Below are 126119 nucleotides of genomic sequence, written 5' to 3'. Positions count from 1 at the left end.
TGTTAAGACAATACATCTTAATTAAAAAAATAAAAGGAATCTGAGTGGGTGTATGGGTGTAAAGATGGTGGCATAGTCTTGGAACAAGTAGCCAAAAGAATGGACATAAAGTTGAAAGAAGCAAGGAAGAGCCAGATCATTAGGATCCTGAATGTTAAGGGATGCCAGATTTTCTATGAAAAAAAAAATATTGATAAGAATGTATAGGGTAGATATGGATGTTTTTAAACAAAAACTTAATGAAGGGCATTGTTTATGAAAGTATTTATGTGTATGTGTTTTGAGAGAAGGAACTCAGATGCCAAGGAGAGAAGTTAGGAGTCAATTTTAATAATTTAGCAAGTGATGTTCATAAAAATAGAGGGAGAGTGTAGAGAACACTTTTTCGGGTGTCTACCCAGCTCCTCCTGTCTGTGGGAACTGCCCATGTTTGTACAGTGGACCCCACCCTTCTGGTTGGAGGTAATTAGACCAGAGAAGGGCACTAAAGTCTGCAGGGCCAGACCCCCTACTTAGGGATTTCGAATTGAAGCTAAGAAGTTTCAGTCTCACTCTGGGTTGGGTTCTTCAGTGGAGATGCAAATACTTGTGAACTACGGAGAAGCCCTTTTCTACTGTGTGAAATCAGTAGTTGAGAATGCATGCCCACGGAGAAATATAAATAAATATAGATCAAAACAAATGCAAGGAAATGATGAAAGTGTAAGCATAAACTAACATAATAATATTTAAAGCTAACGTGAAAAGAAAATTGAAGTCCCTATAATCTTGCCTCCCAGATAGAGTTGGCGATCCTGCACTTTTAGTGTTATTTTCTGTCAATCGTAGTTATATATTTCCCAATGTAATACATATATTATTACTTATTAATATGAAAAATGTTAAGCACATAGAAATTTAAAGGAAATATGTTCATCTATGAATATTGTAAAGCTACCATCTAGATTTAGTAATTAATATTGCAGTGTTTAATTTTTTTCACTGTAGTTTGAAGTAAATTACTTTAAACTCTTCATCCCTAGATACTTTAGAATGCATCTTGTTTGTTTTGACGAAGGAATCTTGCTCCGTCGCCAGGCTGGAGTGCAGTGGTATAATCTCGGCTCACCACAACCTCTGCCTCCTGGCTTCAAGCAATTTTTCTGCCTCAGCCTCCTGAGTAGCTGAGATTACAGGCGTACGCCACCACGCCCAGCTAATTTTTTTGTATTTTTAGTAGAGTTGGGGTTTCACCATGTTGACCAGACTGGTCTCGAACTCCTAAGCTCAGGCAATCCGCCTGCCTCGGCCTCCCAAAGTGCTGGAATTACAGGCATGAGCCACCATGCCCGGCCAGAATGCATCTTTTTTAAAGAAGGAATTCTTTTTACAATATAATCACCCAATTTTCATACCTAACACAAGTAATAGTGCTTTTTTTTTGAGACAGAGTCTTACTCTGTCACCCAGCCTAGAGTGCAATGGCACAATCTTAACCTCTGCCTCCCTGGTTCAAGTGATTCTCCTGCCTCAGCCTCCTGAGTTGCTGGGACTAGAGGTGTGTGCTACCACACCCAGCTAATTTTTGTATTTTTAGTAGAGATGAGGTTTCACCATGTTGGCCATGATGGTCTAGGGTTGGCAAAATATTAAGAGAAATATTAGGGAAAGTTATAAGATACAGTCTCAAACCTTTTGGAAGGCCAAAAGGTTTTTAATAATGGGACAGGCTGAAGATAGCCACTTCTTACCTTAGGGTATTAGATCATAGGGCAAATATTAGGGATAATAAAAGCTTCTCCAGTTAAGTCTGTTTACCCTATGTATTCCTTTGTCTTTACTCTAACTAGTTTGTTTACTCATGTAAACTTTGTGCTGGATGGTCCTCTCGAAGGGAAGGGAGGTCGAAGGGGGATTACCAGTTAATGGTGTTTGTTCTGGGCCCAGACCAGAGCTTTTATCATTTGTATAACCGCTCTTGTAACCATGTTAATTATCCACAAGTGTGTTGACTTAGAACCTCTGTTATTAAATCTATACTGACTAAATGTGAGGAGGAACAGCTAGTAAGGTCAGGTAGATGCAATCGCCTTCTGAGAGCAGCTGATGACCTTGCTAGCCCACTTGATCACTGTACTTGGTGTGTGTGTGTATTTTATTCATCACAGAGTTAGGGTTTACAGGACAGACCCCCATAGGTGGTGATCAACATGAAATCTCACGGTCTAGATGTCCTGACCTTGTGATCCGCCCTCCTTAGCCTCCCAAAGTGCTGGAATTACAGGTGTGAGTCACTGCGCCTGGCTCTAACAGTGCTTTCTAAATGTTGTCTAATAACCCGACTACATTCACATTTCCCTTTTTGACGCAAAAAAATGTCTTTGAGAGCTGGTTTGTTTAAAGAGGGTTCTAATAAAGGAGCATAGGTTGCATTTCATTGTTTGTCTCTAAGCTTTTTAAAAATCAAGTGTAGTACCTGACCCCCATTCTTTTTTCTTGACTTTGAACTTATTGGAGAGACATAGCCACTTGACTTATAGAAGTTAGGTCAATTGTCTCACTTTCTGTATTTATTTGATTGTTTCTTCATGGTGTTTTCTAACTGTATTATTATTTTTTTAATTTCTAGTAAAGCAGAATTTTAGGCTTAAATACAATTACATTAAACATGCTGGGCAATAATTCTTCACAGTTGATGCCATTTTCTTTTTTTTTTTTTTTTCAGTGAAGAGTTTCCTCTTGTTTCCCAGGCTGGGGGGGAACGATCTCAGCTCACTGCAACCTCTGCCTCCCAGGTTCAAGTGATTCTTCTGCCTCAGCCTCCCAAGCAGCTGGGATGACATATGCTCGCCACCACACCCAGGTAATTTTGGTAATTTTAGTAGAGATAGGATTTCACCATGTTGGCCAGGCTGGTCTCAAACACCTGGCCTCAGGTGATCCACCCACCTCGGCCTCTGAAGGTGCTGGGATTACAGGTGTGAGTCACCATACCCGGCCTGATGCCATTTTCTTCACATAATATCCAGTGTACCCATTATTAGAAATTTTTTTAAATTTTTATTATTATTTTTTATTCTTTGCTAACTAGAATAACCAGTGTACATTTTTAGAGATCCTAAGATCATAGGGTTAAGGTAACTATCTGTTTATCTTCTTGCCACTAGAAAGTATTCTATGGGTTGATATGTTAAGATCTTTGACAGCTTTCCCTTAATGGTTTTAGCATGCAGTAATGATTCTTTCTTGAATCAGTTATTTAATTAGAAGCTGCAAAATGGTGATTAAATTGTCTTCTTTTTTCTACATTTATTAACTGTCATTCTTACCTCTAAAGAACTTTCCCATATCTACTGGGGTTATCTTGTATCTAAAACTTAGTTCCACTGCAGATAAAGAAAATTGTTTATTTACCTTTAATTACCAATTTTAGAATAAGAAATTGAATAATAGCCATTCCTAGCAGTGACAAATAAGATGTTTTGTTTTCATCTTTGTTGACTATGATTATGGACTCAAGAATTTTTATGTTTTAAATGTGTTCTAGTCAATTATGGTTCATTACTCTTATTGATGCTCAAACTGTCAAAATGTTCCAGAGTTAGCCAAGGGGAGCCCTTTCTGCTGACTCCTGGGACCTTTTCATATGACTCCATTAGTCTTTTAAATGACTTTATTAGTCTTTTGGAGTTTTACTATAACTTCATTAGTCCTGGTTCACTTTGTACATCCCTTACCACAGACCTGAAATAAGCATCTGTCAGGCCTCCTGATTCCTTTAACTGTGGAATTATGTTTACACATTTATGACTGTTATGTCTTCTTATTGAATTGACCCTTTAATAATTATGTAATATCCTTTATTCATGGTAATCATCTTTGTTTGAAGTCTACTTTGATATTGATATAGATACTCTAATTTTCTTTTTCTTTTGCTAATTTTTTTAGATACAGGGTCTCATTCTGTTGCCCAGGCAGGAGTGCAGTGGTGCAATCATAGCTTGCTGTAACCTCAAATCCTGGGCTCAAGTGATTCTCCCACCTCAACCTTCTGAGCAGCTAGGGTATATTATACCATGCATGCCACCATGCTGGGCTATTTAAACAATTTTTTCATTTGTAGAGGTGGGATCTCACTCTGCTGCCCAGGCTGGTCTGGAACTCCTAGCCTCAAGAAATCTTCCTTATTTGGCCTCCCAAAGTGCTAAAATTACAGGTGTAAGCTACCACACCCAGCTTAATTTTCTTTGATTACTATTTGCATTTTTCTATTCTTTTCATTTTAATCAATTAGTGTATATTGAAAGTTATTTTATTATAAATAGCATGTACTTGGGTCTTGTTTGTTTAATTTAGTCTGACAGTCTGCCTTATAGTTGGTATATTTAGACCATTTACATTTAATGTAATTACTGATTTTGTAGGATTTCAGTCTACCATTTCTAATCTGTCTTCAAGTTCACAAAGACCTATCGTCATGTGCATTCTGCTATTTAGCCCTTTGAGTGAATTTTTGAAAACTATTAATAATATACTTTATTGTTTGAACAATTTCAGCCTATCAGAAAAGTGAGCAAACAGTTGAGAATTCCCATATGCCCTCTTAACCCAAACCCTCCCCCCCTCACACAGTTTTCCTTATTATTAACATCTTGCATTAGTTTAGTACATTGGTTATAATTGATGAGCCATTATTAAAATTTTATTAACAGTAGTCCATGGATTACATTGGGGTTCATTCTTGGTGTTGTATATGTCAGGCCTCCAAGTCCAAGCCTGGCTATTTTAGCCTTGGAGACCCGCACATACACCTCTGGATGGTCCCCAGGAGCTAGAAAGTCTGAAGTAACCACAAGTAACCAGGTGGTCACAAAAAGAAGTGAAGCAACTTGTTCCTGCCTCAACTAATTGCTCTCCCCCTGCAACCTGCAACCTGCAGCCATTGTTCCTGCTCAGCTTTGTGGAATTTCCCCTGGACATTGGGTTTCTCAGGACCCCCACCATTGTAACTATGTAATTTACTGCTTGCAACTGATAACCCCCACCCTTATGATCATGCCTGTTTGTAATAGATGACCCCTACCCTTGTGATCATGCATCCCTTGACACCCTTACCCTCCCCAAGATAGAATACCGACCCCTACCCTTGTGTCCATACATCCCATGACACCCTTACCCTCCCTAAAATAGATTACCACCTTTAACTGACCACTTGCCCCAACCTATAAAACCAACTCGTATCCCTCTGCCCTTCGCTGACTCTCTTCTGGGACTCAGCTCGCCTGCACCCGGGTGAATAAATAGCCAGGTTGCTCACACAAAGCCTGCCTGGTGGTCTCTTTATGCAAGTGACGCACTTGACACTATATTATCTGGATTTTGACAAATGTATAATGACATGTATTCATCATTACAAAATCAAACAGAATAGTTTCACTACCCTAAAAATCAGCTGTGCTCCACCATTCATCCACCACCCCCACTCCTAACTCCTGGCAACCACTGAACTTTTTACTGTTTCCACAGTTTTGCCTTTTTCAAAATATATATATGTATATAAAATATATACATATAATATATATAACATATATATACTATATATTATATATGGCATTATATATACAATATATATACAATGTTTAATATATATACAATGTTTAATATGTTATATAACGTATTATATAATTATATATATAATTTACATATATATAAATTTATATTAATTTATCTATTATATAATATATAATGCATAATATACATATTACATATTATATATACAATGTTATATATAGTATATATGTCATATATAATATATATTGTATATGTTATATAACATATTAAACATTGTATATTTATTACATATACAATGTTATATATAACATACAATGTTATGTATATTGTATATATAATGTCATATATAATATATAAATGTTATATATAATATATATTATATATGTTATATATAATATATATTATATATGTTATATATAATATATATTATATATAAAGAACTATATTTTTTGCAAAGATTTTTCTGCCAGTTAATGGCTTACCTTTCCATTCTCTTAACAGTGTCCTTTGCAAGCAGAACAATTTAATTTTAGTGAAGTCCAACTTACCAATTTTTTCTTTTATGAGTCATGTTTTTGATATTATATCTAAAATGCCATCACCAAATCCAAGGTCACATGAGTTTTCTCTTACGTTATCTTCTAGGAATTGTATAGTTTTGTATTTTACATTTAGGTCTAATGATCCATTTTAAGTTAATTTTTGTGAAAGGAGTGAGATCTGTGTCTAGACAAGATACTTTGGCAGGTGCAGTGACTCATGCCTGTAATCCCAGCACTTTGGGAGGCTGAGGCGGGCAGATCATCTGAGGCCAGGACTTCGAGACCAGCCTGGCCAACATGGTGAAACCCTGTCTCTACTAAAAATACCAAAAATTAGCCAGGCGTAGTGGCGGATGCCTGTAATCCCAGGTACTTGGGAGTCTGAGGTAGGAGAATTGCTTGAACCTGGGAGGTGGAGGCTGCAGTGAGCTGAGATCATGCCATTGCACTCCAGCCTGGGCAACAAGAGTGAAACTCCACCTCAAAAAAAAAAAAAAATATATATATATATATATATATATGCAGTATATATACTTGTGAAATAACAAAAATGCTACATCTAAGTGTGTATATTAGATGTAGCATTTTTGTTATTCCATATGGTGTTTTTTGAGCTTCCTGGATCTGTTCTTTTGTGTCTACCTGAGTTCATTTGGGCTATGACAAAAATATCATAAACTAGGGAGCTTATAAACAACAAATTTTATTTTTTACAGTTCTGGGGGCTGAGATGTCCAAGGCCAAGGCATTAGCAGTGTCTGGTCAGTAACTAGCAATGTCTGGTGAAGCCCTGATTCCTCATAGATGGTGCATTCTAGTTTTGTCCTCACATGGTATCAGGGGCTAGCTAATTCCCTAGGGCTTCTTTCATAAGGGCACTAATCCCAGTCCTGAGGATGAAGCCCTCATAACCTGATTGACTCCCCAAAGCCCCACCTCACTACTATCATATTGAGGATTAAATTTCAATATAACTTTTGAGGAGACAAAAACATTCAGACCATAGCTGTGTCTATCATTAATTTGGGGACATTTTAAGTCACTGTTGCTTCAAATGTTTCTTCTGTTTCTTTATCTTTTTCTCCTCTTTCTGGTATTTCCAAAAAGTCTATGTTCCACCTGCTATAATTGTCTCACAGTTCTTGAGTCTGTTTTTTCTTTAGCATTCTTTTTTCTCATTGTATGTCAACATTTGAAGTATCTATTGACATCTCACTGATTCTTTCTCTGGTCATGTCCATTCTTTTGATGAACCCATCAAAGGCATTCGTCATTTCTGTTTTGGTGTTTTTTATTTCTAGTATTTTATTTTCATTTCTTCTTAGGGTTTTTACCTCTCTGTTTACATTATCCATCTGTTCTTGCATGTTATCCTCTTTTTACATTAGAGCCCTTAGCATGTTAATCATAGTTATTTTAAATTCCTGGTTAGATACTGCCAATATCTCTTTCATATCTGAGTTTGGTTCTGATGCTTGCTCTGTCTCTTCAAACTGTGGGGTTTGTCTTTTATTATGTTTTGTAATTTTTTGAGGCTGTACATGATGTACTGGGTAAAAGGAACTGAGGTAAATAAGCTTTTAGTGTGAGGTTTTGTGTTTCTTTGGCCTGGAATTAGGCTTTGTTTACTATTTGCTATAGCTATAGATGTCGGAGGCTAAAATTTCCTCTAGTGTCCTTGTGTTGTCTCTTGTTTTCTGTGGGGAGCTCCCTAGAGGCTTCTTTGTAAAGTGGCTCTGAGTCTTGCAGTGTCTATCCCTAATCATGGGAAAACATCAAAGAAACCCATACAGAGGGACATGTGACAAAGTACCAAGTGTCAAGGATCATGGATTGAATCCTGAAATAGAGGAAGGACACTAAAGGAAAGACTGGTAAAACGTGACTTAGGTCTGGAGTTTAGTTAAGACTCATTTCTTAGTTTTGATAATTGTACCACCGTTATGTTAACATTGGGGGTAGTTGTGCAAGGGGTGTGATAATGCTGTTGTATCTTTAACCTTGGCCTATGGTTAAGGTGTTTCCAGTGTAAAGTCACCGTTATTCCTTGTAGTCAACACACATTTGGCACCACAGGATTCATTCTGGAATTCTCCTTGGCTTATTTATAACGTTTATCTTTTTCTAGTATTGAGAAACCTGGCTTTCATTATCTTATGCAGAGTTTACAAAGCCAATTTAAACTTTTGTTTTGTCACATGCAATGATTTTATTCCCTGTATTAATTTCAAAGCTTATGAATTTTTAATTATTGTAAGGGCTAACATAGAACTTTTTCATGTTTTCTACTCTTTAAGAGTAGGTAAGAGTTTAATTTAGTTTGTAATTCATGAATCACATTACAGAAGGAATACTGTGGTTCTCTGAGAGCTAATTTTTCTTGGCAAAAGGCTTTAGATAGGCTATGCATGGTGGCTTATGCCTGTAATCCCAGCACTTTGATCCGAGGCTGGTGGATCACCTGAGGTGAGGAGTTTGAGACCAGCCTGGCCAACATGGTGAAACCCCGTCTCTACTAAAAATACAAAAATTAGCTGGGTGTGGTGGCATACGCCTATAATCCCAGCTACTTGGGAGGCTGAGGCAGGAGAATTGCTTGAACCCGGGAAGCAGAGGCTGCAGTGAGCTGAGATTGCGCTATTGCACTCCGGCCTGGGTGCAATAAAAAAAAAAAAAAAAAAGATGAGCGTGGTGGCATGCACCTATAGTCCCAGCTACTCAGGAGGCTGAGGCAGGAGAATCTCTTGAACCCAGGAGGCGGAGGTTGCAATGAGCAGAGATCGCATCACTGCACTCCAGCCTGGGTGACAGAGTGAGTTTCCATGTCAAAAAAAAAAAGGAAAAAAAAGAAACTAAAACTAAATAGGCTTTAGGGAAAGAGCAATCTAATCATCTGATTATATAATTAGCACTAAGATGGGAAGGACTCTGGCCTAATTTCTTCAATTTACATTTAAAATAGGAGCTTAGCCCCCAAAAATATGTAACTGATGTATTAGGGTTTTGGAGTCAATATTTTTCAAAGCAGAAGATATTTCTCAATTCCTGCCTACTTTTAGAGGTTGAAGTTCAAGGAAGCCTCTACCGTGGCACTGTATTCCAAGGAGGTATTTGGAGTTAATTTCAGGACTTAGCAGAGTGACTCTTTAGAACAGCAGTATATGATTGAAATGTAACATGTTACAAATGAGATCACTACAAGTAATTTAAAAATGTTCTAGTAGTACTTTTATCAAAAATAAATAGAAACATGAAATTAATTTTCACAATATATTTTACTTAAACCAATATGTTCACAATGTTAAAATTTCAATAAGTAATCACTATAAAAACTACTAGTGAGATATTTCACAATCTTTTTTTCATGTCAGCCTTTGAAATCTGGTGTGTATTTTATGTTTACCATATATCTTGATTTGGAATAATCACATTTTAATCTTTCAATAGCAATATGTGGCTAGTGGCTACTGTATTTGAGCAGTTCTAGAACAAAGGAGTCCCTTTAAAAACATTTTGAAGTCATAGTCTGTAAGGCAATATGAAAGCTGATCTGAGTGATTTCTCCTTTTCCAGGAAAGAAAATAAAAATGAAATTATGTCAGCTGCATATATTATGGGTCCCAGGAGAAATACACACAGTCTGAAAGAATGATCTCAGTCAGAAACTCAGAATGAATCATATGAATTAAATGTTGGACAATGTCCAGTGCTCAGCATGTGTTTTTGGTTTACAATAAGAGCATATTATGCCGCCAAATACAGAGATTTACTATTAAACGTAGTGTAGGAAGTATGTTAAGACATTGTTCTAAACTACTGCAGTTCCATACTTTGTGAAAAGTTGTATTTCACTCTTTTTTTTTCTTCTGGAGACAAGAGTTTTGCTCTTGTCACCCAGGCTGGTATGCAATGGTGCAATCTCATGTCACTGAAGCCTCTGCCTCCCGGGTTCAAGCGATTCTCCTGCCTCAGCCTCCCTAGTAGCTGGGATTACAGATGCGCGCCACCACGCCCAGCTAATTTTTGTATTTTTAGTAGAGACAGGGTTTCACCATGTTGGCCAGGCTGGTCTTGAACTCCTGATCTCAGTTGATCTGCCCACCTCAGCCTCCCAAAATGCTGATTACAGGTGTGAGCCACCATGCCCAGCCTTATCTTTCACTCTTTAGGAATTGTATGTTGTTGTAATCTTAAACTATACTAAAATACATAATATAAACCTTTTGTCAAATTGCTCAGAGGAGGTTTCTACTTTGGTTATAAGAAATAAAAATCATGCTTTTGTGAACAGACCAGACATCTAAATAAATCAACAAGCAGTGCTCTTACTGAAAGGTAACTCTTTCTAGAATCTGGCACACCATTTAATATCAGTATGACCATATTGTTGGTTTAATAATTGCTTTCTGGCTGGGCACAGTGGCTCACACCTGTAATACCAGCACTTGTATTACAGTGAGGTGAGGTGGGCAGATCACAAGGTCAGGAGTTCGACACCAGCTTGGCCAATACGGTGAAACCCCATTTCTAAGAAAAACACAGAAATCAGCCGGGCATGGTGGCACATGCTGTGGTCCCAGCTACTTGGGAGGCTGAGGCAGAAGAATCGCTTGAACCCAGGAGGCAGAGGTTGCAGTGAGCGGAGATCATGCCACTGCACTCCAGCCTGGGCAACAGTGAGACTCCTTCCAAAATTAAATAAATAAATAAAATAAAAAATAATTGCTTTCTATGTTTATAAGTTTTCTTTAGTTGTATAAGCAGTCAGAAAAATCCCTTTCACTGAAGTACAATCTGTGGTGGGACTTCTGTTTCTCCTTGATCTTACTCTGCTAGATTTATGTCACTGCCATAGCTATGCAATGGGTGATGTTTACACTATGCTCAAATAAAGCAACCAGAAAAACATATCACTGAATAATACAGATATTCTGAAGGTCAGGCAAGCCACCCTTCATTGACAGATCAATTTCCTTAAAAAGCTTGATGAAACTAAAGACTGAAGTTCAAACAAAAGGGCCTCTCAAGAGGGTACGAATTTCTAGTAACTTACAAGGTAAGAAAAAGAGCAAGAAACTTGGGAGTAGAGAAGAGAAAAGAAAAAAGGAGCAAGAGGGGATAGCCATGTTGACCATCCTGGTCAACATGGTGATACCCCGTCTCTACTAAAAATACAAAAAAATTAGCTGGGCACGGTGGCGCGTGCCTGTAATCCCAGCTACTCAGGAGGCTGAGGCAGGAGAATTGCCTGAACCCAGGAGGCAGAGGTTGCGGTAAGCGTAGATCGCGCCATTGCACTCCAGCCTGGGTAACAAGAGCGAAACTCCGTCTCAAAAAAAAAAAAAAAAAAAGAAAAAGAAGGTGCGTTCCAGGGTTGAAGGAAGAGTTTTGAAGACCCTGGGAGCGAGAGCAGGGGAGAGACAGGGTTGGCGGTGCAGTAGGGTGCTCATGCAGCATCAAACAGAAGATGAGAGGAAAACAGAGCCCTTCTCCTCCAACGCCAACTACTCCTCTGAGTCCCAGGCCACCTGCTCCTGTGTCTGCTGACCTACTGACCTGTCTCTGAATCCTGCTGGAATGCTGTTCCTCCTGATCTCTGCCCTGCCCCAGACCTTTCACTAACACCACCACCCCCACTGCCCAGCGCTCACCAGCCCCACTGCCCCTGACCATAACCTGCCCCATCCCAGACGCCCCTGCTTCCATCTCATACCCTCGGTGACCCAAAGGGGACCTGGACACGCAGATGAAGAGGGTGCTCTTCTGGTTCCTCCTGCTCAGGTGTCCCAGTTGCACAATCATGAGTGTGAGGAAATGTTGGATATGACACAGATTCTATTTATCAAGCCGTTTCACACTGTGGTTTACCTAACAGTGTTTTTGTGGGGTCATCCATGGGGATTTGGTCTTCCCTGCAGACCAAGGGCCTGAGCACAGATTTGTTTTCTTTTTTTTGTTTTTTTCCCCGAGCACAGATTTCTTGAGCAGCCTAGAGAAGCTCTGGTCTCACCAGTCCACACTAAAATCTGGGTCCTACCGGCCCTGCTTGGCCCAAGCACAACGAGGTTGACAGGATGGAAATAGTGACTTTATAATATCAAAAAGGAAGGATGTCATGGGCCAATGGAACACAATAGAGAACCCGGAAATAATCCATGCATTTATAGCCATGGATTTTTTTTCACCAAGGCACCAAGAACATACCTTAGGGAACAGACGGTGTCTTCGATAAGCAGTGCTAGGAAAATGAGAGCTATCTACGTGTGAAGAGTAAAACTAGACCCCTATGCTTCACTGTATATAAAATCAAATTAAAATTAATTAAAAACTGACATGTAAGAAACTACAGGTCAGGCGAAGTGGCTCATGCCTATAATCCCAGCCCAGGCCTAGGTGGACAGATTGCCTGAGCTCAGGCATTCAAGACTATCCCGGCCAACATAGCGAAACCCCGTCTCTGCTAAAAATACAAAAATTATCCAGGTATGGTAGTGCACACCTGTAATTCCAGCTACTAGGGAGGCTGAGTGAGGCAGGAGAATTGCTTGAACCCAGGGGATGGAGGTTGCGGTGAGCTGGTATTATGCCACTGCACTCCAGCCTGGGCAACAGAGTGAGATGACTCTGTCAAAAACAAACAAACAAACAAAGTGAAGAGATAACCTACAGAATGGGAGAAAATTTTTGCACACTATTCATCCAACAAAGGATTAATAGCCAGAATATCTAATAACTCAAAATCAAAAATCCTAAATAATCCTATTAAAAAATAGGCAAATCCCATGGCGTGCCTGGCCCTGCAGTCTCCGAGTCCTGCCAGCAGCTCCACCCTGCGCCCAGCCCAGCCTGCAGGGACTCGGCCTCGCCCGGCGCCACCGGCGGCCTGGACCCCTGGGACTCCTCAAGCTGGCGCCTCTTGTCCAACTTGTGACCCTCACCAAACACCCTGCGGGCCCAGGCGGGCCGGGGACAGGGAGTCATCCAGACCAAAGCCATGACATCGTGCTGCCCTCGTTGCCAGCCCCGCCCAGAAGCCACAGACTCAAGGTAGGCAGCCATAGTCGGACGGATGGACCGACAGGCCGAGCCTGTGGGACTGCGGACTCCAAGTCCCCGGCGGTTCCCCCTCATCGCCCTGCACCCACCCCCATCACTCCTGCCCCCGGCGGCGGCCTCATGTGCGAGGGGGCTGCCTTCACCTCAGTGCCTCAGTTTCCCCAGCTAGAAAACAGAGACAGACCAGCCCAGTGGCCAAGAGGAGCCACCTGCGAAGCCCCACCCGCTCCCGCTCGCCCCCCTTCACCCCCCCGGTCGCCACCCCCACCCCCACGCCCCCTCCTGCCCCTGGCCCTCTAGGTGGCCGGAGGTCTGATGAGGATGGTTTTCTTTATTTTATTTTATTTTATTTATTTTTTTTTGAGACGGGGTATCACCATGGCCAGGATGGTCTCCATCTCTTGATCTCGTGATCGCCCGCCTCGGCCTCCCAAAGTGCTGGGATTACAGGCACGAGCTACCGTGCCCGGCCATGATTCAGTAATTCTAACGAGCTCCCTGGTGATGCCAGTGCTACTGGTCTTTAGACCATACTTTTGTACTTTTGTAAGCAAGGATACTTGAAGCTAAAAAGGACAAACAAAATGCTCATCATCACTGATCATTAGAGAAATGCAAATCAAAACCACATTGAGATACCATCTCACTCCAGTTAGAATGGCGATCATTAAAAAATCTGGAGACAACAGATGCTGGAGAGGATGTGGAGACACAGGAACACTTTTACACTGTTGGTGGGAGTGTAAATCAGTTCAACCATTGTGGAAGACAGTGTGGTGATTCCTCAAGGACCTAGAAATAGAAATTCCATTTGACCCAGCAATCCCATCACTGAGTATGTATCCAAAGGCTGGAGTGCAATGGCGCGATCTCGGCTCACTGCAACTTCTGCCTCATGGATTCAAGCAATTCTCCTGCCTCAGCCTCCCAAGTAGCTGGGACTACAAGTGTGTGCTGCCATGCCCAGCTAATTTTTGCATTTCTGTTTTTTTTTTAGACGAGGTTCGCTGTTACCCATGCTGGAGTGCAATGGTGCGATCTCGGCTCACCTCAACTTCCGCCTCCTAGGTTGAAGCAATTCTCCTGCCTCAGCCTCCCAAGTAGCTGGGACTACAGGCATGTGCCACCATGCCCAGCTAATTTTTGTATTTTTTTTTTTTGAGACGGAGTTTCGCTGTTACCCAGGCTGGAGTGCTCACCGCAACCTCCGCCTCCTGGATTCAAGCAATTCTCCTGCCTCAGCCTCCTAAGTAGCAAGGACTACAGGCGTGTGCCACCATGCCCAGCTAATTTTGTTTTATTTTTATTTTTTTATTTTTTTTTTGAGACGGAGTTTCCCTGTTACCCAGGTTGGAGTGCAATGGCGCGATCTCGGCTCACGGCAACTTCCGCCTCCTAGGTTCAAGCAATTTTCCTGCGTCAGCCTCCCAAGTAGCTGGGACTGCAGACGTGTGCCACAATGCCCAGATAATTTTTGTATTTTTCTTTTTTTTCCTTTTTTTTTTTTTTTGAGACGTCGTTTCGCTGTTACCCAGGCAGGAATGCAATGGCGCGATCTCGGCTCACCGCAACCTCCGCCTCCTGGGTTCAAGCAATTCTCCTGCCTCAGCCTCCCAAGTAGCTGGGACTAAAAGTGTGTGCCACTATGCCCAGCTAATTTTTGTATTTTTGTTTTTTTTTTTAGACGAGGTTCGCTGTTACCCAGGCTGGAGTGCAATGGTGCGATCTCGGCTCACCGCAACTTCCGCCTCCTAGGTTCAAGCAATTCTCCTGCCTCAGCTTCCCAGGTAGCTGGGACTACAGGCCTGTGCCACCATGCCCAGCTAATTTTTGCATTTTTTTTTTTTTTTTTTTGAGACGGAGTTTCGCCCTTACCCAGGCTGGAGTGCAATGGCGCGATCTCGGCTCACAGCAACTTCTGCCTCCAGGGTTCAAGCAATTCTGCTGCCTCAGACTCCCACGTAGCTGGGACTACAGGTGTGTGCCACCATGCCCAGCTAATTTTTGTTTTTGTTTTTGTTTTTTTTTTATAGATGGTGTTTCCCTGTTACCCAGGCTGGAGTGCAATGCCATGATCTCGGCTCACCGCAACTTCCACCTCCTGCGTTCAATCAATTCTCCTGCCTCAGTCTCCCAAATAGCTTGGACTACAAGCGTGTGCCACCATGCCCAGCAAATTGTTCTATTTTTTTTTTTTTTTTTGTGACGGAGTTTCACTGTTACCCAGGCTGGAGTGCAATGGCGCAATCTCGGCTCACCGCAACCTCTGCCTCCTGGGTTCAAGCAATTTTCCTGCCTCAGCCTCCCAAGTAGCTGTGACTACAGGCGTGTGCCATGAGCCCAGCTAATTTTTGTATTTTATTTATTTATTTTTTTAGATGGAGTTTCGCTCTTGTTACCCAGGCTGGAGTGCAATGGTGCAATCTCGGCTCACCGCAGCCTCCGCCTCCTGGGTTCAAGTAATTCTCCTGCCTCAGCCTCCCAAATAGCTGTGACTACAGGCGTGTGCCACATGCCCAGCTAACTTTTTTATTTTTATTTTTTTTCTTTTTTTTGGATGGAGTTTTCCTCTTGTTACCCATGCTGGAGTGCAATGGCACGATCTGGGCTCACCGCAACCTCCGCCTCCTGGGTTCAAGCAATTCTCCTACCTCAACCTCCCAAGTAGCTGGGACTACAGGCGTGTGCCACCATGTACAGCTAATTTTTGTATTTTTTGAGACGGACTCTCGCTGTTACCCAGGCTGGAGTGCATTGCCACGATCTCGGCTCACCACAACTTCTGCCTACGGCGTTCAAGCAATTCTCCTGCCTCAGCCTCCCAAATAGCTGGGACTACAAGCGTTTGCCACCATGCCCAGCTAATTGTTGTATTTTTTTTTTTGAGACGGAGTTTCGCTGTTACCTAGGGTTGAGTGCAATGGCACGGTCTTGGCTCACGGCAAACTCTGCCTCCTAGGTTCAAGCAATTCTCCTGCCTCAGCCTCCCAAGTAGCTGGGACTACAGGCGTGTTCCATGTGCCCAGCTAATTTTTGTATTTTTTTTTTTTTTCTTTTTTTAGATGGAGTTTCACTCTTGTTACCCAGGCTGGAGTGCAATGGCGCGACCTCGGCTCACCGCAACCTCTGCCTCCTAGGTTCAAGCAATTCCCCTGCCTCAGCCCCCCAAGTAGCTGGGACTACAGGCGTGTGCCACGTGCCCAGCTAATTTTTGTATTATTATTTTTTCTTTTTTTTGTTTTTGAGACGTCATTTCGCTGTTACCCAGGCTGGAGTGCAATGGCGCGATCTCGGCTCACCGCAACCTCCGCCTGCTGGGTTTAAGCAATTCTCCTGTCTCAGCCTCCCAAGTAGCTGGGACTACATGCGTGTGCCACCATGCTCAGCTAATTTTTGTATTTTTTTTTTTTGAGCTGGTGTTTCCCTGTTACCCAGGCTGGAGTGCAATGGTGCGATCTCGGCTCACGGCAACTTCCGCCACCTACGTTCAAGCAATTCTCCTGCCTCAGCCTCTCAAGTAGCTGGGACTACAGGCGTGTGCCACCATGCCCACCTAATTGTTGTATTTTTTTTTTTTTTTTTTTGGATACGTCGTTTCGCTCTTACCCAGACTAGAGTGCAATGGCGCGATCTCGACTCACCGCAATCTCCGCCTCCTGGGTTGAAGCAATTCTCCTGCCTCAGCCTCCCAAGTAGCCGGGAGTACAGGCGAGTGCCACGTTCCCAGCTAATTTTTTTATTTTTATTATTTTTCTTTTTTTTAGATGGAGTTTCGCTCTTGTTACCCAGGCTGGAGTGCAATGGCGTGACCTCGGCTCACCGCAACGTCCGCCTCCTAGGTTCAAGCAATTCTCCTGCCTCAGCCTCCCAAGTAGCTGGAACTACATGCATGTGCCATCATGCTCAGCTAATTTTTGTATTTTTTTTTTTTTTTTTTTGAGACGGAGTTTCCCTGTTACCCACGCTGGAGTGCAATGGCGTGATCTCGGCTCACCGCAACCTCCGCCTCCTGGGTTCAAGCAATTCTCCTGCCTCAGCCTCCCAAGCAGCTGGGACTACAGGCGTGTGCCACCATGCCCAGCTACGTTTTGTATTTTTTTTTTTTTTTTTTAGACGGAGTTTCGCTGTTACCCAGGCTGGAGTGCAATGGCGCGATCTCGGCTCACTGCAACCTCCACCTCCTGGGTTCAAGCAATTCTCCTGCCTCAGCCTCCCAAGTAGCTGTGACTACAGGCATGTGCCACGTGCCCAGCTAATTTTTGTATTTTTTTTTTCTTTTTTTTACATGGAGGTTCTCTCTTGTTACCCAGGCTGGAGTGCAATGGCGCGATCTCGGCTCACCGCAAACTCCGCCTCCTGGGTTGAAGCAATTCTCCTGCCTCAGCCTCCCAACTAGCTGGGACTACAGGCGAGTGCCACGTTCCCAGCTAATTTTTTAATTTTTATTATTTTTCTTTTTTTTAGATGCAGTTTCGCTCTTGTTACCCAGGCTGGAGTGCAATGGTAAGATCTGGGCTCACCGCAACCTCCGCCTCGTGGGTTCAAGCAATTCTCCTGCCTCAGCCTCCCAACTAGCTGGGACTACAGGCATGTGCCACCATGCCCAGCTAATTTTTGTATTTTTTTTTTTTTTTTTTTTGAGACAGAGTTTCCCTGTTACCCAGGCTGGAGTGCCATGGTGCGATCTCGGCTCACGGCAACTTCCGCCACCTAGGTTCAAGCAATTCTCCTGCCTCAGCCTCCCAAGTAGCTGGGACTACAGGCGTGTGCTACCATGCTGAGCTAATTTTTGTATTTTTTTTTTCTTTTTTTTAGATCGAGTTTCGCTCTTGTTACCCAGGCTGGAGTGCAATGGCGCGACCTCGGCTCACCGCAACCTCTGCCTTTTGGGTTCAAGCAGTTCTCCTACCTCAGCCTCCCAAGTCGCTGGGACTACATGCGTGTGCCACCATGCCCAGCTAATTTTTGTATTTTTTTTTTTTTTTTGAGACGGAGTTTCCCTGTTACCCAGGCTGGAGTGCAATGGCGCCACCTCGGCTCACGGCAACTTCCGCCTCCTGGGTTCAAGCAATTCTCCTGCCTCAGCCTCTCAAGTAGCTGGGACTACAGGCATGTGCCATGTGCCCAGGTAATTTTCGTATTTTTTTTTTTTTTTTTTTTTTGAGATGTCGTTTCGCTGTTACCCAGGCTGGACTGCAATGACGCTATCTCGGCTCACCACAACCTCCGCCTTCTGGGTTCAAGCAATTCTCCTGCCTCGGCCTCCTGAGTAGCTGGGATTACAGGCACGCGCCACCATGCCCAGCTAATTTTTTGTATTTTTAGTAGAGACAGGGTTTCACTATGTTGACCAGGATGGTCTGGATCTCTTGACCTCGTGATCCACCCGCCTCGGCCTTCCAAAGTGCTGGGATTATGGGCGTGAGCCACCGCGTCCGGCTCAAGTGCAGTTTTCGTCCTTCACGAAGGTTGCTGAACATATTTTTTTAAAAAATAAGGGCCTGCTATCTGTCATACTGACTTCTTATTGTTTGGTGAGTCCTAAGAGTTCCATTTTAAATTGAATGCTGGTCGGTTGTGCCTGAATTCTGAATGGAGGAGGACTATTGAGGCATTCTTTTTTTTTTTTTTTGGAGATGGAGTCTTGCTCTGTTGCCTAGGCTGGAGTGCAGTGGCACAATCTTGGCAACCTCTGCCTCCTGGGTTCAAGTGATTCTCTCACCTCAGACTCCTGAGTAACTGGGATTACAGACACCTGCCACCACGCCCAGCTAATTTTTTGTATTTTAGTAGAGATAGGGTTTCACTGTGTTGCCCAGGCTGGTCTCAAACTCCTGACCTCGTGATCTGCTCGCCTTGGCCTCCCGTAATGCTGGGATTACAGACATGAGCCACTGTGCCCAGCCATACATATGCATTCTTAATCCTCCTCCTTTCTTACTACAGCCTGAGCTAGAATTTCAGATGAACTTTGGAGTGCCCTTTGCCAAAAAAAGCAGTCCATTCAGTTGGTTGGGGGACTTAGATTTTATTTTTGGTTAACAGGGTTTTTCCCAACCATAAAGTAGCAGACACCAGCTGTGTACCTTCAATTCAGTCCCCACACTCTCTACCTGGGGATAGCATCAGACCAAACTCTGAAATATTTGGAGAGATTTATTCTGAGCCAAATATGAGTGACCATGGTCTGTGACACAGCCCCAGCAAATCCTGAGAACACGTGCCCCCCAATTTTTTTATTTGAATCTTTACATATGCTAGAGCAAATGAACAAAGATGCTTAAGTAACTTTCCTAGCAACATGTAAGTATAAAGCAAAGCAATGGATGTAGTTTATTGAAAATGTTTGCACTAAGTACATATTTGCATTGATTAAAAGCCTTGTCTGAGGTGGCTGGTACAGGGGGAAATAGCTAGGCTATGTTCCTTAGACGTTAAATGTATGTAGCATTCAAAACACTTTAATTTTATTTTAATTAATTAATTAATTAATTTTTATTGCATTTTAGGTTATGGTGTACATGTGAAGGACACACATGGCAGTGTGATTTGCTGCCTTCCTCCCCTTCACCTATATCTGGCATTTTCCCCCATGCTATCTCTCCTCAACTCCCCACCCCCTGCTGTCCCTCCCCTATTTCCCCCCGACAGACCCCAGTGTGTGATGCTCCCCTCCCTGTGTCCGTGTGTTCTCATCATTCAACACCCACCTATGAGTGAGAACAGGCGGTGTTTGATTTTCTGTTCGTGTGTCAGTTTGCTGAGAATGATGGTTTCCAGGTTCATGCATGTTCCTACAAAGGACACGAACTCATCATTTTTGATGGCTGCATAATATTCCATGGTGTATATGTGCCACATTTTCCCTGTCCAGTCTATCATCAATGGGCATTTGGGTTGGTTCCAGGTCTTTGCTATTGTAAACTGTGCTGCAATGAACATTTGTGTGCATGTGTCCTTATAGTAGAATGATTTATAATCCTTTGGATACATACTCAGTGATGGGATTGCTGGGTCAAATGGAATTTCTATTTCTAGGTCCTTGAGGAATCACCACACTGTCTTCCACAATGGTTGAACTGATTTACACTCCCACCAACAGTGTAAAAGTGTTCCTGTGTCTCCACATCCTCTCCAGCATCTGTTGTCTCCAGATTTTTTAATGATCGCCATTCTAACTGGAGTGAGATGGTATCTCAATGTGGTTTTGATTTGCATTTCTCTAATGATCAGTGATGATGAGCATTTTTTCATATGTTTGTTGGCCTCATGTATGTCTTCTTTTGTAAAGTGTCGTACATATCCTTCGCCCACTTTTGAATGGGCTTGTTTGTTTTTTTCTTGTAAATCTGTTTTAGTTCTTTGATTCTGGATATCTTTGATTCTGGACATCAGCCCTTTATCAGATGGGTAGACTGCAAAAATTTTTTCCCATTCTGTTGGTTGCCGATTCGCTCTAATGACTGTTTCTTTTGCTGTGCAGAAGCTGTGGAGTCTGATTAGGTCCCATTTGTCTATTTTGGCTTTTGTTGCCAATGCTTTTGGTGTTTTGGTCATGAAGTCCTTGCCTATACCTATGTCCTGAATGGTTTTGCCTACATTTTCTTCCAGGGTTTTTATGGTGTTAGGTCTTATGTTTAAGTCTTTAATCCATCTGGAGTTAATTTTAGTGTAAGGTGTCGGGAAGGGGTCCAGTTTCTGCTTTCTGCACATGGCTAGCCAGTTTTCCCAACACTTTAATAGTTCATTGCCTCTTCCTCAGTTCCTACCCTTACCCACCGAGATCTTTCTGTTTTCCTTGGCATAAAGAGCTATACTGGCAACCATAGATTCACCTCTTCAGTGAGCTTCCATCCTCACCTCCTTAATCTCTAGCCCACTCTTCCCACCAATGGCACAGGCATTAGGTGCCAGGTGACAAAGTCAAGTGTCTCCTCCTTGATTCAGGTTGATGGACCAGGTGGCAAATGCAGTCATCCTCACAGATCTTTCTAATGTGGGTTTTGGTTATGCTTGTGATGTGCAGGACCCTGTGCCATGCTGGACTCTGAGCTAAATGCCTGCTGGGAAATCTGACCTAGGGAGACAGCCACGAGGGTTTTGAAGTGTATGTTGGGGCTCCCATCTTCTTTGGAGGGGGCTCTCATCTTGAATAACAGATGCAGTAGTCCCCTCTTATCCTGCAAGAGATAGGTTCCAGGATCCCCTGTTGATGCCAGAAACTGCCCTATATGTACTTTGTTTGAGATGGAGTTTTGCTCTGTCATCCAGGCTGGCATGCAATGGTGTGATCTCAGTTCACTACAACCTCCATATCCTGTATTCAAGAGATTCTCCTGCCTCAGCCTCCCAAGTAGCTGGGACTACAGGCATGCATCACCACACCGGGCTAATTTTTGTATTTTATTAGAGACAGGGTTTCACCATGTTGATCAGACTGGTATTGGACTCCTGACCTCAGATGATCTGCCTGCCTCAGCCTCCTAAAGTGCTGGGATTACAGGCATGAGCCATTCATGCCTGGTCTCAAACCCTACATATACTATGTTTTTTCCTATATATACATACCTATGAAGAAGTTTAATTTATAAATTAGGCACAGCAAGAAATTAACAGCAATGACTAACCACTTTTAAGGCACATGACACCCTCTTGCCCTTCTGCCCACACTTGGGCAAGCTGATAACAAAGCCTGAGGCTCCCTCCTTTGGTACCGGCAGGAAATTGGAAGCGTGCAGGCCCTGGCCTGCTTTCAGCAGCCTCACTCCACCCGCTAACCACCACAAAAATCCCAAGTCAGTCTCCTTTCCCTGTTCTCTCAAGCCATTTTTTTGGACCAGCAGTGGAAGTTTGCACTGCTTTCCCCAGAATGCCTCCTTAGGTGAGTAATAAGTCTTTGGTACCATGTTGGTATGTATGTCTGTAGCAGCATCAATCTTAAACTATCAACAAAATTTTGGGTGAGGCTCCCTTCTCCCTCTGTGGGTGACCATGACATCCCCTTTTCTATTTTTTTCAGAAAGATACATTTGGTAACGTTGGATCTTCTCATTATTTTCTCCATGTCTCTTATCTCTCTGTATGCCATCCTCAATACTTTCCTTAGCTCCTCTAGTTTACACATTCTCTCTTCAAGTATCTCAGTAAATGCTTAACATGTTCTTTGAGTTTTATTTCAATAATTACATTTTTACTTCAAGAGCTTTGATCATTTTCCAAATATGTCGAGTTAATGTTATAGTCACTCTTTTCTTATTTTGGAACTTTTGAAATCACCTTTGCAAAATTATGACTAAGACACTGAGGGATCTAACCTAACTCACTCCATCTTGCTTCTAGCCTTTAAGCTGGCTTTGTTCCTTCTGGGGCGTAGGCTAAACTAACTTTGGGAGGAACTTAGTTTATAGTTTAAAACAAGGATGATAACGGCCCTTTCCCAAAACAAACTGAGGTTTGGCCAATGGGATGTAAGCAAAAATAATTGTACTGATTTCAGGTCTGGCTTATAAACATCTCCTGCCCACAATCCTTACTCTTTCTGCCATCTGCCTGCTGAATGGAGAGGACTCTGAGAATTAGAAAAGGCACAAAATAGAAAGAGTCTCGATCTCTACATGACCTGCAGAAAACAGAGCCCTCCTGTCAAGACTTATTGCAGTTTCATGTGAGAAAGAACCAAGCATTTATGGTGCAAAGCCACTGAGGTTTTAGAGTCATTTGTTACAGCAGTCAACATGGTATAATCTTGCCCATACATACTAGCCGGGGGACCAGAGAGCTTTGAATGGTTTAGCCCCTGAGTTTGGGAAAGAGATTTCTTCCTTGGGTACATTGCCCACTCCCTGTAGAGAAGGATGAAGGCAGGAAGGGGAGTGGGCATTGGGGTTTAGACTTGAGCTAAACTCAAGGCATAGGAGGACTAGACTCTCACTTGGGGACTAGACTGCCATAGGACTAACAAATTAGCTACAAGATTAGAAATTATGGTTTAGGAGTCATGCAGCTGGAGGCTACAAGATCCTGATTCTCCCTAAACTGCTCCTAGATCAGTGCTTGAGACATTTTGCAGACCCTGAACTTGATGGATCAGTTGGCACCACCCAGATCCACAAACTGGCTCATCAGATCTAGTGGCCCTCACCCAGAAACCTACTCAGCACAAGAAGTCAGCTTCAATTCCCTATTACTTCATCTCCTACCTGACCAATCAGCACTCCTGGCTCACTGGCTTCCCTGCCACCTACCAAGTTGTCCTTAAAAAGTCTGAGCCCTCCGGGCACAGTGGCTCACACCTATAATCTCAGCACTTTGGGAAGCCAAGGTGGGCAGATCACCTGAGATCAGGAGTTCAAGACCAGCCTGGCCAACATGGTGAAACCCCATCTACTAAAAATACAAAAAAATTAGGTGTAGTGGCAGGTGCCTATTATCCCAGCTACCCAGGAGGCTGAGACAGGATAATCGCTTGAACCTGGGAGGCGGAGGTTGCAGTGAGCCGAGATAATGCCATTGCACTCTGGCCTGAGTGACAAGAGTGAAACTCTGCCTCAAAAAAAAAAAAAAAAAAAAAGTGTTATCCCCAAATGCAAAACTCTGGTCACCCACACAGCCAGCTCTGTGTGAATTACTCTTTCTCTATTGCAATTCCCCTGTCTTGATAAATTGGCTCTGTCTAGGCAGTGGGCAAGGTGAAGCTACTGGATTACACTTTCATGTCTTTATTTTAAGCATTTATTTTATAGTTAATAGTTTAATTAGCTGAAATTCTTACAGGTCGAATCTTGCTACTTGCTATGTAAGGCTATGGGGCACCCTTTTCTCTTTGAATGGAATTCTCTAAATCTGGAAATTATGATTTAGACAAGTAGCATATATTAGAGAAAACATTCTTAAATAGTTGATGTGATCCATCAAAAGGAGATTTTAGGCTGTGTGGGGTGGTTCGCACCTTTGTTCTCAGCACTTTGGGAGGCCAAGATGGGTGGATCGCTTTAGTCCATGAGTTCAAAACCAGCCTGGGCAACATTGCTAAACCCTGTCTCTCCAAAAACATAAAAGTTAGCCAGGTGAAGTGGCACATGCCTGTAGTCTCAGCTACTCAGGAGGCTGAGGCAGGAGAATCACTTGAACCTGGGAGGCAGAGGTTGCAGTGAGCCAGGATCATGCAACTGGAGGGACTCCAGTTGCATATTAAAAGACATGCAGGCCGGGAGCAGTGGCTCACGCCTGTAATACCAGCACTTTGGGAGGCCAAGGTGGGTGGATCACGAGGTCAGGAGTTTGAGACCAGCCTGGCCAACATGGCGAAACCTCATCTCTACTAAAGATACACAAAATTAGCCAGGCATGGTGGCAGGCGCCTGTAATTCCAACTTCTCTCAAAGCTGAGGCAGGAGAATTGCTTGAACCAGGGAGGTGGAGGCTGCAGTGAGCCAAAAAGCACCATTGCACTCCAGCCTGAGCAACAAGAGAGAAACTCTGTCTCAAAAAAAAAAGTTTCTTTAAAAGAAACAGCTTTCCAAGGACACCTTTTCTTTTCTATCTGCCTAAAATAATTTCTTAATAACTCCTACAGCATTACAATAATTTTTGCTGTTACATGATATAAATCTTAATTATTTTATAACACTGATCCTGTCCTTCTTTGAAAACATCACAGCTGACTCAACACTAGATGGGTAAGAAATGCTATATTTTGCTTCACTGATTGTCAAAATTATAAAAAAAGCTACAACTTCGAAAAGTTTCATAGAGTAGGCTGGGAAACACTGTTGTCATGTTGCAGAAAAATCTAGGCTCTGAAATAACAGCACGTCCCACCCAACCCCATCCTAACTGTTTTCCCTTATCTCTGATAGCTGAGCGATTATGTTAGCAAAAGCAAGAGGATTTTAAAAATGAATGTGCCTCCTAAGAGCTCTCAGTGTATCAGGGCTGATTTTTAATATTATTAAGGCTGGACACGGTGATTCACGCCTGTAATCCCAGCACTTTGGGAGGCTGAGGTGAGCAGATCACGAGGTCAAGAGTTTGAGACCAGCCTTGCCAACATGGTGAAACCCAGAATCTGCTAAAAATACAAAAATTAGCCAGGCATGGTGGCACAGGCTTGTAGTCCCAACTACATGGGAGGCTTAGGCAGGAGGATCACTTCAACCCAGGAGGCAGAGGTTGCAGTGAGCCGAGTTCATGCCACTGCACTCCAGCCTGGGTGACAGAGTGAGATGCCGTCTCAAAACATATGCATATATATGTATGATTAAACTATTAATAGTTTAATATTAAATTTTCTGAAGATGATTCAGCTCCTTATAGAAAAGGATCCAAGTAGGGCCAGGCTATTTTCCACCTTCTTTTGGGGGACTTCTAAGCAAGACAAAAGATTATTGAGGGGTTTCGGCTCCAAAGTTTGGGGAAGTAGCCTGGGATGAATGTTTGGCATCACCCAATCCTATAGATGGTCACAGCTTCAAAGAGCTCACTCCAATCCTCGTACATTCAAGTTCTTGCTGGATGTGGCAGAGCATGATTCAGGCTTTCTTCTTCTCACAAACATTGTTTTCAGGCAGATATAACAGTTTGGCAAGCAGGTATTCTACCACAGATGCCTGGTAATTGAAAGCCAAATAGCCATTTCTCTAAGTATGGTTGCCATTTCTCAAGTGCTTGTGAAACTAGCCAAAAGGAAACCACAAATCAGCCGTGGTACCCTGAGAGCTCTTGGGAGGAACATTCATTTTTTTTTTTTTTTGAGACGGAGTTTCGCTCTTGTTACCCAGGCTGGAGTGCAATGGCACGATCTCGGCTCACCGCAACCTCCACCTCCTGGGTTCAGGCAATTCTCCTGCCTCAGCCTCCTGAGTAGCTGGGATTACAGGCACGCGCCACCATGCCCAGCTAATTTTTTGTATTTTTGGTAGAGACGAGGTTTCACCGTGTTGACCAGGGTGGTCTGGATCTCTTGACCTCGTGATCCACCCGCCTCGGCCTCCCAAAGTGTTGGGATTACAGGCGTGAGCCACCGCGCCTGGCCGCACGTTCATTTTTAAAATCCGTTTGCTTTTGCTCACCTAATCACTCAACTATCAGAAATAAGAAAAAACAGTTACAGGCCGGGTGCGGTGGTTCAAGCCTGTAATCCCAGCACTTTGGGAGGCTGAGGTGGGTGGATCACGAGGTCAAGGGATCGTAGACCATCCTGGTCAACACGGTGAAACCCCGTCTCTACCAGAAATACAAAAAATTAGCTGGGCATGGTGGCACGTGCCTGTAATCCCAGCTACTCCGGAGGCTGAGGCAGGAGAATTGCCTGAACCCAGGAGGCGGAGGTTGTGGTCAGCCGAGATCAAGCCATTGCACTCCAGCCTGGGTAACAAGAGCAAAACTCGTCTCAGAAAAAAAAAAGAAAAGAAAAAAGAAAAAACAGTTAATGATGGGGTTGGGTTGGGTGGGATGTGCTGTTATTTCAGAGCCTAGATTTTTCTGCAACATGACATCAGTGTTTCCCAGCCTACTCTATGAAACTTTTCGAAATTGTAGCTTTTTTTATAGTTTTGACAGTCAGTGAAGCAAAATATAGCATTTCTTACCCATCTAGTGTTGAGTCAGCTGTGATGTTTTCAAAGAAGGACAGGACCAGCGTTATACAGAACCTAACTAGGGTGCACTTGCCCAGCACAGTAAGACCAGATGACTGCACTATGGTTTGCAGCGGAGGAAAGGAAGACATTTATTTGCAGGGCATCATGAAGGTCCTTCCAAGAAGGACCAGGCAGCTAATGCTTAAATCCTGACTTCCTTGGTGGCTTACAGGTGTCACTGAAAAGAGTCAGACTCTGTAAAATATTTAAGGAGGTGTATTCCAAGCCAAATATGAGCGACCAAAGCCCAAGGTAGAGTCTCAAGGGAACTTGTGCCCAAGGCGGTTGGATTACAGCTTGGTTTTTGTACATTCTAGGGAGACAATAAGACATTAATCAATACATATAGGGTATACATTGCATTGGTTTCATCCAGAAAGTCAGGACAAAGTTTAAGCGGGTAGGGGGAGGGGAAGGTCATAGGTGGATGTAAAGATTTTCTGATTTGCAATTGGTTGAAAGAGTTCAGTTATTGTCTAAAGACCTAGAATCAATAGAAAAAAGCATCTGGATCAAGACAAAGAGTTGCAGAGGTCAGGATCATGCTGTCCTTAGACACAATAGCTGGCAAATGTTTCCTATGCAGACCCTTAAAAGGTACTAGACTTTTAGTCAATCTCTTCCGAATCAGGAGGGCCTGGAAAGAACAATCTAGTTATATTAACAGAGATTCTTGCGTGGGCATGGTGGCTCACGCCTGTAATCCTAGCACTTTGGGAGACAGGCAGATAACTTGAACTCAGGACTTCAAGACCAGCCCGGACAGCATGGTGAAATCATATTTCTGCAAAAAATACAAGAGTTAGCTGGGCATGGTGGCACACACCTGTAGTCCCAGCTACTTGGGGGACTGAGACAGGAGGATCACTCAAACCCAGAAAGCTGAGGCTGCAGTGAGCTGAATTGTGTCACTGCACTCCAGCCTAGGTGACAAAGTAAGAACCTATCTCAAAAAAAAAAAAAAAAGAGATTCTTTACATTTGCGATTTTCCTCCACAAAAATGACTTTGCAGGCCATTTCAAAATATGGCAAAGAAACCTGGTTTGGGGTAAAATATTTTGATTACCTTCTTTATCTGTCACGTGATATTATGTAACTGCCCAATGGGTTCACCTTGTCCGCTGCCTAGACAGAGCCAATTTTTCAAGACAGGGGAATTACAGTAGAGAAAGTGTAATTCATGCAAAGCCAGCTGAGTGGGAGAGCAGAATTTTACAATTACTCAAATCAGTCTCCCTGAGCCCTCAGGGATCAGACTTTTTAAGAACTATTTGGTGGGTTGGAGGAAGGCAGTGAGTCAGGAATGCTGATTGGTTGGATTGGAGATGAAATCATAGGAAGTTGAAGCTGTCTTCTTGTGCTGAGTCAGTTCCTGGACGGGGCCACAAGATCAGATGAGCCAGTTTATCGATCTGGATGGTGCCAGCTGATCCATCAAGTGCAGGGTCTGCAGAATACCTCAAGCACCGATCTTAGATTTTACAATAGTGATGTTATTCCTAGGAGCAATTTGGGGAGGATCAGGGTCTTATAGCCTCCAGCTGCATGACTCCTAAACCATAATCTCTAATCATTTGACTACTTTGTTACCCCTAACAAATTAGATAGTCTGGTCCCCAGGAAAGAAGGGGGTTTGTTTTGGGAAAGGGCTGTTTTCATCTTCATTTCAAATTATGAACGATAAACTAAATTTCTCCCGAAGTTATTTCAGCCTATACCCAGGAATGAACAAGGACAGCTTGGAGGTTAGAAACATGGAGTTGGTTAGGTCAGATCTCTGTCGTGGCCTCAGTTATAATTTTGCAATGGCAGCTTCAGTTATACCAGAGCATTTGGAAAGCAGACCATATTATATAGAGTTAAATAAAACCTTTTTCTCTGATGAGATTTTATGGTTTGTAAGATAGGACTCCCTAGGCCCCTTAGAGAGGAATTTGGGCAAGAGAGGAAAATGATCGGAGTTTAGTCCTCACAGGTAAGGGTTCTTAAAGGCAGGGTAAGTTTCAGGAAAGCAGAACTTGCAGGCAAAATCATAATTCAATACGTGGAGGTTGCACATGGGCATTGGCTGAAAAGGGGTGGGATGTCTTGAAGTGGGGACCTATCTACAGGTCATAGGTAGATTCAGAGATTTTTCTGAGTTGCAATTTGTTAAGGAAGTGATGCTTTGTTTAAAAATTTGAGGGCCTGTCATAGTGTCTCATGCCTGTAATCCCAGCACTTGCAAGGCTGAGGTGGGGGGATTGCTTAAGCCCAGGAGTTCAAGACCAGCCTAGGCAACATAGCAAGACTCCATCTCAATTTTTTAAAAAGGTAAAAAATAAATAAAATAAATAAAAATAAAAATTCTGGGGTCAGCAGAAAAGAATGTTAGCTCTGCTTATAGGTGTAACTTTCTCCAGGCCCCCCAGGAAGAAATGTAGAGCAAAAGAGCAAGACATGGTGGTCAGAGTTCAGTCCCCAGTTCCCCTTATCTCAGGTCTGTGTGCTGGTGGATCTATTTGGTAAGGATCTGGGTTTCCAAAAAACAACTTGGAGACATATGTTAAGATATTAGCTGTCGTTTTTACAGGAAACCATATGTCCTTTGATTCTAGCTTTCTTGGCTATTTTTTTTTTTTTTTTTTTTTGAGACAAAGTCTTACCTTGTCGCCAGGCACCAGGCTGGAGTGCAGTGGCATGATCTCGGCTCACTAAAACCTCCACCTCCCGGGTTCAAGCAATTTTCCTGCCTCAGCCTCCTGAGAAGCTGGGACTACAGGTGCACGCCACCACACTCAGCTAATTTTTGTATTTTTAGTAGAGACAGGGTTTCACCACGTTGATGAGGATGGTCTTGATCTCTTGACCTCATGATCCACCTGCCTCGGCCTCCCAAAATGCTGGGATTACAGGCATGAGCCACCATGCCTGGCTGTTTCAGGCTACTATTAACTTTTTTTGTTGTTGTTAATTTTGAGATGGAGTTTCACTCCGTCTCCCAGGCTGGAGTGACCTAATGGTGGCCTTGCTCGTGACCACCATCCCAGGAAGGTCTATAACAGTCAAATCTGTACTTACTGTGCCTGTGTGTCTCTTAGGAATCTTCCCTTTTTCCTTTTTCCCTTCCTATCAGCATACAGCTAGTTACATTCTGACAATTTAACAGCAGAATGAGCAGTGACCAGGCATCTGATGGGGTATCTGGGGCATTCGTTTCTGCATAGGTATCTTCCCCTACATTCATATTTAGCATGCAGGTTTTCGGTGGCCTCTGGAGTTTCCTCCCTGAGGTGCTCCGTTTCCTGCTCATGTCTAACTGTGTGCCAACTCTACAAATGCAATAAACAACGAGAATGCCTGCCTCCCCAACAAAGCCTTGGGTGTCAGAACCAGTGAGTGTGGTGGTCAGGGAGGGTCAGGCATGGGGCTGGCTCTTCGAGGCTCAAACGCTTTCTGGGGTTTTGTGCCACCCTGGCTCCTTAAAACACTACAGTTTCTATTTTTCTACCCTAACCACTTAGCATTTCCTTTCCCCAAAGCTTCCATCTGTATCCTGAAGGTTTATAGCCTGTGAGATGCAGAACTTGGTCTGGGTAGGGGTGGATGAGGCACTGCAGAGACTTTGAAAAGAAACTGAGAAAAACTGGGCAGCGGCTGCCAAGCATCGTCTCCACACTTATGTCAAGTACCGATGACATAGACCCATTAAAAATCAGGTTCCTTTAGGACTGGTAATGAGGTCATAGTAACTTTTGGTGATTTGATGTCTTAGTCACACCTTTCCTGTGTCAGTGGAATGGTAGAATTCAATTGTTTTTTAGATGGATTCCCACTCTGTCACCCAGGCTGGAGTGCAGCGGCACAATCTCGGCTCACTGCAATCTCTGCTCCTGGGTTCAAGCGATTCTCCTGCCTCAGCCTCCCGAGTAGCTGAGATTACAGGGGCATGCACCACAGCCCAGCTAATTTCTGCATTTTTAGTAGAGATGGGGTTTCACCATGTTGACCATGCTGGTCTCAAACTCCTGACATCAAGAGCTCTGCCTGCCTTGGCCTCCCAAAGTGCTGGGATTATGGACTTGAGCCGTCACACCTGGCCAGAATTCCATTTTAGAGAGACATTATCATACTCAAGATAGGGAGCCGCTGAGATAGTTTATAATTGGGGATTCCACTCCGAACTGTGATTTCTTCTCTTTCCTCACTAAAAGTCTGCGTCCTTCCCAGTATAGTATCAATGAGCACCGTAGATCCACATTGGCTCCTGTCCCCAGTTTCTTGGCTGTTGCAGAGGAAAGAGCAAGGGTTTTGTTTAAAATGTATCCCTTCAATTTTCCAGCTGCGTAACCTTGCACTTACTTAAATTCTGATCATTTCTTTTTCCTCAGAATATCAAAAATCCCTGCCTACCTCCCAGAGACGCAGTGAGAATCAGGTGAGAGTACATGGGCGTGTTAGGTCGTCAGTGCAGGAATCGGTATTGACAGATGCTTACATTCAAGTCAAATGAACCTGCCTCATGAACTCACTTGAATTTAAGGAGAGAAATTGCAGCTTACTCATCAAATATTCCATGAGAAAGATAAACGCCTGTTTTCTCTCAGTCAACTTTTAGAAATTGGAAGACTTCCAACCTGAAGAGTATCTCTCTCATGGCCCACATGGCCATCTCCAATTCAGATGTGTTGCCCTGAAAGGAAAAAGCTTAGGCAAAATTAACATAAGCAGAGTTTACTTGGGCCAAGCTTGGGGACTGCAACCCAGGAGCATAGATTCAAGTTGCCCTGAATATGCGCTCAAGTTTGTAGCAGTTACAAGGGGATTTTTTTTCTTTTACTCTCACACAGTGACAATGTAATCTACAAACAAGGGGATTTTTAAAGGCAAAACTTGGGGGCAGGGAGTGGACTGAAACAAAGCTGTTTGTCAGGAATTCTCATTGGTTTACAGAAATGACATTACCTAGTGATTGGTTATATGTTGTTAAGCCATAGGATGTAGAATATGGTGTCTAATGTGGCATTATCAGGTAAATTTATTGCTACTTGTGGCAATAGCAAGCAGTTGATGAATGCATAGCTGTAAGTGGGGAGTACAGCGTGATTGCTTTCTCAATTCAATGTCTCTCTGGCCCTGATAATTAAAAGGAATTGCCTTCCTCATATAAAAGTTATTTTCTTTTTGCTTTTTCCTTTTTTTTTGAGATAGGGTCTCACTCTGACACCCAGACTGGAGTGCAATGGTATGATCACAGCTCACTGTAGCTTCGACCTCCCAGGCTCAATCGATCTTCCCACCTCAGCCTCCCATGTATGCTAGTTAATTTCTTTTTTTATTTTTTGTAGACAGGGTCTCATTTTGTTTTCGGAGCCAGTCTTGAACTCCTGGGCTCAAGCAATCCTCCTGCCTCAGCTTCCCAAAATGCTGGGATTACAGGCGTGAGTCCTCGTACCTCACCTAGAAGCTTTGTTTTCTCAGATGCATCAGTTTAAGGCTCACCCCCATGCCAGTGTTCTCAATGTGCTTTTTTTTTGTGTGTGTGAGACTGAGTCTCACTTTGCTGCCCAGGCTGGAATGCAAGTGTATTATCGCAGCTCACTGTAACCTCTGCCTTCCAGGTTCAAGTGATTCTCCAGCCTCAGCCTCCCAAGTAGATGGGACTACAAGCACGCACCACCACTCCTGGCAAATTTTGTATTTGTCGTAGAGATGGGGTTTCCCCATGTTGGCTAGGCTGGTCTCAAACTCTTGACCTCAGGTGATCTGCCTGCCTTGGCCTCCCAAAGTGCTGGGATCACAGCCATGAGCCATCATGCCTGGCCAGCCACCATGCCCAGCCCAGTTTTTTTTTTTAACAGCAATGTTCTCCTATTATTTTTTCTTTTTGTGACTCCCTCACTTTGAAAGAGTTATTTCACCAAATAAACCACATTAATCATCCACTCCTCCAAATTATGTTTGTCAGAAATGTCATTGATGTAATCTCTATAATATCTGTCATCCCAAAAAAAGTAAAGAACTATGATATTTTGGTGAACTTCAGATGCATTTTCCTCCAGGCTGCTTGAAATATTGTTAACCACTTACTGGTTCCCACTTCTACAAATCTTAGCTAAACGCTGGCCTCAAGCTAAGAGTGAGTTCTCACAGCAGAGTGGGGTAGCAGGCTTACCGGAAGAGCCGACTCCCCCGTGAAAAACCAGACTCTCAGGTGAAACCAGATTCTTCCCTGTTATCTCCTCTTTTTCTTTCTTCTTGTCTTTACGAGGCAACACCATTATCTCATCTTCTGCCAGATCACATCACTGGAGTCCCCTGAATCAGGCAAACCACCTTGGGTTACTCAGTCCTCGCCTTTCACCAAGCGCTTGGCATCATTGCCTAGGACTCACATGTGGGTGTCAGTATCAAGTGTCCTATCATCTCTTTATTTATTTATTTATTTATTTATTTATAAACAAAGATGGGGTTTCACCATGTTGGTCAGGCTGGTCTTGAACTCCCGACCTCAGGTGATCTGCCCGCCTTGGCCACCAAAGTGCTTGGATTACAGGCGTGAGCCACCATGCCAGGCCATCACTTTATTTTTTATTTATTTATTTTTTTTAGACAGAGTCTTGCTTCATTGCCCAGTGGCACTATCTCAGTCACTGCAACCTCTGCCTCACAGGTTCAAGTGATTCTCCTGCCTCAGCCTCCCAAGTAGCTGGGATTACAGGCACCCACCACCACGCCCAGCTAATTATTTTGTATTTTTAGTAGAGACAGGGTTTCACCATATTGGCCAGGCTGATCTCGAACTCCTGACCTTGTGATTCGTCCGCCTCAGCCTCCCAAAGTGCTGGGATTACAGGCATGAGCCACTGACCCCACCCTATCATCACTTTATATCAAACTGTCAGGCCTCCAAGCTCAGCCTAAGATTGACCTTTTCTTCTCCAGATTTATCGTCCCTAGGTTTGGCTGAGAACTGTAGAGCTTATTTTAAACAGTAGAAAATGGATATGACTTAAATCAACATGAGACTTAACTCAGTGTGATTCTCTTCCTGCCACCTTTCCCTAAAAGCTTTCTAGGAGGAAAATAGATATTTAAACACACAGACATTTTTCTTAGGTCCCAAACAAGGGAGAGGTGCATTTCACCTTTTAAATCATTTGTTTTTACCTTGGAGACATTGTAAATGTTGAAACTGATAGAGCATTCCTTGTTTCTAGGCAGCTCAGGGCTGAGTTTTCAACCCTCTTTGGCAGCTAGGAAAGACTTGGCAGCAGTGATTTAAGCAATGACACTACTCTTGGCTTCTTTGTATTTTCCTACATAATACAAAGTTCCTGCAGTCTTGAGTTTCTCATTTACTTATTTTTCATCGTATCCTATTGTGTGTATCTTTATAACCTAGCATTTAAGGATAGGGTGAGAGGTAGAAAATGATTCAAATACCTACTATTTATCGAATAAGTAGACACCAATGACTGTGTATTAACTCATTCAGTGACCCCCAACAGTGCTTTTATGATGTAGACACAATTATTGGCCTCCCCATTTTACAGAGGCGGAAGCTGGAGAACCAGAGATGCAAAGTAGCTTTCTAAGATTATACTAGTAGTGAGCATGTAAGCTGGAATATGAACGCAGGTGTTCTGGCTCCAGAACCAAGGATAGAATCATGTACATGTGCAGAAAAAGATGGATGCAGGGTGGCGAGGAGACCCTGGGTTTCTAAGAGAACCTTCATTATCCATGTTGTTCAGCTATTTGAAGAGAGCCCCAAAGTATGCGTGTGGGTAATAAGCATAGACACACATGAATATGCGTGCTTCTTGCATTGTCAGTGTTATGGAAGCTATGCAAGAAACTGTTAATTGCAGTTATGTCTAAAGAATAGGGGAGAGAGAAACTTTTGCTTTTCTCCATATATTTATTTGTGTTGTTTATATGTTTCAATATAATGTGTAATTAAAGTATAATTATCACCTAGTGTAATAGAATATTAATGTGTAAGGGATCCAAAGTCATGGGAGGAGGCAGGGTGCAGTGGCTTATGCCTGTAATCTCAGCACTTTGAGAGGCTGAGGCGGGCAGATCACTTGAGGTCAGGAGTTCGAGACCAGCCTCATCAACATGGCGAAACCCTGTCTCTACTAAAAATACAAAAATTAACTGGGTATTACCAGGTACATGCCAGTAATACCAGCTAATCTGGAAACTGAGGCAGGAGAATCTCTTGAAACGGGAGGGGCAAAGGTTGCAGTGAGCCGATATCATGCCATTGTACTCCAGCCTGGGTAAAAAATCTAGACTCCATCCCAAAAAAAAAAAAAAAGGTCATGGGAAGCATTTTCACTTCCACACACCAAGAAGGCAGCTGAGTGGGTGCTCTGTGTTCTGGTATTGTTTCATGGTGTGTTTGGGGAGGACATGCAGGGAGGGGTCAATATTGAGGATTCAAGAGCATTTCTTTCAATTTCAGGAACTCTCCTGAAGTCAGCCTACAGCTGGTGTTTGGTTAGGACACGGAGGCTAACAGGGAGTGAGAGAATGAAGGTGGCACGATTCGGGTGGGAGGGGCAGAAGGCGGACGACTCAATGCCGGATTCCACGTAGGGTATGAGAGAAACTGAAGCATTTGGGTTGAGCTATCGGAATGGGAATACTGGAGGCAGTCTGTGTCTGACATGTTAAATTGACACAGCTGACAGACATCCAGGTAGGCTGTTGGGCCTATGAGTCTGGAGTTCAAGGGAGAGTCCAGGGGTGGAGGCTTTATTTCCAAAGCCTTCAGCATATTGGTGGCACTTATAGCCATAGGACCTATTGTTAGATATAGTGAAATCCAAGTTTCTCTTCAAAGAATCAGTATGTCAGTATGTTCATCTCTTTTATTCTTTAGTTCTCCATTTTAAAGTTTAACTTCCTTGTAGTTTCAGTAAACAACCTTTTCCACCAGGTCTAATTAGTAGTTCACATCTCTCCCAACCCCCCCAGTCCCTTGCTCCATCTTGACACATCCCAGTCACCTGCTCTGGTCACCTGCTTTGACCTGAGTCACCTCTGGTCACCTTCTCTGACCTGTCCTGTAACCATCTTTTCCTGCCAAACTACCCACCCTGCCACTCCAGCTGGTAATCCTGCTGTCTTTAAAATAGCCACTGGGAATTAGCTTAGCCGACTGTGCAGTCTAACCCTAGCCAATAGGGGAATGACACAGCAGTAGGAGCTACCTGCATCAGGAATAGGAACCCTTTCCCCTACCCTGTCCAGGTGTGCACTCACCATTGTTCCATCTATGAGACACACCCTTCTATAGAAGTACATTGCCTTGCTGAGGAAATTTATATTTGAGTGCTACTTTTGTGGTACCAAAAATTTACATGTAACACTATTGAGATCACTCGAGAAGAGGGTGTAGGGATCAGTGGTATCCAAGGGAGAGAATACAGTCACGGGTTCTTAGTTTCTGTTTCCATTTGGGTCAGTAAAGCCCCTTCCTCATCCCTTTTTTCTGGTTATCGCTAGAGACAGAAATTAAAAACCACGATTTCAGGCTGCTAAAAGCCTAAAACCAAACAAAACAACAACATAAGGTGGGTTGGACAAGCTTGGTAGGTAGAGAGGGCTAAGAACTGAGCCATTATTCAGTTTAGGAAGAGAAGAAGGATACAGCTAAGGGGGCAAACGAGCAGCCAGTGAGGTGGGCAAATCAGGAGAGCACGTTGTTTGGGTAGCGAAGCAAAGAAAGGGTTTCACACAATCTCAGCAAGTCCACTGAGAGTAGAGGAAGATGTGCCTAGAGAGTGAGTTACTGCATTTCCCATTGTAGAGGTCAAGAGTGACCTCAACAGAGACCTATTCATTGAGTGAACAAAAGCCTAACTCAAATAAATTGAATAGAATGGGAGGGAGGGGGTGGAGACAATGAGCCCGACTCACTGGGATCCTGCTGGAAAGGGTCTGAAGTAACGTATCTGTAGTTGGAGGGAAATGTGAGGTCAAGGAAAGTTTTTTTTGTCTTTACTATTGAAAATATTTTGGGATGTTCATATATTGACGAGAATGATCTCCTAGAGAAGAGAAAACCTACAGCGGGCACAGAAGTGGGAGGAGGAATTTTTAGGACAAAGTTTAGCCGTGATAAAAGAGACAGGGGAGGCTGGGTGCAGTGGCTCATGCCTGTAATCTCAGCACTTTGGGAGGCTGAGATGGGCAGATCACAAGGTCAGGAGAGCAAGACCAGCCTGATGGTGAAACACCATCTCTACTAAAAATACAAAAATTAGCTGGGTGTGGTGGTGCATGCCTATAATCCCAGCTACTCGGGAAGCTGAGGCATGAGAATCACTTGAACTTAGGAGGCAAAGCTTGCAGTGAGCCAAGATCATGCCACTGCACTCCAGCCTGACAACAGAGTGAGACTCCATCTCAGAGAGAGAGAGAGAGAGAGAGACAGATGGCGGAGAGCTCCAATGTGCAAAGAAGTGGTGCCTTTTTTCAGAAGCACAGATGGGACAAGCCCAGGGCTGGAAGACAGTCCAGTCAATGGGTTCAAGTGCATAGGGATCCGAGGAGCTGGTGATTGGAGCAGGGGGAGGTGATCTTCTGAGTGCTTTGCTTTTCTGTGTATTAATATTCAAGATTCTATTCTGAGAATGGGGAGAGGAAGAGGCATTGAGATTTTGAGAAGACAGGAGAAGGTGTAAAGTAGTTACTTAGCACAGAGTGAAAGTGAATAGAGCAGGGAAATGCAGTTTGGGCAGCCTGCTGGGGGTGTGTGGTCATAAATGAAAAGCAAGACTAGTCAGATTGGTTAACTGAGTTTCCATGGCCATGCTGGGGCATCCTGGAAGTAAGTGAGGCCTTTTCAGTTGCTGCAGTGATGGGTGGGATCAGGAGGGTACTGCTGGCATTCATTAGTGGGAAAGGTCCAGGATGCTAGATGTCCTGCAAGACACAGGTCCTACATTAGCTGTAAAGCCTGCTTATATTTAAACATAAATTTTGTCAGGTTTTTTTTTTTTGAGACGGAGTTTCACTCTTGTTGCCCAGGCTGGAGTGCAATGGCGTGATCTCGGCTCACTGCAACCTCCGCCTCCTGGGTTCAAGAGATTCTCCTGTCTCAGCCTCCCAAGTAGCTGGGATTACAGGCACGTGCCACCACATCCAGCTAATTTTCTGTATCTTTAGTAGAGACGGGGTTTCACCATGTTGGCCAGGATGGTCTTGATATCTTGACCTCATGATCCACCTGCATTGGCCTCCCAAAGTGCTGGGATTACAGGCATGAGCCACCACGCCTGGGCTATTTTGTCTAATTTTAACTGAATTTTTCTAGATATATACCAAATTTGCTAGGAAAACAACTTTCTTTTACATTGAGGGTAAGTTGTACTTTATTGAAATTTTACCAAGTTGTTCACCATTTTAGAAAATCAAGTCACTCTTTCTAACATATTTCAGTTACCAAAGCAACACAGTGTAAGTGCACATTAGTACCAGTGGTAGTCACGGTGATTCTACTTGTGTATAGACAAATGTACTTAGTTAGCTCTTATTTCAAAGTATTTGAAGTAAAGAAAAATGAGTATTTTTCTTTCTTTTTTTTTTTTTTTTGAGATAAAGTCTTACTCTGTCGCCCAAGCTGGAGTGCAGTGGCGTGATCTTGACTCATTGCAACCTCCACCTCCCAGGCTAAAGTGATCCTCCCACCTCAGCCTCCCAAGGAGCTGGGACCACAGGCATACACCAACACACCAGCTAGTTTTTGTATTTTTGATAGTGATGGGGTTTCTCCATGTTGGCCAGGCTAGTCTTGAGCTCCTGGGCTCAAGTGATCCACCTGCCTCGGCCTCCCAGAGTGCTTGGGTTACAGGCATAAGTCACCATAACACTATACCACATTTTAAAAATCCACTTGTTGATTATTGGGCAATTGGGCTTGTTCCATATGTTTGCAATTGTGAACTGTACTGCTATAAACATTCGTGTGCAATTATCTTTTTTATATAATGACTTTTTTCCTCTGGGTGGATACCCAGGAGCTGCATGGCATTTAAAAGTCATTGAGAAGCCATTGGCAGGTTTAAACAGATGAATGAACACTTCTGTTTCTTTTTTTTTAATTTAATTTAATTTAAATTTTTAATGAGATTCTTTTCTTTCTTTTCTTTTTTTTTTTTTGAAACGGAGTCTTGCTCCTTGGCCCAGGCTGCAGTCCAAAGGTGAAATCTCTGCTCACTGCAACCTCCACCTCCTGGGTTTAAGCAATCCTCCTGCCTTAGCCTCCTAAATGGCCGGGATTACAGGCACCCACCACCATGCCCAGCTAATATTTGTATTTTCAGTAGAGATGGGGTTTCACCATGTTGCTCAGGCTGGTTTTGAACTCCTGTGCCAGATACTTTCTGTTTTGGAAGATTTTCAGTTACTGATTTAATTTCTTTTATTTTCTTTCTTTCTTTCTTTTTTTTTTTTTTTTTGAGACAGAGTTTCACTCCTGTTGCCCAGGTTGGAGTACAATGACATGATCTCAGCTCACTGAAACCTCCAACTCCCAGATTCAAGTGATTCTCCTGCCTCAGCCTCCGGAGTAGCTGGGATTACAGCTATGCACTACCACGCCTGGCTAATTTTGTGTTCTTCATATTTGTCAGGGTTTCTTCATATTTGTCAGGCTGGTCTCGAACTTGAGACCTCAGGTGATCCGCCCACCTTGGCCTCCCAAAGTTCTGGGATTACAAGCGTGAGCCACTATTCCCAGACAATTTAATTACTTTAATATAGGTCTATCCAGTTTATCTATGAAGGCACTGTCTTTAGAATAGACATATTCCCAAATCCCATTCCTATTTGACATTTCAAATACAGACAGTCCCTGGACTTATGATGGGCCAACTTGATTTTTTGACTTTAAAATGGTACCCATAGAATCATTGTTTTTCACTTCCACTACAGCATTCAAAAAATTATATGACATATTTAACACTTTATCGTTAAATAAGCTTTTGTGTTAGATAATTTTGCCAAACTATACACTAATGTGAGTGTTCTGAGCACGATTAAGGCAGGCAAGGCTAAGCTTATGATATTGGGTAGGTTGGGTGTATTAAATGCCTTTTTGACTTAAAATATTTTCAACTTATGATGAATTTAATCAGGACATAGCTCTAAGTGAGCTGAGAAGCATCTGTATCTGTTTTTCACTTGGTTTTTAGGAAAATCAAATAATGCTTAAGAGGAATATTGTTCTTATTTTTAAAAAGTTTATTCTCCTGTTAGTAAGGAATCTATACATTAAGGCCTTAATGTACAGTCTCCAGGAGGAGTACAAGAAGAGAAACTTACTTTGTGCAAGGGGGAAAACTAAAATACTAAAATACTAGAACATAATTGCTCTCACCATTCCACATTAAAATCATAGAGTTTTTCTTTGGAGGAACTGGAAAAGTACATATCTCAACAAACTTCTCTGTTAAATATCAAATATAGTTTGATTTAGCAGAAGGAAGACCTATGTAGAAGAAAGTAATTGAGAATGAAACGTCAAAAGAAGTGGTTAGACTCTTGACCAGCCACTAAACCAACTTAATCCATAATATAAGTGAGTGACTAGGTTTTACCACTCCTTATCTTATATAAAAAAAGAAAATATACATATTCCTAGTTTAAATCATGGAACATGTCATCTCTCTCCATTCTCTAGCCTTTCATTTGCTTCTGTGGTAAAAGCAGTAAATTCTATCTATGGTTGTTTATATAATCAGATATTCCTGATGAAGACTTGTGAAAGAACTGAGGAATGCACAGATGAACAGACACATAAATATGTAATAATGCAAACAAAGTAAAATGATAATGGTAGAATCTTAGTGGTTGGTATTCAGGTATCCATGGTAAACTTCTTTCAATTTTGTTATGTATTTGAAAGTGATCAGAATAAAATGCTGGGGAAAAACAAAGAAATCCTTCTAGTAAATCGTTCAGAAATCAAAACTAAAATTAATATAAAACATTTTTAGTACCAGTAAATTTATTAACCACTATTTTCATGAGCATTCCATAAAGAAAAAATGTTCACTAATGACTGAGAATTTTGATTCTTTTGAAAAGTGAGAAGTGGGGAGGATTCTTTGGAAGAATATCTAAGAAACACATGGCTTCTGGGGTGGAGAAATGAAAACCAGGTGGGAGGAGTCTCACTTTTCACTGGGAGCCCTTGGCACTTTTTTACTGGAAGCCCTTTGCACTTTTAGTCACATTCACCTACTACTTATCAAATTGTAATTTTTCTCATTTAAAAAATGCAGAAGGATTTGGGAGGTTGAGGCAGGTGGATCACTGGAGGTCAGGATTTGACACCAATGTGTTCAACATGCTGAAACCCTGTCTCTACTGAAAATACAAAAATTAGCCGAGAGTGATGGCACATGCCTGTGATCCCAGCTACTTGGGAGGCTGAGGCAGGAGAATCACTTGAACCTGGGAGACCAAGGTTATAGTGAACCAAGATCACAACAGCCTCCAGCCTGGGTGACAAAAGCATAATTCCATCTTAAAAAAAAATGCAGAAGGAATAATTGCATAACTTGCACAAAAAGCTTCTGGTAAATTACCAGTCTCAGGCTCATTTAGGCTTGTAGGAGAACAAGGGGAAAAAGTATTATTCCTCTAAGCGGGATTCTAGCACTACACCACTCCCTAGTAACTCAGAAAGATGTTGGTAAACAGGAAACGAACTAGACCAGGCATAAGAAGACAAAAGCCCAAATGTATCTCAACTAGAAACGTGATCTTAGTTTTCCTCACCTATAAAATTAGGGAATTAGATGAAACTATCTCAAATGAAAAGACCTTTCTAGCTCCAAAATTCTGTTAGACTATAATTCCAATGAACAGCCTACAAATTCAATAATTAGTGAAGCACTGCAGGCATCAAAAGTAACTGCAATTCATGGTTGCTGGATTCTGAGTTCGGTGCACATTTCTAAGTCAGCATCAACTGACTAGAATCACAATTTCTGAAAAAGCAAAAAGCTGTATTTCAGAATCTGCCAAGAGTTTGTTTAGTTTCTTTGTTCTAAGCTCCAGCTGGCAAAGGTACTACTCAGATCACCAACTCTGAAGGGCTTCCTGCCAAAACTTCAGATGCCAGTTCTAGGCAGTTTCACTGTCCTTTAGGACTGATTACTGAATAGGGAAAGATAGGAGAGCACAAGAATTGACAAGACAGGAGGAGCCTGTAACTGGGAGAAGAACAAATCCGAAAGAGAAGATATAAAGTATACTCCAAATGAAGAACCCCTTAACATTATCTAAATACACAGCCGGTTCAATTTTACTATACTGAGGGCTGTAATTTCAAAAACAGTCCATGTATTATTCATTCATTGATTCACTGATTCATTCATTCAACACACATGTATCAGACATGGTAAGTGTTGGGGAGGCCAAAAATAGATCCCTCTCCCTCCCTAGGGGCTGAAAGCAGCAGCTGAGAACACTAGATAAATGGTGTTTAGGTTGGTGCAAAAGTAATTGCAGCTTTTGCCATTAAAATGGCATCAAAAGATAAAAAGCTTTTTGCACCAAAATAAGTAACTTCCGCACCAAATAGATAAGAGCTGTTACAGAAGATGCAAAAGGACTGTGTCTGCTGTGAAGATCAGAGACCTAATCCCTGAGAAAGCAACGTTTTGAGTTCAAGCTTAAAGGATGTCCAGGAAAAAAGTGGAGAAAGATGTTTCAGAAGAAATAGCATGTCAGCAAGATTGTGTGATGCTACACATGATGCTGGCTTTGATATGACTAAGTTGTACAATCTGTGAAACAGGGACAGAGTAAAAGAAGAGAAGTTGTAAAGGTACCAGATCACAACAGGCTTTCTAATGTAATGCCAAGACTTTAAACTAAAATGGAAGACATTGAAGAAATTTAAACAATCAAATTACACAATCAGAATTCATTCTGAAGGCTGTAATAGGAAAATGATTTGAGGAAGGGAAACCAGTTAGAAAGTTAAAGTGAAAAGTGAGGCCAGAGTTCAAAATGGCTCTTGAGTGGTCTACAAGGTAGTAGTATTGAAGTCAAAAGGAAAAGATGTAATTACCCAAGGACTAAGGTGACCCTGTGGATGACCAGTATTTTTAAAGGAAGGACCAAAGGAATGTGAGAAGGAGCAGATAATGAGGATAGATGAAAACCAATGAATCTAAAAAAAAACCACACACACACACTACTTATTGTCCAGAGAATGCACCAAAACGTAAGATTCCTCAATATTTGAGATCAATATACCTCATTTATCTGGAGACATCATAAAATAATAAAATTTCCATGAATCTGCAAGGAACACTCTTTCCTGATGACATGGAGTTCCCCATTAGGAAAACCAAGTAGTAAATGTGCTGGAGTACTCTGGGACCTCTCTGAGTTCCTTCTGTGAGCAAAGCTGCTACACTGAACTGTTTCTGATTGCTTCTGAACTCCAAAGTGTTTCTGTTTTGGTCTTTTTGGCTTTTTTCCATCCAAATTGAAAGCAAGATCATCTATGGAGGTGAGGTTGAACCAGGAACGTAAGGAGAAGTGCAACATTAGTTTTAGTGAATAAAACAGATGACCCCTGTCCTTCATTACATAATTTCAAATTGTGATCACTGAGACACAAATGAAGTATAAAGAGAAGAGCATTATGTGTTAAAAAGTAAGGCAAAGTATGTCTATTTGGACTGATCTGAAGGGCTGTCATTTAAATTCCCAAAATAGAAATGTCCAAGAGGTGGTAAAAAAGATCACTCTAAAATGAAACGAAGGAGAATCCTAAGAATATTCAGGGATTCAACACATTTCATGAATGCAAGATAAAAACTCATGAAGCATAAGAATGAAAATAATGATCAAAATAAGAAGGCAGCAACTATAGAAAAGTAAATTTAAATTTAGCATCCAACACCCCACTCTATTCAACACCAGTTAAATTTATAAATATATTATTGTGCCCACACCTTGGCTAACAATTTAGGAAACAAATGGCGAGATGGTTTTGATCAGGAAATTTATTAAAGAGTTAGAGATAAAGACATAGTGAACCTGTAATTTTTTGGTTGATCAAAGCTGAAGGTGTGCTAAAAACATAAGTTCTCAGATAAGCTGCTACATTAGCAGCTATCCTAAAATAAGAGTGAAAGAACATCAGCTTGGAAGTTACCATTATGTGTACATTAAATACTGACAAAATCTCATTAGGGACAGTTACAAATATTCTTGGAAACTTAAAATCTAGAGTGCTTTCCAGTTATCAAAAATGAAACTATTTTGAGGTATTGCATCATCTAGAGGCTGAAGATAGATACAAGACCTCTCACAGTTTGTTCAGGTAGAAAGGAGGAGGCAGGGAATGGTATAGCAGGGATGAAGAGAGTGACATTCCTCTGAGCATATCTTTTTGTATAACTCGCTTTCTTAGAACCACAGTATTGTTTCATGATATTATCCTTCACAGATCAAAAAACTAAACTATTAAAACCAAAAAGACACGAGGAAAAGGGGAGGAATCAAATCAGAATACAAACAGTAACAAGTGAACATAGCTATACTAAAAATGGAGAATGTAATCACACTAAAGAAGGAAGAAGAGCTTACATTTCTATAAATCCAATAGTTTAAAATAAAAAGTTTAAAGAAAAATGTTATAATGGTATAGAAAAATGCCGAAAGATACAAATTTTGGAAAAAAAAGTCGTATCTATGAACTCAGAAAAAAAGGCTTTGTTTCAGTTGTGTATTTTAAATTTTTACATATCCTACAATGAACACATGAATTTTATAATCCATGAAAGCTGATAAACATCAAATTTGAATTACAAAACAAAAAACAGGCTAAAGTGGGCAGGCGTGGTAGCTCACACCTGTAATCACGGCACTTTGGGAGGCTGAGGTGGGTGGATCATTTGAGGCCAGGTGTTCAAGACCAGCTTGGCCAACATGGTGAAACCCTGTCAAATTAGCTGGCCTGGGAGCACATGCCTGTAATCTCAGCTACTTGGGAGGCTGAGGCACAAGAATCACTTGAACCCAGAAGGTGGAGACTGCACCACTGCACTCCACCAGCCTGGGTGACAGAGAGAGACTGCTTCAAAACAAAAACATTAAAAAGAAAAAAAAAAAAACAGGCAAAAGTGTTACACCGTTAGAAGTCGAAGTCGAACAGCGTAACCACCGTATACATGGTAATTGGAAGGGATGAAGGTAGAGGACCTTCTGGGACACTAGTAAATGTTCTTCCTTGATCTGAACTGTGGGCAGTCATATTCACTTTGAAAATTCATGAATCTGTGCATACCTGTGATTTGTTTAATGGATTGTTATTTAAAAATTCAATATAAAGTATCTTGACAGTAAGAACTATAAGTAATTTGACTGCAGTGGACTAAAATAAATCAAATATGCTTCTATCCATCCCTATGCTCATAGTGATTTTTAAAAATGGTAAGTGCTAGCAGAACTCATTATTTTGAGAAACCAGTACATACAGGGAAAGAACAAGATATTTACTCTTCCTTTCCTATACAAACAGTACCAGTGGGTGATCAAAATAGTAGATGAAGGGAAGTTTCTTTTCTTAGAGGTATTCCAGCTAACCAAGGAAAAAGGAATAATAAAAATTGAATATCACCGTTTTGTAACACCTAGTGAATTAAGGGATCTAGACAATGGTCATAAATGGCTGCTGACATCATCCAAAAACAACAGAAAAAACCCTGAGACTGAATGCCACTTATGAAGTACAACAGTAAAAACAAACAAAAAAATCAAATCTGAATCTGATCAAGGCTCTAGATCTGTGCTATCGGTCTGGGGCTGCTCCAGGGTCCTGGGAGGGCCTTGGGCTGCAGAATGACCTCACCAGGGATGGAAGATGAGGGATGGAGGGTGTGGGGGATCAGCAGGGATGGAGTGGGGGGGAGAGGTGGGGCACATCACTTCACTCCTCCCGGATGCTTTGTTCAGGGCAGGGGCAGCCAGGGTGGGAAGGGGGTCATTGGGCATCTGTCATGGGCTCCCAGTTGGAGCTGCCCCTCTAGACAGGTGATGAGCCTCCCATCCCTGGGGAAATGCAAGCGGGGGGACACCTGGCAGAGCCGCAGCTCCCACTGTGGATGGGTTGGAACGCATGTCCTCCAAGTCGTAAACACTGGCTACTCCATCCCAGCTCAACTGTCTCTCGGGGCACAGTGTCTGAAAGCCAGGTGCCCATCTGGGTCCCACAGAGTTTGGCCATCTTTGACACCTTCCGTGAACCTCAGGGAGACCCTCCCTTGCCGGGCAGGGGTCCTTGTTCCTCAGCCCCCACTGCGAGTGCCCCACGTCTGACATGTCTCTGGGGCCCCGTGACCTCTATCAGCCCCACAACCTGGTGGCCACAGCACCTCACAGAACCGCTTCTGCAGCCACCGCACCCCAGCCTCTCACAAGTCCCGTGTCTTGCGGCCACGGAAGTGCCAGCAGGGACACGTGGGGCTGCCTCTTGCTGGTGGCAGGAGTGTCCTTTGCAGTCGTAACAAGTCTCTCTCTGGGTCTGGAGGAGGGGTGGCAGGGAGAGAGGCCACCCGTGCTGGACAGGGCGGCGGCACCTCAGCGCGAAGAACCTAGAGCTGGTGCCAATGCCTCCCTGCTTCTAACCCCTGCCTGCTGCTTCCTTTTTAACCTGGCAGCTCTGCAGCCTGAACGGGCCCTGCCAGGCCTGTGGGGCGGGCACTGCCCCCTCGCTCATGAACCACGCCGCGCACAGCTGCACCCCTCCCATAGTTGCAAATACCCAGGTCCACAGCCGATCAGGTGGCAGTTTAGGTCCATGAGTGGTGGTGCCCGGAGTGTATGGGCCCAGAGCGCCAGGCTTCAGCCCCAAGTGCAGGGAGGATGATGGGGGAGGCCCAGAGCGGCAGCGGCGGAGGGCGGGGCGGCGGCGGAGGGCGGGGCGGCGGCGGGGGCTGCGGTGGAGGGCGGCCCAGGGCGGCAGAGGCGGAGGGCGGGGCGGCGGCGAAGGGCGGGGCGGCGGCGGGGGCGGTGGCGGTGGCCGCGGAGGGCGGGGCGGCGGCGGGGGGCGGTGGCGGGGGGCGGGGCGGTGGCGGGGGGCGGGGCGTCGGAGGGCGGGGCGGCGGCGGCGGAGGGCGGCCCAGGGCCGCAGCGTCGGAGGGCGGGGCGGCGGCGGGGGCGGAGGCAGCGAAGGGCTGGGTGGGGCGGTGGAGGAGGGCGGAACGGCGGGCGGGGCGGCGGCGGCGAAGGGCGGGGCGGCGGCGGCGAAGGGCGGGGCGGCGGCGGCGAAGGGCGGGGCGGCGCGGGGCGGCTCGGGGGCCGCGGCGGCGGCGGCGGCGGCGGCGGCGGCCGGCAGCCCAGGGCGTCGGCGGAGGGCGGGGCGGCGGAGGGAGGGACGGCGGAGGGCGGGGCGGCGGCGGCGGCGGCGGAGAGCGGGGCGGCGGCGGCGGAGGGCGGGGCGGCGGCGGCGGAAGGCGGGGCGGCGGAGGGCGGGGCGGTGGCGGCGGCGGCGACGGCGGCAGAGGGCGGGGCGTGGCGGCGGAGGCGGCGGAGGGCTGGGCGGCGGTTGGCGGCCGAGGGCGGGGCGGGGCGGGGCGGGGCGGGGGCGGGGGGCGGCGGCGGGGGGCGGCGGCGGCGGGCAGCCCAGGACGTCGGCGGAGGGAGGGGCGGCGGAGGGAGGGGCGGCGGAGGGGGGCGGCGGAGGGCGGGGCGGCGGAGGGCTGGGCGGCGCGGGGCGGCGCGGGGCGGCGGCGGAGGTTGGCGGCCGAGGGCGGGGCGGGGGCGGCGGCGGCGGGGGCGGCGGCGGCGGGCAGCCCAGGGCGGCGGCGGCGGAGGGCGGGGCGGCGGCCGCGGAGGGCGGGGCGGCGGCGGTGGGCGGGGCGGCGGCGGGGGCGGCGGCGGGGGCGGCGGCGGGGGCGGCGGCGGGGGCGGCGGGGGCGGCGGCGGCGAAGGGCTGGGCGGCGGCGGGGGCGGTGGCGGCGAAGGGCTCGGCGGCGACGGGGACGGTGGCGGCGGTTGGTGGCGGCGGTTGGCGGCGGCGGCCCTGGAGGCGGCATCGCCCCCTGCCCGGTCTCCTCAGCGCAGCTGGCCGCCGACCAGGGCAAAGGCCGAGGCTACTGGGGCGGAGCGGTGGGCCGGGCGGCTGCGAAGTCGGCAGTGGCTGGCGTGGGCGTGGAAGCGACCGCCATGGCGTTCTAAAACCTAGCCACCCAAACCACAAACATTTAGGATCTCACAGTTTTTGCATCTTAGGAGTCTAGACACAGCCCAGCGTGAGCCACGCCCCTCCCCCTCAGGCGGCCACGCCCCTCCCCTCAGGAGGCCACTGCCTTTGTGAGGTCGCTGTTTTTGTGAGGCCACTGCTTTTGTGGACTGCTGGGGGTAGAGGCTGCAGTCCATCCTGAGGCCCTGGCTGTTCCTGGTTGGGTCCAGACAGAGGGGCAATCGCGTGCGAGAGGAGGAGAGTGGAGGGGCTTGTGCCGACCATGGAGCACAAACAGCAGTGCGAGTGCAAAGACGTGAGTGGCCGCAAGCCAGGCGGCATTTTTCTCTGGTGGCCACAGGCATGGTGGGGAACGGGGGCAGGGATTGCCACTCAAGCGAGGGTCGCGATGCTCCCAACTGTCCCGCTTCAGGAGGCTGCCCTGTTGTGGCACCCGGGGGCAGTGGCGGTGACTCAGACTGTACCGGCCGCAACTGGCAGGTGCGGGACGCCAGGGGAACTGGTGGCCCAGGAAGTGGGAGGACTTCAGGAGGCCCTGAAACCTGCCTGACTGTGTGATTCTTCTGTGTCTTTCGTTGGAGTGGAAGTATTGATCTACTTATTTTATAAGTCATACTCCCCTGTTTCTTTATACCTAGTGTTCTTTTATTGGATGCCAGATATAAATTTTACTTTGTATACTGAATATTTTTATGTCCTTATAAATATTATTTAGAATTTTTGGATGTAGATAATTTATTTGGAAACAATTTGATTATACAGGTCTTGCCTTTTATGATTTGCTGGTGGGGCCAGAGCCATGTTTAATCTGGGGCTAGTTGTTCCCTGCTACTGAGTTAAAACCCATCTTAGTTCTCTACTCAAAGCCTTATGACTTATGAAGTTTTTCCAGTGTAGCTTTACAGTGAAATATTTCTAGTGGGAATAGGCATATTTTTTACACCTAGGTAGGTTCCAGTGACTGTTTTCCCCAGTCCTTTAGGAAGGTCTTTACTGTAGTCTTGGGTAGTTGTTTTACATGTGCTAATCTATTTCTTGCTAAAAGTTTTGCTCTTGTTACCCAGGCTGGAGTGCAATGGCGTGATCTTGGCTCACCGCATCCTCTGCCTCCTGGGTTCAGGCAATTCTCCTGCCTCAGCCTCCTGAATAGCTGGGATTACAGACATGCACCACCATGCCCAGCTAATTTTTTTTATTTTTAGTAGAGACAGGGTTTCCCCATGTTGACCAGGATGGTCTCAATCTCTTGACCTCATGATCCACCCGCCTCGGCCTCCCAAAGTGCTGGGATTACAGGCATGAGCCACCACGCCCACCTCTGGGTTTTTTTCTTTTTTTTCTATATGCATTTATCTTCTTTCTAGTACATTCAACAGTAGCCAAGATATTCACAAAGGGTAATCACATTTAATGTACTATATTATGTTTATGTCTGGTAGACCTGAATGATATTTGGGTAAGCCCTCAGGAATCTTCCAATTGAAGATGATTGAGAAATTACTTTAGCTCACCAGGGCAGCCATGGATATGATACTCTATCTGATCAGAAACTGGATTAGTCCTCTGACGATGTGTAGAAAGGCAAATTGCTTGTGTATTAAATGTATTCTTTGTGTTTGATCACAAGGGAAATTTACCCTTTGTTATTCTCTTATTTTTGTAACATTACAAGTCAAGACAGGACTGATAATCCATTTTTAATATATTGTGACATTTTAAATAAATTGTTTTACATTTCTAATGACAAGTTAATATTAACCAATACATTTTCTTTAATATTGCAGAAACAACACGTTCTTAAAAAAAAAGGGGCTGATTTACAAAAAATACAAGCTACCAGTGTCAAAAGAAACAAAACGGGGAAAAAGACGTTGAAGCATGAAGGTAAAGATGGAACACATGGTGAATGTGAGAACATTAAAAGATGATGTAGCTAAGTAGGAAATGCTTATCTACCTAAATATCCTTTTGTAATCCTCTGTGTATTTACACTTGTTACTCCTTTTGTGCCAGACACTGTTCTAGGCATTTCTGTATTACAGTTCAAGTTGAAAAGTAGGCACATATGTAACAATTATAACAAATTATAACAATCTCATCAGTTGGCTCAGGGGACAGGCTTGCCTGTACTGTAGTTCCAACCAACCTCCCTATATTTAAAATAACTACTGAAATGATACAAACTTGTACCTAAGATAACTGCTCTTATATAGCAACATTGTGTTCTATTATACTGCCAACCAGTAAGAAAGGGTGAAGGTAGAGAATTAGGGAAAAAAAGAAGGAACAAATAAATGAAGAGAGAAAAAATGAAGTAAGTTTACAAGGAGAAATGGCTTTGCTATGCCCAGTCTCTACCAGTTTCCTTTATTTATAACATTATGAAATTACAATGGTTTTTTCTCTTCTGATATTAGCTACAATTTCATGGCCAGAATGCAGAACTGTAGACTTGATTTAACTATCTTTGATTGTGTATGATCAGGAAAGAAGCTGATTATTTTCCATGCAGCTTCATCATAGTATCCCATGAAACCCATTTCGAGGTCAGAGCTTTCCTGTGTCACTGCAGTAGATTACCAACTAGCCTTTGTTGACTTTTTTTTACCTGCCTCAGATCCATTTTGTACTGTTGCTTGTTATGCTTAAAACTCTGTTCTGATGGTTTCTTCCTCCACCGTTAAAACTATTACCTATTGAATGAAGCTCTGACTGTTTCAGCAAGCATTTATCAGCATCTAAAGTTCAGTACTTACCTAACTTTTAACTTTATTGAAAGATGAAATGTAAAGTAATGTGATTCATATCAGCCTTGGGTGTGAGCGATTATGTATAGCTACTCTCCAGTCTCAGTGAAGGGTATATGTGTCATTGTAGTCTTCTTGCGAATTTCAGAAATACACAATAGTGACATCACACGTCATACATTTTTAGAGGTGCCCCTATTTCCCATGCACCATAATCAGGTCTTTCTGGTTTCCATTTCATCATAGCGTCATGAGTGTGAACTCAGAACAGTGTCACATCCTCTATACTCTTACGAGAAATTTGCCCCACACACTTTTGCAGCTGGTGATTCTCCAGGCGGAGTTCAAAGTGAATTTCCTGCTGCAGCTCCTTATCTTGTCTCTGTATTTTTTCATTCTCAGAAAATATCTCAAGGCATTTATTTTGTTTTTTTAAATCATCCTAAAGCAAAATGGAATATTTTGTGCAATTACGTGTACAATCACATGTATAGATTTGTGTAACCTCGATCACAATCACATATAGAACAGTCCAATATTCCAAAAATCTCCCTCACCCTGTTTATTTGCAGTCACACCCTCCTTCTCCCAACTAATAATCCCAAATTACCTCTGGGATTATTAGTTATGTTACCTCTGGGATTATTATCAAATAGTGCTGTGTTCTCATGGATATATTTTTCTGTTGGAGAATGTTATGTAAATAGAATTTTACATCATTTGACTTCATGAAAATGGCTTCTTTTACTCAGCATAATACCCCTGAAATTCATCCAAGTTATTGCATGTGTCAATAGTTTGTTCCTTTCCGTTGCATGGATCCCTCAGAGTTTGTTTATTCATCCTTGAACTGAAAGAAATTTGAAATTTGGTGTTGTTTCCATGTTTTGGTGATTATGTATAGAACAACCAGAAGTACAGTTGTCATTTGAACATTAAGGGCTGAGAGTTGGAGCACTGACCTCCTGCACAGTAAAAAACTTACATTTAATTTTTGACTGCCCAGAAACTTACTAACAGCTCATCTCTGACCTTACTGATAAGATAAACTGTGGAGTAACATATGTTGTGTGTGTTATATATATTATATACTATAATCTTACAATAAAGTAAACTAGAGAAAAAATATTGTTAAATTGAGAAAGTCATAAGGAAGAGAAAATGTATTTACTGTTTGTTAAGTAAAAGTGGATCATCATTAAGGTCTTCTCATTGTCTTCATGTTGTAACACCTCTGGCCAATGAAAGCTCCTTAATTATAGCTCTAGTGGTATTTCTGGCATGATTCTAGTGGTGTTTGATAGCTCTTCTTGCTACCTGGGAAAACAGGAGGATTCTAACTTATCTTGTATGAATCTAGGTGCTTTGGCAACTTTGAAAATATAAAGTGATCACAGATTGATGCATTTATCTGTATTTATGCAAATACTTCATTTTCTTTATTATTGTGGCTTTAAAATAAGTTTTAAAATTCAGTGGTTTGAGTTATCCAATGTTTGTTGTTATGCCAAGTTGACTTCATTATTCTAGAGCCTTTGCTTTCTATACAAATTTTAAAAACTTGTCAATTTCTACAAAATAGCTTGCTGCTATTTAGTTGGGATTCACTTTTCATTTATTTCTCTCTGTCTAGGACCTTCAGTACAATGTTGAACAGCATTGGTGATTGTGTACCTCTTAATATTGTTCCAAAACATAAGGAAATGTGATACATATTCATTAGAATACCATATTGTATTTATTATATTATTTTTAATTATATGATGATTACTATATTATTAATGTAATGGTCAGTATAATATTATATTACATATTATACATGATATTTATAATTTGTTTTATGATTCTTGCATATTTGTTCATGGGGGAATTGGAAAAATTTGTAATTTATTATAATATCTGTAATGATATTTTGTATCAAGTGATTCTGATGTAAATGTATGAGATAGAAAATGTTCACTCTTCTTTAATTTTTTGGAAGGGTTGTGTAGAATTAGCATAATTTCTTGCTTAAATATTTAGCACAATTCAGAGGAGAAGTCTCTTGAGTCTGGAGCTTTTTTGTGGAAAAGTTTAAACTTCCTCCTTAATTTCTTTGCTACAGGGCTCTTAAATTCTCATATGCAGTTTGAAGGGCAATAGTTTCTGTGGATTTGAAACTCGAGGGTATAGAAAACAGTATCTGTGATTATGAGTTCTTAGGAAATGCTTTTATCTTCTCCTCCTCCTTCTCCATCCATGGCCACAAGCGAAGGCATAATTTGTCTGCTTCCTCTCTGGTATGATTTTTTTTTTTTCTTGTAGATGACTAATTGACAATGTAGCTCTTTGGAATCCTATACAGATGGTCCCTGACTTACAGTGGTTAGACTTATGATTTTTCAATGTTAGGATGTGTGAAAGCAATAAACATGCAATAGACACTGTATTTTAAGTACCCATACAACCATTCTGTTTTTCCCCTTTCAGTATAGCATTCAATAAATTACATAAGATACTCAACACTTTATTATAATGTAGGCTTTGTGTTAGCTGATTTTGTCCAACTGTAAGCTAATGTAAGTGTTCAGAACAAATTTAAAGTAGGCTAACCTAAGCTGTTATGTTCAGCAGATTAGGTGTATTCAATGCATTTCCAGCTTAACATATTTTTAACTTATGATGTTAACGTTTATTGTGATGTCAACCCCATTTTAAGTCAAGAAGCATCTGCATGTTTTTAGGAGCTGTTAGTTTTAATTCCCCATCTTTTGGGGGCCCAAAGTCTTGTTTTAAATGCTCTGACCAGACAATACATTTCCAGATGTGGCCAATGTCCCTAGAGCAGGTATCAGCTTCAGCATTTGTTTATCACTATAGATTTGTGTTCTCACAATTGTTTTACCTTCAGAAAGTTCTACTATCTCTTTGAAAGTTTAGCTATTTTTTAGCAGTATGACTTTAATGCTCTATACTGAATTCTAGGCAAAATGAAAGACACTTGTTTAGCATATTGCTGGAAACACTTTTACACTGTTGGTGGGAGTGTAAATTAGTTCAACCACTGTGGAAAACAGTGTGGCGATTCCTCAAGGACCTAGAAATAGAAATTCCATTTGACCCAGCAATCCCATTACTGGGCATATATCCAAAGGATTATAAATCGTTCTACTATAAGGACACATGCACACGAATGTTCATTGCAGCACAGTTTACAATAGCAAAGACCTGGAACCAGCCCAAATGCCCATCGATGATAGACTGGACAGGAAAAATGTGGCACATATACACCATGGAATATTATGCAGCCATTAAAAAGGAGGAGTTCACATCCTTCGTAGGGACATGGATGAACCTGGAAAACATCATTCTCAGCAAACTGACACAAGAACACAAAATCAAACACCACATGTTCTCACTCATAGGCGGGTGTTGAACAAGGAGAACACATGGACACAGGGAGGGGAGCACTATACATGGGGGTCTGTTGGGGGGGAGGGGGGATAGTGAGGGGGTGGGGAGTTGGGGAGGGATAGCATGGGGAGTAATGCCAGATATAGGTGAAGGGGAGGGAGGCAGCAAATCATACTGCCACGTGTGCACCTGTGCAACAACCTTGCATGTTATTCACATGTACCCCAAAACCTAAAATGCAATAAAAAAAAAAATAGTTTTATCTTCACATTTAACTTTCAGATATGTACACTCTTAATCTCAGTCCATTTCTCTCTAAAATTGCTGAGTTCATGTCCTTTGTAGGGACATGGATGAAACCAGAAACCATCATTCTCAGCAAACTGACACAAGAACAGAAAACCAAACACTGCATGTTCTCACACATAAGTGGGTGTTGAACAATGAGAACACATAGGCACAGGAAGAGGAACATCACAGACCAGGGTCTTGGGAGTGGGGGGCTAGGGGAGGAATAGCAGGGGGTTGGAGAATTGGGGAGGTATAGCGTTAGGAGAAATACCTAATGTAGATGATGGGGCAATGGATGTAGCAAACCACCAACATGGCATGTGTATAGCTATGTAACAAACCTGCACAGTCTGCACATGTACCCCAGAACTTAAAGTATAATGAAAACATTTAAAAAATAAAATAAAATAAAATTGATCACACATCAATTATTTTATTTTATATAATAATCAGGTGTACACAAGAATTAACATAACTAATCCATAGCATGATGAGTTTTATAATATAAACATGTTTAGAGTGCTTTGAGAGCACTGGGAAAGGTATTTATTCAGGTAGTTTTCAAGGAAGACTTTCAAGAGTTGACATAAGCTGAATGAGAGCTAAAAGAAATTGCAAAACCATTGGCCAGAGAGGCATGAGAAACATGATATATTTAGGGAACGGCGATATATTCTGTCTCTGGACCATAGCATATATATGAAAGACTAGTCAGAGAAGACACTAGAGAGGTAGAAAAGGACATCAGATCTTATAGTACAGGTTCTTGCCAAGAATTTTGGACTTCACTGTGGAGAGTCTCTGAAAGCTTATAAACAAGGTAGTAACAACAGAAAATAAATACCTACTAGAGGATTAACATTAGCAAGTTGCTGAGGACGGATACAAACTATATAATTTTCTTTTTCTGATAAATAGGACCTCAGGCTCAGGCTACAGACCTGGGAATAGTTTCTTCTCCTCTTATCACCAATATGTAAGTATCTAAGGAATTATGTGTAATCATAAATAAAAATTTTAATGATTACATAAGAGTGCTGCTCATAAGCAAATGATTACATGGAATCCTCAATTTTTGTAGTTCTACTTGGATTTAGTGAAATTTATAGTCTTTTGCAGACTTTCAGCACTAGCTTAAGTTGTAGACAAACTGAATCTTTGTCCTTCCCTTTCTTTATCTCCATATCTCCTCTGTAGTTCTATAATCCACCTATTGTCAGGGTCTCCATGCCACTTTGAAGTGTATCTTCATCATAGCTTTCTTCAGGTAATTTCTCATAATCTGTATTTATTTCTTTGCCTTTCTTTTCTTTGAAATAGCTACCATTCCTTATGCTTTTTGAGACTATTGGCTTTCTAATACTGGTAATATAGTTTACTCTATAGTATTAATGACTTAATCAGTTATCCCCCACCCTAAAGGGTATTTTGCAGATTAATACAAAATAATAATCTCTAATAGTAGAATAGTAGAAGAGATATTTGTTAAGCCCAGGGACTTTTCACTCCTCAAACCTTAGTGACCACCTATTTTGTTGATGTTTATATCTGTTTTTCTCAACTCAAGAAAAGAGAGAGAGGAAAACATGAATCTAAGTAATAGCAATGAGTTATTTTACACCCATGCCACAATATTTTTAAAAAATCAGCAAGACAAATGAAGTCTAGGAAAGACTTTACAAACCCCAAATTCCCATGAAGATGATTGAGTAAAATAAGTTGTGAGTGATGGCAAATGATCTTGACATGTTCAGACCAGCCTTCTTGAAATAATAATTTTTACCTTAAGACAGATAAATACCAGTTTGTTTGACTTATTGAGTATTCATATGATACATAACACAGTAAGAGATGCAGAAGGAAGGAAACTGACTTGTCTAGTTCAAAGCAATAAAACTTGATGACCGTATGTAGACTACATGTAAAATAACATTGCTTATTTTATTTATTGGATGCATACATTTTTATTTACTGGAAATATAAATACATGCCTCTTTACAGAAAAGGTTATAAGAGGCTCATAATATAGTTGTAAAAAGTGCATTTTTATCTTCTTCAACACAAGAATGTAGAACTACAAAAATCACTTGAATATTCCATAGCAAGCGTTTTGGATATTCTTTCCTTATAAATCTTAGCTTGGTGAAAAATAAAAAACTCTTTATCTTACCTGGAGCTTCTTACCTCTTCTCCAAAAGCATACACAGAGATCCAAATAAAGAGTAAAGACACATATGTCACACTCCTCTTGTTCAGGTTTAACTCCGAGTTTTATAGGAGTTTGCTGTGGAAGTCTCACATCTATTCCATCATTTCTTTCTCTTCTCTCACTTATTGCTTAGTTTTCTTGTTTCTGTTCAGTTGTTTAATGTTACAAAAGATTTATAAAATAGAGATGAAAATTCAGTACCAAAGGAATGAAAATAAAGAAAATATAACAGCGGTGGGAGTAAAGTTGCAATAATTCAGCATTGCACTTAGGTGATGAGTAAGCGTGTATTACAGGGAAGGTATAAGGAGTAACAGAGTGAAGACAGCAATAAATCTATTATCCTGAAGACTGTGGTTAAAACTTGTAGTTTATTTATTGGCTAATAGTCTGATGGTTTTTAGTGCAAGTATAATGGTCAAATTAGCATACATAATGAGTAACTTTGACAATGATATATAGGAAAGATTGAAAGAAAGAAACTCAGAATCAGTTATCAAAGTCCATTAGTGGCATGCACAAAGGCTTCATTTGCCATTAGAGAGAAGTAGGCACAATCCAAAAGACTTTAGATGGGGATTTATTTATCAAACGTTTATTGAGAACCTACTATGTTCAAACTATAATGCTAGATCTTAGGCAGGTACCAAGATAAAACCATGTTTCTATGATTTCAGGGTATTATCTTTGAAGGATATTATGAAGCTGAAGCGAGGGGATAAAAATAAGACAAATTAAAACACCAAAACCTATTGCTATTACCTAGGCTCACTGTTTTTCCTAAATAAGTGCTCTCTGGAACGCTGCAAGTCTTTGATTAATTCTCTAGAGTTCCAGAAACTATAATTCTGGTCATTTTTCTTTTGCCATTTACTCATTATTTTTTTTGGAGGAATGAATATCTGAGATACTTACTCTGCCATTTCTGCTGATGCCATGCTTTATCCGGTTAATAAAATTGTTTTCTAATAGTCATTAATAAAGCTTTTTCAGTTTTCAGATTAAATTTACATGTAGGCCTTTGTACTTTGGTTCTGTGTTGCATGCTTTTGGAGCAGAAAGTCTATTGGGAACTGGTATCAATGAATACATAGAACTCCTTGAGTTATGTTTTATGCCAACGATATAACATGAAGAAAACAGAAAAATGAATCTGAATGCATTAGGTTGCAGAATATCTAAGAGAAAAACCTGTGGAAAGTTGGGTTGACCTAAGAAACCAGATCCTAGAAAAACAAATGAGGGCAAATGATAGAGAACATATCACTGACATCAGCTTCCATGCTCCTAGTTGCATACTGCAAAAAGGTACTAGTCTAAGGATAGACTGTTGTCACAAAACCCATTTTATGAACTGGACCCAGTGAAGTTTTTTTTTCCTGCCAAAATATAGGACGTAGTTTTCAGTCTGCCTATTTCTTAAAATTGAATTATAAACTTTGGGGAAAATGTAAATTTAATCATGTGGAGTACAGGCCTAAAAGGAGTGTACTTAAGAAAGTAGAAAGAAAAAAGAAACAGTTCAAATCAGCAAAAGTATAAGAAAATAAATCAGACTTCAGTTTTAGAACTTGTTTTAATAAATATTTATTTTATTTTCTATTATGTTTATGATTGAGCTATACTTTTTTTTGGAATTCAGAATATTTTTATTTCATTAGTGTGTGATGGTAAATGTAATAACACATAATAGAATATTGTCATAAACAGAAAAGGAATGCATCTAAACTGGTATTAAATATAGCTAGATATCCATGATTTTAACCCATAGTTATTGAATAATCATTCACTATTTTCTTCCTGCCATGGAATATGGGGAGGGAATGGTAGAACTATAGCATTTCAAAGAGTAAATAAATGACAATCAGAAAGTTCTGGTCAGATGCCTTGCTGCTCTATCAGACCTTTTAACAGTCAGAAGAAACTCAACTGCCCCCTCCCTGCAAATCCTATATCCTTTTTCAGAGAAACCAAAGTGGGCATGGCTAAGGTGTGTTAAAAGAACAAAGATCAGAGAGGTACATTGTTTATGCTGTAGCTATAAGTCTGTTCCCATGAGTAATAAAGTACATTTCTAAAACTAGAGGCCAATCTAGGGAAAAAGTAAAATAGAAGGATTGGAAAAAATGGTATATTCTTCATTTTGAATTTCTATAGAAAAACTCTTAGATACAACAAAATGATTCAATGATCAGAAATTTTAGAAAAAAGTTTTATAAATTCTTGACTCTATAATAAACAAATGATCAACCTTTCTCTACAGGAAAAAGAACTCGCTGCAGAATTCCTTTCAAGAAAAAGTATGTATCATAAAATCCACTGACAAAACAACATATTAGTCTTACTTTCTGATACATCATAATAGAATATATTGTGTTAACTAGAAAACTAGGAGTCATCCATTGATATTTGTTGGTCTTCTTCTTCGTTCTTTTTTCTTCTTTGAAGTTCCTTTTCAGTTAATTCTTATACTTTTCTGTGGTCCAAAGTTGTTATCAAAAATAATATTAGGCCTTCAAGATGAGGTCTCATGGGTATAGAATGGTAAAATATTAAGGGATCTAGCCATCACAGGAAGAGAATGAAATAGCACAAGCCTATTATATCATGGGAAGCTATATCGATATGCCCTTCCAGATCTTGTTGGTGAACTCAGTAGTAGATGAGTTGAGATGCTTGGATCTGTCTTTAGCAGTTTTGTGAAAAGGGACCTCATCACCTATCAGCTGAGACTTGGAACAGGCAAAGATAAGGTAGTATATTTTTATGAGACCTAATTTGGATCTAGACTGAACACACAGGAAAGAGAAAGCACTTGTGGAACAATACATATTCTGGCACACTATTTAACATGGCCACTTGCTCAATTCATAGAATATGCAGCAAATACGAAAGCTTTGACCCAAGAGAATATTTTTCAGTTTAATGTTGTAACAGAAAGAAAGTGAAAACTGGGATTTCATCTGTCATATTTCACTACAAAGAAAACTTTAGAAATAGATGCCTCTTTTATATATTAAGGTTGGAATCGCTTTGCCACAACTAGCCTAAGAGTAATAATGTAGGTTATTGTTTATCATCTCTTGTAATAAGAAAAATAACATATATTGAATGTCTTAGTTTATAATTTATATGTGTTGTAGTTGATTTAGAATAATTATCTTCTCTGTAAATATTTAGGTTTTATTCTTAAATATTTGATTTAGAGTGTATTTATTTAAGACAAGTATTTTATAACAGACTGTCATCTTAAAATATGTGTCATAACCACTAACCCATTGCTTATACAATAAGTTAAAAATATTGGGGGTATATTTGGGGATTACAGCTGAATAAAATGGCCTTTCCTCAGATGCTCCTCAAATGCTTTGAAATGGGCCGTGAGGGAGTGTGGCATATACATGTTAACTTTTCTTTGAATATTTCTCTGAAATATGAATCACTTCAGAGTAATTTAGACAATATTTTGGGTGTGAGCAGCCTAGTTACAGGAATCTTATTTACACAAAGATTTACATGTCAGCCTTCTAAGCTTTGCTGCCAATTACTTGTGTTTACAGCCTGTATGCTTTAAGAGTTTTAACAATTTGAAAACAGAGTACTACTTTATTATAAGTAAGAGTTTTGTAAGCACAAAATACATTTGCAGTTGGTAAGTAGAGGTTTGTAGAACTCTACAGATGCATTTGTTTCTACCCATGGTCCAGTACAAATCTATGACAGCACCATTGGTCACTAAGGAAATGGTTATTCAAACCTGGTTCTTAGTTCCAGCTCAGTAATAGTCTAACTTTCTTAATCTGGCTCAGCCCTCCCTACTCTTTGATTCCCAAATCTAGCTTGGCTTTTATGTTCTATCTAAATTAATATGTTACCTTACTTTATTATCTGTTCTCAGCTTTCCTATCTAAGGCAATTTGTATTTACACTTGTTTGTTAGGTAAAAAGCTCATCAATCTATATAAAGCATGAGCTTTTATTTTTACCTATCAAATAATTCTTAATAATTAACTTTAGTCATTGCTATATATATATAGACTACAGGCTCACCCTTTCAGCAGGGACTGGAAGAGAGAATGATTTGTGCTCCTTCCCCATATCTCAGTTAGACAGATGCTTCTGAAAGCAACCAAATATTTTGGCTGCATCTGTTTTGAGAAATATTTTATTACAAATATTTAATGATCTTAAAAATCAGCTGGATCATAAAGATTATACATTTTCTTTCCAAAATATTTGCACGCTATGTGCCTATACAACAATTTGGTAATTTTTTTAAACAAAAAATCATTTATCCTGATAGTAAATGCCAAGAGAAAAAGAAACTTCTGAGAGACTGTGAATAAAATAAATCTTAAACACTCACAAAAAAATACTTCAGTGTAGTGCAGAATAAACAAACTAGAAATTCATCTGAAATTCTAAATTTCTAATCTTTTTTTTTTTTTTTTTTTTTACTATTTTCTTCCATAAACCATATTGGTATTCCACCTATACATTGCTTGATATAAAAATTCGATGTTACCTGCTGTCTTCAAAACATAGAGTAAGTTGTTACATGACTTTGTTTTCATCCCTGCTTACTTCATTTCTAGGCAACTTGTGAAGAACCAAATATTATAATTCAGGATATAGTGACCTGTGTTGTTCCTAAAGTGACTAATATATTGTACCCAGCCATCACAAAGTATGAAGAAAGATTGAGAAATAATACATACCCAGCATCTGATAACTCCATCCTCTCTTCAGATAGTACAGGTTTCTGTAGCACATGCAATGAAGACTTTACATATAGAACGTACATATCTTCAACATCTGAAACATTTCAGGCAGGACCCTGTGCATTTCCAGTTGACCTGTCAGGAAAGAGACCAACCACACCGATACCACTTTCTCCTGCACCTAAGGAAAGAACTGTTGTGGGGAAAACCTGTCATGCAAAAGGACAATCTATAACCTCTACACTTAAATATAATAAAACCAATGTGCTATGTTCATACCCTAAGCTCAGAAGTTGTAAATCAGATAGTGATCTTTTAGCATCATTTGAAACAAGCACAACAAAGTGTAAGGATGCTACTACTCAAACAGATAGCCTAGGGGGTTCATCGATTTGTGATAAAAAAGCAAAAGCCATCGATGAAATGAAGAATTTAAAAAATGTTTTTCTTAACTTTAAATGTCACTTGAAAGAGAAAACTAAAGTGAATTTAGAAAGCAGTTTTCACAAAATAATGTCTGATTTAACCCAGGCCATTCCCTCTCTCTCTTCTGTTACTGCCGAAGATTTTGTTCAACAATGTGAACGTGAAAAAGAAGACTTGCCCTCCAATGTTGATGTTTACTCAGTTGCTTCTGAGACTGTGGAAAATATGCTTGAGAAGTTAGAGTCTGCAGTGGAGAAAAAATGTGTTGAGATGTTTTCACAAGAAGATGTACCAGTCAACATTAAACCAAGCTTAACAGCCAGTGATGAACATCTCCCGTCATCAAATAAAAAACCTTTGACGGATTCAATGCCTCATGCTTTAGACCCAATGTATGATATTGCAGAGGACATGGTGCACACCATTTTAGAAATGCCAATGTCTCTTACTTCTTCTAAGCAAAATGAATATCTTCATCCTGAAGATTCAACTAAGCTTTCCTGCCAGCAACATAAGACAGACCCAGTATGCATGTTCCTTCAGAGAGCTGGCAAAAATAAATCTAGTCTTGAATCTGACACAGCTAGTTTAATTGTCAATGAAGAAACACAAAATGTACTATCAAATATTTTTTCCCAATCCTCTTTGGTTGGTTATATAGGGGAAGCAATTAGTGCTATACTAGGTTATATGAAAAGTGAACTAAATAATGAGAGAAGTATTGCATCTGAAGAAACAGTAGTACTCCTTCAGCTAATTGATGATATCCTTATTCAGCTCCGTCAAGAACCAGCAAAGGAAAATTTTCAAAAAAGTAGGCAACCTAGAATAAGTAGTCGTTCTGACACCAAAGAAAAGTGCAGACTCGCTGGCACTAGATTATCTAATAGTCCTAGGTCTGGGAGACCATTTCCACCTATAAATCTTCCAGGCATGGTTCTTTATTCTGAAGATGAGGAGACAGACAATATTGTAAAAAATGTGCCTGATTCAGCTTTCAAAGATGAAAAAGTAAAATCACAAGAACAGATTCCTAATGATTCGTTTACAAAGGGAAACACTTGTTTTAAATACCAAAGAGATATCGAACCACCTACAAAGCCTGTTTCTAGAAGCCAAGTTGCATTTCCTGATTGGGAATTAAAGACTGAGCCACCATCTCTTAATCATAAAGATACTTTAAAGAAAAAACTTTGTTTGAATAAAGTTATTTCAACCTTCAGCCAAGACCAAAAGCATCAAATACAAAAGGCTTCAGAAAACATAGTCACAAGTGTTTTAAAAGAAATGCTCAAGGACATATCTTTTGTTCCTCCTGGTCACTTAGACAGCAAAACTGGTGATGAAGCTTCAGTTCATTTTTCACAAAAGCCTCAAGGACTGTCACATCAAGAATGGATAGACCAGCTGTTTTCTGTTTCAGAAATCAATACAGTGGCTCAAGAAATAAGAGACTCTGTGTTAAACATACTTCATAAGGCACCAAACTACATTTCCAATACCACTAATAGTTACATTTCATCATCAGTTCATCAGACTTCCTTAGATAAGAGAAAGCCTGATATTACAAGGGTGGAGCTCTTAAAAGATGTGCAAAGCAAAAATGATCTTATTTTTCGATTAGTGGCTCATGATATTGATCGAGTGGATTTGAAAAATGACATATATGAAGAACTCAATTCTGACGAAGATGAAGTTGTTTTAAGAGAGACTGTGGCAGAAGAAGACTTCAAAGTATTTAAAGATCAAGTAAAAGAAGTCAAGAAGCCAGAAGAAAACAAAGTTTCTCCTAAGTCAACACGAAGCACTAGCAGACTGAAAAAGCTTTTGTCACTATTTAACTGTTGTCAGACCACAGCCAGTGTAAATATTGAAAGTACTGAAGCAACCTCAAATCAGGTAATAGAATCTAAGGAGACACATGTTAAAAGACCTGTTGCTGAGCTTGACATGGCCATAAAAAAAGCCATGCCTGAAACAGTCTCTTCATCTTGGGAGGAAAAGCCACTGTGTAAGGTAAGTGAGAAGCATGACAGTTAGTGACAAGAAAGGGGAGATAGATTTACAAATATGGCCCAATAATGTATCTTAGTTGGTCAGAAAAGAATGAATTCAGTCTCAAGCCTGGTGATATTTACAGAATAAGGGAAATAATTACCAGGCACAGCTGTGAATCTCAACTGTAGGAAAGCAAATAATAGGGGAAAAACTAGATTAATTAGAATCTCAAAGAAAAGAGACAATGAAACCGTTAAGAAACATGTAAACTAATTATTAAAAACAATTGGTTTCTACCCTTTTGTATTTTTCCTGGTAAGTACTCATTGAGCATTTGGTGTGGCGAGCCTAATGCCACTAGAACAGCAGCAGAAGATTGGCTCTGAGTAGGAGGAAGAAAAAAAGATCCGCAGAGATTCAGACTGCTTAGGTTTGAATCCTGACTCTTAGTAGCTAGGTGACCTTTTGGTAAGCTATATAACCAACTTGCCCCACCTTAACAAGATAATTTATATATTTTAAATATCACCCTTACAATTAGCCCATAATCCCTGCTATCAGCATGGTTAACATCTCTTGTTGCTGGCTCCAAACCCTCAAATGATGGTCTGGGTCTCAATGACCTTTTGAGTTTAGTCCTGTCCAAAAATCTATACCATAACATGTTTTTGGAGAATATATTATTTTTAATATTCTGATGAGGCCATTCTCTTGATTATCCATTTGATGTGATTCTAAGGTAAAACAAAAGCTTAGATGAACTACAGAAAATAACAGAAATATAACTGCTCAATTCAGAAGTACACATGACTTTGCAACAAATAGATCAAAATATGTGTTAAGGTGATTGATCTGGCAAGATACCTAATTGATCAGAGTTGTATCTGTGTTCTTCCTCTTTTTGAACCCCATAATATATGATTTTAAATGTTTTTAAAGTTTAGAGGTAGATTTCAACAACATTGTTCTAGATTTATGTTTAAAATTTGTTGAAAATCCAGTATCACAATTTGGGTAATCTTCACTGAACTATTTCAAATTAATTATATTCAAAGGCACTTTTTAATTAGAATTATAGGGTTCATCCATCTTTTAAGTAATTTTTAAAACTTTGTCCTGTTAAAATGTAGATTATATGGCAAAAAAAATGCCATAAGGTAAGAAACTATATCTCAAACTCCATTTAGAGTAATAGCTGATTTGTCCTTTTCCAGAAAGAAGAGAAGAATCTTCTTAATGAACCACCACATTACTTCATACACATAATTATGAGTTCATCTTTATACGACCAAGAAGATCTCATTTCATCTACTAGGTACATGAAATTAAAGCAGTCCAAATATAGAAGTCTGATAAACCAGAGCTTATGGGTAGAAAGGGACCCCTGGCAAAACTGTAACTGAGCAAGTATTTAGCTTCAGACCTTCCCTCACTTCTTCCTTTCATTGGAACCCTACTGTGGAAAATTCCAAAGCCACATCTGGCTATTTGCTCATGCATTTTTAGATACCCAGCCTATAGGTCCCAGTTTTGAAACCACTTTCTAGTGTATCTTCTTTGTAGTCTTATTACAGTGTTTATTAACGTATTAGGTTATTTTCTAATATGAGAGAGGTAATGGCCCAGAAATAGAGTATGTAGTATCAGTACAAAAGGGGCCATGCTTAGCTGTCTTCACAAAGCTAGTGTTCATTGCCTATAAGAAGAATCCAAAGGAATGAGCGAGAAATGTAAGTTGGAACATTCAGAGATAAATCATAGAAAGCAATGGAGTTTGACGTGACTCTTTAAGAATGGATAGAACTTATGCAAGTGAAAGACAATCCAAATGTGGATGACACTAGCAGCAAAATATGGACCTTAACAGTTATAGGGGACAAGGAGGAACAAAGTGCCCTGTAGACTTGTAATCTGATTAATAACTCTATCAAGAATAGTGAAAATATCTAAAATTGTGCTTAAATTTATAAAATTATACATAACTTAGAAAAGATAACATTTTTTATCTGGTAAGAAGTACTGATGATATACACAGAAAAATCTACCTAGTAATTTATTTTTTCACTCAGCATGCTGGAATTGTTTTTTGTTTTTTGTTTTTGTTTTTTGACATAACCCTATTTTGGCTCACCATTGTCTCTTTCCTCCTACATAACATGTTATTGTAACATACATAACTAATAATGTTGGAACCTCTCTATTGGTTATATCAGTGAAGTAAAAAGCAGGCATAAACAATATTAAATAAAAATAATTTTAAAGCAAGATAATACCAGGAAGCTCAAGGTTCTGATTTTCCCATGGAAACAAAATATAAGTAACTACAAACTGACTAACAAAACTTTATAACAGCTCTGGAAAACAGTCTGTGGCAACCAAATAAATAGTGAATCAAGAAAAAGCTGGCTGGGCATAGTGCATCATGCTTGTAACTCCACCTCTTTGGGAGGCCAAGGCATGAGGATTGCTTGAGGCAAGGAGTTTGAACTTAGCTTGGGCAACATAGCAAGACCCTAACTCTAATAAAATAAAGTTATACAAAATTAGCTGGAATGGTCATGTGCACCTAGTGCTAGCTACTCAGGAGGCTGAGGTGACAGGATTGCTTGAGCTCAGGAGTTTGAAGTTACAGTGAGCTATAATTTTACACTGCACTTTAGCCTAGACAACAGAGTGATACTCAGAGAGAGAGAGAGGAAAAAAAAAAGAGAAAGAAAAAGAGACAGAGAAAGGAAGGAAGGAAGGTGAAAGAGGAAGTAAGAAAAGAGAGAAAAAAGTATGAGAGAAAGAAAGGAAGGAGGAAATAAAATAGAAAAGGAAGGGAAGGAAGGGAGGGAGAGAGGTGTGAAGAAAGGGAAGGAGGAAGAAAGAGAGAAAGGTAGAAACACGTTCAAAAGAGTAAAAAAAAAAAAGTGTAGTTTAGCTTGTTCTTAGACTCAACTTCCTCCCAGCGTGGTATAACATATTCAAGAGAAAGGAGCCCAATTTACAGTGTCCTCCCTTTGGTCAAAAAAACAGAATACATCTTGTTCTGACCTATCTATGGGCTTTCTTAGGAAATTATTTTTGTTTCACCTGACTAGGAACTCAAATAGGCAATGGTGTCATCGTTTGGTTTTAAGCCTGAAAACTACAGAAAGTAGTGGATAGCTGCCGCAATTCATGAAAACTACAGGGGGACTGCAGAACCATAAACATCTTGGGCAAGAAATTATGAGAAGAGAGAGATGCTGTAGAACATCTAAGTTCCTGAGAAGGAGCAAAGAGTGACTCTTTGTGAAATTAAATCATTTAAAAGCAGCTCAGAAAAATTGGGTTTGGGGAAGCACAAACATAGGCTTGAAAGCTGCACACACAGCAAAGATCTGAAAAAGTCTGTCTTCACTTTGGACTGTCTCCAAGGTTCAAAGTCCCACTAATTAGTAAAGATTTTCCACATCAATCAGCAGACACTAGAAGAAGTGGCTTCTTTATTATTTCAAATACTCATATTTAACAAAAGACCACGAAGCATACAAAAAAAAATGGGGAAATTTAGCTCATTTGAAAGAATAAAATACCCAGAAAATGTTTCTGAAGAAGCATATCAGTTGGACCTACATGGCAAAAACTTTAAGACAACCATCTTAAATATGTTGAAGAATGTAGGTAGACAAAGAACTAAGGAAATTAGGAAATATATATATGAACAAAATTAAAATATTAAGAGTATTTATAAAAAAGAACCAAACAGAAATTCTGGTTGTGGTAGCACATTAGGGCAACTAGAGTTAATAATACTTTATTATATATTCTAAAATAACTAAAAGAGTTGGATTGGACTATTCTTAACACATAACACAAGACACAATATATGCTTGAGGTAATGGATACCCCAATTACCCTGACTTGATCATTGCACATTGTATACCTGTATTAAAACATCACATATACCCCATAAACATGTACAAGTATTGTATGCTAATAAAAATTAAAAATTAATTCTGGAGCAGAAAAATATAATACCTGAATTAAAAAATTTATTAGAGATGTTTAACAGCAAACTTGGACAGACAGAAGAAATAATCAGTGAACTTGAATGCAAGTCATTTGAAGTTGTCAAGTCTAAAGACCAAAAGGAGAAACCACTGGAAGAAAAGTGAGCAATGCCTAAGGGATTGTGAAAACACCATCAAGCAGAACAATATGCACATTATGTAAATTCCAGAAGAAGAGTTTGAGAAAGAAACAGAGGGTTTATTTTAAGAAAAAAAATGGCTGAAACTTACTAAATTTGAAGAATTATATACATACACAAATTCTAGAAGCTTAAAAAGCTTCAAGCAGAACAAACACAAAAATACCACATCGAGACACATATTAAACATTCAGAAGACAAAGAGAATCTTTAAAGTAGAAAAAGGAAAGTGATACATCATGTACAAACAACTCTCATAATATTTCTAGTGGTTTTCTCATTAGTTATAAGCCAAGAGGCAGTTGGATAGTGAAAGAAAAAAATATACGGTCAAACAAGAACTCTACATCCAGAAGAAAATGTTCTTGAAAAATGAGGAGAAATTAAGATATTCCAAGACAAGAAAAAGAGCTGTGGGAATACATTAATACTAGACCTACCTGAAAAGAAATACCAAAGAAAGTTCTTCAAGTTAAAAAGAAAAATGAAATTATACCAAACAGTATCTCAGACACATATGAGACTACGTAATTTTTAACAAATATAAATACATGAACAAATATAAAAAAAAAATTATAATTTAGCTCATACATCCACCTTTTAATTTCTAATGGATTTAAAAGACAAATGCATAAAACAGATTATAAACTTATGCAAATAGGTACAGAATATGCAAAGATACAATTTGGGACCTCAATAACATAAACTGATTATGGAGTAAATGTGTTAAAGAGTAGAGTTTTTGTATGCAATTAAGTTAATTTGGTATCAATTAAAAAACAGAATCTTAACTTTAGGATGTTATACATAATCCTTGTAGTAACCACAAAGAAAATATCCATAAAATGTACATAAAAAGAAATTAGAACTGAATCAAAATGTGTCACTAAAAAGCTCAACTAAATACAAAGGAAGACAGTAATGGAAGAAATGAAGGACAAACTGTAAGATGCAAAAAACAACAAAATGGCAAAAGAACATCTTTCTCTATTCTAATTACTTGAAGTATAACTGGGTTAAACACTTTAATCAAAAGATATAGAATGATAAAGTGGATTTCAAAAACAGAATCCAACTGTATATTATTCACAAGATATTCACTTTATATCTAAGAATACATGTAGGTTGAACGTGAAAGAATGGAAAAATATACACCTTTGCAAATAGAAACCAAAAGAGAGAAAAAAAAAAAATAGGACATTATATGATGATAATAGCATCAATTCAAATCAGGAAGAGATAATAATTAAAAACATACATAAATGGTCTCCAGCTTAATGATAATTCGACTTACAATTTTTTAACTTTATGACAGTGTGAAAGCAATACACATTCAGTACAGTATTCAATATATTATACAATATTTTTAATACTTTGTGTTAGATGATTTTGCTAAACTGCAGGGTAATGTATGTGATCTGAGCACATTTAAGGTAGGCTAGGAGAAGCTATGATGTTTAGTATGTTGGATGTGTTCAATTAATTTTCAGTGTATGGTATTTTTCATTTAAAATGGGTTTGTTGAGAAGTAACCCCATTATAAGTTAAGGAGCGTCTGTATGAACCAACATCAGAGCTCCAAAATATATAAAATAAATACTAACAGAATTGAACAGGAAATAAACAGCTCTACAATAATAGTAAAGGACTTTAATAGGCCATTTTCAATCATGGAGAGACAACTAAACAAAATAAGAAAATAGAGGGTGTTGATATAGTTTGTCTGTGTCCCCATCTAAATCTCATCTTGAATTGTTGTTCCCATAATTCCCACATGTCGTGGGAGGGACCAGGTTGAAGGTAATTGAGCCATGGGGGTAATTACCCCCATGCTGCTTTTCTCATGATGGTGAATGAGTTCTCCTGAGATCTGATGGTTTTATAAGGGGATTTTCCCCCTTTTGCTTGGCACTTCTCCTTCCTGCCACCAGGTAAAGAAGGAGGTGTTTGCTTCCCCTTTCACCATGATTGTAAGTTGCCTGAGGACTCTCCAGCCGTGTGAAACTGTGAGTCAATTAAACCTGTTTCCTTTATAAATTATCCAGTGTCAGGCAGACCTTTATAGCAGAATGAGAACAGACTAATACAGACGTGAATAACACTATATATTCATTGAATCTATCAGATATGTTTATATAAAACAATAACAAAATACACCATTTACTCAAATGTACATAGCACACATAGATAAACTGTATCTTAGGCCCCAAAATGAGTCTTCATAGATTTTAAAAGTTTGAATTTATACAAAATATATTTTTAAATTACAAGGAGACAAAACTGGAAGTCAACAGCAGAAGAAAGCCAAAACAGCTTAAAATATGTGAAAATTAAACAACATACAATATACTTATCTACTAATGGACCAAAAAAGAAATGATAAGGAAACTTACCAAACTTACCAAACTTAAGGAGTAGAACAAAAGCAATGTTAAGAGGAAAATTTATAGTTCTGAATTCTTCATTAATAAATAAGAAAGATCTTATACCAATAACCTAACTTTACACTTTAAGAAACTAGAAAAAGAACAAACTAAAAGGTATTAAGTGAAAGAAAATAATAAAGATTAGAACAGCAATAAAATAAAGAATAAAAACACAGTAGAGAAAATCAATAAAACCAAGAGTTGGTTCATTAAAAAAAAATCAACAAAATTGACAAGTCTTTAGCTAGATTGCCTAAGGAAAGAAAGACGGCCAAAATCATAAACGAAAGAGGTAAAATAGCAACTGAGTTTACAGAAATAAAAAGGATTATATGAGGGTACTATGAATAACTGTGTGTCCAACAAGTTGGATGTTCCAGATGAAATGGATAAATTCCTAGAAATACACAATCTGTCAAGACCGAATTATGCTAAATTATATTGAACAAATTTAGAAATAGTAAAGAAATTGGAACAATAACTGAAAAACCTCCTAACAAAGAAAAGCTCATGACCAGATAGTTTCACTCATGGATGTCACAAACTTTAAAGAATTAACACTAATCCCCCTCAGACTTTTCCAAAAAATTGAAAAGAGGAAGTACTTCCAAAGTCATGATGCCATCATTAGCTTATTACCAAGACCAAAGACTGCAAGAAAACACTACAGACCAATATTACTGGTGGATATTGATACAAAAATCTTCAACAAGATATTAGCCAACCAAATTCAGCAGTACATTAAAAGGTTTATAGATCACAACCAAGTTAGATTTATCCCAGGAATGCAAGCAAGTTTCAATATACAAAAACCAATAATAGGCCAGGCGCAGTTACTCATGCATATAACCCCAGCACTTTGAGAGGTTAAGACAGGCAGACTGCTCAAGCCTGAGTATTTGAGACCAGGCTGGGCAACATGGTGAAACCCCATCTCTTCAAAAAAATATATACAAAAAATAGCCAGGGGTGGCGGTGTGCACCTGTGGTCCCAGCTACTAAAGAGGCTTGGCCAGGTGAATTTATTGAGCACAGGAAGTTGAGACTGCAGTGAGCTGTGATCACACCACTTTGCTCCAACCTGGGTGACAGAATGGGACCCTATCAAAAAAGAAAAAAAAAATCAATATAATACATCACATTAACAGAATGAAAGGGAAACATACACATACATACATACACACACACACACACACCCCACACACACACCCATCTCAAATGATGCAGGAAAACTACTTGACAAAAGTTCACACTTCTACATGGATAAAAAGACTCAGCAAACCAGAAAGAGAAGGACACTACCTCAGCATTGTTAAGATCACATATGAAACATCTACAGCTAACATTGTCCTCAGGGTAAGGAAATGAAATATTTCCTCTGAGATCAAGGACAAACAAAAAACAATGACTACTTTTGCCGCTGCTTATATTTAACATAGTAGTAGAAGTGCTAGCCAGAAATATTGGGCAAGAAAAACAGGGATAGGCATTCAAATTGGAAGAGTAGAAAAGTTATTGTTTATAGATGACATGGCCACAATGTAGAAACCTCTAAAGAATACACACAAAAAATCTATTATATTTAATAAATTAATTCAGCTAATTCAGCAAAGTTGCCAGATATAAAATCAAAACAGAAAAATTAGCTGCATTCTATATACTTACAATGAACGACCTAAAGACAATTAAGGAGAAAAATCTATTTATATTAATAACAAGCAGAATAAAAAGAATATATTTAACCAAGGAATTGAAAAATGTGACTTTGTCAACTACAAAATAAGCAGAAAGATATTTCATGCTTATGGATTGCAAGGTTTAATATTGTTGAAATGTTCATTCTACTCAAAGTAATCCATAGAATCAATGGAATCTTTATCAAAATACCAAGTTTTTTTGTAGAAATAGAAAATTTATCCTAAAGTTCACTAGTGCCTCAAAGGACCTTTAATAGGAAAACAACCTTAAAATAGAACAAAGATGCAGATGTTTCATTTTCTGATTTCAAATCTTACTACAAAGCTATCATAAACAGTGTGATACTGACATAAAGATAGACTTATAGAGCAAGGACATGGAATAAAGAGCTGAGAAATAAACCCTTCCATATATGATCAAATGATTTTTGCCAAGAGAACCTAGACCATTTAGTGAGGATGGGATGTCCTTTTCCACAAGTGGTGATGGGAAAATTAGATACTCACATGCAAAAAACAAGCAAACGAAATGAAGGTGAACCCTTACCTTAAACCATATAGAAAAATAAACTCAAAATGAATCTGAGATTTAAGTATAAGAACTTAAGCAGGGTGCAGTGGCTCACGGCTGTAATCCTAGCACTTTGGGAGGCCGAGGCGGGTGGATCACGAGGTCAAGAGATCGAGACCAACCTGATCAACATGGTGAAACCCCGTCTCTACTTAAAATACAAAATAAAATTAGCTGGGCATGGTGGTGCGTGCCTGTAATCCCAGCTACTCAAGAGGCTGAGGCAGGAGAATTGCCTGAACCCAGGAGGCAGAGGTTGCCATGAGCTGAGATCACGCCATTGCACTGCAGCCTGGGTAACAAGAGTGAAACTCTATCTCAAAAAAAAAAAAAAAAAAAAAAGTATAAGAACTTAAAAAAACCTTTGTGAGGTCGGGCACGGTGGCTCACATCTGTAATCCCAGCACTTTGGGAGGCCGAGGCGAGTGAATCACGAGGTCAACAGATCGAAACCATCCTGGTCAACATGGTGAAACCCCGTCTCTACTAAAAATACAAAAAATTAGCTGGGCATGGTGGCGTGTGCCTGTAATCCCAGCTACTCAGGAGGCTGAGGCAAGAGAATTGCCTGAACCCAGGAGGCGGAGTTTGCGGTGAGCCGAGATCGCGCCATTGCGCTCCAGCGTGGGTAACAAGAGCGAAACTCTGTCTCAAAAAAAAAAAAACAAAAAAAACTTTTGTCAGAAGACATAGGAGAAAGGCTTCATGACGTTGGATTTAACAATGTTTGTTGTTGTTTTTGTTGTTATGATACTAAAAGTACAGGCAAGAGAATAATAGATATATTGTGATTCATTATAATTAAAACTTTTGTGCTTCAAAGGACACGATCAACAAAGTGAAAAGTCAACCCACGGAATGAAGGAAAATATTTGCAAATTGTACATCTAGTAAATAATTAATATTCAGAATATGAAAATAATTCCTATGACTCAACATCAGTGAGACAACCCAATTAAAAATGTCCAAAGGCAGGGAAAATGCGGCATATCTACACCATGGAATATTATGCAGTCATCAAAAATGATGAGTCTGCGTCCTTTGTAGGGACATGGATGAACCTGGAAGTTATCATTCTCAGCAAACTGACACAAGAACACAAAATCAAACACCACGTGTTCTCACTCACAGGCAGGTGTTGAACAATGAGAACACAAGGACACAGGGAGGGAAGCACTACACACTGGGGTCTGTTGGGGGAAATAGGGGAGGGACAGTGGTGGGTGGGGAGTTGGGGAGAGATAACATGGGGAGAAATGCCAAATATAGGTGAAGGGGAGGAAGGCAGCAAATCACACTGCCACGTGTGTACCTATGCAACAATCTTGCATGTTCTTCACATGTACCCCAAAACCTAAAATGCAATTTAAAAGAAAAAGAATTCAATAACCTACAAAAATTCTAATAAACCTGTATGCTAAGGATTAAAAACAAAAATGTCCAAAGGACTTGAATAGACTTGAACATAGGCAATATAATGATTTTCAGTCATTTCCCTAATCATTAAAGAAATACAAATCAAAATAACAAGATACCACTTTCAACACATTAAGATAACTAAAGAAGGAAGTAAGAGAGGGAAGGAGGGAGGGGTGAGTGGGGAAGGAGGGAGGAGTGAGTAAGGAAGGAGGGAAGGAGAGAAGGAAGGAAGGAAAGGGAGGGAAAAGAAAATAAGCACTGGTAAGGGTGTAAAGAATTGAAACTCTTGTACATCGATGGTGGGAATTTCAATAGTGCAGTCACTGTGGAAAACAGTATTGAGGGGTTCTCAAAAATTAAACATAGACTTACCCTATGATCAAGCAATTCTACTTTTTTGTACATACTCATAATAATTAAAAGCAAGGACTGAAACAGATATTTGTACACCATTTTTCACCATAGACAAATCCCAATGTCCACTGACAGATGAGTAAATAAACGTGTTATAAATATTCAATGTTATAAATATTCAGCTTTAAAGGAAGGATATTATGATGCACACTACCAGATGCATCAATAGCACAGTCAAAAAGCATAGAGACAGAAAGTAGAAAAGTGGTTTCCAGGGGAGGAGGAAAGAGGGAAATTAGGTTTTAATGTTTAATCGGCATAGAGTTTCAGTTAAGAAAGATGAAAAAGTTCTGGAGCTGGATGATGATAATGGTTGCACAGCACTGTAAATGTACTTAATGCTACAGAACTATACACTTAAAATGGTTAAAATTGTAAATTTAATGTGTGTATAACCACAATTGTAAAAGTAGGGGAAAAAGTCAGTCAGAAATCATTTTGATTTGATTTGGAATCTCAGTGAATAATATACTATTTCAGGTTTCTTTCCATATGAAGAGTAACTGTTCTTTTGCTTAACCAGTAAGTTCTTCATTTATTAAATATACCTAAAGTGATGCTCTTTTTTCTTTTGTTTTAGGGAGGATGAAGATTGTTACTCAGAGTCAAGTGCTGAAATATTAGAAGGTTGGATTCTTTTTTCTGAAATTAGAGAGTGTTCAAAAGGAAATGTTGTTTACTACTTTGATAATTTTTTTTAGTCATCAAACTAAAAACTATTCCCTATCTAAGGTCCTCCTCTGTTTATTTCTGGCTCAATCCATTCCAATTACCCTAACCTCCTTGCTGTTCCTCAAACATTTTCTACATTAACGGCCCTTGGATTTGCTGAGCCTCCTGTAGTACTCTCTCACCTGGATCTGCATATCAGATCTTGGCTCAAATGTCACTTTCTCAGTGAGGTCTTCTCTGATCACACTCTGAAACTGCAACTTAATTCTGATTATGGTGCTACCTATCCCAGTTCTTTGCTTTACTGCATAGCACTTTCTGTTTATTGTGTATTTTAATTGTTTTTTGACTATCTCTCCAGAATGTAAGTCTCATAAAGGTGGAGATTTATGTCTGTTCACAGCTGTATCACCAAGAGCCTAACACAGTGCATGGTTTATAGTAGATACAGGCATTTAATGAGATAGGAGAGACTATGAGAGGAACCAAAGGTGAAGGAGGAGCACACGATTTCTTTTTTGGTTATGTGAGTTTGAGATATCCTTTAGACCTTTAAGTTGAGTTGTTACGTAAGCAATTGTGTATTTAAGTCTGAAATTCAGTGGAAAGATCAAGGCCAGATATATGCATTCCTAATTCATAGAATATACAATAAAATCTCAAATAACTTAAATCTGAACATCTGGGTCCCACAAATATCAGGAATATTTCTCTGCTGCTTCATCGAAATAACTTCATAGTTTTTCTGGGGAGTTGGATGCCCGTATACCCTAGAAACTTAAAAACATATGTTTGGAATCATGGCCCTTGTAGAAAACCCAAATGTCCTCAATCATGTAAAACAAAGTTTGTTCAATTATGTGCAATATAGATACAAACATTTTTTAGGAAGATTATCAAGCAACAGTGAAATCTTACCAATTTTATCATATAATTTAATCACTTCTCATATTTGAGCTGATTGATATTTTACTATTACTTTTTTTTAGAACCCATATTGGCCCAAAGGGTATTTTAGATAGTTATTCCTTTATCTGCATATTCCTTTTGTTGGCTTTTGATGAGTGTAGCTATATAAAATGCATAGTGTTTTCTTATATGATATCTCAGTGGCCGCTTGTGAGATAGCCACGGAAGACAGTCTCATTCCCATATATGTATGAGAAAACGGAGTCAGAGAAGTTAGATGTTCAATGTTCACAAAGCTCTAAGCAACGAAGCAAAGATTCAAATACAGGTTTTCTGTCTTAGCAGGTTAGCTGCTTCCCTAGCAGTGGGTTGTTGTGAAGCTTCTCTCAGTGTCATTTCTAGCTCCTTGACTGAATTTCTTTCACTGATATATTGACCTACTCAGGCAACTTTTGGTTCTGTAGATTCCACCAAATTTCCTCCAGGCATTGCCTCAAAGCTCTCCTGATTGTTCCAAAAGTTACAATTTAATAATATCAGTACTCTCCTCTTTATTGTAATGATCTGCTTTTAAGTATGTACAGAAAGTGGTAGAGCTGGAAGCGCTATTAAGAATCGTCTATAATCTCTCATTTTACAGGTAAACAAAGAGGCTTATAGGGATTGAATGGTTGTGCATAGATATATAACTGCTAAGTTATAGAGCTTGCCTCTACCACTATGTTACATTTCTTCTTTCTTTCTTTCTTTCCTCTTTCTTTCTTTGTCTCTTTCTTTCTTCTTTCTCTTTCTTTGTCTCTTTCTTTCTCTCTTTTCTTTCTTTCTTCTTGAGACAGATTTTTGCTCTTTTTGTCCAGGTGGGAGTGCAATGGCACAATCTTGGCTCACTGCAACCTCTGTATTCTTGGTTCAAGTGATTCTCCTGCCTCAGCCTCCCGAGTAGCTGGGATTACAGGTGCCCACCACCATGCCCAGCTAATTTTTGTATTTTTTTTTTAGTAGAGACGGGGTTTCACCACGTTGGCCAGGTGGTCTCAAACTTCTGACCTCAGGTGATCCACCTACTTGGGCCTCCCAAAGTGGTGGCCTAAAATGAAGCCACCACTCCCGGCCTCATCTTTCATAATTTCTAACTGAAGGGATAAGACATGCCCCAGCATTCTACGGCTCTCACCCATTTCACTGTTGTTCTCAGTACACTTAAAATAACAACTTCTTCCATCTGCCTAAATTATATGATTGTTTGGTGAAACATAGTAATATGATCAGATTTGTGTCAACAAATATATATGCCTCAGAAAGAGACTATTTTACTTTTTTTTTTTTTAAATCTCTACAGAAAGTTCTCAGGAACAAAAGCCAGAGAATAGAAGCAGTGTTGAGGTAAGTATTTTAAATTATCCTTAATTGGAATGTATTGGGACCTAGTTAAGCACAATTCGGTTTTCATAGTCAGGGACTGTGTGGTGTGATTTGTAGTATATCAGGAAGCATTCTCCTGTTCACAATTTCTTACACCCTGTTCTCTCTCCCTAGCTGAGGCCTGTCCCTGGTATATTAAAATATCCTAACAAAATCTTTGGGTTAAGTCAGCATTCCTTGTTTAAGTGCACCAAATAATACACTGGTTTTTCCTAGCATCTAAGTACAATTTCGTTTATTAGCTCTGTTGCAACAGTCTCTAGAAAGAGCCTAGAAGAAAAAAGTTTTCACAGATAATGTGATGATATAGCCTAAGTTGAGAATTAATACTTTACATTGTCTCTGCCCCATTTGATTCCTCAAGTATCTTGTTTACAATAACTTAATACATGAGCACACTTAAGTCTTCTTGGAAGAACTATGGTAAAACTCTTGTAGTAATATCTGCTGCTCTTTACCTGATATAGACACTGCACATTCCTTTTATATTTCATGTATTTAAGCCTTATTTTATTGATTTTTAGCAGATGACATTTTTTCAATCACCTGCCCCAGGCTATTTTATGCCTCTCTGGGACAATTGCTGCTCCTGTACTTAAAACTGATAAGGGTCTACAGAGTAAAGCTAATATTGGAGACACAATCCCAGCACTGTCAGGTCCACAGAGCCACTTTATTGCTACCAACTTTGCAGTGGCTAAGACTTCAATAAAATAAAATTTGGGGTTACAAAGTGATCATCATTTCTCTCCCCTTATCATTACATCATTTTTCAGAAAAGGGTTTTTAACTTTTGTCAATTCAATCAAAGGATAGAGGGGGAAGACAGAGCTGAGATTTTTCATGAGTTAATATGGTTGAACCACTGACCTTCATTTCGTGTTAGCCAAGGCCTGCATTCATAACAAGGGTCAATCTTAGGCATCTTACTTCACAAAAACTATGAGCCTCAGTCTCGGTGAGCAATTATTTGAGATTGCAGAGCACAGATATATTTTATGGAAGGTGCTATAGTGATATATATAGGTATATCTAGTGGATTTGAGGATTTATTGGTATATCTAGTGTTTAGTGTCTAGTGAAAGACTCAGTTTGTATTTCGATTTGCTTTGGCAGTTTATCATCATCTTTGAAAGATCCAAGGATGTTGACAATGCAAATTCTTCAAACATTTCAGGTACAAAATGAACTATTTTAGCAACTGGTATAATTAAGCTCTCAATTGTATGATTTTGAATTTAGGATTTGTGATTACTATCCTGGAAATGAGTGGCTCTCCCCTTGCATATTACCAAAATGGGATTGAAAGAATATTCTTACTGTTTGTACAAATGCCAATTTGCAGTAAATTACGTAGTTCTCTATCTGTACACCAAGGCAACAATGGATAATTTAACTAAAATGTGTCAGGCACCAGCTAGCCACATTTCATTTAAAGAAAAAAAATGAGAATCATTAAAGAGAAAAATGACAATAGGTTTCCAAGGTTACCCCCCAGCTAATGATCGGCAGAGCTATGTTTCAAATCCCAGTCTCATGTAGCATCGTCATTGTCTACACACTCAAATGGTCGTAAGAGTAAGGAAGGTACTATGAACAACAGCAGCAGGTTGAGCAGGGGCATGAGGCTCATGGGAGATGGCATGCTGCCTTCGCAGGAGGGAGCTGCTACTCAGCTACCATCACTGGTATGCTAGATTGTTCCAAGTTCTTACAATTTTTCCAAAGAATCTGGGTATAAAAATTTTATATGTAAGTTTATAACCTTTGAGTATCATTTACTACAATCAAGAAAATATGCAATTTTAGTGGCCCTATTAAAACTTATGAAGTATCAGAAAAGTACATAAATGATTATTTCTTTACCTATAAAATAACAATTTTGTTAAAGTAATATGATTATATTTTTTAAAGCCTCATGCTGAATAAATGGTGCAAAAAAAAATCCAAATAGAAACTCTTTTATTACCTACATAATCCTGTCTCATATGACATAAAGAACCACTTGGGATCAATCAATGGAAAATTTACTCAAAGTAGATGAGAATTTATAGTATTTTTAATGTACTTCTACCTTCTCTTGAGCATTCTTAAGTAGGTGTCCACACTGAATAGAGCTGAAAGTTATGTTCCCATTTAACTCATTAGACATTTTCAGAGTGTTCTGCTGGGAAAAGAGAAGTGAACTTTGCATACCTGACTAAAGATGTCTCATAGGACAGTAGGCATAATGATGCCATGAGTGTCAGAAAGCCTGGACCCTATTCCCAGCTGGGTCACTGTTTACTCATATAACCTTAGGCAAGGTATTTGACATCAGCATCCAAAAATAAAGATATTCTTCTTGTTTACTTTGTCCACAGAAACTCCCAAGCCCAACGTCTCCAAACGAGGATGTAAAATGCTGACAAAAATGTCTTCAGCTTTGTCGAAGGTGTTTTCTCGAAATAATACCAATATTTCCAGATCTTCTTCACCAACTCACCATCATGAGGACTAAAGCTTTTGTACCTGATATAAGTATGGTCACTTCTCTTAAAAAATAAAATGATTTTTAAAGCATAGTACAGTGTCTTGTAAGATGATTCCTGTACTACTGAAAATAAAAGCAAATAGTGTAAGAGGGGCCAGGTAAAAGAGAGGTTTGATGTGGGTAACCCCCCATCTAGGCACCAAGGAAGGAGAGCTAAGCAGATTCCCAGCACAATTAGTGCCTGAAGAATATTTTAGTTTATAGTGTTACTACTCAGTTATTTCCTTTTATATTATCCTTTATATATAATCATATATTAGTTTATAGAATGAGTGCCTGAAGAATATCTTACTACTCAATCATTTCCATATAATATATATGTGTGTATATATACATATATATATGATTATATCTTAGTTCACTTAGTTCATAGAGAACTGCCTAGAGCAGACATGGCACAGGGCATGAATTAAGGAATAAGCAGCTTATAGTCGGAGGAATGTCTGTAGCAGACATGATGCAGAGCATGATTTAAGGGAAAAACAGTTATACCAGGACAAGAATCCATGGCCCAGGTGACAGTGTTCAGTATCGTAAAGATACCCACTGTATGGCAGGCTTGGGGCGAGAGCCACTCCTCCTGATAAAGGAGTTGTAGTACCTTGTGTCTAGCTCTTGTGGAATGCTGCCCTCAGACTGGCAATCCCATGAGCGACCGAGGGCTTAAAACCCCTCCAGCATAATCATGCCTTGGTGACTGTGAACTTTATCAGCTCTTGTCACTGTGCTAGCTCAAAAGCATCGTCCTATAGAAATCATTGGAAGCTGCCAGCAGGTGGCGGTAGACCCTGTCAGCTCTGTCACTGCTGTGTGACTCAAACATCCTCCTATAGTCTTAGAAGTAGCATGCCCATAAATAAGAGATATTGCATACTGCACCCTCTTCACTGCGCACGGCCCACCTCCTTGCCTCGGTGACCTAATAGGAGTGGACTCCTTGCTGTGCACTGCCTACCTCCTAGCCTACCTAGGTGACCTAATGGGAGTGGACCCCTTGTTTATTGCTCATGACCCTATCACTACCCTTAAAGATGACCTCACTCACTACCCTGCCCCCTAACCTATGCCCAATAAATACAGATACTTCTGGACGTTTGGGGCCTTGCCTGTCTCCACTTACAGGTGGCGTGGCCCCCCTGAGCCCAGCTGCACTTTCTTTGTCCTTTTGTGCCCTGTCTCTTTATTTCTCAGATCATGTGCCTCAGCACAGTGATGGGGACACCCCATGAACCAGTGGGGCTCTGGCCCTACAGTTAAACAAATGCTTTGGATATGCATTTTGGTATAAGAAATATTAATAATTAGTATTACCCGTGTGCCATGAGAGTAACTGACTAATTAGTAAACTAGACAACTCACAATACCCACCAGGAAATGCACATTGATTTCTCCTATTAAATTTTAGAGGACGTTGTTACCAGGATAGTTATTAAATTGAGATGAAAACCAAGCTGAAAATGAAACTATGTAATTGATCAGCTTACTGTTAAAGGCATATTTAGATACTCAAATAAAATAATTTATACCAGATAAACTTTTTCCATCTGCAAGGAAAGTTAGTTTAGTTTGTGGCTCCCAGGCAAAATGATCAAACTCTAAATAAAGCACCATTTGAAAGTAAGTGATAACTGTATATAATTCCATATATGCATAAAATGGCCCCTGTGATTAAAAAAAAAAGATAAATCATTGCAAGTAAGGTACCTCTTGTGGATAAAATATGAATCATGAAATCATTGGTCAATAAAGTTATTAAACCATTCTCAGAAATATTAGACAGGAATAGAAATCAAGATCCATTTGTAAAAACAAAAAGTAATAGGAAAAATTTAGTAAGATGGCTAGCTAGTGCAGTGATAAAAGAATTTTTTTTTTTTAATTAGCTGAACTTGCCACTGAAATCAGCATCGTTAGATGCTCTGAAATCAGGACTGATGGTGTTTCCAGCCATTATGGCAATTTGAGCTCATAAATGAACACTTATAAACAAAACAAACTCATGTTTTATTATACAAAAAATAATCGTTTCTTGATTCAGAACCCATATACCTGATGGACTCTCTATCTTGTGTCAAGAAGCTAGGAATTCTCAACTGAGACAGTAAATAACATGTCATAGTATTACAATGCCTTACAGATTGTACATTGTATATAATGTAATTAAATATATAAAATACAATGACTTTATGGTCCCAAGCCTTATCCCTTACTAGTTGGGAGAACTTCAGCAAGTTCTCTGAATTATAGCTTATGCATCTGTAAAATGGAGCTAAGAATACCTTAGTATTGGTGGTTTTAAAATAAGTCCTCTAATCCAAGCACTTTGGAGGCCAAGGTGGGCAGATCACCTGAGGTCAGGAGTTCAAGACCAGCCTGACCAACATGGTGAAACCTCATCTTTATATTAATTTTTAAAAAACTAATAGTAAGTCCTCAAGGCCAGGCATGGTGGCTAACGCCTGTAATCCCAGTGCTTTGGGAGGCCGAGGCAGGTGGATCACCTGAGGTCAGGGGTTCAAGACCAGCCCGACCAACATGGTGAAACCCTGTCTCTATTTAAAAAAAAAAAAAGAAGTCTTCAAATTCTTTGACGCTCTTTCCCATCAAAAGACGGAAACTTATTCTCTTCCCTTTAAACATGGGCCAGGCTTAGTCATTCACTTGCAAGGAACTGAAGGCAAGACTGGTGCAGTGGCTCATGCCTGTAATCCCAGCACTTAGGGAGGCCGAGGAGTGCAGATCACCTGAAGTCAGGAGTTCGAGACCAGCCTGGCCAACATGGTGAAACTCCATCTCTACTAACAAAAATTAGCCGGGTATGGCAGCAGGCACCTATAATCCCAGCTACTCAGGAGGCTGAGACAGGAGAATCACTTGAACCCAGGAGGCAAAGGTTGCAGTGACCTTGGTCACACCACTGCACTCCAGCCTATGTGACAGAGTGAGACTCAATGTCAGAAAAAACAAACAAAACAAAAAAAGAAAAACATGGTCCAAAAATAAAGTGAGTTTATTTTTGGGTGTGACTATGAAACTGTTTGCTGAGACCTCAGAAAGTCTACAAGGTGTTGCTTCATAGGCCCTTTCAAGCAGACAAAAGGCCTGGCATTTTTTTTGTTTGTTTGCTTTTTCCTTCTTTATTTTTTTTCAACACACCATTGCTGGCTTGAAAGGCCTACAAATCTCAAGGGTGTCATTGGACCACAGCTTTAGGAGGAGAGAGAGAAGGGCTAGAGGAGATTTATTGGTATGGATTTTGCTTAACAGGGTTAGTTATAAATTGATTAACAAGAGGATTTTATATATATATATATATATTTAAAAGAATTAGAATTAAACTGAAAGGGACATTCAGGCCTTTGGATTCCAGACTTCTAAGAACAGAAAGCAGTCTAAAAAGACTGTCACTCAACTGCAAACATGGGCTATTTTTTTTTTTTTTTTTTTTTTTTTTGGAGACAGAGTTTCATTCTTATTGCCCAGGCTGGAGTGCAATGGCATCGTCTCGGCTCACCGCAACCTCCACGTCCTGGGTACAAGCAATTCTGCCTCATCCTCCCAAGTAGCTGGGATTACAGGCATGTGCCACCATGTTGGCTAATTTTGTATTTTTAGTAGAGACAAGAGTTCTCCATGTTGATAAGGCTGGTCTCGAACTCCTGACCTGAGGTGATCTGCAACATGGGTTACTTTTAATGGAAAAGGAAGAATGGCTCTCAAAGTTGGATGGAGAGCCCAGTGGTTGGAACCAAAAGCACGGTGGACAACTTCCAGATGTAGGACCGAGCCCCATCAAGAAACTGGCAACATAATCCACAGCTGGATATCAGAATCCCTGTGTGCCAGTGGTATGTGCTTCACTTTCCCGACTTTTTGAACAGAAGCATCTACAGCGATGATCCTGTGCTTGTTCCACTATTGTACAATATGTTGGATGCAGCGGGCAGATAGGCAGCTTGTCTTGATTCACGGGTCTTCAGGTGGAGAGGAACTGTACTGCGAAGCTCTACTCCAGGAACAGCACCCAAGGAGCCCCAGCCACTCCTGTGCCTGATTTACACGTCAAGATCATGAACCTTCAGCCCAAGCCTGACACTACAAGTGATACAATGTTTAAAGGGTTTAGGGTGGAGGAGTGAGTCTATTTTGCCTGTAGGGGAAAATGCAGGTAATGTATGTCCAGTGGGTAAATTGTGATGGTTTTAAAATATGTCCACAAATTCTATGATATTCTTCTCAGCAAAAGGTAGAGGCTAATTCCCCTTCCCTTGAATCGTGGCTGGCCTCACTGACTTAATTTTAACCAATAGAATATGGCAGAAGTGATCCTGTGTGATTTCTCTGATGAGGTCACCAACGGGGACACAGCTTTTGCCTTCTTCTTCTTTCTGGAGATGTTTATCTTTGGAACCCAGCCAGCACTGCGTGAAGAGGCCAAGGAGCTCCAGGGAAAGGTCATGTGGAGGTGCTCTGGTCGTAGCCCGTGCTGAGCCCCAGCATCAACCTGCAGACCTGTAGGTAAGTGAGATTTCAGATGATGCCAGCCACCAGCCTCAAGTCACCCCTTCTCTCAGCAAGTTTTAAGTATACAATACCACATCATTAACTGGAGTTGTAGGACTTTCTCCTTAGATCAGCTGAAAGCCGAGTTCTTGTCACACCGCCATGAGCGATTAGGCTCACAGACAATCTGGAGAATGAGAAAAATGGAATTTATTAGGCAAAAAGGGAAAAAAAAGGTAGAGGGGTGGGAGACAGGAACTCTCAGCAGAGTGAGAGTCCTGCTAGCTGGTTTTCCAGCATCGCAGATGGAATTCCAGGTTCCACCCTGGAGTAGGAGAGGCCAGGCTCCTCCTCGCTGCAAACGGAGTGAACTTTAGGAGGCTCCACCCCAGTGTGCACCCTTGGGCTTTCTCAGAGCCACCATGTTGCATATCAGTACTTGTCTTATTTTAGAAAAATCAGTCATGAAAGCCCCGTAGCAAGAAGAAAAATGGTAATATATTGTAGGCTATCATTCTGTGAAATAGCTGTATATGCAAAGTTGCTCCCAAATGCTGAAGAACCAAAGAAGGTGGCCGAGAAATCCAGTGTCGGGAAAGGGTGTTTCATCAGGGAACTTACAGGCAGAAGGGTGGTCTTGGGCAGCAGCAAGACAGGTAGATCTCTGCACTGTTACTCCCCAGACCCAAGGCTGATGGGGAAGGGGTATACCTGCTCCAGCAAGACAATGAAAGGCAACTCTCCAGAACAGACAAGAAGGCTGTGTGTCATATCCGATAATTTGTGTCATATCCTTGGCTTGTGAATCTCTGCTTAACATCAAGGTTGACATGTTCTTACACTAAGGACAGCAAATAAAGTAGGAATCAGGAGACATTCATGGGCCTGGGGCTAATCAGACGTCAGGCTGACAGGTTAGCATCCGAGAGGGAGCCACGTTTGTCTCCACAGTTATAACGCCAGAATCAAATGATTACGCCTGTAAATAAGTACAGAAGAGAAACAGAGGGATTAGATGGGGGGCAGGAATTATTTTTTCTTCCATTACCCAAATTTTCTGTAATATTTTTACTTCAGTAATCCAAGGAAACGCATATATTTTAAAATTTTTATCGTACATTCCCAGTCTAAATCGAGTTACCTCTTTTCACGGACCTCCCTTCCTGCTAAGTCAGGTAAAGTGACTTGGAAGAGGAGCAGGGATAAAGCGGCATCCTATTTCTTGGAGCTTGGGGATCAACAGAGGGTTCACTCTAGAACCCAGATTGCCTACCTTCCCAGCTGATGCCCAATTCCTCGCCCTGTAACCCCCCAATACTAGTTAGTTCTCACCTATATAAACTGAGTATTAGATCCAGTGCCACATTAAATGCGCATTATTTGTGTAAGCAGAAGTCACAGCTGTCTGAGCTTAGAGGCGATATCATCCAGTAGTTGGAGGAGTTGGTCAAAATACATGGGTTGGATACCTACCTCCACCGAGTATTGGCTGAGGACTTGGCAGATGTAATTAAGGACCTCAAGATGAGATCATTCTGGATCAGGTGGGCCCTAAATCCAACAAGTGTCCTTTTAAGAGAGGAAGACATGACAGAGAGCAGGAGGTCATGTGAAGACAGAAGCAGAGATTCACAAGCCAAGGAATGCCCGGGGCCACCGGAAGCTGGAAGAAGCAATGAACACATTCTCCCTTAGAGCCCCAGAGGGAGCCCAGCCCCACCCACCCCTTGATTTGAGTTCTGGCCTCTAGAACTCTGAGAGAATAAATTTTGTTGGATCAAGTCACCCAGTTTGAGGTTGTTTGCAACAATTCTGGGAAACTAATATGATGGATGGGTCTCACAATCCTAACTGGATGAAAAAAATCCAAGTTAGAGAAAACAAGGACACCATCTCAACAGCGTTTCAGAAACATGAAACCCATAGGTTGTACTGTTTAGGAATACATGTGTATTGACAAAAGCGTAACAAAACAAATGGGAATGATGAACACCAAATTTAGAGAAGTGGAAACTGTAAAGAATCCAAAGAAATGCATATATTTTAAAGTTTTTATTGTGCATTCCCAGTCCCAACCCAGTTACATCTTTTCACTGACCTCCCTTCCTGTTAAATCAGGTAAAGTGGCTTGGAAAAGGAGCAGGGATGAAGTGGCATCCTATTTCTTGGAGCTTGGGGATCAACAGAGGGTTCACTCTAGAACCCAGATTGCCTACATTGTACTACCTATACGTTGTACTGTTTAGGAATACATGGATCGCCGGGTGCAGTGGCTCACGCCTGTAATCCCAGCACTTTGGGAAGCTGAGGTGGGTGGATCACGAGGTCAAGAGATCGAGACCATCCTGGTCAACATGGTGAAACCCCGTCTCTACTAAAAATACAAAAAATTAGCTGGGCATGGTGGCATGTGCCTGTAATCCCAGCTACTCAGGAGGCTGGGGCAGGAGAATTGCCTGAACCCAGGAGGCGGAGGTTGCTGTGAGCCGAGATCGCGCCATTGCACTCCAGCCTGGGTAACATGAGTGAAACTCCGTCTCAAAAAAAAAAAAAAAAAAAAAGGAATACATGAGTACTGACAAAAGCATAATGAAACCAAAGTGATGAACACCAAATTTAGAGAAGTGGAAACTGTAAAGGGAAGGAAGGGACTGCAGTGTGGGGAGTGGGAGGTCACAAAGCAAAGGCTTCACCTGTGTGGATAGTAATGCATTTCCCAAGCTGGGTGGTAGAGTGAACGAGGATGGGTATCATAGGTTTACACCTTAGTGTATGTCTTAACTATTTCATTATAATACAATTTAAAAGGGAAGAAATGAAAAAGGACAAAAAGGAAGGTTGACAGCACCTTGAAGGTGGGGGAGCTTCTTTCTTGGATAAACATATGACCTTTCAAGGTCAGAACAGGATGATTTGGTGCATATCTAGCTCCTGATACTAAGCAGGTGAAACTCACTTTGTTAATATTTAGTGTTCTGCTGCTGCTCATAAATAATTCCAACAGTAACCTTTCATTGGAAAAACACCTGTACAGTGCCAACTCTGATTACTCCCTGTGGATACTGCTTAGCTAAAAATTAATATATCATACTTTCTAGAATGACAGAATGTGGGCTGGAATAAGAGAAAACAGTAATTTATAAGATGGAGTTTCTTTTTTCTTTATTCTCAAGTCAACAAAATTATCGAGTCCACATTTGCAGAGTCTTTTATTGGCCTTAATCTTAGGTTGTCTATCAAAAACAATACTGCTGTGGATTAATAAACATCACAAACCCATAATAAACTGCACGGGCCCCTAGTCCTCCTAGGTAATACACGAGCTAAGCTGAAGACCATAAACGTGGGCTGTCGCGCGCTTGCTACCTCGGCGTGGCTGAGGATGCCTGCCGGCTGCACTACCTGTAATATCCACGAGGTGGCAGCAACACCACGGCTGCCAGCCCGGGACCTCCACGGGCGACTGAGGCTGCACAGTTGACGTCCTCATCACCAACTGGGCGGTCCTGGTTTCAAAACCAGATCTGGTTGTTTTCTTTGAGAGCTAGGAGTTAGACAAACACTGTGATTATTTTCAATGAAAAATTATTCATGCCAATCATACAACCATAATTCGATCTCTGGTATAAGCAACCTTCTCTTTCCTTTTTAAAATTTTTTTTGAATATTAGATGGTGAAATCCTGCATTACTTTAAAAACATGCCCGGGCCAAACGACGGAGACTCTAAAAAGATCAGCGGTTGCCAGGGGTTGGGGAGGAGGGAGATGAATTGGTGGAGCATGAAGGATTTTTAAGGCAGTGAAAATACTCTGTATTATAGCATAATGAGTTCTATGTTGTTATACATTTGTCCAAACACATAGAATGTACACCACAAAGAGTGAACACCTATAATCCCAGCACTTGGGACTAAGGTAAACTGTGGACTTTGGGTAATGAGGTAACAAATGTACCCTCTGGGGGATGTTGATAATGAGGGAGGCAGTGCACACGCAGGGCAGGGGTGGGGATATGGGAAATCTCTGTACCTTCTACTCAATTTTGCTGTAAACATAAAACTGCCTTAAAAAGATAAAATCTTTTAAAAATGCCTTTTCCAAAAGTGTGCTAGGTATGTCAACATTTTTAAAATAATGACAATTATGTAGCAAAAGTATGCTGAAAATCTATGTCTACAATATTCAAAGAGAAACAGTCTTCCAAATAATTAGCATTTTATAAATGATAGAACCATTTACAGCAGGAAAATCACAACTGGATCCCGCCATCTCTTCTTGTTGGGCATTATTGCTAAAATTCAGAATCAGCTGAGAAATGGCACATCAAGGCTGTGTCTTACTGCGCCAGATTTGGAAGCTCTGAACCTTGACAGCCTGACTTCCAAAGGATGATTATATGGTGGCCTTCAGAAATTTTCTCAGCAGATGCTGCCTAATTTTCTGTCTCATTTTGTGGAATCTAGGATGTCTCTTCTGTATAACGAACTTAATAATACCACTCCTACTGACCTATGGGTTACTGTGAGACTCAAATGGAATCTAGATTCTCAATAAATATTTGTTCAATAAATGATGAGAAGACTTTAAAAATTGTACTTTTATAGACTACCAAAAACACATAATCCCCCTAGGATTTTGTAACTGTGATATAATGAGAAATATGTATTTGTTCTATCTCCAGTTACTGGCACAGAGCTTCTAAAACCCTTGGAATTTTCCAAGTGATAGGGTGAGAGGAGTGTCTTTTGTTCTTCATGATAAGCATTTCAGCCACACCTGAGTCCACCCTAATGGTAGCCCTCAGGTCCACCACACCTGAGTCCACCTTAGAGGATGGGGCTGGTTGCCAGAGGAACCCACCATGTGATTAGAGGGTTGGAACTTTCAGTCCCACTCCCAGACCTCTGGGGAGGGAAGAGGAGGAGATGGTATTGAGTTCAGTCACAAATGGCCAATGATTTAATCAATCATGACTATGTAGCAAAGTCTCCATAACCATTCTGGATGATGGGGTTCAGAGAGCTTCCGGGTTGAATATATCCATGTGCTAGGAGGGTGGTGCACCCCAGACTCTATAGGAATAGAAGTTTCTGCATTCAGGATCCTTCATGACCTCCCCCAGGTACCTCTTCATCTGGCTGTTCATTTGTTCTTCACTATATCCTTTGTAATACACTGGCAATAGTAGAGTGTTTCCCTAAATTTTGTGTGCTGGCGAGGTATTGGGAAGTGGTTGACTCCTGGGTTGGTAAGAAGACTTTACCGACAACTGTATAGGTTTGAAAAAAGAAAGAAAGTTAAAAAGAATGAACACTGCAGAAGAGTGCAGCGGGGCATCTCAGCAAGAGGACTGAGCACACCCCACAGTGGATTTTTTTTCTTAGGAGTATTTATGGACTTCAAGACGAGAGCTGAAGGGTAATTTGGGCCATATTAGCCTTGTAGATCATGATAAATGATGACATTTGTAGACATTTTGGTGCCTTCAGGTCAGCAAGTGTTGCACAGTGAGTTTCGGCATGGCATTCTGGAGATGCATAGAAATTCTAGTTACTTATAAATTTTAAGTTGAAAAAAGGACTGGAATCAGAAGCTGACTTTAGATACTAGGAAGTTTAATTACTTTGAAATTCCCCCAGATGTGGAGTTTTGCCTGTTTGATGGTCACCAGGTGGTCTTTGCTCCCTTCTAAGTTCCTCAGATAAGGAGTTTTTGTCTTCCGGGCTTGTTCAATGATCACCAGCTGAGTTTCACTCTCCTCACTGTGAGCTGCTAGGCGAATTATCAAACCTAAGCGGGACACGGAAGCCTGATTTATAGCCAAGTCAGACAGAAGCATGAGTCACCCGGGGACCCACGACTTGCAATTGGCATCTGAAGTTGTAAGTGGGCAGTTTTGTGGGACTGGGTACTTAACCTGTGGGGTTTGTGTGAACTCCTGGCAGTTAGTGTCAGAACTGAATTAAATCATAAGATACAAAGTTGGTGTCAGAGAGTTGGAAAATTTGTTAGCTTGGAAAAAAAATGCATTTGGTGTCAGAAGTCTCATCAGAAATATTTTTTTCCTTTAGTAATTACAAATACTGTAGGAAGATTTTCAAAAATGAACGAACTGTGAATCTCCTTCCAACCATTTTGGAACGCAGTTCTCAACTCTGGGAAGGCTTTTTTTTTTTTTTTTTTTTTTTAGACATAAGGTTTCTTTTTTTTTTTTTTTTTTTTTAGTTTCATTCTGTTGCTCTGGAGTGCAATGGCGCGATCTCAGCTCACTGCAAACTCCGTCTCTTGAGTTCAAGCAATTCTCGTGCCTCAGCCTCTTAAGTAGTTGGAATTACAGGCACCCACCACCACACCAGCTAATTTTTGTATTTTTAGTAGAGACAGAATTTCACCATGTTGGCCAGGATGGTCTCAATCTCCTGACCTTGTGATGCACCTGCCTCAGCCTCCCAAAGTGCTGGGATTACAGGCATGAGCCACCACACTCAGCCATAGGAAGGTTTTTTTGTTTTTTTTTTTGAGATGGAGTCTAGCTCTATTGCCAAGCTGGAGGGCAGTGGCACGATCTCGGTTTACTGCAACCTCCACCTCCTAGGTTCAAGTGGTTCTCCTGCCTCGGCCTCCCAAGTAGCTGGGATTACAGAAGCTGCCACAATGCCTAGCTAATTTTTATATTTTTAGTAGTGACAGGGTTTCACCATACTGGCCAGGATGGTCTCGATTTCTTGACCTCATGATCTGCCCACCTCGGTCTCCCAGAGTGCTGGGATTACAGGTGTGAGCCACTGTGCCTGGCCAGTTTTTAAATGTCCCAGTTTTCAGGTTTTTTTTTTTTTTTTTTTTTTTTGCCAGCCAGCAGGGGAGAAGCACCCATTGTTTTGTTGGTGTTTGGTTGGTGGTTGAAGCTCCCCTAGCGATGGTAACATGCAGCCAGGATTGACAGGGAAGTTACCATCATTGAATATTGGCTGTCATTTGGTCAGTTAGTAGAAATGCGTTACTAGTTGGGAAAAAAAAACTGTGTGGCTAGAAATACAGGCTGTGTCTTGATCACTTTTCTTTTTTATGACTGACTTCATACAAAACAAATACACGCTTAATGCAGGCAGAAATGTGAAAAGCACAATCAAAGCAAATGTTACCGGAAAGGGGTCCCAATCCAGACCTCAAGAGAGGGTTGCTGGACCTCGTGCAAGAAAGAATTTGGGGTGAGTCCATAGAGTAAAGTGAAAGCAAGTTTATTAAGAAAGAAACAAAAGGGCTGGGCAGAGTGGCTCACACCTGTAATCCCAGCATGTTGGGAGGCCGAGGCAGGCCCCAATCTCTAAACATAAAGAAAAAGAAAGAAAAAAATGGCTACCCCACAGGCAGAGCAGTGGCGTGGGCTGCTCAGCTGAGTATACTTACATTAACAGTTATTTCTTGATTGTATGCTAAACAAGGGGTGGATTTTATTCATGAGTTTTCCAGGAAAGGGATGGGCAATTCACTGAAGTGAGGGTTCCTCCCACTTTTAGACCATATGGGGTAACTTCCTGACATTGCCATGCATTTGTAAACTGTCAGGGCGCTGGTGGGAGTGTCTCTCAGCATGCTAATGCATCATAATTAGCATATAATGAGCAGTGAGGATGACCAGAGGTCACTTTCAATCACCCTCTTGGTTTTAGGGGGGTTTGGCCACCTTCTTTGCCACAACCTGTTTATCAGCAGGGTCTTTGTGACCTGAATCTTGTGGTGACCTTCTGTCTCATCCTGTGACTAAGAATGCCTTAACCTCCTAGGAATGCAGCCCAGTAGGTCTCAGGCTTATTTTACTCAGCCCCTATTCAAGATGGAGTCACTCTGGTTCAAACATCTCTGACAAAAGCACTCCAAATCTGTAACAGCTGTTAACACATAGGTATGTGTCCTTGCAGGGATTTTTTTCTTGTGCATAAGAATGTATTTCTAAAATAAAAATGGAATCCTGCATGTCTTCTAGTCAGCTTTGTTCACTCAGGAACACAATGTGGATGGACATTTCCCCATGCCAATATTTTTTTTCTATGACACCGTTTTTAAATTAATTAATTAATTTAGAGACAACTCCGTTGCCCGAGCTGGAGTGCATTGGGGCTATCTCAGCTCATTGCAACTTTCACCTCCCGGGCTCAAGCAATTCTCTTGCCTCAGTCTGGGATTACAGGATTACAGCTGGAATTACAGGAGCCCACCATCGTGCCTGGCTAATTTTTGTATTTTCAATAGAGACAGGGTTTCACCATGTTGGCCAGGCTGGTCTCAAACTCCTGACAAGTGATCTGCCTGCCTTGGCCTCCCAAAGTGCTAGAATTACAGGAGTGAGCCACCATGCATGCTGACCTTATCACACAGTTTTTAATAGATATTTTGCAGCTATTGGATGCATAGTTTCTTTACTCTCTTATTTAATATTAAGCTGTTTTCAATTATTCTATGATTAAAACATTATTAATTCCTTCTGTGCACTTTTTTTTTGCATACAGTTCTGATAATTATTTTTTCTTTATTCTTTTCTTTTCTTTTTTTTTTTTTTTTTTTTTTTTTGAGACAAGGTCTCCCTCTCATAGCCAAGGCTGGAATGCAGTGGCATAATCTTAGCTCACCGCAGCCTCACCTTTCCAAGCTCAGTTGATGCTCCCACCTCAGCCTCCCAATTAGTCAGGACTACAGGCCTGTGAAACCATGCTGAGCTTTTTTTTTTTTTTCCTTTTAGTAGAGACAGGGTTTTGCCATGTTGCCCAGGCTATTCTGAACTCCTGGGCTCAAGTGATACTCCTGCCTCGAGCACCAAAAGTGCTAGGATTACAGGCATGAGCCACCACACCCAGCCATTACCCCTTTTTAAATATTTACTCCTGACCAGTTTGGACAGGATTCTAGATGAGTCAGCGACAGGAAACTGAGCTTCTTGAAGGTGCTCATCAACGAACTACCTCCTCATTTCAGCAGTGCCTCCAGAAAAGCTGGCATTCCTAGCCAATACTATCGGGTAGGGTGGTTCAAAATTAGCCAGATATTCACTAAACAAGGATTCTCAAGTTTTGATGTGCATACAAATCACCAGGGAATCTGGTCAAAAATGCAGATTCAGTCCCAGCGTCTCTGGAGTGGGGCGTGAGATTCTACACTGTTTAACCAGTTTGCAGGGCATGCTGGGACTCTGGTCAGTGGACCACACCTGAGGAGCACAGACCACGGCTCTATCACATGAGGCTGAGTACACCTGTGTTTCATCTTTGAGCTTGACTTCCAAAAATAAAGGGTCAGGGTCCAATGGAATATCTACTTTAATAGGTGTTTATCAAGCCAGTTCATTTGATCCTTGTTTTTGAAAGAAGAAAAGTTTTGCCCTTTTAGTCCTCTCTAATTTCCAGGTGACCACAGGCAGCTTTCCTTTTAACCGGGCATGGTGTGTGCTGTGGGCACGGTGGAGCTCCTGGAAGGGGGCATGCTGGGCATGGGTGTGGGGCCAGCCAATACCTGGGTGGCTCACGTCATTCTCCGAGATTGAGGGGCTGCTCTGCTGAGCTGGAGAGGCCAGGGGGACCTCCTAGGGGAACCATGGCTTGGCGTGGTCCTGTGAGGTCCGGGTGCAGGCAGGTGGATCCGGGGGTGATGGGTCCTGGAGTCAGGGTTGGAGGCTATGCTCTCCCTGCCCAGTGTGCTCCAAGGGGCACAGCCAGGGATGTTGCCATGAACCAGGGGCTGTGTCTGCTCTGAAGCCACCAGGCCAGTGTGGGGGCACCAATGGGGATGACCAGGCAGAAGCTGAGATGCCAGGCAGGGGCTGATGTGGTCTGTGAGGGCATGATGGCCACACTGGTTGTCCGTGGAGCCTTGCTCAAGGACGTGGGCGAGTATGCATGTGAGGTGGAGGCTTCCAAGAGCACAGCCAGACTCCGAGTGGAAGGTAAATGCCACAGGAGCCCCATGCACGGCCCTGGAGCAGCCTCGCTCCCCTGGCAGGGCAGGGGGCCACCCCTGGAGCCCAGGCTACTCTGTCCCAGCTGGAAGGGCTCACCCAGGTCCCAGAGCTTCTGTAGCCAGGCCTGGATGATAACGGGGCCAGTATGGGGTCTGCGCGGGCCTCACACCCCATGTATTCTGCTTCCATCTCCCTGTCCAGAAAAAGCAAACAGCTTCACAGAGGAGCTGGCCGACCTGCAGGTGGAGGAGAAAGGCACAGCTGTGTTCACGTGGAAGATGGAGCACCCCACAGCCACCGTGACCTGGCACAATGGCCCCGCGGAGCTTCGGGCCTCAGGGAAGCACCAGCTCAGCCAGGAGGGCCTGACCCTGTGGCTCACCATCCGCACCCTGGAGAAGGCAGACAGCGACACCTACACCTGCGACATCAGCCATGCCCAGACCCAGGCCCAGCTCCTGGTGCAAGGTGAGGCGGCCGAGTGTGCATGGCCCAGGCTTTGAATGGCACTGGAGACTTGGCAGTGGACAGGCCCAGCTTCAGTTTCCTATCACGAGGGTAGTGGGGTGCTCCCTGGCTGGCCACCGAGGCTCCAGCATGGCTGTGAACGAGCTGCCAGCTCTCACTTCCGCGTGTGTTTATTCAGTCACTTTGTGTTTCTCCCTGGGTGGCCGCTGAGGCTCCAGCATGGCTGTGAATGAGCTGCCAGCCCTCACTTCCACGTGTGTTTATTCGGTCACCGTGTGTTTCTCTCATGCGCGCAGGTGCCTGGCCCATGTGTGAGCTCTGCATGTATCTGCACATACAGCCTGTCACCCTTGTCCCAGAGGGACAGCCTGACTCAGCCGTGCCAGGCAACCTCAGGTGCCCCCAGGGAAGAACTGACGGTCATTAGTGTTGTCATTGAGAGTTACACTGGCATCTTAGTCTTTCTCTTGTTGCTTATAACAGAATACCTGAACTGGGTCATTTATAAAGGAAAGTAATTTACTTCTTACATCTCTGGAGACTGGGAAGTCCAAGGTCAAGGGCCACATCTGGTGAGGGTCCTCTTGCTTCAGGGACTCTCTGCAGAGTCCCCAGGAGGTGGCACATGGCATCCCATGGGGAGGGGGCTGAGGGTGCCAGCTCGGGCCTCTCTCTATCTTCTTGTAAAGCCACCACTCCCGTGACAGTGCTTTAACCCGTTAAGCCATTGATCCATGGATGGATTAATCCATTCCTGAGGGCAGAGCCCGCTCACCCAATCCCTTCTTAAAAGCCCCACTCTTTATGTTGCCACATTGGGATTAAGTTTCAACATGAGTGTCCAGGGGGACACTGAGATCCTAGCAGGTGGCTTTTTGATCTTACTGTTTGCCTCTGTGGTTGAGTGGCAGGCAGAGTGAGAACTGTCCTTCTCTCCACGCTGTAGATAAGAAAACTGAAGTTTTAGTGGGTCCATGGCCAGGGCAAGGTCATGGGGCACATTGGCATCAGGGCAGGCGAGGCCCAGCCCCCGCACCACAGCCTCCACTTGGCTCTGGAGTCCTGGGCTGGTGTCCAGACCTGAGTTTGCAGGAGGTCCCTACTGAGGTCTGAGCACAGAGCATTCACAGGGTCCTGTATGTGAAAGGCCCCAGCCTTGATCATCAGAAGTAACACAAACCAGGAATCGTCACTGATTTTTCCTGTGCAGTGGATTTGGTGACCCTGGTGAAAGCATTCTGTTACCACAGTAGAGCACCATGATCTCAACTTGGTACCCATAGTTAATGTTTTAAAAAGTTATCAAAAGTGGCTGGGCGCAGTGGCTCATGTCTGTAATCCCAGCACTTTGGGAGGCCGAGGTGGGGAGATCATGAGGTTAGGAGTTTGAGACCATCTGGCCAACATAGTGAACCCCGTCTCTACTAAAAATACAAAAAATTAGCTGAGTGTGTTGGTATGCCCCTCTAATCCCAGCTACTCGGGAGGCTGAGGCAGGAGAATTGTGTGAACCCAGGAGGCGGCGGTTGCAGTGAGCAGAGATTGCACCACTGCACTCCAGCCTGAGCAACAGAGTGAGACTCCATCTTAAAAGAAAAAAAAAAAAGGGTTTAACATATGAGGATGTGGGCTGGCCTGGTCAGGGAGGCCAAGCCGCTTCCATGTGTGCCATCCACTGATGAGAGCTTTTGTCCATGCGCGTCACCCAGGCAGGGTCGGCTTCTGTGGAGTCATGCCTGGGGGGCACGGTGTACACAGAAGGAATCTGAATGCAGGGCCCGTCTCAATATTCATAAACGGTTGTCTCTTACCATTCCTAATTCAACAGGCAAAAAGCCTCATTTCTAGGAATTCACATTTTCCATCTTCCAATCATTTGATTTAAATTTCAACACAACTGCAGCTTTATTTTTTTGTGTGACAGTCTTCCTCTGTCACCCAGGCTGGAGTGCAATGGCGAGCCTTCTGCTCACTGCAACCTCAGCCTCCTGGGTTCAAGTGATTCTCCTGTCTCAGCCTCCTGAGTAGCTAGGATTGTAGGCACATGCCATCATGCCTGGCTAAGTTTTTTGTATTTTTAGTAGAGACGGGGTTTCACCATGTTGGCCAGGATGGTCTCAAACTCCTGACCTCATGATCCGCCTGCCTCAGCCTCCAAAGTGCTGGGATTATAGGCGTGAGCCACCGCACCTGGCATATTTTTTTTCACACTCCTGTTTCATCTGTTACTAGAAGAGTTAATTTCATGGCACAATTGTAATGACACACACAGCGGGCATTAGCAGGTTTGGGAGCCAGCTGCTTCTGGGAGCACAGCTTGGAAAGAGGGCAGGACTGCACTGGCGTGGTTCTCAGCAGGCTGTGGACTCGCCCAGAAAGCCTTGCAGAAGGACTCCCGAGGTGCAGAGAGGTAGGCTCGGGGCTCCGAGTGGCCCTCAAACAACTATCTTTGGACCGTTCAGCTCTGACCCACTTACTATTTTTGGAGTTCCATCCCTGCAAACTTGTTAAAACACAGCCACCTTGCTCTGTCATGGGGAGCATCTGCCCTGGGGAGCCCCATTGGCCGAGCCTGCCCTGGACAGTGTGGGGCCCCTGAGCAGTCTGTGCCTTTGCAGGCCAGTGGGTGCATGTCATCGAGGACCGGGAGGACGTGTGTTGTGGTCCGTGAGATCGGCACGTTTGCCGGGGGTCTCTTGACCAGCAAGAGGGTCCCAATACCTGGAAGAGAGAGTGCGCAGAAGAAAAGAATGACAGGAAAGTTTAGGGGTCTGGAGGGCTGACGAGGATTGCCCAAGTCAACGATTTATTTTGTGCACAGGGTCTCATTATATACCCTTTAGCCTGCAGTGGCTGACATCAGGTTACTTAGTGAGGTAACTACAACAAAGGAGAAGAGAAAATCACAACATTACAAGCCTAGGGTTCAAGTTAAAACTAGCAAAAGGAGAAGCATACAATCAACTGTCATAAAGATTGATCAAGAAGTCATAAAACAAACAGGTGACCTTTTCTACTTATCCGATAATCAGAAACACAGAAACAAGATCAATTTTACAACGGTCAAACCAAGGTATAAATCTTAGAGGTAACAATTTCAAATGTCATATGAATAGTCACAAGCTTCAGTGAGTACCTGGTAACGGAGTCATAAAACAAGCCCAGAGCAGAAACTTCAAGAAATAGCATGTGCAGTGAAACCACACAGCCTTCACCCAGCCAAACTGTTAGATCAGTGAACCAGAAAACTTCTGCAAAATCAAACTTCTTGCACTTCCTTCTTTCCCTTAGCTCGACTGCGTCCAGGAGGGGAGAAATGTGTCTGGGCTCAAACTCCATTATGGCGGAGACACTTAGGGGTCTCTACGCTGGAGCGATCCCCACAGACGTGGATGTGCAGGAGGGCTCCTCGGCCACCTTCCATAGCCAGATCTCCCCTGCCAACTACGAGCCTATGCACTGGTTCCTGGACAAGACACCCCTGCATATGAATGAACTCAATGAGATCGAGGCCCAGCCCAGGGGCTACCATGTGCTGATGCTGTGGCAGCCGGCACTTAAGGACTCCAGCTCCATCTACTTTGAGGCGGGTGACCAGCAGGCCTCAGCTGCCCTCAGGGTCACTGGTGGGTTTCATGCCCACATTGCCCATGTCACTCAGGGCTGCAGCCAGGTGGAGAGGCGGACATAGCTCAGCCAGTGCCTGTTGTCCCTGGGCTCACAGAGAAGGCCCCATTGGCTTTCTGTGGGGCAGGGGAGTTTGGAAGGCTGAATTGGGCTCCTTCAGAATGAATTCATCTGCGTGGTTTGCAGAACTGTGCTTGGTGTGGCTCGGGCCAGGCTGCATTCCCCCGCAGGGCAGGAGCCCCCTCACTGTGGTGAGGAGATGATGGGGTGATTGTGCGGAGCCTGCCCTGCTCTCTGCACAGCCTGTTGCATGGCCCCAGTGTGAGGGTGACTGGTGGGTGCCAAGCCAGGGTGTTGTCTGGTCTGCAGCGAGAGCCAGGGTTTCCCCATCGGCCCCTGCAGCGGCAGTGTGACAGCATCCCACATGCTCCTGCTTCTCTCTCTGCCCCCCAGAGAAGCCAAGCATCTTCTCCCAGGAGCTCACAGATGCCACGGTCACAGAGGGTGAGGACTTGACCCTGCCATGTGAGACCAGCACCCGTGACATCCCCGTGCACTGGATGAAGGATGGGAAGACCCTGCGGCCATCCACCCAGTGCCAGCTGAGCCACGAGGGCCACCGGGCCCAGCTGCTCATCACCGGGGCAACCCTGCAGGACAGTGGATGCATGCAGGGTGCATGGTGAGCCCCAGCTGCCCGAAGCCCAGCCACGGGCCAGGCACCTGCAGCTCTCTTGTCAGACAGCACCAGCTTCAGGGCAGGGTGTGTGCACCCACAAGGAGCCCAAGGCGGGAGGACCCAGACTCCCGTGCATCCCATGTGGGGTGCCCCCGGTCCCCATGTGCTTTCTGGCATTTCCTGGCACCTGGTCCACCCTGCTTGGCTCCTGCCCTAGCCTCTGCCACCCGCAGGAGCCGCCCTGCAGAACCTCTGCATTCCTGAAGGGCCATCCCTCTGCACATCTGTGTGCCCACCTCCCTTTTTATTTTTGAGTCGGAGTTTCGCTCTTGTTGCCCAGGCTGGAGTGCAATGGCATGATCTCGGTTCACTGCTACCTCTGCCTCCCAGGTTTAAGCGATTCTCCTGCCTCAGCCTCCTGAGTAGCTGGGATTACAGGCATGTGCCACCAGGCTCGGCTAATATTGTTTGTATTTTTAGTAGAGACAGGGTTTCTCCATGTTGGGCAGGCTGGTCTCAAACGCCTGTCCTCAGGTGATCCGCCCACCTCAGCCTTCCAAAGTGCTGGGATTACAAGCATGAACCATCGCACACAGCCCTAATCTCCCTTTTTAGGAGGTGCAGCCACAGTGGCTTAGGGCCCACCGTGACCTCATTTGACCTTATTTCCCTTGTCACAGCCACAGTCGGAGGTTTGGGCTAGGGCTTCCACCTGTGAATTTGGGGGCACAGGTCCCTGACACCTGCCTGTCTGTTTTCCCACTTGATTCACCCTTTCTACCCCTCACCTTCAGAGCTGACCCTTTCCAGAAGTCCTGAGGTCCCTGCCACATGCCCCACAGGAGAAGGGGGAGGTGGGCCTGCCAGCACCCTGCAGCCAATGTCCCCAGCTCTCCACCCCCTACTGGGGACCCCTCGTGGACTTCAGGGCAGGGAGGGTGAGCTGAGCCCATGCCTGTCCGCAGCCCAGTCGGTGCGGTTCCGGGAGGCCCTGAAGGACCTGGAGGTGCTGGAGGGTGGTGCTGCCACACTGTGCTGCATGCTGTCATCTGTGGCCGCACCCGTGGAGTCATGCTGTGGGGACAGCATCCTGAGGCCAGGTGACAAATACAGACTAAGCCAGGAGGGTGCTGTGCTGCAGCTGGTGGTCCGGGACCTGTGGCTGCAGGACAGCGGGCCATACTCATGCTCCTTCGGGGACCAGACGACTTCTGCCACCCTCACAGTGACAGGTCAGTGTCTCTGTCCACCCTGCCCATGTGGCCCAGTGATGCCGCCTCCTCCAACACAGGGGAGCAAAGACGGTGTGCTCTCTGTGTCTGTCTGACCCTCCTGCAGCTCTGCCTGCTCAGTTCATTGAGAAACTGAGGAACAAGGAGGCCACGGAAGGGGCCACGGCCATGCTGCGGTGTGAGCTGAGCGAGGCGGCCCCCGTGGAGTAGAGGAAGGGGTCTGAGACCCTCAAAGATGGGGACAGATACAGCCTGAGGTGGGACGGGACCAAGTGTGAGCTGCAGATTCGTGGCCTGTCTGTGGCAGACACTGGGGAGTACTCGTGTGTGTGGGGGCAGACAGGACATCAGCCATGCTCACTGCCAAGGGTAATGACCTCACGTGGCTGCGTGGACTGATGTGGGTGTGTGGCCTCCTCCGTGTGCAGTTGCAGGCACCACACACCTCCTTGCGGGTGCTTGTTTCCTCTGCCTCCTGCGGTTTCCTCTGTCCCCTCTGCTCATGGGTCCCAATGTTATCCTGTGCCCTGGTGTCTGTACTGAGCTCCAGCCACGTGACCTTGGGTACCAGTCATCGTGGTAGGGAAGGAATTCCTGCCTTGTTGCCTTCCCCCTGCCTCCCATCACCCCCTAATCAATCAACTTTCTGCCAGCCTTCATTTGAGCCCTGCAGTCTCAGCCACAGGGTCTCATGTCCTTGGAGGGAGGCCTCTGGTGCCTAGCAAGGGGAGGCTGGACCTAGAGCCCTGGGCCCTGCATGCTGGCCCTGGTTCTGTGTAGCCTTGTGGGGCAAACAGTCCCCACGGCACCTGAGGGCCTAAGGTGACCTGGTCCCTACCCTGGAGTCTGGGGGCCACGGCCCCACTCTGCGATCTGAATATATATCTGTGCCCGGGGAGGGAAGACGGAACCTATAGCCCCAGGCCCTGGCATCGGCCTGGGATCTGGGGGACTCAGCTCTGCCCTCAGGTCTGGGGCACAGGGCCTCACCCAGCAGCTCTCCAGCCAGCTCCCACCTGTGTACCAGGGAGGAGTACACACCCCTGCCCTGGGCCCTGGGGGCTGTGGCCCCGCAGGGTTGTGGGTGGGGTCCGGGGTGAGAGGCCAGCCTCCTAAGCCCTGGGCAGATCTCGCCCCTCCCTGCTTTCCCACTGCTCTGCCTCCTCACTCCCGAATCGCAGACCAGTGGTCCCCACTGCCATCTGAGGCAGCACCGCCTGTGAAGCCAGGCCAGGGAGCTGGGGGGAGCCCAGGCCCTCATCTGCTGGCCTGGAGAGCGATGCCTGGTGCAGATCTGGAGCTGACCCTGCCCCCTGCCTCCTGCCTGCTGCAGCCCCACACCCCATGTTCCAGGAACCGCTGCAGAGTCTGCAGGTGGAGGAGGGCTCCAGAGCCAGCCTGCAGTGTGAGCTATCTGCGCCCACTGCTACAGTTGTCTGGAGCAAGGGTGGCCTGGAGCTGCGGGCCGACGGGCACTGGGAGCCACGGCTTCAGGGCTGCATGGTGGAGGTGGTGTTACAGGACCTGCTTTGTGAAGACACTGGCAAGTACACCTGCACCTGCAGCTCCCAGAGCACCAGCGCCACCCTCACCGTCACAGGTGGGCTTCCAGGCTGGCCTGGCCCAGGATCTAGTGCAGTTCCAGTGTTCCAGGCTGACCCTTGGGGCTGCCTTTCCACCTGGGGGTCCCAATTGAGGAGATGGCTCCACAAGGTGGGGGTCGGACCCAGCCCAAGGGCCTGCTCCTTCCCAGTAGCCGCTCTCTGCAGTTCCCTTCCCCACCCTGCCCTGTATCATGCTCGCTGTGCGTTCCCCCTTATAGCCCTTCAGGGACCTGCCCTCACGCCCTGTTCCTCCCCCGCAGCGGCACCTGTGTGGTTCCTGCGAGAGCTGCAGCCCCAGGAGGTGGACGAGGGAGACATGGCACACCTGCATTGCAAGCTGAACCGGGCGGGTGCCAGTGTGGAGTGGCGCAAGGGCTCCCTGCAGCTCTTCCCTTGTGCCAAGTACTGGATGGTGCAGGACGGGGCCACTGCAGAGTTGCTGGTATGCGGTGCGGAGCAGGAGGACACGGGTGACTACACGTGCGACACGGGCCACACGCAGAGCACAGCCAGCCTCTCTGTCCATGGTGAGCTGCTCGCCAGCCCTGCCTCCCACAGCCCTTCACCCTTGGTCAGTGGCCAGGGGCGCTAAGTGTGCCTTCCTGCATTTCCCCCAGTCCCCAGGCCCAAGTTCAAGACCTGGCTGCAGAGCCTGGAGCAGCAGACGGGTGCCATAGCCCAGCTGTGCTGTCAGCTGAGCGAAGCAGAGCGGGGGGGGGGGGGGGGCGGGCACAGTGCAATGGCTCAAGGAGGGCGTGGAGCTGCAGGCGGGTCCCAAGTATGAGATGAGCAGCCTGGGGGCCACTCGGGAGCTGTTGATCCACCAACTGGAGTCTAAGGACACGGGCGAGTATGCCTGTGTGACAGGTGGCCAGAAAACCGCTGCCTCCCTCAGGGTCACAGGTGAGCCTTGGGGCCTCCCGGAGGAGAGGGTGAGCCACTCCCTGCCATCCACCCCTCATGGTGACCTTCTGGGTGCACCTGAGCCCTTCTCTCATGCTGTCTTCCTCCTCACTCCCACACCTCCCAGCGTCCCTGTCGGGGCTCTCTGAGAGAAGCTGGGCTGCAGGGAAACAGGCTGTAGCCCCTCAAGTCCACCTGCGGCTGGTGTGTGGGTGTCCTGCTGACCGCTCCTGTTTCTCCCGCAAGCCTTGCCTCCCTGCTGTGCTAGCCAGAGTGGGGCTGCGGTATGCGAATGGACAGCCCACGACCCCTTCCCAATGATTCCTCAGACACAACTGCCTCTTGGCCTACACCCCCGGCCCAGGTTCTGTCCCCAAAGAGCTGTCATGGCGGGATCTGTGCTTGTGAGCACATCGGGGGATGGAAACCATGTGGGACAGATGTGCTGTGGCACAGGAGTGTGAGGGTGCCCAGGAAGGCTTCCTGGAGGAGGGGGTGTGGGAGCTTGGCCTGGGCTCTTTTACTTGGCTGGTAAAGGGGACCCTCTTGCCTCACCCCTCAGAGCCTGAGGTGACCATTGAGAGGGGGCTGGTTGATGCAGAGGTGCCAGCCAACGAGGATGTCCAGTTCAGCTGCGAGGTGTCCTGGGCTGGAGCCACAGACGTGCAGTGGTGCCTGCAGGGCCTGCCACTGCAAAGTCCCACACCTCTGTCACAGAGGTGACAGAGGTGGCCATGTGGGATGGCCGCATCCAAACCCCGTGGCTGAAGGGCGTGACACCTGAGGACACCAGCACTGTCTCCTTCCACATGGGTGGCCCCGCTTCCTCCGCCCAGCTCACTATCAGAGGTAGCCGCAGGCAGGCCCCTCCAGTGACTGCACTGGGGATGGAGACAGACAGCAAAGGTCCCTGCCTTTGAAGCCTGGGGGCCTGGCAGGGAGGTAGACCTGTGAGCTGGCACTTCAGGGTGGCCCCAGGATGTCAGGGGAGAGTGGGCTGAGCCAGGCTGGTGGGGTAGGTGGGCGTGGGCTTCCCATACGTTGACAGTGTTGGAGTTTGGGTCTTGGCCCTCGTGGGGGCCACTGCAAACCGGGGTCACTGTAAACCGGGGCTGCAGCAAACTGGGGCCACTGCAAACCGTAGCCTGAAGGACAAGAGCAAAAAAGTCAGCCAAGCCAAGCCATTGCACTCCAGACTGAAGGACAAGAGCAAAAAAGCCAGCCACCCCAAGCCATTGCACCAAGCCAAGCCATTGCACTCCAGCCTGAAGTACAAGAGCAAAAAGCCAGTCTAGACAAGCAATTGCACTCCAGCCTGAAAGAGAAGAGTAAAAAAGCCAGCCAAGCCAAGTCGTTGTACTCCAGCCTGGACTAGAGCAAAAAAGTCACCGAAGCCAAGCCATTGCACTCCAGCCTGAAGGACAAGAGCAAAAAAGCAAACCAAGCCAAGCCATTGCACTCTAGCCTGAAGGACAAGAGCAAGAAAACCAGCCAAGACAAGCCATTGCACTGCCGCCTGAAGGACAAGAGCAAAAAAGCCAGTCAAGCCAAACCATTGCACTTCAGCCTGATGGACAAGAGCAAAAAATCCAGCCAAGCCAAGCCATTTTACTCCATCATGAAGGACAAGAGCAAAAAAGCCATCCAAGCCAAGCCACTGCACTCCAGCCTGAAGGACAAGAGCAAAAAAGCCAACCAAGCGAAGCCATTGCAGGAAGCCAAGCCATTGCACTCGAGCCTGAAGAAGAAGACCAAAAAAGCCAGCCAAGCCAGACCACTGCACTCTAGCCTGAAGCACAAGGTTAAAAAAGCCAGCCAAGTCAAGCCATTGCACTTCAGCCAGAAGGACAAGGGTGAAAGAGCGAACCAAGCCAAGCCATTGCACCAAGCCAAGCCATTGCACTCCAGCCTGAAGGACAAGAGCAAAAAAGCCAGGCAAGCCAAGTCATTACACTCCTGCCTGAAAGTCAAGAGCAAACGAGCCAGCCAAGCCAAGCCATTGCACTCCAGCCTGAAGGACAAGAGCAAAAAAGCCAGCCAAGCCAAGCCATTGCACTACAGCCTGACGGCCAAGAGGAAATTAGCCAGCCAAGCCAAGCCATTGCACTCCAGCCTGAAGGCCAAGAACAGAAAACCAACCAAGCCAAGTCATTGCGCCAAGCCACGCCATTGCAATCTAGCCTGAAAGACAAGAGCAAAAAAGCCACACAAGCCAAGCCATTGCACTCCAGCCTGAAGGACAAGAGCAAAAAAAGCCAGCCAGGACAAGTCATTGCACCAAGCCAATCCATTGCACTCCAGCCTGAACGACAAGAACAAAAAAGCCAGCCAAGCCAAGCCATTGCACTCCTGCCTTAAGGACAAGAGCAAAAAACCAGCCAAGCCAAGCCATTGCACCCCCGTGTGAAGGTCAAGAGAAAAAAAGCCATCCAAGGCAAGCCATTGCACTCTAGCCTGAAGCACAAGAGCAGAAAATGCAACCAAGCCAAGCTATGGCACTGCAGCCTGACGGACAAGAGAGAAAAAGCTAGTCAAGCAAAGCCATTGCACCAAGCCAAGCCATTGCACACTAGCCTGAAGGACAAAAGCATAAAAAGCCAGCCAAGCCAAGCCATTGCACTTCTGCCGGAAGGACAAGAGCAAAAAAGCCAATCCACGCCAAGCCACGCCATTGGACTCCAGCATGAAGGGCAAGAGAACACAAGCCAGCCAAGTGAAGCCATTGCACCAAGAAAAGCCATTGCACTCCAGGCTGAAGGACAAGTCCAAAAAAGCCAGCCAAGCCAAGCCATTGCAACAAGCCAAGGCATTGCAGTCCAGCCTGAAGGACAAGACCAAAAAAGCCAGCCAAGCCAAGCCATGGCACTCCAGCCAGAAGGACATGGGCAAAAAACCAGCCAAGCCAAGCTATGGCACTCTAGCCTGAAGGAGAAGAGCAAAAAAGGCAGCCAAGCCAACCAATTACAATACAGCCTGAAGAACAAGACCAGAAAAGCCAGCCAAGCCAAGCCATTGCACTTCAGCTTGAAGGACAAGAGCAAAAAACCAGCCAAGCCAAGCCACTGCACCAAGCCAAGGCACTGCAATCCAGCCTGAAGGACAAGAGCAAAAAAGCGAGCCAAGACAAGCCATTGCACTCCAGCCTGAAGGACAAGAGCAAAAAAGCGAGCCAAGCCAATCCATTGCACTCCAGCCTGAAGGACAAGAACAAAAAAGCCAGCCAAGACAAGCCATTGCACTCCAGCCTGAAGGAGAAGAGCGAAAAAGCCAGCCAAGCCAAGCCATTGCACCAAGCCAAGCCATTGCACTCCAGCCTGAAGGACAAGAGGAGAAAAGCCAGCCAAGCCAAGCCATTGCACCAAGCCAAGCCATTGCACTCCAGGATGAAGGACAAGAGCAAAAAAGCCAGTAAAGCCAAGCCATTGCACCAAGCCAAGCCACTGAAGTACAGCCTGAAGGGCAAGATCAAAAAAGCCAGCCAAGCCAGGCCATTGCACAAAGCCAAGCAATTGCACTCCAGCCTGAAGCACAAGAGCAAAAAAGCCAGCCAAGCCAAGGCATTGCACCAAGCCAAGCCATTGCACTCCAGCCTGAAGGACAAGAGCAAAAAAGCCAGCCAAGCCAAGCCATTGCACTACAGCATGACGGCCAAGAGGAAATTAGCCAGCCAAGCCAAGCCATTGCACTCCAGCCTGAAGGCCAAGAACAGAAAACCAGCCAAGGCAAGCCATTGCACCAAGCAAAGCCATTGCAATCTAGCCTGAATGACAAGAGCAAAAAAGCCACACAAGCCAAGCCATTGCACTCCAGCCTGAAGGACAAGAGCAAAAAAGACACCCAATCCAAGCAATTGCACTCCAGCCTGAAGGACAATAGCAAAAAACCCAGTTGAGGCAAGCCGTTGCACTCCAGGCTGAAGGAAAAGACCAAAAAAGCCAGCCAAGCCAAGCCATTGCACCAATCCAAGCCATTGCAGTCCAGCCTGAAGGACAAGACCAAAACAGCCAGCCAAGCCAAGCCATTGCACAAAGCTAAGCGATTGCACTCCAGACTGAAGCACAACAGCGAAAAAGCAAGCCAAGCCATTGCACTCCAGCCTAAAGGCCAAGAGGAAAATAGCCAGCCAAGCAAAACCATAGCACTACAGCCTGAAGGACAAGAATAGAAAACCAACCAAGCCAAGCCATTGCACCAAGCCAAGCCATTGCACTCCAGCCTGAAAGACAAGAGCAAAAAAGCCAGCCAAGCCAAGCCACTGCATTCGAGCCTGAAGGACAAGAGCAAAACCACCAGCCAAGCCAAGCCATTGCACTCCAGCCTGAAGGACAAGAGTATAAAATCCAAGCCAACCCAGCCAAGACATTGCACTCCAGGCTGAAAGACAACCGCAAAAAAGCCATTCGAAGCCAATCCACACCATTGCAGTCTAGCCTGAAGGACAAGAGCAAAAAAGACAGCCAAGCCAAGCCATTGCAGTCCAGCCTGAAGGCCAAGAGGAAAATAGCCAGTCAAGCAAAGGCACAGCACTCCAGCCTGAAGGACAAGAACAGAAAACCAGCCAAGCCAAGCCATTGCACCAAGCCAAGCCATTGCACACCAGCCTGAAAGACAAGAGCAAAAATCCAGCCAAGCCAAGCCATTGCACTCAAGCCTAAACGACAACAGCAAAAAAAGTCAGCCAAGCCAACTCACTGCACCAAGCCAATCCATTGTACTCCAGCCGCAAGGACAAGAGCATAAAGAGCCAGCCAAGCCAAGCCACTGCACACCAGCCTGAAGGACAAGAGTAAAAAACCAGCCAAGCCAAGCCATGGCACTGTCGAATGAGGGACAAGAGCAAAAAAGCCAGAAAACAAAAGGCATTGCACTCCAGCCTGAAGGACAAGAGCAAAAAACCAGCCAAGCCAAGCCATTGAACTGCAGCCTGAAGGACGACAGCAAAAAAGCCAGCCAAGCCAAGCCACTGCACTCCAGCCTGAAGGACAAGAGCAAAAAAGCCATGCAAGCCAAGCCATTGCACTCCAGCCTGAAGGACAAGAGCCAAAAAGGAAGCCAAGCCAAGCCATTGCACTTCAGTCTGAAGGAGAAGAGCAAAAAAGTAAGCCAAGCCAAGCCATTGCACTCCAACCTGAAGGACAAGAACAAAAAAGCCAGTCAAGCCAAGCCACTGCACTCCAGCCTGAAGGACAAGAGCAAAAAAAACGAGCCAAGCCAAGCCATTGCACTCTAGCCTGAAGGACAAGAGCAAGAAAGCCAGCCAAGTAAAGCCATTGCAGTTCAGCCTGAAGGACAAGAGCAAAAAAGCCAGCCAAGCCAAACCACTGCACTCCAGCCTGAAGGATAAGAGAAAAAGCCCCAGGCAAGCCAAGCCATTGCACTCCAGCCTGAAGGACAAGAGTATAAAATCCAAGCAACCCAGCCAAGACATTGCACTCCAGCTTGAAGGACAACAGCAAAAAGCCAGCCAAGCCAAGCCATTGCACTCCAGTCTAAAGGACAAAAGTAAAAAAGCGAGCCACGCCAAGCCATTGCACCAAGCCAAGCCACTGCATTCCAGCCTGAAGGACAAGAGCATAAAAGGCAGCCAAGTCAAGCTGTTGCACTCCAGGCTGAGGGAAAAGAGCAAAAAAGCCAGCCAAACCAAGCCATGGCACTCTAGCCTGAAGGACAAGAGCATAAAAGCGAGCAAAGCCAAGCCATTGCACTACAGACTGGAGGACAAGAGCAAAAAAGCCAGCCAAGCCAAGCCATTGCACCAAGCCAAGGCATTGCACTCCAGCCTGAAGGACAAGAGCGGAAAAGCCAGCCAAGCCAAGCTATTGCACTCCAGCCTTAAGGACAAGAGGAAAACAGCCAGTCACGCCAAGCCACAGCACCATGCCAAGCCATTGCACTCCAGCCTGAAGGACAAGAGCAAAAAAGTCATCCAAGGCAAGCCATTGCACTCCAGCCTGAAGGACAAGAGCAAAAAAGCCAGTCAAGTCAAGCCGTTGCACCAAGTGAAGCCATTGCACTCCAGCCTGAAGGACAAGAGCAAAAATGCTAGCAAAGCCAAGCAATTGCACTCCAGCCTGAAGGACAAGAGCGAAAAAGCCAGCCAAGCCAAGCTATTGCACTCCAGCCTTAAGGACAAGAGGAAAACAGCCAGTCACGCCAAGCCACAGCACCATGCCAAGCCATTACACTCCAGCCTGAAGGACAAGAGCAAAAAAGTTAGCCAAGGCAAGCCATTGCACTCCAGACTGAAGGACAAGAGGAAAAAAGCTAAGACAAACCAGCCAAGCCATTGCACTCCAGCCTGAAGGACAAGAGCAAAAAAGCCAGCGAAGCAAAGCCATTGCACTCCAGGCTGAAGGACAAGAGCAAAAAAGCCAGGCATACCAAGCGGTGGCACAAAGCCAAGGCATTGGACTCTAGCCTGAAAGCCAAGAGCAAAAAAGCCAGCCAAGCCAAGACACTGCACTCCAGGCTGATAGACAAGAGGGAAAAAGCCAGTCAAGCCAAGCCATTGCAATCCAGACTGAATGACAAGAGGAAAAAAGCCAGCCACGCCAAGCCATTGCACTCCAGCCTGAAGGACAAGAGCAACAAAGCCAGCCAAGCGAACTCATTGCACTCCAGCCTGAAGGAGAAGAGAAAAAAGGAAGCCAAGCCAAACTATTGCACTCCAGCATGAAGGATAAGAACAAAAAAGACAGCCAAGCCAAGTCACTGCACTAAGCCAAGCCATTGCACTCCAGCCTGAAGGACAAGAGAAAAAGCAAGCCAAGCGAATCCATTGCACTCCAGCCTGAAGAACAAGAGCAAAAAAGCCAGCCAAGCCAAGCCATAGCACTCCAGCCTGAAGGACAAGTACAAAAAACCGAAGTGAAGCCAGCCAAGCCATTGCAATCCAGCCTGAAGGGCAACAGCAAAAAAGCCAGCCAAGCCAAGCCATTGCACTCCAGCATGAAGGACAAGAGAAAAAAAGCCAGCCAAGCCAAACCACTGCACTCCAGCCTGAAGGATAAGAGCAAAAAAGCCAGGCATCCCAGGCCATCGCACTCCAGTCTGAAGGACAAGAGTAAAAAATCCAGCCAAGTCAAGCCATTGCACTCTAGTTTGAAGGAGGATAGCAAAAAAGCTAGTCAAGCCAAGTCACTGCACTCCAGACTGAAGGACAAGAGCGAAAAAGTCAGCCAAGCCAAGCAATGGCACTCCAGCCTGAAGAACAAGAGCAAAAAAGCCAGCCAAGCCAATTCATTGCACTCCAGTCTGAAGGACAAGAGCAAAAAAGGGAGCCAAGCCAAGCGATTTCACTCCAGCCTGAAGGACAAGAGCAAAAAAGTCAGACAAGCCAAACCATTGCACTTCACCCTGATGGACAAGAGCAAAAAATCCAGCCAAGCCAAGCCATTTTACTCCATCATGAAGGACAAGAGCAAAAAAGCCAGACAAGCCAAGCCACTGCACTCCAGCCTGAAGGACAAGAGCATAAAAGCCAACCAAGCGAAGCCATTGCACGAAGCCAAGCCATTACACTCCAGCCTGAAGAAGAAGACCAAAAAAGCCAGCCGAGGCACGTCACTGCACTCTAACCTGAAGCACAAGGTTAAAAAAGCCAGCCAAGTCAAGCCATTGCACCTCAGCCTGAACGACAAGGGTGAAAGAGTGAACCAAGCCAAGCCATTGCACCAAGCAAAGCCATTGCACTCCAACCTGAAGGACAAGAGCAAAAAAGCCAGGCAAGCCAAGTCATTGCACTCCTGCCTGAAAGTCAAGAGCAAAAGAGCCAGCCAAGCCAAGCTATAGCACTCCACCCTGAAGGATAAGAGCAAAAAACCAGGCAAGCCAAGCCATTGCACCGAGCCAAGGCACTGCAATCCAGCCTGAAGGACAAGAGCAAAAAAGCGAGCCAAGACAAGCCATTGCACTCCAGCCTGAAGGACAAAAGCAAAAAAGTCAGCCAAGCGAATCCATTGCACTACAGCCTGAAGCACAAGAACAAAAAAGCCAGCCAAGACAAGCCATTGCACTCCAGCCTGAAGGACAATTGCAAAAAACCAGCCAAGCCAAGCCATTGCACTCCCGTCTGAAGGACAAGAGAAAAAAAGCCAGCCAAAGCAAGCCATTGCACTCTAGCCTGAAGCACAAGAGCAGAAAATGCAAGCAAGCCAAGCTATGTCACTGCAGCCTGACGGACAAGAGCTAAAAAGCTAGCCAAGCAAAGCCATTGCACCAAGCCAAGCCGTTGCACTCTAGTCTGAAGGACAAGAGCATAAAAACCCAGCCAACCCAAGCCATTGCACTCCAGCCTGAAGGACAAGAGATAAAAGCCAATCCACACCAAGCCACGCCATTGCACTCCAGCCTGAAGGACAAGAGCAAACAAGCCAGCCAAGCAAAGCCATTGTACCAAGCCAAGCCATTACACTCCAGGCTGAAGGACAAGAGCAAAAAAGCCAGCCAAGCCAAGCCATTGCCCCAAGCCAAGCCATTGTAGTATAGCCTGAAGGACAAGACCAAAAAAGCCAACCAAGCTAAGCCATTGCACAAAGCCAAGCCATTGCACTCCAGCCTGAAGCACAACAGCGAAAAAGCAAGCCAAGCCAAGACATTGCACTGCAGCCTGAAGGACAAGAGCAAAAAAGACAGCCAGCCAAGCCATTGCACTCCAGCCTGAAGGCCAAGAGGAAAATAGCCAGCCAAGCAAAGCCATAGCACTCCAGCCTGAAGGACAAGAACAGAAAACCAGCCAAGCCAAGCCATTGAACTCCAGCCTGAAAGACAAGAGCAAAAAAGCCAGCCAAGCCAAGCCATTGCACTCCAGCCTGAAGGACAAGAGCAAAAAAAGCCACCCAAGCCAAGTCATTGCACCAAGCCAATCCATTGCACTCCAGTCTGAAGGACAAGAGAAAAAAGCCAGCCGAGCCAAGCCATTGCACTCCAGACTGAAGGAAAATAGCAAAAAACCAAGCCGAGCCAAGCCATTGCACTCCAGCCTGAAGGACAAGAACAAAAATCCAGGGAAGCGAAGCCATTGAACTCCAGCCTGAAGGACAAGAGCAATAAAGCCAGTCAAGCCAAGCCATGGCACTCCAGACTGAAGGACAACAGCAAAAAAGCCAAGCCAAGCCAAGCCATTGTACGCCAGCCGCAAGGACAAGAGCCAAAAAGCCAGCCAAGCCAAGCGACTGCACACCAGCCTGAAGGAAAACAGAAAAAACCAGACAAGCCAAGCCATGCCACTCTCGAATGAGGGACAAGAGCAAAAAAGCCAGAAAACAAAAGCCATTGCACTCCAGCCTGAAGGACAAGAGCAAAAAAGCCTATCAACGCCAAGGCAGTCCGTTGCACTCCAGCCTGAAGGACAAGAGGAAACAAGCCAGCCAAGCGAAGCCATTGTACCAAGCCAAGCCATTGCACTTCAGGCTGAAGGACAAGAGCAAAAAACCAACCAAGCCAAGCCATTGCACCAAGCCAAGCAATTGCAGTCCAGCCTGAAGGACAAGAGCAAAAAAACCAGCCAAGCCAAGCCATTGCACAAAGCTAAGCCATTGCACTCCAGCCTGAAGTACAACAGCGAAAAAGCAAGCTAAGCCAAGCCATTGCACTGCAGCCAGAAGGACAAGAGTAAAAAAGACAGTCAAGCCAAGCCATGGCACTCCAGCATGAAGGACAAGAGGAAAATAGCCAGCCAAGCAAAACCATAGCACTCCAGCCTGAAGGACAAGAACAGAAAACCAGCCAAGCCAAGCCATTGCACCAAGCCAAGCCATTGCACTCCAGCCTGAAAGACAAGAGCAAAAAAGCCAGCCAAGCCAACCCATTGCACTCCAGCCTGAAGGACAAGAGCAAAAAAAGCCAGCCAAGCCAAGTCATTGCACCAAGCCAAGCCATTGCACTCCAGCCTGAAGGACAATAGCAAAAAACCCAGCCGAGCCAAGCCATTGCACTGCAGCCTGAAGGACAAGAACAAAAAAGCCAGCGAAGCCAAGCCATTGCACTCCAGCCTGAAGGAAAAGAGCAATAAAGCCAGTCAAGCCAAGCCATCGCACTCCAGACTGAAGGACAACAGCCAAAAAGTCAGCCAAGCCAAGCCATTGTACTCCATCCGCAAGGACAAGAGCAAAAAAGCCAGCCAAGCCAAGCCACTGCACACCAGCCTGAAGGAGAAGAGAAAAAATGAGCCAAGCCAAGCCATGGCACTCTCAAATGAGGGACAAGTGCAAAAAATCCAGAAAACAAAAGCCATTGCACTCTAGCCTGAAGGACAAGAGCAAAAAACAAGCCCAGCCAAGCCATTGAACTCCAGCCTTAAGGACAAGAGCAAAAAAGCCAGCAAAGCCAAGCCACTGCACTCCAGCCTGAAGGACAAGAGCAAAAACGCCAGGCAAGCCAAGCCATTGCAGTCCAGCCTGAAGGACAAGAGTATAAAATCGAAGCCAACCCAGCCAAGATATTGCACTCCAGGCTGAAGGAAAAGAGGAAAAAGCCAGCCTAGCCATGCCATTGCACTCCAGCCTGTAGGACAAGGGCAAAAAGGCCAGTCAAGCCAAGGCATTGCATTCCAGCCTGAAAGACATGAGCAAAAAACGAGCCAAGCCAAGCCATTGCACTCCAGCCTGAAGGACAAGAGCCAAAAAGACAGCCAAGCCAAGCCATTGCACTCCAGCCAGAAGGACAAGAGCAAAAAAGCTAGCCACGACAAACCATTGCACCAAGCCAAGCCATTGCACTGCAGCCTGAATGACAAGAGCAAAAATGCCAACCTAGCCAAGCCATTCCACCCCAGCCTGAAGGACAAGAGCAAGAAAGCCAAGGGAAGCCAGCCAAGCCATTGTACTACAGCCTGAAGGACAAGAGCAAAACAGCAGTGAAACCAAGCCATTGCACTCCAGCCAGAAGGACAGGGGCAAAAAACCAGCCAAGCCAAGCTATTGCACTCCAGCCTGAAGGACAAGACCAGAAAAGCCAGCCAAGCCAAGCCATTGCACTCCAGCCAGAAGGACAAGACCAAAAAAGCTAGCCAAGACAAACCATTGCACCAAGCCACGCCATTGCACTGCAGCCTGAATGACAAGAGCAAAAATGCCAACCTAGCCAAGCCATTCCACTCCAGCCTGACGGACAGGAGGAAGAAAGCCACGGGAAGCCAGCCAAGCCATTGTACTACAGCCTGAAGGAAAAGAGCAAAACAGCCAGTGAAGCCAAGCCACTGCACTCCAGCCAGAAGGACAGGGGCAAAAAACCAGCCAAGCGAAGCTATTGCACTCTAGACTGAAGGACAAGAGCAAAAAAGCCAGCCAAGCCAAGCCATTGTACTTCAGCTTGAAGGACAAGAGCAAAAAATCAGCCAAGCCAAGCCATTGCACCGAGCCAAGGCACTGCAATCCAGCCTGAAGGACAAGACCAAAAAAGCCAGCCAAGACAAGCCACTGCAATCCAGCCTGAAGGAGAAGAGCAGAACACCAGCCAAGCCAAGCCATTGCACTACAGTCTGAAGGACAAGAGAAAAAAAGCCAGTCAAGGCAAGCCATTGCACTCTAGCCTGAAGCAAAAGAGCAGAAAATGCAACCAAGCTAAGCCATTGCACTCCAGCCTAAAGGACAAGAGCAAAAAAGCCAAGCAAAGCCAGCCAAGCCATTGCACTCCAGTCTGAAGGACAAGAGCAAAAAAGCCAAGCCAAGACAGCCAGACCATAGCACTCCAGCCTGAAGTACAAGAGCAAAAAGCCAGGTAAGCCAAGCCGTTGCACTCTGCCCTGAAGGACAAGAGCAAAAAAGCCAGCCAAGCCAAGCCATTGCACTCCAGCCTAAAGGACAACAGCAAAAAAGCCAAGCCACGCCAAGCCACGCCATTGCAATCCAGCCTGAAGGACAAGAGCAAGAAAGCCCGCCATGCCAAGCCATTGCACTCCAGGCTGAAGGACAAGAGCAAAAAAGCCAGCCAAGCCAAGCCATTGCACTCCAGTCTGAAGGGCAACAACAAAAACGCCAAGCCAATCCAGCCAAGCCATTGCACTCCAGCCTGAAGAACAGGAGCAAAAAAGCCACACCAAGCCAAGCCACGCCATTGCAATCCAGCCTGAAGGACAAGAGCAAAAAAACCAGCCAAGCCAAGTCATTGGACTCCAGACTGAAGGACAAGAGCAAAAATGCCAGCCAAGCCAAGTCATTGGACTCCAGACTGAAGGACAAGTGCAAAAAAGCCAGTCAAGACAAGCCATTGCACTCCAGCCTGAAGGACAAGACCAAAAAAGCCAGCCAAGCCAAGCGAATGCACTCAAGCCTGAAGGACTAGAGCAAAAAACCCAAGCCAAGCCAGCAAAGCCATTGCACTCCAGCCTGAAGGACAAGAGCAAAAAAGCCAGGAAAGGCTATGCATTGCACTCTATCCTGAAGGACGAGAGCAAAACAGCCAGCCAAGACAAACCATTGCACTCCAGCCTGAAGGACAAGAGCAAAAAAGCCAGCCAAGCCATGTCATTGCACTCCAGCCTGAAGGACAAGAGCAAAAAGGCAAGTCAAGCCAAGGCATTGCACTCCAGCCTGAAAGACAAGAGCGAAAAAAAGCCAAGCCAAGCCATTGCACTCTAGCCTGACGGACAAGAGCAAAAAAGCCAGCCAAGCCACGCCATTGCACTCCAGTCTGAAGGACGAGAGCAAAAAAGTCAGCCAAGCCACGCCATTGCACTCCAGCCTGAAGGACAAGACCAAAAAAGCCAGCCAAGCCAAGGCAATGCACTCAAGCCTGAAGGACTAGAGCAAAAATCCCAAGCCAAGCCAGCAAAGCCATTGCACTCCAGCCTGAAGGACAAGAGCAAAAAAGCCAGGAAAGGCTATGCATTGCACTCTATCCTGAAGGACAAGAGCAAAACAGCCAGCCAAGCCAAGCCACTGCACTCCAGCCTGAAAGACAAGAGCAAAAAAGGAGCCAAGCCAAGCCATTGCACTCTAGCCTGAAGGACAAGAGCATAAAAGCAAGCCAAGCCAAGTCATTGCACTCCAGCCTGAAGGAAAAGAGCGAAAAAGCCAGTCAAGCCAAGTTACTGCACCAAGTCAAGCCATTGCACTCCAGCCTGAAGAACAAGAGCGAAAAATCCAGTCAAGACAAGCCATTTCACTCCAGCCTGAAGGACCAGGGCGAAAAAGCTAGCCAAGCCAAGTTATTGCACCAAGCCAAGCCACTGCACTCCCGCCTGAAGGACAAGAGCAAAAAGCAAGCCAAGCAAAGCCATTGCACTCCAGCCTGAAGGACAACAGCAAAAAAGCCAAGCAAAGCCAGCCAAGCCATTGCACTCCAGCCTGAAGGACAAGAGCAACAAAGCCAGGAAAGGCTATGCATTGCACTCTATCCTGAAGGACAAGAGCAAAAAAGCGAGCCAAGTCATGTCAAGCCATTACACCCCAGCCTGAAGGAGAATAGCAAAAAGGCCAGCCAAGCCAAGCCATTGCAATCCAGCCTGAAGGACAAGAGCAAAAAAGCCAAGCCAAGCCAAGTCAAGCCATTACACCCCAGCCTGAAGGAGAATAGCAAAAAGGCCAGCCAAGCCAAGCCATTGCACTCCAGCCTGAAGGAGAAGAGCAAAAAAGCCAGCCTAGCCATGCCATTGCACTCCAGCCTGAAGGACAAGGGCAAAATGGCCAGTCAAGGCAAGGCATTGCACTCCAGCCTGAAAGACAAGAGCAAAAAACGAGCCAAGCCAAGCCATTGCACTCTAGCCTGAAGGACAAGAGCAAAAAAGCCAGCCAAGTCAAGTCATTGCACTCCAGCCTGAAGGAAAACAGTGAAAAAGCCAAGCAAGCCAAGTTACTGCACCAAGCCAAGCCATTGCACTCCAGCCTGAAGAACAAGAGTAAAAAAGCAAGCGAAGCCAAGCCATTGCACTCCAGCCTAAAGGACAAGAGCAAAAAAGCCAAGCAAAGCCAGCCAAGCCATTGCACTCCAGCCTGAAGGACAAGAGCAAAACAGCCAAGCCAAGACAGCCAGACCGTTGCACTCCAGCCTGATGGACAAGAGAAAAAAATGAGCCAAGCCAAGCCATTGCACTCTGCCCTGAAGGACAAGAGCAAAAAAGCCAGCCAAGCCAAGCCATTGCACTCCAGCCTGAAGGACAACAGCAAAAAGGCCAAGCCACGCCAAGCCACGCCATTGCAATCCAGCCTGAAGGACAAGAGCAAGAAAGCCCGCCATGCCAAGCCATTGCACTCCAGGCTGAAGGACAAGAGCAAAAAAGCCAGACAAGCCAAGCCATTGCACTCCAGCCTGAAGGACAAGAACAAAAAATCCAGTCAAGCCAAGCCATTGCCTTCCAGCCTGAAGAACAAGAGCAAACAACCAGCCATGTCAAGCCGTTGCACTCCAGCCTGAAGGACAAGAGCAAAAAAGCAAGAGAAGCCAAGCCGTTGCACTCCAGCCTGAACGACAAGAGGGAAAAAGCCAGCCAAGCCATGTTATTGCACCAAGCCAAGCCACGGAACTCCAGCCTGAAGAACAAGAGCAAAAAAGCCAGCCAAGCCAAGCCATTGCACTGCAGCCTGAAGGGCAACAACAAAAACGCCAAGCCAATCCAGCCAAGCCATTGCACTCCAGCCTGAAGAACAGGAGCAAAAAAGCCATGCCAGGCCAAGCCACGCCATTTCAATCCAGCCTGAAGGACAAGAGCAAAAGAACCAGCCATGCCAAGTCATTGCACTCCAGACTGAAGGACAAGAGCAAAAATGCCAGCCAAGCCAAGGCATTGGACTCGAGACTGAAGGAAAAGTGCAAAAAAGCCAGTCAAGACAAGCCATTGCACTCCAGCCTGAAGGACAAGACCAAAAAAGCAAGCCACGTCAAGTCATTGCACTCCAGCCAGAAGGAAAAGAGTGAAAAAGCCAGCCAAGCCAAGTTACTGCACCAAGCCAAGCCATTGCACTCCAGCCTGAAGAACAAGAGCAAAAAAGCAAGCCAAGCCAAGCCATTGCACTCCAGCCTAAAGGACAAGAGCAAAACAGCCAAGCAAAGACAGCCAAGCCATTGCACTCCATCCTGAAGGACAAGAGGAAAAAAGCCAAGCCAAGACAGCCAGACCATTGCACTCCAGCCTGAAAGACAAGAGCAAAAAGCCAGGTAAGCCAAGCCATTGCACTCTGTCCTGAACGACAAGAGGGAAAAAGCCAGCCAAGCCAAGTTACTGCACCAAGTCAAGCCATTGCACTCCAGCCTGAAGAACAAGAGCGAAAAATCCAGTCAAGACAAGCCATTGCACTCCAGTCTGAAGGACAAGAGCAAAAAAGCCAGTCAAGACAAGCCATTGCACTCCAGCCTGAAGGACAAGACCAAAAAAGCCAGCCAAGCCAAGCCATTGCACTCAAGCCTGAAGGACTGGAGCAAAAAACCCAAGCCAAGCCAGCAAAGCCATTGCACTCTATCCTGAAGGACAAGAGCAAAACAGCCAGCCAAGACAAGCCATTGCACTCTAGCCTGAACGACAAGAGCAAAAAAGGGACTCAAGCCAAGGCATTGCACTCCAGCCTGATAGACAAGAGAAAAAAATGAGCCAAGCCAAGCCAAGCCATTGCACTCTAGCCTGAAGGACAAGAGCAAAAAAGCAAGTCAAGCCAAGTCATTGCACTCCAGCCTGAAGGAAAAGAGCGAAAAAGCCAGCCAAGCCAAGTTACTGCACCAAGCCCAAGCCATTGCACTCCAGCCTGAAGAACAAGAGCAAAAATTCCAGTCAAGCCAAGCCATTGCACTCCAGCCTGAAGGACAAGAGCGAAAAAGCTAGCCAAGCCAAGTTATTGCACCAAGCCAAGCCACTGCACTCCCGCCTGAAGGACAAGAGAAAAAAGCAAGCCAAGCCAAGCCATTGCACTCCAGCCTAAAGGATAAGAGCCAAAAAGCAAAGCAAAGCCAGCCAAGCCATTGCACTCCAGCCTGAAGGACAAGAGCGAAAAAGCCAAGCCAAGACAGCCAGACCATTGCACTCCAGCCTGAAGGACAAGAGCAAAAAGCCAGGTAAGCCAAGCCATTGCACTCTGTCCTGAAGGACAAGAGCAAAAAAGTCAGCCAGGCCAAGTCATTGCACTCCAGCCTGAAGGACAACAGCAAAAAAGCGAAGCCACGCCAAGCCACGCCATTGCAATCCAGCCTGAAGGACAAGAGCAACAAAGCCCGCCATGCCAAGCCATTGCACTCCAGGCTGAAGGACAAGAGCAAAAAAGCCAGACAAGCCAAGCCATTGCACTCCAGCCTGAAGGACAAGAACAAAAAATCCAGTCAAGCCAAGTCATTGCCTTCCAGCCTGAAGGACAAGAGCAAAAAAGCAAGAGAAGCCAAGCCATTGCACTCCAGCCTGAACGACAACAGGGAAAAAGTCAGCCAAGCCATGTTATTGCACCAAGCCAAGTCACGGCACTCCGGCCTGAAGAACAAGAGCAAAAAAGCCAGCCAAGGCAAGCCATTGCACTCCAGTCTGAAGGACAAGAGCAAAAAAGCCAGCCAAGCCACGCCATTGCACTCCAGCCTGAAGGACAAGAGCAAAAAAGCCAGCCAAGCCACGCCATTGCACTCCAGCCTGAAGGAGAAGAGCAAAAAAGCCAGCCAAGCCAAGCCATTGCACTCCAGCCTGAAGGGCAACAACAAAAACGCCAAGCCAATCCGGCCAAGCCATTGCACTCCAGCCTGAAGAACAGGAGCAAAAAAGCCACGCCAAGCCAAGCCACGCCAGTGCAATCCAGCCTGAAGGACAAGAGCAAAAAACCAGCCATGCCAAGTCATTGCACTCCAGGCTGAAGGACAAGAGCAAAAATGCCAGCCAAGCCAAGTCATTGGACTCCAGACTGAAGGACAAGTGCAAAAAAGCCAGTCAAGACAAGCCATTGCACTCCAGCCTGAAGGACAAGACCAAAAAAGCCAGCCAAGCCAAGCCATTGCACTCAAGCCTGAAGGACTAGAGCAAAAAACCCAAGCCAAGCCAGCAAAGCCATTGCACTCCAGCCTGAAGGACAAGAGCAAAAAAGCCAGGAAAGGCTATGCATTGCAATCTATCCTGAAGGACAAGAGCAAAACAGCCAGCCAAGGCAAACCATTGCACTCCACACTGAAGGACAAGAGCAAAAAAGCCAGCCAAGCCATGCCATTGCACTCCAGCCTGAACGACAAGAGCAAAAATGCCAGTCAAGCCAGGGCATTGCACTCCAGCCTGAAAGACAAGAGCAAAAAACGAGCCAAGCCAAGCCATTGCACTCTAGCCTGAAAGACAAGAGCAAAAAAGCAAGTCAAGCCAAGTCATTGCACTCCAGCCTGAAGGAAAAGAGCGAAAAAGGCAGCCAAGCCAAGTTACTGCACCAAGCCAAGCCATTGCACTCCAGGCTGAAGAACAAGAGCAAAAAATCCAGTCAAGCCAAGCCACTGCACTCCAGCCTGAAGGACAAGAGCGAAAAAGCTAGCCAAGCCAAGTTATTGCACCAAGCCAAGCCACTGCACTCCCGCCTGAAGGACAAGAGCAAAAATCAAGCCAAGCCAAGCCATTGCACTCCAGACTGAAGGACAAGAGCAAAAAAGCCAGTCAAGACAAGCCATTGCACTCCAGCCTGAAGGACAAGACCAAAAAAGCCAGCCAAGCCAAGCCATTGCACTCAAGCCTGAAGGACTGGAGCAAAAAACCCAAGCCAAGCCAGGAAAGCCATTGCACTCTATCCTGAAGGACAAGAGCAAAACAGCCAGCCAAGACAAGCCATTGCACTCTAGCCTGAACGACAAGAGCAAAAAAGGGACTCAAGCCAAGGCATTGCACTCCAGCCTGATAGACAAGAGAAAAAAATGAGCCAAGCCAAGCCATTGCACTCTAGCCTGAAGGACAAGAGCAAAAAAGCAAGTCAAGCCAAGTCATTGCACTCCAGCCTGAAGGAAAAGAGCGAAAAAGCCAGCCAAGCCAAGTTACTGCACCAAGCCCAAGCCATTGCACTCCAGCCTGAAGAACAAGAGCAAAAATTCCAGTCAAGCCAAGCCATTGCACTCCAGCCTGAAGGACAAGAGCGAAAAAGCTAGCCAAGCCAAGTTATTGCACCAAGCCAAGCCACTGCACTCCCGCCTGAAGGACAAGAGAAAAAAGCAAGCCAAGCCAAGCCATTGCACTCCAGCCTAAAGGATAAGAGCCAAAAAGCAAAGCAAAGCCAGCCAAGCCATTGCACTCCAGCCTGAAGGACAAGAGCGAAAAAGCCAAGCCAAGACAGCCAGACCATTGCACTCCAGCCTGAAGGACAAGAGCAAAAAGCCAGGTAAGCCAAGCCATTGCACTCTGTCCTGAAGGACAAGAGCAAAAAAGCCAGCCAGGCCAAGTCATTGCACTCCAGCCTGAAGGACAACAGCAAAAAAGCGAAGCCACGCCAAGCCACGCCATTGCAATCCAGCCTGAAGGACAAGAGCAACAAAGCCCGCCATGCCAAGCCATTGCACTCCAGGCTGAAGGACAAGAGCAAAAAAGCCAGACAAGCCAAGTCATTGCACTCCAGCCTGAAGGACAAGAACAAAAAATCCAGTCAAGCCAAGTCATTGCCTTCCAGCCTGAAGGACAAGAGCAAAAAAGCAAGAGAAGCCAAGCCATTGCACTCCAGCCTGAACGACAACAGGGAAAAAGTCAGCCAAGCCATGTTATTGCACCAAGCCAAGTCACGGCACTCCGGCCTGAAGAACAAGAGCAAAAAAGCCAGCCAAGGCAAGCCATTGCACTCCAGTCTGAAGGACAAGAGCAAAAAAGCCAGCCAAGCCACGCCATTGCACTCCAGCCTGAAGGACAAGAGCAAAAAAGCCAGCCAAGCCACGCCATTGCACTCCAGCCTGAAGGAGAAGAGCAAAAAAGCCAGCCAAGCCAAGCCATTGCACTCCAGCCTGAAGGGCAACAACAAAAACGCCAAGCCAATCCAGCCAAGCCATTGCACTCCAGCCTGAAGAAGAGGAGCAAAAAAGCCACGCCAAGCCAAGCCACGCCAGTGCACTCCAGCCTGAAGGACAAGAGCAAAAAACCAGCCATGCCAAGTCATTGCACTCCAGGCTGAAGGACAAGAGCAAAAATGCCAGCCAAGCCAAGTCATTGGACTCCAGACTGAAGGACAAGTGCAAAAAAGCCAGTCAAGACAAGCCATTGCACTCCAGCCTGAAGGACAAGACCAAAAAAGCCAGCCAAGCCAAGCCACTGCACTCAAGCCTGAAGGACTAGAGCAAAAAACCCAAGCCAAGCCAGCAAAGCCATTGCACTCCAGCCTGAAGGACAAGAGCAAAAAAGCCAGGAAAGGCTATGCATTGCAATCTATCCTGAAGGACAAGAGCAAAACAGCCAGCCAAGACAAACCATTGCACTCCACACTGAAGGACAAGAGCAAAAAAGCCAGCCAAGCCATGCCATTGCACTCCAGCCTGAACGACAAGAGCAAAAATGCCAGTCAAGCCAGGGCATTGCACTCCAGCCTGAAAGACAAGAGCAAAAAACGAGCCAAGCCAAGCCATTGCACTCTAGCCTGAAAGACAAGAGCAAAAAAGCAAGTCAAGCCAAGTCATTGCACTCCAGCCTGAAGGAAAAGAGCGAAAAAGGCAGCCAAGCCAAGTTACTGCACCAAGCCAAGCCATTGCACTCCAGGCTGAAGAACAAGAGCAAAAAATCCAGTCAAGCCAAGCCACTGCACTCCAGCCTGAAGGACAAGAGCGAAAAAGCTAGCCAAGCCAAGTTATTGCACCAAGCCAAGCCACTGCACTCCCGCCTGAAGGACAAGAGCAAAAATCAAGCCAAGCCAAGCCATTGCACTCCAGACTGAAGGACAAGAGCAAAAAAGCCAAGCCAGGCTAAGTCAAGCCATTACACCCCAGCCTGAAGGAGAAGAGCAAAAAGGCCAGCCAAGCCAAGCCACTGCACTCCAGCCTGAAGGACAAGAGCAAAAAAGCCAGCCTAGCCATGCCATTGCACTCCAGCCTGTAGGACAAGGGCAAAAAGGCCAGTCAAGCCAAGGCATTGCATTCCAGCCTGAAAGACAAGGGCAAAAAACGAGCCAAGCCAAGCCATTGCACTCCAGCCTGAAGGACGACAGCGAAAAAGCAGCCAAGCCAAACCATTGCACTACAGCCTAAAGGACAAAAGGAAAAAAGCCAGCCAAGCCAAGCCATTGCACCAAGCCAAGCCATTACACTCCGTCCTGAAGGACAAGAGCAAAAAAGCCAGCCAAGCCAAGACATTGCACTCCACCATGAAGGACAACAGCAAAAAAGCCAGTAAAGCCAAGCCATTGCACTCCAGCCTGAAGGACATGAGCAAAAACCCAGTCCAGCCAAGCCATTGCACTCCAGCCTGAAGGACAAGAGCCAAAAAGACAGCCAAGCCAAGCCATTGCACTCCAGCCAGAAGGACAAGAGCAAAAAAGCTAGCCACGACAAACCATTGCACCAAGCCAAGCCATTGCACTGCAGCCTGAATGACAAGAGCAAAAATGCCAACCTAGCCAAGCCATTCCACTCCAGCCTGACGGACAGGAGGAAGAAAGCCAGGGGAAGCCAGCCAAGCCATTGTACTACAGCATGAAGGAAAAGAGCAAAACAGCCAGTGAAGCCAAGCCACTGCACTCCAGCCAGAAGGACAGGGGCAAAAAACCAGCCAAGCGAAGCTATTGCACTCTAGACTGAAGGACAAGAGCAAAAAAGCCAGCCAAGCCAAGCCATTGTACTTCAGCTTGAAGGACAAGAGCAAAAAATCAGCCAAGCCAAGCCATTGCACCGAGCCAAGGCACTGCAATCCAGCCTGAAGGACAAGACCAAAAAAGCCAGCCAAGACAAGCCACTGCAATCCAGCCTGAAGGAGAAGAGCAGAACACCAGCCAAGCCAAGCCATTGCACTACAGTCTGAAGGACAAGAGAAAAAAAAGCCAGCCAAGGCAAGCCATTGCACTCTAGCCTGAAGCAAAAGAGCAGAAAATGCAACCAAGCCAAGCCATTGCACTCCAGCCTAAAGGACAAGAGCAAAAAAGCCAAGCAAAGCCAGCCAAGCCATTGCACTCCAGCCTGAAGGACAAGAGCAAAAAAGCCAAGCCAAGACAGCCAGACCATTGCACTCCAGCCTGAAGTACAAGAGCAAAAAGCCAGGTAAGCCAAGCCGTTGCACTCTGCCCTGAAGGACAAGAGCAAAAAAGCCAGCCAAGCCAAGCCATTGCACTCCAGCCTAAAGGACAACAGCAAAAAAGCCAAGCCACGCCAAGCCACGCCATTGCAATCCAGCCTGAAGGACAAGAGCAAGAAAGCCCGCCATGCCAAGCCATTGCACTCCAGGCTGAAGGACAAGAGCAAAAAAGCCAGCCAAGCCAAGCCATTGCACTCCAGTCTGAAGGGCAACAACAAAAACGCCAAGCCAATCCAGCCAAGCCATTGCACTCCAGCCTGAAGAACAGGAGCAAAAAAGCCACACCAAGCCAAGCCACGCCATTGCAATCCAGCCTGAAGGACAAGAGCAAAAAAACCAGCCAAGCCAAGTCATTGGACTCCAGACTGAAGGACAAGAGCAAAAATGCCAGCCAAGCCAAGTCATTGGACTCCAGACTGAAGGACAAGTGCAAAAAAGCCAGTCAAGACAAGCCATTGCACTCCAGCCTGAAGGACAAGACCAAAAAAGCCAGCCAAGCCAAGCGAATGCACTCAAGCCTGAAGGACTAGAGCAAAAAACCCAAGCCAAGCCAGCAAAGCCATTGCACTCCAGCCTGAAGGACAAGAGCAAAAAAGCCAGGAAAGGCTATGCATTGCACTCTATCCTGAAGGACAAGAGCAAAACAGCCAGCCAAGCCAAGCCACTGCACTCCAGCCTGAAAGACAAGAGCAAAAATGGAGCCAAGCCAAGCCATTGCACTCTAGCCTGAAGGACAAGAGCATAAAAGCAAGCCAAGCCAAGTCATTGCACTCCAGCCTGAAGGAAAAGAGCGAAAAAGCCAGTCAAGCCAAGTTACTGCACCAAGTCAAGCCATTGCACTCCAGCCTGAAGAACAAGAGCGAAAAATCCAGTCAAGACAAGCCATTTCACTCCAGCCTGAAGGACCAGGGCGAAAAAGCTAGCCAAGCCAAGTTATTGCACCAAGCCAAGCCACTGCACTCCCGCCTGAAGGACAAGAGCAAAAAGCAAGCCAAGCAAAGCCATTGCACTCCAGCCTGAAGGACAACAGCAAAAAAGCCAAGCAAAGCCAGCCAAGCCATTGCACTCCAGCCTGAAGGACAAGAGCAACAAAGCCAGGAAAGGCTATGCATTGCACTCTATCCTGAAGGACAAGAGCAAAAGAGCGAGCCAAGTCAAGTCAAGCCATTACACCCCAGCCTGAAGGAGAATAGCAAAAAGGCCAGCCAAGCCAAGCCATTGCAATCCAGCCTGAAGGACAAGAGCAAAAAAGCCAAGCCAAGCCAAGTCAAGCCATTACACCCCAGCCTGAAGGAGAATAGCAAAAAGGCCAGCCAAGCCAAGCCATTGCACTCCAGCCTGAAGGAGAAGAGCAAAAAAGCCAGCCTAGCCATGCCATTGCACTCCAGCCTGAAGGACAAGGGCAAAATGGCCAGTCAAGGCAAGGCATTGCACTCCAGCCTGAAAGACAAGAGCAAAAAACGAGCCAAGCCAAGCCATTGCACTCTAGCCTGAAGGACAAGAGCAAAAAAGCCAGCCAAGTCAAGTCATTGCACTCCAGCCTGAAGGAAAACAGTGAAAAAGCCAAGCAAGCCAAGTTACTGCACCAAGCCAAGCCATTGCACTCCAGCCTGAAGAACAAGAGTAAAAAAGCAAGCGAAGCCAAGCCATTGCACTCCAGCCTAAAGGACAAGAGCAAAAAAGCCAAGCCAAGCCAGCCAAGCCATTGCACTCCAGCCTGAAGGACAAGAGCAAAACAGCCAAGCCAAGACAGCCAGACCGTTGCACTCCAGCCTGATGGACAAGAGAAAAAAATGAGCCAAGCCAAGCCATTGCACTCTGCCCTGAAGGACAAGAGCAAAAAAGCCAGCCAAGCCAAGCCATTGCACTCCAGCCTGAAGGACAACAGCAAAAAAGCCAAGCCACGCCAAGCCACGCCATTGCAATCCAGCCTGAAGGACAAGAGCAAGAAAGCCCGCCATGCCAAGCCATTGCACTCCAGGC

At 44.0% G+C, this 126119-nt stretch overlaps 2 protein-coding genes across 11 annotated transcripts; both read left to right on the top strand.

The window, feature by feature from the left end:
* Positions 1-47964: 47964 nt before the first annotated feature.
* On the top strand, positions 47965-80077 carry LOC135272934 (fibrous sheath-interacting protein 2-like). 10 transcript variants are annotated; one of them, XM_064371660.1, is made up of 11 exons: positions 47965-48316; positions 49806-49905; positions 53018-53047; positions 55371-55428; positions 58925-58961; positions 61257-63824; positions 65021-65121; positions 75091-75137; positions 77431-77474; positions 78630-78690; positions 79877-80077. In XM_064371660.1, coding segments are annotated over exons 4-11 (2997 nt in total). In that variant the 5' UTR covers positions 47965-48316; positions 49806-49905; positions 53018-53047; positions 55371-55426; the 3' UTR covers positions 80014-80077. The 10 variants fall into 10 exon arrangements, 9 of the variants coding, with proteins under 9 accessions (XP_064227730.1, XP_064227732.1, XP_064227729.1 ...); XM_064371662.1 differs by having other exon boundaries at positions 52873-53047; positions 61948-63824; XM_064371659.1 differs by having other exon boundaries at positions 52873-53047.
* Positions 80078-84359: 4282 nt separating this feature from the next.
* On the top strand, positions 84360-103333 carry LOC135272931 (obscurin-like). The gene is given in 16 exon segments (XM_064371651.1): positions 84360-84511; positions 94297-94484; positions 94701-94967; positions 97586-97624; positions 98354-98593; positions 99048-99269; positions 99889-99902; positions 100217-100505; positions 100612-100833; positions 100836-100874; positions 101475-101585; positions 101839-102105; positions 102370-102636; positions 102727-102798; positions 102845-103012; positions 103140-103333. Coding segments are annotated over 16 exon segments (2751 nt in total).
* Positions 103334-126119: the final 22786 nt, after the last annotated feature.

Source organism: Aotus nancymaae, unplaced genomic scaffold, assembly GCF_030222135.1.
Source record: "Aotus nancymaae isolate 86718 unplaced genomic scaffold, 86718_ANA_hifiasm-v0.15.2.pri h1tg000155l, whole genome shotgun sequence".
NCBI lineage: Eukaryota > Metazoa > Chordata > Mammalia > Primates > Aotidae > Aotus > Aotus nancymaae.
Note: the sequence above shows the minus strand (reverse complement) of the source record. Positions and strands in the feature narration are given on the sequence as shown.

Excerpts from the sequence above, each read along its gene's own strand:
- LOC135272934 (XM_064371658.1), top strand. The coding sequence starts at position 48,284 with ATGGAGCACAAACAGCAGTGCGAGTGCAAAGAC. Across the intron at positions 49,906-55,370 it reads AAAGACGTTGAAGCATGAAG|GACCTCAGGCTCAGGCTACA; the intron begins GTAAAGATGGAA and ends TCTGATAAATAG. Across the intron at positions 58,962-61,256 it reads AGAATTCCTTTCAAGAAAAA|GCAACTTGTGAAGAACCAAA; the intron begins GTATGTATCATA and ends CTTCATTTCTAG.